Below are 144179 nucleotides of genomic sequence, written 5' to 3' on the forward strand. Positions count from 1 at the left end.
TACATACATTACCATGACAATCCCTCCGAGAGTTGTCATGACAGAAATGTTATAGTTTATGCCCTTTTAATTTTTCTTTTTATAAAATGCATGAAAGATTTCTTTTTTGCTGACATGCGCGTGCTGTGCTCAGTCACCAATATGCAAAAAACTTACCATAAGACAATGACTTTAACTGTTACACCCCAAAAAAGAGAAATAAAATTTACATTTGTTATTCAGAGTAACTTCACAGAAGTCTGATTTGAGTATTTGTATGAATAATTATCTTCATTAATTACTAAATTAATGATAAATAATTTATTTTTATTAATGTAATGATTAACAGAAATATTTATTGGAATTATTTTTAATTGTATGTTTTATATATAATTTTGATTTAATTATCATTTTTAGAATTATACTGTTTTTATATTGCATGCAAACATTGGCTAGAAAAGCTTACATGCAAATCAGCTCTCACCACCAATTATCCTATGATTTCTCAAAGTTGTAGCACTCGGTGCTCAATTGCTGCGTCTGTTCGAAGCATGTGGGAAACACAGATGGCAGTGCTGGTTATTTCAGCCTTAACCCTCTCCAAGTCTGCTATCAAGAGCAATTTGCCCAATGAGAAGAATGGATACTTGTATATTTCTGTGTTGCTTTCTGGTGAGCTTTGTTGCTCTCTGAAAGCCTCTTCAGCTGCGTTTCACGTGCATGTTGATTCCATCTTTCCTCCAGAAACCCAGTCCAATTAACCTCCTGCTTGAAAATCAACTTGAAAGCTTTTCTATTAAATGTTTTCCTTGTGCACATCCATGCAACAAATAGGTTTGAGATCTGAATCACAACCACAGTAATGAGAGGTTTAGTTTCCTGTGCTGTAAATTACATTGAATAATCTACTAGGAGAAGGAACGAAGAATTGTCACTATTTAGATGCTAATGTTGGTAGTTCTATTTTTCTTATGTAGGTGGTCAGTGGCAAAAAATTTGCCCACTCTACTTTTCTGCACCTGTGGTATTAATAAGGAAATGCCTTTGTGGTGCTGTGCTGGGAAAATTTTTAAATATTATTTATAGTTGTTGACAGTATGTGTAATAAAGCTGTAGCTCGTAATGAGAGTGTCTTGTTAGTGCAGAAATAATAGTACCAAATAATACTAATGATCTTTGACAAATAATGTTTTGATTAAGAATATGCTCATCATATGGTTTCTTTACCTGTGGGTTTCTTTTCTTTTTAGTTGACACGTATGCATCCTACGGAGCTCATTTTACTAAAAAAGAAATGATGTATGTGGATGATAAACTATGAGTCAAAGGAAATGAATGAATGTAAACGCAGGTTAACACTGCCCTCTGCTGAATGAACAGTTATTTTTATTATTATTATACAAGCAGAATAGCCTTTTCTAGATCTTAACCTAGAGTAAAACTTCTCATGCAAAATCAAATAAACTATATATACAATGTCAGTATTTTTATTATCTTATATGCTGACCATTTTATGGAAAGGCACATTTTGTTCAGGACATATCGTTTAACCGTTAAAGAAAACGTTTTGATACTCAAGACTGGAGGAAAGCATACTACTTTTACTACCTTAATTGTTATCTTAATTGTTAAACCTCTGGGTTTTTTAGACTCAACATAAATCAATAAATCACTGTACGTGCTTAACAGATTTATTAGACCACCTGTCGCAATAAAGAGAAAACACAAATATTTTAGAAATCTGTCAAAAACTTGTTTATAACTAAAGATGTTATTGTCATTTATAAGGCAAATAACAAACTGAAACAAATAAATACAGTAGTTTTTATTCACACATAAACAACTTAATATTTTGTGTGATCTACTTTGGCTTTGATAACAGCTTGTATTCTTGCTGGCATTGTTTTATCTATTTTTTCTACAGTCTTTGTTGTTATTGATTGTCTCTTGAAAAAAATTGAAAATATAAAGTGTTTTTTATTTTCTTGTAAAACAGTGAATTCGAAAATGTATGTTAAACAACAGTAATTATATTCTAGCATTAGAAACACTAAAACTAAATAGCTTACACTGATGTATTAACCATTCGAGAAACATAATTAAATTATTTTGGTAATAACTAATACTGTTGGTTTAGGGCAGCTGTGGCACATTGGATGGTGGTGGTCTAATAAATGTGTAAAGCACTAAATAGATTATGAATGAAACATGAATGCACATATTATGTTTCCAAGGGCTTGGTGCATGTGTTTTAAAAACACATTTCCTCAACATCCTTGTCCAAGTGTTTCATGCCAATTGTTTGCATCATATCTTTGCCAGGGTTCTTGTAAAATGTTATTACGTCCACACGGACAGTAGTGCATGCTAGACAGCTAGGGGCCACTATAACAGTGACATTTCTGACACTGGCTGGAATCCCCCTCATGTCAGTACAAACGCCCATCTCAACAGCAGGAGGGGCGTCAGTCCGGAGACAACCTTCCCAGAGCTGCGAGCAAACATCGCTCCTCCAGAATGAACTTTTGGAACTTGTCACGACGCTAAAGGAATACGGTTTCCCTCTAAATATAATCTCCTGAGCACATCCAGAATTTTTATGCATTTCTTCATAGTTTTAACGGACAACAGTGTCGCTTTGCTGGGGAAGGAGCTCTTCAGTGTGCAGGCTTTTACATAATGTCTTTATAATGGAGGAAAATGCTTATTGTGTTTCAGCTTTTTCCTTTTAGTGTTTGTTTTAACCGGTGAATATTCAGAGCAGATGTTTGCCGGCGCCAGCTGAGTCTACTCCATGTAGGTTTTGTTTAAAATTTAAAGTAAAGTCCTTTGGCACTTTAATGAATACATCAGGTGGTAACTAATCGCGTTCGAGTTGGAAAGGATGGCTGGCGTGGTGCGCACCCTGAGCCGGTGTCTGCTGCCCGCTGAGGCCGCTCACGATGACAGGAGCAACGGGAAAGGACGAGGAGACCGCGAGCGCGATGCGAACCAGGAGCGCGAGGCGAAGCGGCGCAATCGCGAGATCAATGCCATGATCGCGCGCGAGAGGCGCTCGGTGCGGCGTCTGGTGAAGATCCTGCTGCTGGGCGCTGGAGAGAGCGGCAAATCCACATTCCTCAAGCAGATGAGGATCATCCACGGAAAAGAGTTTGACCAGAAAGCGCTGCTCGACTTCAGGGATACGATCTTTGAGAATGTCATCAAGGTAACGGTATCAAGCGTGACAGTTTGCGTGAGGCTCGGTTGTTTCTGACGTCATGGTTGTCGGGTTTTGTTTGTGAACAGTTTTGTTAATTCGTTTCGTTTATAAATTATTATTTATTAAAGATTTTATAAAAATATATATTTATAAGACTTATATATATTATAAGACATTTTCAGCATATATATTTCATTAAAGAAATAGATTAAAAGGTATAGGTAGGCAGGCAAATACAGATAGATAGATAGATAGATAGATAGATAGATAGATAGATAGATAGATAGATAGATAGATATTTGTATTTAGTTTATATATTTAATCATAAGAAATTTAATTGAAAACAGATGGATAACTGTAAGGATAGATAGAAAGAAAAAATAGTTAATTAATGATCTTAATAAAGTAGAACTGTTGTATTGCATCAAAACGTATTAAATGATGTTGTGTTAGGTTGTGTAGTTATTCTAAGGTCACAAAGGCTGGCTTGTTTCCTGCTGAGACATGCACTTTTGTCCCAATAAGTAAAACAAACATTCTCTACAGAAATGGGAAACACAAATAAATGCATTTTTTGCATTCAGCATAATTAATACTTCCCCAAAGTTTGTGCTTCAGCCATCAGAAAAAAAGCTCACATGAGCTCCCATCACATGTACTGTCATACTAACAGGCTCACGAGTTACTATCAGTTTTTTCCTTACATATTAGATGAGCTAAATCTAGATGTCCAGATCTAGTTTCGAATACCCAATCCATGCGAAAATGTTAACATTTCCTCTTATGTATCTGACTAGCCTATTTCTTTTTACTGTTAGTCATGTGATGGTTGCTTTAGGCATCTGCTCTACCACAAAGCAGAATCCCAAGGGATTGTTCCTGGTTCATTTCCCTTTAAGCATGTCTATTTAAGATATCTGTGTTTAATAACAGTGGCTTGGCTCACAGTTCTGATTTAACGAGAAAGGAGTGATAATGTATCCCAGAATGTGTGTGCGAGATGAGATAGTGGGCCTGGGGCTGTTGGAGTTACTGAGGAACAATTTGTAGCTTTTCTGGTAAAAGCAATCTTTTCATAAACCAGGAATCCCAAATCAGCATCTTAACATTTGCAGGCTGGCAGATGTTCTCTCGTAATTACCACAAGACGAAGCTTAGCTGTCCTTACAATTAGCAGTGCATGGAGTCAGTTTGTTTGGTCTAGGTTCATTTTTCCCTCTCACTTATGAACAGAGAGATTGTGTCTGACTTATCGTTGTGATCAGCTCATGTGCTTTCTGAGCTCACGTGTCTTTGGATGTCTCAATATGTCCTGATTTTTCCCCTATCTGTGTACGCTCTGGGCTTGTGTCTTCCTCTCTTTATCTCTTACTTGGTTTTACATTTGGTTTGGGAAGTTTACTGATGGCATCTGATGTGATCATAGCGAGAAGCCTTTGAGAATAGCTGAAGACTCTGATTACAGCCTGCATCTATGTTACAATAGAGATAGAGAAGATCTAACAGTCTTTTCATTTTGTTCAAGATGTCTATGTGCTTAACAAACACTAGCTGACTGAGTCAGAGCTTTTCTGCGCTGTTTATTTATAAAAGAGCTTTGTTAAAAAGCAGCAGTGTGTTGTGCATTGTCTTGTCACTGTCATCTTTATGTGGTACTCTGATTTTATGTTAGATGGGATGTAATTATATGGATCAATGGCATAATGCATAATCAATTTGGTCTTATTTTATAATTTATTAAAATACAAAAAAATTCACACAACAGGCAGAAACATGGAGAAAACATTAAGCAGGAAATAATATTGTAGTGAGGACCCCTACAGACTCTCACGACTGTGTATAAGGCCAAAAAGTATTTTAAAAAATCAGACAATTTGACCGGTTTGTTCAGGATGTGAAATATCATGCGGTGCAACTCCCCCAAAAGTAATGATAAAACATGAATTAATAAATACATGATAGATAAATAAATAAATACAAAACTTTGAATTTGAAATATGTGAAACTGTTTAACTAAATGCAACTACACTAATCAATAACCAAATCTTAATATACTGTTGCATTGCATCAAAACTTCTTAATAATTATGTTGAGTTAGATTAAGTTATTGTAAGGTTACCAAGGCCATTGCCCAAACTTTCCTTTTGCAAATTTTTATTACAAGTAAAACAAACATGACCTAGACAAATAAAAAACACTAATAAATGCATGTTTTTTTTAAATAATCATTAAGATTTGTACACTTACATGTATTCAAGGTGTAAATATATTTTTAAGTCATTAAATTAAAATGAAAAAAATTTTTTTTTTTCAAACCAACTTGAATACAGTTGGATTACAGTTCTACGAACATTAAAAAAAATATATAATGAATGCATTTCTTCTCTATTGTACATAAATATGTCTGTGTTCTGGCAAACTATGATGTTATTTTATTCAGTGGGAAAATAAAATGATAAATATCCCTATCCTTGGTCTTGTTATTTTACCCACAGTTTGGTCAAAAGCTGTGCTGCCAGATCAGAGGTCTGGCTCGGTGGAAGAGTTTTGCTTTATATGGAAAAGTTTATGTTTCTCAGGAAGTCAGAGCAGAGGTCCACATGTTCCAACTCCATGGTTCTTGTCCACCAAACATTTAGCCAAACTGCCAGACATCAAATCATGCATCCTTCCCACAGCCAGACAAACGTGTAAGCTCTTGTCCATATAGTTTTCAGTGTTGTACAGAGGCAGAGCCAAAAGATTCATTTTGTTTCGATTGGGACTGATTGTGATCAGATCCTCTTCCAACCCATCCGGGGAGCAAAGCAGCAGAACTGAGTTTTCTTTTTTTCTGTTGATGATGCCATCTCAGTTTATTTTCAGTAAGACCCCTTCCACACAAAGTGAATAGGGAGCTGAGGTAAACATTATAATGTAGTTCTGATCTCTTTCATTAGCTCCAAAGGGAAATGCTGAGGCCTGTGTTTTGGAGCATCTGCATGTATACAAGAACTTGAAGTCAGCCCTAAATGTATGTGTTGGCCCTTATTACATGGTCCACTCACTGCCCTGCCAGTCAAGTGAAAAGTGCAAATGGTCGTGAAGAATGTGCCAAAGGTTTTGTGTTTCTGGATAGTTTACCATGGCTTCTTGTCACCAGTCAGTTGTTAAACATCTCTAAAGTTTATAAAAAAAGGATATGTTAAACCTTTAGTTCGATTTGAGAAACTTTTTTGGGGTTTAGGAAGCAAAAAAATAAGCCTATTACATGAACATTTATAGGACACTATAAAACTATATTATATTACTAAAAACGAAGTATATATAACTCTTTTATGTTTTGGGTTGGATTCTTATTAACCGTCAAGGTTTTAAAATTCTAAACGTCATTCATACGTTATGTGTAAGATGAGCCAATGGGCAGTTGACCACCGTTACCCACTGTTTCACAAGTTCACCCTTACATCTAATCTGAAAGCGGATAGTAGGCATATTTTGGCGTGCTGTCCTGGGGGAGGGGTCCGGGCCCGGAGCATAGCCCAAACACAAATAACCCCCCTAGCCCTAATTTGGGTTAAATATATTAGAAGTGAGGAGTTGGGGTGGAGGAGGGATCCCGAAAAACTCATGGGACAGGAGGTAGGAAGACTGGATATATATACTTTGTGTGCTAGTTAAGATGATTAGCTAAATGGGATGCACCTGTACCAAATTGGATGATTGGATGATCGTGCTCCTCCAGAACTAAGTTTTAATAAAACTCCATATCTTGGCAACTGTCATGTGATCATATATTTTGGGTCCATCCATCATATCTTCCAGACAAGGAGAAACACATGAGAGGAGTGGAAGGCACCCATTTACTTAAAAAGCTATTTTGGCTTGTACAAGTAACATTTTTGCATGTCAGATGTAATGGCTGCTACATCAAAGCAAAGGTCTCAAAATATTTATGATGCACAGATGTGATTTAGCAACATATAAAACCATGCAAATCATTTAGATAAATATCTTAATTGGTAAAGTAGCTAGTTTACAGTTTAAAAATGGCAACTATGAGGCAAAGTGAGACAAATGCAAATCTTGCGGCGTAAATAAGACAGTGTTTATGGTCTTTTTGGACAGGATAAAAGATATTTAAACCGTTTAGGTGGGTGTGTCTGCTGCGCACTGCAGACACATGTAATTGATCCATCACAAAATATAGACTATTTCTTTATGTATGTAATTATATAGGAATTATTAAACATGAACCTATTGGTATCAGAAGTGGATTTGAATATATTACAACGAATAATACAATAGCCTCTGTTAATATTGCTCTATAATAAAATTAAAAACTTAACTTACTATCTTGCAAATAAAGCTTCATGTCTTTAAATCCGTACTGTATATAGTCAGTTATTTCTCTGAATAAATTATGATGTGTATATTTTTACAGTCCGCCTGATGTTTATCATGGTGTTCGCTACTGAACGTAGCTTTTTAATAATTAGGGGAAATTCCCGACATTTTAAAAAAATAACTGTTTACAGGCCTAGGGTGTTTGCATTGTAATAATGTAAAGAGATACTAAAAATGTAAGGTGATATTTTCTCATGAAAATCATACAATTTCCTATTAATTCAATAAAAAGTTTACGTATACTAGGGATTACCAATATGTCGGCGCGACGGCTTCACTGTCATGACGTCAAGAACAATCCAGTTCCCTGTCAAGGGAACTTCAAACTGCGTCCTCTGAAGGGACACTATGGGGAACACCTCGTCATGACCTGACTTACAGAGCATTCAGGCTATCAATTTTTACCTATCATGTGCAATGCTCTACCAATTGAGCTACAGGAACACGTTTTACATGTAGTATAGTAAATGGACTGCTTTTATTTGAGTCAAAATATTTTTTAACATGGCTAAATCAACTTATATTAGGCTACAACAACAAAAGTCAGGTCAGGATAAGGTCAGTTAGAAATAGCCTAAACATCCTTAGAGTAAATTGCAGAGTTTCCGTTTTTACAGCGCTTTTATTGACATGAAGTTTCGTTTTAGGAAGTATAAAAGTTCCACATTGTTGTGAAATCTTTTGTAAAATGATTTGCAATTCATGTAGTTTAGTTTAGGTCTTTATTTATTAATTTAATTAAAGTGGGGATTTATTTATTAATTTTTTGTAGGACAGTACAACAGTGGCCAATAAAATGAAAGTGATAATACTTAATTTCACAGTCTAAAGATGGGGTGGCTTGAGAACTAGACTGGAGACCTTTTTTGTCAGCGATGAAGTCAAGGTCAGATTGGAATAGTTCCACAATGGTGGTCTCTATGGTGTTGCAGTATCCCACAGTCCACAGAGCCAGAGGAAATGCTTCTCCTCAGTGCACAGACAGTGAATGCCACAAACAATGGCGATTCAGTCGTGGCATCATCACCATCTGTCATCGCCCATCCCTCTGAAGGCTTTAGGATGATGACCATGTTGGTGATGTTTGTTTCACTGATACCAACCAGTCCAGACTTTTTCTCAGGGTTGGAAAAAACTAAAACAAACAATCCCAGAGGTTAACAGTCGTGTGAGCGAATCTCGGCCTATGTGCTGATCAAATTATTGGTTATTTTAAAGATAACATTATCTTTATTTCAGCCACTTTACAGTGGCAAAGGTCCAGGAGATAGTCCTTTCAACTTCTTTCCAGATCCTTCCAGTAATGCCTTTTCGATATTATTGCACTATTTGCCCTCAGTCTGTGGAGGTGTTCTGGAAAAAGTTTTAAACTGTTTTTAAAGTCAATGTTTATTTTTAAAGAAATACTTGTTAGATAAAATCTAAATTGAATGAAATCCTATCTCACTTGTTTGATGGCTTGTTGATCCAATCAAAACCAGATGGATAAATTCAATTCCCACCCTATTTCATTTAATATGGTAATAGAATGCATTAATAAAGCTAAATGTGTTGTGGGTACAGTCTTTAATGTCCAAAAAAAAATGATTTGATACAGCACAGTCAGCCTTTCCTGCCTTGTTTTTGTTAACCCACATTGAATAAGCTGAGTAATTTATGTCTGGGAATTTATTACTTCCTAGATCAATAGCTAGATATCTAGTCTTTTCTGTTAACTCTTTAGTGGCCTTTTAGAAAGCTATCTTTGATAGTAGAGTGATCTAAAGACTGACCTTATACTGACACTGCATGTTGGGACAGGATAAGATCTCACCTCCGTTTAGCCCCTCGTACCCCTCATTCATCACTCTGACCCTTCAAGAGTCAGTTTCCCTATTGCAAAGCTCTTGATCTCTTGTGCAACGGGACACCATTGGCAGTGGAGCATTTCCTCTGTTTACTACATCCTTGAGAAAATAGTTGTGGTTTTCGGTCACTGCCCAGAATGTGTTTTTGCGCCATCATCCCAAGGATAGTGTGTATGGATGAGCATGTTACCAAAAAATTAAGAAACCGAAAGGTTTAAATTCATACATCCTGCTCAAACTATGTTTGCGGGGGAGGATACAGGAAGTTGCTGATGGGTGACACAGGGAGAAAACATATATCAAGCCCATCTTCCTGCGTGATAAATCTGAGAGTTTCTCTGTGACCGGAGTCTTGGGAGGCTCCTTCACAGGCAGCTTGTTTATGGCTAAGGAGTTGTTGCTGATTTAGCTGTGGTTGCTCAGCGGTGGGGAACCCGTGAGTGGCTGCCTGGTGCGCTTCCCACATCTGCTTACTCTGCGAAATCACAGCTCTGCCATTACCACCACTGGAGTAATTACTGTGCTTGACACGCAGGGCCCGTTTAATGCATGTCAGATGAGGGCCAGCGGATAGGATTCGCTGTCAGCTGTGTCTCTCTGCAGAAACCAAGATCCCTGAATATCATGTGTGTTCTACATTCAGGAAATCCCCCTTTGTCGACAAACAACAAGGGAACATCAAGAATTGTCTGTTGTAGACTTAAAAAAAAAAAACACATGGAAAATGTCTGTGGCTTTTTTGCTTGAGACTTACAAAACAAGTCTCTTTGGAAGATGCCATTTAAAACAAACACTTAGGGCTTGTTTTTCAGGAGGCATTTCAGAAACGATAGGAGCCCTGCTCACGGCGAGGTGAGGTTTTGGTGGCTTTCGGAGCTATTTTTGGGACTTTGCCATGACTCAGGAAGAGATTGGAAGCCCTGCAACTGACCTCTCCACTGTGATAAAGCTGCCTAGCCACTCTCTCTTTTCTTTCACCCTGACTGTGTCAATGGTTCCAGAGGACAGGAGGATACGTCTACGCTTTCCTGATAGTGCTGGCCAGAAGTAGGTGAAAGGTCAGAGATGGATGGGTGGGTTTGGGAGCTGCATCTTAGAGACAGTAAAGGCAGTTTTGCCCCTAGGAAAGTACCCTGACAACCCTGGACTAAGGCACACTATTGAGAGGATTAAGAAGAAACAGTAGGGAGGCCTTAAGCACGAACAACTGTTTACATTTGATGGCTTGGGAAATCTTGGGTTTGGGAGGTGGGGGAATCTCAGGATTTGATGGAGACAGCCAGACTAACAGGACTGTACCGCATTCATTTCCTGTCGCTGCACGCGGTTTTAATGGTTTTGCAATGCAACCGTCTTGTGTTGATGTACAGATCCTTCACACCTGCGGACGATCTAAGAGTTTTCATTGTCCTTATGCTCAACCCATTGACCTGACGTGCATAAATGCCATTAAATTCACTCGTCCGGTCCACTGGGTTAAATCCCACAAAGCACCTGTGCCTGAGGGACCCTTTATCTTCTTCTGAGACAAAGACTCGCTAGGCGCTCTAATTACTGTAGCATACGTTTGCTCAGGTCACTTTTGAGTGCTTGTGTTGATGATTCATATGTGGCCCTATAGAACAGAGGAAGAGGCCCGGGACCCCCTTCTGGGACCCTGAAAATCAGGATGTTATTCCAGTGCAACAAAAGGAGGGAAAAATGTGTTGCAAAGAAGGACTTTGCCTCGGTTGATAGTACTGCAGTTATTATCAAGAAAAGTCAATGGCCTTATGTTACATTTACAAAGTGTCTCATGATATTCCTGCTCTTCCACAGAGCTCAACCCTCCTGGTAACTGCCAAAGGCTCAGTTCAGGGTTTTGTGTATTCGTTGTTATGCTTGGAAGCGAAGAGGCTCATTACGGAAGTTTAGTTTCAGTGCGATTGCTGTTCTCAACAGAGCTTTCTGGAGATGTTTTCATTTTTGGCTTCAGAGTTGAGTGTTTCAGTTCTGGGATCTTTTGAATATACATGTCGTGACTGAGTGGTTGCAGTCTATGCTTCTTCTAAATCAGGGGTCTGCAACCTTTTCAGCATGATGTGTCTTTTTTTTTCTGGTTAACCACAGTGCCAACAAAACCCCCCACTTTTAAATTATTTTGTACACTTTTTTTTATAAATTGTTTTTTAAACTTTTCAAAAGTTTCATGAATAAAATATATACAGTGTGACAGTACGGAAGGAACATCAGTGTATGTGTGTATGTGAGAAGGCCAATGCATTAAAAGTGTACAGTTTAATCACTGTTCTAAATTGATGCACCCCCCCTCACACACACACACTGCTGGCACACAGATCTGAGATCACGCTGTGCAAAAAGTAACATTCAGAAAGCTCATAAACTTGCCGCGTGACTTTTATTAATCGATACTGAATCGCTACATTATATATCTCAGCACGGAGGGGGGTAAAATGTTGCTTTAAGTAAAAACTCAGCTTCATTGTTTGAAGACAGAGAGAGACGCAGACAATTTACACATCTCTCTGTCTCTTTCTCTTTCTCTCTCTCATTCTCAGAATGGCCATATTTGAGAAAAAAATGTGAGTAGTTTGCATCACTGGATATAGCTGTCGGTCATTTAACATTTCTATTGTAAAATATATCGTTAAAAGTTGACTAATATTAAATGATTTGCAGCTTCATCTAAGCTTGCTCTCTTTAACGTTAAACTCACGCTTCGCATTCTGCTTCTACAGGATCAACAGTAAACCCTGCTTACTTTGATTTGATTGGCCATTTCAGTCATTTTGTCCGCTGAGGCTTTGATCTGAAGCTCTATGTGCAGCAGTCGCGCATGCATGAGTAGACTAGCGGAAGTTAATTCTCACACTTTAATAGTATTTATACCTCCTAACAGGCTGAGTGACTTATAATTGCCTAAATATATGTATGCAGTTTTCCCTATTGCTAGTGAGCCAGCGATTATCCCTCTGCGTGCTACTGTTAGTACACGTGCCGTAGGTTGCCGACCCATATTCTAAATGCAGTACAAACACACTTCAGATTCATCTTTATATATTTTAAGGGACCATATTCTTGACTGATATATTATACTTTTCTTAATTTGTAGTATTTTTTTTTTTTTGTGTGTGTGCAATTTTTTCCCCCCGAGGTACAATTATAATGCTAGTCAAGGTTTTTTGCCTCAAAAGAGTAGTAGTTTTACAAAATGTTCTACCTTCTTTCTGACATTTTTGTTTAAAGGCCTGTTCACACCAATGCAAGAAGTTTGGTCAGACTTTCACATTTGAATTTGTCCATTCAGACTGATTTGTAAGAAGAGTAGCGTGACAGACACAGTGATGAAGCTCGTATGTGTTTGCAGTACACAAGGCAAGGACGGTTAAGACAGCTGACTCCACTGTGTGGCCCTGTCTCTCTCTCTCTCTCTCACACACACACATGCGACGCACAAAACTCTGCATTTGAACACTCAATTGCAAATACTTTAACTAATTAAAAAAAAATACTTACAGTAACTGATTCAGAAGTGCCAGGTTGTAGTAGCAAAGTCAGAATTACCTCCTCTCCTAGGTTCACGAAACGGTCGTCCATAAAATGCATTGCTGTTCTGTTGTAAGTAATCTTAAAGATTCCTAAATGCATCTACTTTCGGAAGGCCAAATAAAGTGCTTTTGCTTTCACCTAGATACACACAGCATCTCCCTGACACACTAACTGCGGTTACTGAAACCAAGCCTTCTTTGCGTGAACATTTGGGCGGCATTACAAAAATATTTCCACATAGTGACGTGGACATGAGGGGGCGGGTTTGAATGAGCCGTTTTAGGGGGGGCGTGGCAGAGTCGCTACTTTTATAAAGAATATCTTTTTGGATTTGAGACTTTAGTCTTTCAATTGCAATTTTACACATTTCTACATGGACCAAAAGCTTGTAACACTCCAAAGAGAAAGGAAAAATTTAAATGGCAACACTCTTTAACACTCAGTGAAACATGTACAAAAGGTATTAAAACCAAAATAAAATTTATCTGGTCAATTCGATTTTAAGACTTTAAGACTTTGATAATTATTTGTCGCTTTTAACATAAACAGTTGGTAAGTGGCTTGAAACTGAGCGTGGGAGATTTACAGAGACAGAATTCTAGCAGGTTTAAAGTGTGCTGTGGGTGTTACATGAAGACGTTGCAACTATCATTATTTTGTCTCCAGAAGAATTGTTTCATCATGCTGTTATAGAAGCTCAGCTCCAGAAGACACACCCTGCTGCTATTATACACTCCAGAGAAACATGGCATTAATTCTCTCTCTCCTTCTCTTTGTTTTTCTTCTTCTCAAAGGGGATGCGGGTACTAGTGGATGCCCGAGACAAACTTGGCGTTCCTTGGCAGAACTCTGAGAATGAGAAGCATGGCATGTTTGTTATGTCCTTCGAAAACAAAGCAGGCATGCCCGTCGAACCCTGCACCTTTCAGCTGTATGTCCCAGCCCTGCAGGCACTCTGGAATGATAGTGGCATCCAAAAAGCCTACAGCCGACGGAGTGAGTTTCAGCTGGTGAGTGTAACCACAATACATTTCCTGAAAACCTGTGCCATCTGGATATTCTTCACAGGAAGAGCCACAGGGCTCTTTCGGTAGTTGGCAACATGTGTTCTAATAAAACAAATAATCTATTATTTACCTGGGATAAGTGCACTGCTCAAGGGCACATTCAGATAACAATTTAATTAACCTTTGGAATATATAGTGATATTATTAAGTCAGATTCTTTAGGGAAAATAATTTGGCTAAATAAATACAAATACATAATTAATTTGTATTAATAATAATTAATTAAGTGCACTACTGTTAAAAAGATTTAGTTATTTTTTAAATATTCTTCATGCGAGGTATACATTTTACAAGTAAATGTGTTCACTGAGAATCAAACCCATGATCTTTACCAGTTGATAGCCAAAAGGTTATGGGAAATATGGTAATATTTCAGTGTCGTTTAGATGGAAATCTTTGGCCTAGCTATTAAAGCTAGACACTGGGAGACCTTAATTAAGCCTGCTGAGTGCAGAAAAGCAGAGGAAGCTTGACTTATTTATGTTCATCTCATCTCAGCGTGTACGTTGCCACAGGACTTTAATGAGATCGGAAGCTGTGCACAGGAGTCTCTCAAACTCGAACCGCTATGACTGCGCACTGGAGCGATGCGATTCACATACACCTCTCTGTCACAATACCTCTGGATCTTTATGAATTTTTAAGCTTTGCTGAGAGTCCTGAAGATCTAGGTCAATGGAGCAGGATGGAGGACAGAATAGACTGCGAGGAAACCTGTGAGGAAATGGCACAAATTTCCCTTCATGCATGAGATGGTTTGCCTTCTTAATGCTCATGTTCTTTTGTCTATAAAGAAAGGGAAAAAAAACTTCATAAAATGCCATTTTCCACAGAAATTGAGAGCATCTCACTGATCTGATTATTTTGATGATGTAGCTCTTGACCTAAGGCTAAGAACATAGGTCTGTAATCTGATATCTGTCTTTGGCTCTTATATGAGGAGTTCATCTGTGGACAGACTTCTGCCCTCAAAACCCGCTGCATTTTTGTTTCTTTTTCACAAGTGGGTTTGCATCACTGGCTCATGCTATACACATACAGTCTTGTTTTCTTAAGGAATTTCTGTAAATCCAAAATAATAATAATTATTATTATTATTATCACAGTATCATAAGACATTTGGATGAAGCAAGTTATAAATCAGATATTACTCAGATTGGACATGTTATTGTGTGCTCAATTTAGATTTTAACAATTTTTTTTTTTTCAATGTTTATCATTTTTAATGACCAAGTTCAGTAGTGATATTTGTATAGCAGGGTGGCAAAATGCCTACATATATTTAATGCTGATATAGCCTATAATACAAATGAATGATAGTAGATAAGATTTTCACGAAATGCTGAAATTATTTCAATATTAACTTCAATATTAAAAAGAAGAACAAAATACAGGATCTTTGTAGATTCTGGATCTAACAATGACCAGAAGGGCAATTTATACTGCAGTAATGTTTTAAAGATAGACCAGGAAAGAGATGGAAGTGAGTATTCCAGAGTAGTATGGTTAAATAATTTAGAAAAAAGTATTCCATCTAATTAACAGATCTCTGCTATGCAATGTCTGTTGTTTTTTCCCATTGCAAAAGAAGATTAAAAGAAAAAAACATAACCCAAAACACAGCACTTTAACTATAGATACAACTAGAGAATGACTTGAGTTGAAACCTAGTGCATCAAATAATGGATAAAAAATAATAAATACAGTCAAATCAGAACATCTTACATCTAAAAATCTTGTAACATCCATCATCTAGGGGAATAAGCTTTTTAAGTATACTTGTCACTGTAAAGCCATTATTTGCATATGTTTTGCCTTAATGGAACATGTGTGACGTCTGTGGAGTTTGACCCTGCTGTTTTTCCTTTCGGTCTGTGACATGAGTCTTCTGACCCTATATGGGTCATTACGTTGAACTGGCCATCTGGGCTAAAGGGTTGGTGCCCCAGCCTCCCTCAGTCTCTTTTTTGTTTCTCTCCTCTGTGAAGGCCTGTTTGTTTGTGAGTCCATTCAGAAGCCAGCGAGTGGGAGGACATTACAGCACTCAGCCTGTCTGACTGAGTAACTCCTGTTATTGACAGAGGCCCAGAATTAACCCTGTCGTACAAGACTTTGTTTATACCCTTAACAAAAGTGTGCCTATGGAAATGCTGCTTTATTTTTTTTCTTCACTGAAAGTCTCTTTACAACCAGTCCTACTCTGAAACATATGCAGTAGAGAACTGCAAGTTGTACATTCTAATGAGACCAGAAAATCTCTATAGATCCCACAAACTGTACACAAAAGGTGGGGTCCAAATATCAGAGATCGCATTGAATCATTTCAGAATCCTGAAATACACCATGAGGTTTACGGCTGTTGAACATTTAAAACCAAAAAACATTATGACCCGGAATTTGTGAAATTGCTCAAACAATGCTATGTACAGATGGTGTTGATCTACTTCCAGTGAAACTCCAAATGCTCTTGGGATCATCTCAACATGATCAACGTCATCAAGTTTTTCATTTACTTCCAGAGTTAATCCATGCCTTTGTGAGGATCTTGGCCCGGATTCTACCAGTGTCTGCTCCATTCTTCCAGCTATTGGTAGGATTATGGCGGTGCAAGGGAAGGCCTTCTGTACTCAGTTGTAGTCTATTAGAGGATCTCTTTAGGGAAAAGCATTGGCATTGACCATGAGAAACAAACATGCAACCCTAAATTAATGTCAGAAATCCGTATGACCATTGAATTTGATAAATGTTATGGGATTGTATTGAGTTGGCTGAATGGATGTTGATAAATCTCTGTGATTTGAGTTTAATGGTTGAGTGATGTGATTTGTGCTGAGATGTAATTTCCAGTATTCCAGTATTTATGGGAAAAATTTAAAGGAAAACCGGCTTTGATGTAAGACTAGCACATTAAATGCAAAAAGACAAAAAACAAAAAATGGACTGGATCCATTGTCAATGAGGCTGCCAGAATCACAAGACTCGTCGTTAGCGGGAATGCGGCGCTGGTCATATTGTGATTGGACACAAACGTTGCTATGTTTGAAGGCTGCGGAGAGTTCATGGACAGGAAGTCTGTATTGCTGCTTTGTTGAAGGCTGACGCTGCTGCCCCCCAAAAAACCACACTAGATCTCAGCCACAGCCCAGACCAGAGAAGAGATCTGTCTGTGCAATGCAGCTTCACCACAGTTGAGTCAGAGCCATCATAAATTCCTTGCTGAAAAATTCACAATAATATTCATATCCATTTTTTTTTTTAATTTAAAGGTTCGATTGCTTGTATATCAAGTAAAGTGAGACACTCTGTTGAATAATCATTGTAAAACATTTTGAATATTTTTCGGATTTTTTTGGAAAGCTTAATTCTTTCCAAATTATATTAAATGATTTGATTCGAAACTAAAATTGAAAATAGTGTTATTAAACTGTTACTAATATTGGCAGAAGCTGTGCGTCCATAACAGGATGATTTGTAACAAAGACTGTGTTTTGTATTATGGATCATATTTCACCTCTAAATTAACAAAAACATTACATTTTGCATAAAGAAAATGGTGCCATTAAAGATTTTTGCATTGTGACATTATTATAGTAAAACAGATAACAACAGACTATGCACAATTATTTTAATTATTTAAAAAAAATGTAATATGCATTAATGAAAGGCAAAGAACAAATGCTTCTATGAGGTACGAATACTCAGTTACTCATGATTATCCTTAACTGTGATAAAAATAACATTAAAAGAAAAAAATAAATCATTAAAATAAAAGCTCTTAAACAGGTTCCATTTTGCTAATGCAAAATATAACTTTCAAAAATATAATAATTTCCATAAAAAATAAAAAGCTAATTGTCTCATGATTACGACTATTTTCTCGTAATAGTGCCTCTATTTGTATGCTTACAAAGTGACTTTATATCACACAATATGGCTTTAAATTTCATAATTGTTATTTGCATTTTGCAAATGTAACTTTATATCTCACAATAGCTGTTTACATGCACCCAAATAATCAGTTTCTAATTGGATTGATGGCCCAGTCAGCCTTCATGTAAACACTGAGCTTGATGCAATTCAATTTCGATCGGATTGAAAGGGGTGATGTAGATCTGAAATAATACAATCAACAGGAAACATTTGGCATTAAATCTGACTACTTTTTCAAAACTACCTCGCACACAATCACATTATGCCATGGGATGATCATCTTCTAGTCTGTTGTCATTGTTGTTACCATAAAAACATGAAGAAGATGTTTAATTGATCATTTTTATTTTGTCCCATGATAGTTATGGCCTGATGAATGGTGATATTCCAGTTTTTCTGCATCTGTGTTTTGTAGCACCTCTGTGAGAGCTTTTGTCAGAGGACAAGATCTATGTTTGTTAAATGCGAAGGCCCAGTTATATTTCATCCTGACATATATTTTTGGAAAACCGTCTTAGCCATAACAGGGAAGCTTTCTGGGATTTAGCCAATGAAAGAATCTGCAGAAGGGGTAATGATGCCCCTTTGTAAGACTGTAAAAGAGAGGGTGGGGGTGTCATTTACACAGAGAACCCTCCCAAATGACAGTGGGCCTTATTCCGTGAGCTTCAGCACATAAAACCACATAGAACATCATTATATATGCTGAGACATTCCATTAGTGAGCTTTTTATCTCATGTACACAAATAGCAGAAATGAAGACATATTTCAGGTTTCACATACCCGCCCCACATAAGAACATTTCAGTTCGTGACCCGAGAAAGATACCCCTGCCGCTGCCCAAAAGCTGGGCGGCATTCAACATTCCTCAGGGAGATTGATGTTGCTGGGATGTGTCTTAAATTCCTCACGGCTGAAAATAAGATGGGTGCTGGTAAGCTTCCTGTTACCCCACTTTTTCTGTACAAGACGTTTTAATGAGATTCCTGGCAGTAGAACGAGCCACCGTGCTGTGCGTAGTTACCCAGAAACAACAATTTTAAGGATGATCTTTAATCGTTTACGATGCCTCCTGGAGGTCTCACCGAGCCCGGGCCTGCCTCGCTCTATTTTTCTGTTTCCATTCTGTAAATGTGGGGCACATTTAAATTGTTTAATGGTCACAGAGGGCCAATCCAGAATATATAAAGTGAATCCATACAGAGGAAGGGCGTATTTGTTTTCTGAGCAGACTAGAAGCGATTGCTTATAGCAGAACATAAGCCTTCCTCAGAAGAGCTGGAGATAAGCAGAACAGAGCACATTCCTGAGCCGCTGCAGCGTAGATCTCCAGAGACTGATCCAGCCAGCATAGACATCAGCACAACACAAACACAACCAGAAGCCAGTGCATGTCTACTTCTGTCAGAAGCTAGTACGTCTTCTCCATGTTTTCTGCAGAGAAATGGATTACTCATGCATGTGTCCTTACAAAACCGAATGACGTTCCCTTTTTAGAACACTAAAGAACATGTTTTGCAGAATGTCGGAGCTGCTATTTTTTGCATGCAATATTTTACAGACAAGCGTCTTTACATGGCCTATTTGAATGCAAACAAGAATGAGCTGGAAAAGTGCAGCTTCAAAATCATCCTAAACATTGGCGGCACAAGAACGTTCAGTTCATGTCAAAACGGATGCATTAAAAACTTTTTTATTTATTTATTAAAATCTGACCAATTTGGTTTTTATCATTATGGTGTGAACAGACATTAATAGTGAGTGGAAAGAAGTTCGCTCTTAGTTTTTTATTAAGTAAATATTTTCCAGATGATATTTGAATAATTTTTCTCACACGTTATAGGTTTCATACAGTACATAAAAGGCTATACCATTTTAATTTGAGAAGGGGGTCCCTTGCATTCTGAGATATCCTTGGCATCAATGATTTCAACATCTGTTTGGAAAAAAACTGAATAAATGATGAGAGAATGTTAATTTCCCTTTAAATCCCTTTGGATCATGAATGTTGCATACTTCTCATTAAGGATATCTTTCATTTCTGGCTTGCGGCATCTTAATTTGTATCGGCACCTCCCTAGACTTTGCGCTTTTGTCAGTCCACTCTTCTTATTAAATCAGTCTGGCTTCTCTCTCCAGCGGATGTGGCTGCGATTACTGCTGAGTGTTTGTGGCCGCTGGGGCAGAGTGTGCTTAGTCAATAGTTGCCTGGTTTTTACACACTCTGTAATTAAAGTAAATCCGTCTAAGAGTGTGTGCAATACGCTGTCGTAGAAGAGTGCTGAGCTGTAGGAGAACTTTTCTCGCTGAGTCCTGCCACTCCTTTGGCTGTGGCCAGTGTAAATAATGCCCTATTGTTGCTCAGTTGACTCCCGGTCAAAGGGTAACACGCTCCACCCCGGAACATAGCCAGACTTACTCATACAGCTGGGATATAGAGTATAGACACTGGACTGGGGCATTCAGAGCCCGGTTTGAAATGTATGAGAAGTGAATAAATGGAGGAAACCCAGACTCAATGTCATTCATGGTTCAGAGAGAGTTACGGTTAATTACTGCCGTTAATCGGTGGTGGCGAGATTGATGAAGGCATACTGACCAGATGTTTTGTGAGTTTTGGCCGAGATGTTTGCTGAGATCACTTCCAGAAAACATTTTATTAATTCCTCAAGTTTTCTTATTCATTTAAGCAGGGAATGAGGCAGATTAGATAAATAGCTTTGCTACTAAATGGCTTCTTGACATCATTGCTGCTTTCAAAATTGTTCATGTTCTTCCACTGAATTGTTTCCCATAGCTAATCTATAAAAATAGCTTAAAAGCAATTTTAATACTTCCTCCATTTAGGGCATCCGGAAAAGAAAATAGATATTTATATTTCACTATATTTAGATAATCTTTTCCATCTTTTCTAAATAAACACATTCTTTACTTTTGTGGCAGACTTTGATGCATCTCGCGTCAGTTCTTCTGAGACAAAGTGGTGTTTCTAGCAGATTACAGTTTTACTTGCAGTAGGACAACAGGGTGAATCTAAAATGTGTGGGTGACATTTCACCCTCAAATCAAAGAAAAAAGTTATAATTTATTGCATAAAGGGAATGAATTTTCTTACTTTTATGTACTTTTATATGTTTTGCATTTGTGACATTAATGCTAAAAATGCCAGTAATTACAGTTAATATTATCTCTGTGATGTATTTTGATTTCTAATATAGTTTTAGATCGTCTTTTCTCTGCCATGTGCCAGTGCTATTCCTTAACAAAAGATCATATATAGACCTTGACCTGTAATCCAACGTCTTAAACAGCTAAACTCAATGTTTTCCAGATTCATATCATTCCTACATCCCCTTTCTTCTGCTTTTTCTGAGCGTCATGTCCTCGCTAACTTCACTATAACCCCTCATTTCTCAGGAGACAGAATGGAAGTGACATGGCAGAGTGGTTATTGACTCTGAGAGGTGTCAGTAGTGCATTCAGCCATATTTCTCTGACTGCTCTGTCGTCTGTCATGTGCTATCTGCAGACAGACTGTCAGGAGCGATAAATGTACGCTCATTTTGGCCTGCTCCTCCAGTGTCCTATCTGTCTGTCTGCCCTATCTAGGCCATTATAGTACAACTTAGTCAAAGTACTCTACAGGCATTGCTGAGGTTTGATATGACCATGACAAACACTTCCATTGCCTTGACATTCCTCAACTGGAGATTATACACCAAAGTTTTTTTACTTCTTATAATGGAAATAAAAGGTTTGTGCATTTTGTTTTTTGTCTTTTTTATCTTTTTTTTTTACTTTTACTACATTGTGATTCGGTCACAATGGTTATTAGTCTATAATGGATAACAATGAAAATTTGTAATAATTTTCTGATGCAACATTATCCACCTTGTTCCTGACATAAAAATGGGCGTCTCCAATTGTGAATTCTACGGGTGTAGCTTCCGGTCTCATTGGCGTTTATACAGCTATTTTTAGATGTATAAAACAGTTCGTTTTGCTGCTTGATATTGACAATTGATGTATCCTATCATATTATTTTAATCTGTTATCTTAATTAAGAACACACTGTTTGTACTGCAAACAGTTTTAGCGTTTACTGCACGTTGTTATTCTCCTCGTTATTCACCTATATAAAACAGCAGTCTCACCCATAGGCTTACTTCTGCGTTGAGGAAACAGGTGGATTGCATGACTTCAGGAAACATGAAAAACAGTGTATAAGTCACTTTTTAAATATTTTTAAAGTGCTTTTAGGACCTTATTGCAGTCTGAAAGCTCTGCATTCATTGTAATGGCATTGAAGGTGTGATTCTTTAAAATGTCTCTTTATGTGTTTCATAGAAAAAAAAGAAAGTCATATAAGTTTGGAATGACATGAGAAACACATGAGCTACATTATACACTTCCAAAGATTAAGGGTCAGTAAGTTTTTTTTAATACTTTTATTCAGCCAAGGACATTATTTATCGAATTTACAGTGAAGACACTTGTAATGTTACAAAACATTTCTATTTAATTTCTTATGAACTTTCTATTCATCAAAGAAACTCTGCAAAAAAATATTGTGGTTTCCACAAAAATATTAATCAGCACAACTGTTTTAAGCATTGATAGTAATAAGAATTATGAGCATCAAATCAGCATATTAGAATGATTTCTGAATGATCATGTGAGTAATGATGCTGAAAATTCAACTTTATCATCACAGGAATAAATTGCTTTTTTTTCCCTTTTTTTCTTTTTTACATTATATTAAAATTGATTATTTTTTCACATTTCACAATATTATTGTTTTTAACTATATTTATAACCTTTGTGAGCAAACATTATAAATTGTACAGAGGTGTAACATATAAAGTGCATTACATTTAGTTTCCAGGATCATAATTGTTCTCTGGGAATGATAAGCTCAGAGAGACATTGAACAAATTGAGATTCCTCCATCAGCATGTTCAGTAAAGCTCAGTAAATTATTCAGTACCGCTTTCATGACCATGAGAAAAGTGTATGGATTAGCAGTAGATATTAAGTTCAGATCCCCTGTGAAACAGATGGTGAGTGGGCTGTTCTTACTGAAAACAGACCCAAAGGGAGCTCTGTACTGGAAGAGGATAAACTGACTTTACAGGCAGCCATATCCTTGGATGTTTGGCTGTTGTTGAAAACGTCACACACCCACACTGCTTTTCTTGACTATTCTTTTTTTTATTTTATCTCCCACTCTGTTTTTATTCCACCTGTCAGGGGTTTGTTTCCAGGCCTGTCTAGGGTCAGTCTCCCTGAGGGGCCACCATTAGGCGAATGGATAAGATATGAGCAGAACTGATTGAGGTGTGACACAGGAGAGAAAAGAGGAAAATACCCGCAGAGCCATAGAGTGTCGAAAGGAGGAGCAAAAACAGCGGCTCGGCTCTTAGTCTCACACTTTGATACACATTCTCAAATTACAGAGGACTTGACAGACTGTGTCTGCTGCTGAGGTCATGCCGCTGAGGTCACACTTAAATTCAGTCGAGGAAATGATGACGCAACAACTAACTGATAAATTCAATATACAGCCATAATAAAATGACCAACAATTCAGCAATTTCTCTATCGATTAGTTGCATATGTCTTTATTAAAGACACTTTAAAATTGAATCAAATTTCCATTAGAGCATTTATTATGAAATGCTTCAGAGACATATTGTTAGTTTGAAGCAACTGGCAACTACATTTGTTTGAAATAGAAATCGTTGGTAACATTAAATGTCTGCCACTTTTGATCAATTTAATGCATCTTTGCTGAATTAAAAAGTAGTAATTTCTCACTGACCCCAAACTTTTAAATGGCTATGTACACATATATAATTTTAAGCAGCATTCAGGCTCACAGCATTAGTTTTTTGTTTCTAGGAAAACAGCTCATGTTATTGTTAACATACCTCTGGCATAATGTAAGTCTCCAAACTGTTTTCAGAGTTCCCTGACGCTCATCCATTTTCCTTCTACTGGTCTCCTCCGATTCAGAAATCATAATAATAGTCTATCCGTAAAGATAAAAGGCGAAGTGTACGGTTACAGCTAGATCAACAGTGTGGGAGCAGCCCGAGGTTCTGTGAAGTTCTGGAGGTGAAGGAGCTCCATGTGGGGGATTAATGTGCGTTTTCTTCTCGCATCCAAACCAAATAGGCAATCCCACCCCAAGAACCGGGAAATCAGACTCTGTTTGTTTTGCGTGAGGATTATTTACATAGTCTGATATTTATGAAGGCAAGGCCAGACATCATTACTGCAGAAGAGGGCTGCTTTTCTCTCTGAAATGAGCAGAAATTAATTTCGAAGTTTTGCTATTGACTTGAAATTCTTTAGATATTTTGAATAATGTCTCAGCCCTTCTTTTCCAAATAGTGAAAATGAATGTGGGCTCCAAAAAATTATAAGATTTTACATTGCAAGCCCTTGGTTCATCACACAAAGCTATTGAATTGCATCTAAGTGACATTTAAGTCATCTTAAATGCTTAAATCTAATTTGCACTTCATTTGCAAAAAAGGAACACACAGCTGTATTTCACTCTTCTAGATATACATTTGCTACCAAGAGTGAAATGAAAACATCCAGTGATCTGTTCTCAGTCACCGTGGAACAGTTATCCACCAACAAAGCACAGCTGCTGGATCTGGCAGTTGGACATCACTTCAGTAAGATCTCCACTCAATGCCGAGGAAGGTTTTACTGTCAGATATAACAAAGTGTGATGTGAAAAGAATCCCCTGATGGACCCGCTGAAACTTTAGAAAAGCATTCATCTCTTCCACTCAGCTTTGTTCACATGAGCTCTTTCCCAAGACGACACAGATGCTGTTTGTTGTAAACGGAGAATACTGCAAGATTTGTCAGGGCTAGTTTTATGTCATGTGCTTCTCAAGATATATTTTTATCCTAAATATGATTTCCTTCAAGGCATTTCCCTTAGTTGCTAAGCGATTAGGGTCTATATTTGAGTCAAGGGTCATGAGGACTGCCTTTAATTGGATCTCATTTCTGGAGATCTGCTGTTTATCTGAAGGAGACTGGGCCAGGATTGAAGCGATTGAGATCACCGCTGGGAAGGGAAGGGGTTAAGGCCTCTGTACATGGCCGTGCTCAATCATGCTTCCCCTTACTCACTGCACAAATACCCAAGGGCACACTTTCTTACATTGTGCTAAAGTTGTGGTGGTGCGTTGAGAGCGTAGATCTTTCCCACACTCTCTGCAGGCCTTCATGTGCATGTTGAGCTCAAATGGAGGGAGGAGGGTCAATGACCTGCAGCATAAACTTTTGTGAGGAGAAGGGACCAATCAGAGAGCCCAGATAAGGGTCGGTTGACAGTCCTGTGCTTTAGCTCTGTTCTACTGCAGCTTCTGAGTATACTGCATTGGGATAAATTTACTGAGACAATATTTATATACATTTATTTAACTGTACTGTCAATGTTTTTGTCCATAACATTAACTCACAATATACCCAGAAAGTGATTAAAAAGACTGAAAAAATAAAAAGGATCAGTTGGTTCAGGATTATAATAGCTTTGAAATTAGTTTTTATTTCAGTGCTGTCTTTTAATTTTTTACTTTTACTCAATTTAGTTTTGTTAGTTCCAACTTTTGACTTACTGTCACTTACTGTGTTAACTGTCACTGAAATAGAACAATATAAAATCTAGGTGCATTTTTATGATTAGTGAAAGCCATAAAGGTTTAAAAAGTTGTTATATACTGTGTATCTAAAATTCAATTAACTGTGTCAGTTTAGCTATAGAGTCATGGCAGTATATTTCAGCTTCAGTTTATTTCAACTGTATTTGTTTCAGCTAGCACATTTTATTTTTATTTATTTTTATTTATTTTGGGGGGGGGGGCTTTATGCATTTTTTTCCTTACATTTTGATCTTATAACTAATAACACAATGCATAAATTAATAATGGTAGTTCATTATATTATATTATCATTATATTATGCTATATGATGCCCATATATAATATGTATTATATATTACCCATATTAAATATATATGGGCAATATATAGAATATGAAATACTTTTTATTTTATAATTATTATTATCTAATTATATGTAATTATGAATAAATATTTAGAAAATCATTTAAAGAAATGTATGTGTGTGTGTGTGTGTGTGTGTGTGTAATATACACATACATATATATGTTTTTATTGTGTGTGCATATTCTGCAGGGAGATTGGTAAAAGCCACAGGCGCTGCTTTCAGATATCTTTGTGGTTTCCTGCCTGCATGACATTAAACTCTGATGATGTTGTGCTGTGTATGTGTGTTGTGTGTAGGGTTGGGGTGTTGGGCTTCAGTCTGTTCTAGAGGGCCAGCGCTGTTCGACTAATCCCGTTTTCACACACAGCTGTTTCCTGTTGGGAACATGGGCCAGGCCAGGGGCCTTTGTGAGACACACACAAACTAGAGGACACAATTTGCTTTTCCAGACATTGTCCACTGAAACGCCAAGGCCACAGTGTCTGCCATCCAAAAGCCTGCGTGAAAACAACTCTGTCAGGAAATAATGCTCGACCCAGCAGTTTAGTTCATCTCTCTATTGCTTCATTCTAAGGAGTCTATTCTGTTAAGACAGAACATGTTTTTTTTTTTGCTTGGAAAAGTCTGCGGATATTGGGCAATAAATACAGTTATCAGTAGATTGTGGCTTATGAAGACAGCAGACATAATTGATTCATGGACGAGACCAGTGTGAACATGCTGTACTGACTCCGATCACCCTGAATTTCAGACGTCTCATCAGTCAGCTTTATTTATGGATTGGGCTTTGACTTCTGACCTGATTCTCCCGTAGTTATAGGAGTGAAAGTCTGAGCTGGGTTCAGCACATAGAGCCTGCAGGCGTTCATTTGTAATGTTTGGAAATTGTAGGATTCATTTATTACAGCCAGCGTTCTGTAATGTAAACAGACCTTTAATGCAATGTGGTCATGACTGTAAAATGTGCTAATGTGCACTTAACCAAATGTTGGTCCATGAGAATGATTTTTCATCCGACTCCCTACAGCACTTTATGAAGTAACAGGAGATTATGAACATTATGTGTAAAAGCTACATTATAGAGTTAACTGGAGTTCTGCTGACGGGCACTTTGTGATATGAGTGTCCCACATAGTTCTCAGACAAAGATAGGAACATCCTGTTACTTTTAGACTTTCCATTCCTGAATTAGAACAGCTTTTGGGATTGTGTTGCCCTATTTGTTTTAATAAAAAGATTGAAAGAGAGTTTTGCAAATAAGTCACTATGTCAAAATAAGAACTGAGAATGTGTTTTTTTATTATTTTTTTTATTTTTTTACAGCTACACTAGTTTGGCGTCTGTAGTAAAGTTTTTGAAAGAAGTCTTTTATGCTCACTAAAGCGGCATTTATTTATTATTTATATTAACACATATGTAACAGTTTTCTATGTTAATTTAATTTCAAATGTAGTTTATTCAATGTAGTTTATAAATCCTTTAATCGATTACAGAACTGAAGAAATATATGTAAATATTATATATCATTTAATTGTTTCGTTTATTCTGCTTCATTTAAATTAAATCATAAATGTGAGTGAGCTGAAATGCCTGTTATTGCGCACAGAGTAAAACACTTGTTTTGTGGTCTTTTTTTACAGAGTGAATCGGTGAAATATTTCCTGGACAACTTGGATTGGATTGGACAACTGGTGAGTCAGGATAACACAGCATTATTTATTAGTGTCAGTTCTGCATGGTATATGATCCTTCAATGTTTTAATGATGATATATCGATTAAATAAACAAAGATAGCCATCTGGAGAGATAGTTAGTCAGAGAAGTGTTTTTTATATATTGTTTCCCAGCAGAGGTGGTGACACTGAAAATGAAAGTAAAATGGTCTCTTTGAGACTGATATTGGCCAAGGTTGCCAAGAACACATTGTGTGTCTCATATGAGTGATAAAAAGGCCTGGGAGTGTTTTGTGTGAGCACGGGAACCAAGGCCAAATCAGAACAAATACATGTTAGTTTGGGTGGGATGTGAGGCCTATGAAAACTGCTTTGGAGGTGATTTTGTCTGCCCTTTCGCCAATTTTCATTACGAGGTTTATGTTTATGACAAAAGATTGCCTAGAAACCACTCTTATTTTACTTTTGATCACATAGATTTTAAATGTAGCAGAATGTTTAAGTATGTTTTAGGTTGCACAAATGGATAAAAAAACAAAGCCCTACTAGAACGCAAAGCATCTGCTGTCCAAATAATAAGATTGCTAATAAAAAATATTTCAGATCAATTTATCTGAAGTAAATTGCTAAAATCTTTATAATCCTGCTGTCTAATGATAAACAGTTTATTTGCTGATGACTCAATTTTACTCAACCTGTTCTTACAGAATTATGTACCGAGCCGACAGGACATCCTATTGGCCAGGAAGGCCACCAAGGGAATTGTGGAGCATGATTTTGTCATTAAGAAGATCCCATTTAAGATGGTAGATGTGGGTGGCCAGCGCTCTCAGAGACAGAAATGGTTTCAGTGCTTTGACGGCATCACCTCCATCCTCTTCATGGTGTCCTCCAGCGAGTACGACCAAGTGCTGATGGAAGACCGTCGCACCAACCGCCTGGTGGAGTCCATGAACATCTTTGAGACTATAGTCAACAACAAGCTCTTTTCCAATGTGTCCATAATCCTCTTCCTCAACAAGATGGACCTTCTGGTGGAGAAGGTACGCAAAGTCAGCATTAGCAAACACTTTTCCGACTTCCGGGGAGACCCTCACCGACTGGAGGACGTGCAAGCCTATCTTGTGCAATGCTTCAACCGCAAACGTCGCAACCGCAGCAAGCCACTTTTCCACCACTTCACCACTGCCATTGACACTGAGAACATTCGCTTCGTCTTTCATGCGGTCAAAGACACAATTCTTCAGGAGAACCTTAAAGACATAATGTTGCAGTGACTTTTACAGGAATTTGATTTGTTTTGCCATTGTTTGAGTCCGTTTCCCATCCTATTGCAGGAGGAAATGCCTTCTTGACTTCATTTTAACCAATTTTACCAATGGCGAATGAAAATGACATGAATCTCTCTATGTCATCACTTATTTTAATGTCTTCCTGTGAAACAGGAACTTTGAAAACACCTTGGATTGAAATAAAACCAAGAACATTTAAGGGTTTTACAGTTTGTAAATGCAAAGACAATGAAACAGACGGACAATCAATCGTTATTGAGTATTTTCACCTCTTTTCTCAAGGATAAACACAATATTACACTGGCTCATCTCCCAAACAACATCCTAGAAATAAATCACAAACCTGCACTGAACATCCTGTTTGAACAAGTAGTTAATTTCATGTCACTGACAGGTTAGTTTTTTATTTAATCTTAACATTTAAATCACGTTTTGCTTTATCTATGCTTGTAAGTTTATAGATGACATGCAAAATTCTCATTAACAACTAAGCAGGGTTTTTGTACATAGAGTGAAAAGGAGATTTCCGAAATGTTAATAGTCTCTTCTGCTTTTATGTGTCTCTTCACATTAAGCGGCAAGCTTTGAAATATAGATAGGGTCAAATCACTGGTTATGCCTAACACCACTAATAATGCATTAATGGTATTCTTTAAATGTCATTATTGCACAGCATATGTACTTTATGAGTATAAATATGATGTTAATCCTCTTGAAATGTGTGTAACCTGTGTAGTCAATGACTTTACAAGGAGTCAACCTTGTAATGTCAACCTGATGATGTTTGGGGACTGAGTTTTATTCTCCGGATCTTGATGAATGTCTGATGTGAACAGCTGTGCATTACTATCACGAGCCCCCTATTTGTTGCGCCCAAGTTGCGAAAAAATTATTTGAAACTACTTCATGAACTGGGTGTGAAGTGACTTCCTGGTGATGTCTTCAAATGCTAAGAAGTATTCTTTGTGGTTTGAGTTATTTTCCAGAGATCTAGTTTTGTCATCAGAAGTAGTCGCTGACTCACAGTATTCTTGGAGGACGAGTGGTTTCAATTTCAGTGCAGGTGTCCGCTTGTCAGAACTTTTTTTGAACATTGTTTTGTGTTATGGGAAAGTTTGAGATACGTTATCGAGTAGTTTTCAAGTTTTAACAAGAGCATCAAGCCCTTTTCTTGCATTCTTTCTTGTTTGTGGACTACAATGGAAACTGTGACTCATTTCTTGCGAAACAACATTGACACTGTTTCTCTGTGCCCTTAAGGTTTTTAAATTCTGTCCTTCCTCATAATTACCGCAGTGCCATGTTGGCTTACTGAAAGTTGGCAGGAAGGGATTTGATCTGAGATATTGGACACACCCTAAACCTTTGTCCCTGACAGCTAATCCCAGTGGGAGCCGAACGCATGCATTTACTGGAAGATCTCTGGCTTCCGACTGGATTCTTTCATTCAAGGCTGTGTTTGTCCTTGTTTCCTTTTTTAAGACCACAAATCCATTGGGAGAGTTTGAAAGTTAAATAGCGGAAAAGAAATGCAGACACAGTATGAAGGCTGGTAAAACTTGCAATCAAGAAAAGCATATGGCGTGTAATTAATTTGATATAAATTATATTTGGGGAATGATAATCAAAGAAACTATTTCCAGTTGCAGTTGCAAGCTACTGAAGGTGATTTAACTACAGTATTTAATTAAGTTACATTTGCTGCTCTTGTGTTTTGTCCCTCTTAGGATCTCAAGAGTTTCACTATTAACAGGATGTCTACTTCAACACTCTTTCAGTGTTTATACTGTACTTTTTCAACTTTCAAATATTGCTTCCCTAACGTTTTAAGTATCCAGTGATTGTAAAAAGTGAGAAATTCCTGATTTTAACTTCGTTATGTGTGTTTTTGTATATAAGAACTGTTTAAATACAATAAAATGTTGAGTTATACTTTTGAGCTTGTTCTTATACAACTGCGTATTGCAACTTAAAATGCACTGTAAAAATATGCTGTTTAATTTACAGTAAAAACAGGAGGCTTTAGTTGCCAGATATTCACAGTAAAATGTATTATGGGATAGCATAGTGCCTGTATGTAAGTGATTTTAATATACAGATTTTTGAACATAAAATGAAGTGATATCAACCATTATAATACAGATTGTCCACTGGAATCCATATATGAAAAACTGAACGTTCTCCACTCTGTGCATGTCCTACACACGGCTTTGGGAGCAAGTTCAAACGAAGTCAAATAAACAGAGGTTATGCAAGAGTTAAGTTTTAAAGGAAGTGTTAGGAAGTTAGGAAGTCTGTGCTCAGTAAGTACCATTTTATCTTGAAGCTGAGATGCATCTTTATCGAAAAGCCACAGGTCTTTGCATCAAGCTGTTTTAGGCTTTATTGCATATAAGAGTTACTGAGAACATTACCTTTCCTATGAGGGAGCTAATGTTTGACTTAGAACAAAGGTCCTATAATGGTAAGATACATCTAAACAAATATTCCCCATGTAACCCTTGACAAATCCTCTGCTCAAGCAATAAGATAATGTCTAAGCACACAAAGTGCCTTTTCTAGGCTGACCATGGCTTATTTGTTTGAGGTAAAACTCATGACTTGTGTTATACTTAGCCTACATTTCCTCCAGGCTGCGTTTCGTTGCACTTCAAAATTGAATGCTGATATTTAGAAATTAATAAGGGCAGCAGTCATTGTCAGACTGTTTAACAATGTTTCAGTCTGCCCTTTAGTTTAATCTGCCTGCTAGGCCTGTGTCGGGCTTTCAAATACACATTCAATAGTGATTTTTCCAGTATCAGGGAGTGAGAGAAAATGTCAGATGTGACATATTAGCTTGAAAAGATGTGCCTTTAGGAACTTTACTGTTAGTAATCTAATCATAACTGCAAAACAAATTGGTAGAAGAACACAGATCATTACGGTGATGGCCAGAGTTTGTCCAGACACAGACAGAACAAATCATCTGACTCGTGCATGACTGGGAAATTTATCACTAACGAAAGACAAACAATATGAACTTCGAACTCCTTGCAACAAGAGCGCCCTCTAATGGTTATGTGTAAAGAGGCGTTTGTCTACTAAAAGGACCCCAACTTGAAAATCTTTATTTAACATACCACGAGGAAAAAGAAACAAAAGGGGATTAAAAAAAAATACAAGGATTCTTATACTTTATTCATTTTTATTATTGATCTATAAAGATTATAAAGAAAAGGATATCTAATATCAAGTTCGTTCTTTTTGCTTGAAGAAGAAGAATTGGCCTTTCATTTTATTATCATTTATTTATGAGAAATTACTACAGCACGGATGCATTATATTGATTAAAAGTGACAGTAAAGACATTTAGAATATTGCAAAAACATTTTGATTTCAAATGAATACTTTCTTTTCATTAAAGAATCTTGGGGGGGGGGGGGGTTCCACAAAAATATTCAGCAGCACTACTGATTTCAACATTGATAATAATAAAAAATGTTTGATTAATAAATGACATTCAGAATGATTTCTGAAGGATCATGTGACACTGGAGATTGGAGTAATGATGCTGAAAATGAGCTTTGCAACATAAATTACATATTAAAATGAAATTATAAATAAGAAAATATTGTAATAATGTTTTATGATATTGCTGCTTAAACTGTATTTTCAATCAAATAATTGCAGTCACAAAAGACTTATTTCATAAATTGTACATAAAATCTAAAATCTCTTTCTTTCGCTCTCTCTCTCTGCATATATATATATATATATATATATACAAATTTATTATAATATTAATTCTTTTGAGGAGGTTAAGTGTAACTTTAAATTCCAAAATATACCTATTTGGAACAGCAGTTCATTTCACACAGATGTGTATATATAATTCATTAACTGGATGGAAAGTACGATGATTTTCTTATTATTACACCACTGTGCATATTCAGCATAACAGTCTCCTATTGTGTTTAATAATTTCCTTGTGTTTCTGTAGGACTGCCACAGGTCATTGTTAATCAGTGTAATCGGCTGGAAAACATCCAAACAAAATAGCTTCTTAAGGTTTTAGTAATGAACTAAATCATTAACTAAACTGTGTGTTGCAGTCATGCCCTGAGGATGTATTTGAAAAATAACTCTCTTGTAATGTTTCCAGCTGTCCCAAAGATTAAAGGGTCTCATTTCCACCTCATTACCCGGCTTCATCCTTCCAGTGTATTTAAATGCTATGTCACTGGAAAAAACTTACAGTGTTTACCACACATCTGTATATTACATTCATTTGCCATCAAATAACAGTGGGGTACAGGTACAATACCCAAAATGTGGTGCAGTGGGATGAAAGGAGACCATTGGGGTACACAAACAAGCCTTGAGATTTACAAATTAATACATTCATCCCACTGTAAAATAACATCCAAATCTAGTACAAACATCTATCTATCTATCTATCTATCTATCTATCTATCTATCTATCTATCTATCTATCTGAGACTGCGTTGGTTAAAGTCACTAATGACTTGCTAATAGTTTCCAATATTGGCTCTCAGTCTCTTCTCATTCATTTGGATCTTAGCTCAGTCTATTGACCACGCATAGTTACTTAATCATCTTTGAAATATTTGGTTTGTCAGAGACAATTCTTGGCTGCTTTAGGTCCTAGCTTACTGACCACAGTCAATTTGTTCTTATGGGTGGCTATAGATCCAAGGTTGGTCCTGTTCATACAGGTGTCCCACAGGGGTCAGTATTGGGTCCCTTACTTTTTAGCATACCCACTTGGTCAACTACAAAGATCTCTTGTTCTTAATTTATCACTCTATGCTGATGATATGAAGATGTATATTCATTCAAGATCAGGTCTATGGATGTTGTGAATCTTTCTAACTGTATTACTGAGATCAAAAATGGAATGTCTAATTGGTTTCTATCTTTAAATAGATCCAAAACGGAAGTTATGCTCCTTGTCTCTCCCCATCAACTGCGAAATGCTGGTTCTCTTACAATGTCATTTGATTTCTTTTGTGCAGAATATGGTTAAGTAATCCTTTTTTTCACCTCAGAAATATAGCACGTTTATGTCCTATGTTGTCCTTCTCAGTTGCTGAGAGGTTGATAAATTATTATTTTATTTTTTTTATAAGTTAATAGTCTTTTCACTGGCTCCTTTTAAAATCTATGCTAACATATAAGGCTTTGCCAGGGGCGTAGCACCAAATTTTGGGCCCTGGGTACAAACCATCTTGCTGGGCCCCCTTACCAAATACCATAGTGATACCAGTGGGTAGGATATTTTGAAGAAAGTCGGTAACCAAACGACTGATGGACCCCATTGACTTCCATAGTAGGTAAAAAAATACTATGGAAGTCAATGAGGACCAGCAACTATTTAATTGCCAACCTTCTTTAAATTATCTTCTTTTGTGTTTAGCAGGAGAAAGGAAACCATACAGGTTTGGAACAACTTGAGGGAGAGTAAATGATGACAGAATTTTCATTTTTGGGTGAACTGCCCCTTTAAAGTTTAAATGTGTACAATAACAATGTACCCATTTTGCTTATTTCCTCTTAACACTTAATTACTAATTACTAAGTGTTAAAACAGGCAATTCCGCTAAAAGCTCACCTTGTCTCACTGTCGCATCCACCTCACTGTCACTGCTTTCACCTGGCAATGATGAGGGGCCTGCTGCTGCAGGGCTTCAAATGGTTGCTAAAATATCCTTTATTGTCATAATACCTTTTTTAAAGTGTAGGCTAAGTACAAGTTAATTGCTGATTATTTGTCTGTTTAAAATAAATGCAGACTATAGAATCACAGGGTACACTAACCACCAAACTAGACATTCAGTCTTTACGTTTTAAAATAAGTAATTTTCAATCATTAAGATGTGCATAACAATCCTGAGCGTGCGCGAGCTAATTTGCATAACAATACGCTAACGATCTGTGTTTTCGCGGGTGTTAGATTTTGACAATGGTTTTCATGTAAACTTCTGACTCTGGGGAGAACTCCTCCAAGAGTAGATATTTAAGTTAAAACAATGTCAATGCTCGATTATGCATTTGGAGCTCACCTTTCTTTTAAAAAAACTGAGTGAGCAACTGCTTGCCCTCATTTGCCTTTCTCTCTTTAATCTTCGTTTCTTTTTTGTTTTTGAGCCCCTGATTTTCCTTTCTTAAGGGAAAGACATGACTCTTCCCGTCTTCTTAGTTCATATCACGGCTAACTCCAGCTCCTGTCTTATATACTGTCTATGCTCCTGTCTCATTAACTGATTCACCGCTGGTCCGCAGCTGAAGCACCTGAACTGCGGGTCGTACCATTTACATTGATTCGAGAGGGGTGGTGGGGCCCTGCACAGAATGAAAATGACTTTGTTTTACCAAACCAGTGCCTAATAACAAGTTTAGTTTTGCACAAGAACTTTTTTATTTGTACATAAATGCTATACAAATGTTAGTGCATGTATATGTATGTATAGAAAACTGACTTTTAAGGGCCCCCCCCTGCCTTTACCCCCCCAGTCCGACGCCCCTGGGCTTTGCAAGATCTGGCTCCTCAGTAATCAACTGACCTTTTAATGCCTTACAACACAGGGTTGTAGCTGGGGTTTGCGGGGCCCCGGTGCAGTTTGTACAATTGGGCCCTGTTTGAAATTGTATAATTTGTATGTTTGTTCTATTTATTTACTTTTGCTATTTACACAATGGTTATGCTTTTTCTTTTCTTCAGGTTTGTAGGTGTCCAGGTACCGAAACTGAATAGTCAAATGTACAAAAGCACTTTAGCCTTCACTGTAAAAATTAAATATACAGTTAAACCAAAATTTATTCAGACACCTTTAACATTTCTAAGATTATCACAGTTAATTTGCTATAGTTTAGAAAGTGGTAATAAAATATTACAAGAACTCAAAGGTAAACTGTCAGAACAAATACATCTTGATAATATCATATAACTTTGATAGAATGGTATGTAATGGATTACAATCAACCAAAAATTCAGACTGTTAGTATGACAATATTTACACAACACAACTATCAATAGTTTGTTGACCAATTACCAAGCAATGCTTAATTTTTTTCAATCTGTGGTGTGAAAAGGTCGCATTAACAATTAAAAAAAAAAAAAAAAAACACTTAAACAAAAGGTCAAAGTGTCTGAATAATTTTTGGTCCCAAGTTTCTTTTCAATCAGTTTTATTGGTAGTCCACTGTATGAAGAATTTTTGGGTATAATATGTCAAAGTTTACTTTACGCTGAATGGCTGTATGGGCTCCATTACCTCGTTTCTGTTTCTAGCGACGCTTGGTCAGGACGATTTGGCGTCACTTTTTGATGCACAGGATACCTACCTACCACTTTAGTATGATTTTTGATTGTTTTAAATAAGAAACAATTAGCATCAATATGGCGACTTATATAAAAGGTTGATCGTCATGATTAAATTATATACTGGGCTATAATATTGCCATTCTTGCGTATATGTTGGGGTGTGATGTTTCAATGTACACAGTCACAACTGTTCTATCTATCTATCTATCTATCTATCTATCTATCTATCTATCTATCTATCTATCTATCTATCTATCTATCTATCTATCTATCTATCTATCTATCTATCTATCTATCTATCTATCTATCTATCTATCTATCTATCTATCGGTCTGCCTGTCTGTCTGTCTGTCTCTCTATCAATTTTTGCATACTACATTAACGTTAGTTCAGAACATGGACAGTAGTACACATATTCGGACGGAAGATACTTGTCACATGAACAGGAAGTAGAAGGAGAAAAGCAAAGGGAAAGACCATGTTGATTATTAAAAAGGGTCATGCATGTCATAATTTATAGTAAATTTACGCATTTGGACAACAGGAATAATATTATAAGGACATATACTCTTTTTTTAAATTCAACCGTCATCGTGCTTTTAAATTTGTGTTGTGTATTACTACGAAACTCTCAATTAGAGCCCTCCCCCGCGCTCCGCACACATGGTACGGTCCTTCTCTCGCTCGCGGCGGTGGTAGGCGCCGGCTGCTGTGCACATGGCCGAGTGAGTCAAAGCTTTGGATTCATGCACTGACATTTACCCGCGTCTTTTCACACGCCCAGACTGACAGGAATCGATCTCTAAATGCGAGACACGAATAATATGGAGGACGAAATGGAGTATGACGACGGAGAAGAAGAGCCTTCGTTCAGTGATCCGGAGGATTTCGTGGATGACATCAGTGATCAGGGTAAGAGAGGCCTGCACTTTAGCCCGCCTGCTAACAAGATACGAGTCACACAGTAAACATTAAAACTCAATATGTCAGTCCGATACTAACACAAACACCATTCGGATTCATTGTTTAGTAACATATAATTCCACGTAACTGCTCAGGTTTAGATTAAACATTTTTTTATTCCAGTTAACGCTTCCGTATTTCAGTTCAGCCTGCGCGCGAGCAGGACAAAAGCTTTAGGGAAACAGACGCGCGCGCAACATTGTGTCAGTAGCTTTTTGTGCTCTTGAATTCAGGCAAGTGCTGTAGCATCTGTTCGTCCATGCCATGTTTAAGATGCTAATTTGTCTTTTATTGGACGGTGTCTCCGTGTGCAGAGCTGCTGGGGGATGTTCTCAGAGATAAACCTCAGGAGGCTGATGGCATCGACTCGGTCGTGGTGGTTGATAATGTCCCTCAGGTCGGACCAGATCGTCTGGAGAAACTCAAGAACGTCATCCAGAAGATCTTCTCCAAGTTTGGCAAAATCACCAATGACTTCTACCCATTCGCAGATGGAAAGACCAAGGGGTAACTTTTGGTTCGCTTGGAAGCCGGGATGCATAGTCTTTGATGCATTGACCTAGTATTAAAAAGCTTATGAATATTAGAAATAGATGCATTGATAACAGTGCTTTTGTAATCTATTATATATGTTAATACTGACCAATAAGATCCTTAATATGGAAAAAACGTGATAGAATAATGTTATGCTTTGAGTCTTAATGAATGTGTTTTGTCTTCACAGGTACATTTTCCTGGAGTACTCTGCACCAAGTCATGCTCATGAAGCTGTGAAGAACGCTGATGGCTACAAGCTAGACAAGCAGCACACTTTCCGTGTCAACCTGTTCACAGACTTTGACAAGTATGTTATCTTAAATTATGCTGTTGTTTGACAGCATATGCGAATAATGGATTACGTCTGAAATAGAGGTTGACTGATAAGCAGTTGTTGGATGATGATGCCAATACGTTTGAGAGCAGGCTGGCTGATATAGATGATTTCACACTGTTTGATATCAGCATAGTAAATAACACATTCTGCAATTAAAATGTAGAAAAATAGAAGTCCCGTTTTACTAGGCAAAGAGAAGAAAAATAGTTGATGTGTAATTAAACAATGCTAAATCTCTCATAGGTACATGTCAATCAGTGATGAGTGGGAATCTCCTGAGAAGCAGCCCTTTAAAGATTTTGTGAGTAGTTGCTCTTCAGAACTGTTCTGATTGTGTGTAATCCAACCCTGCAATACGGTAACATGCTTTTAAGTTTGTGTATTGGGTTGAATGTTGGTCTTTTGGTTTCAGGGGAATCTGCGTCATTGGATGGAGGATCCTGACTGTCGTGATCAGTACAGTGTAATCTATGACTCTGGTGAAAGAACAGGCATATTTGCTAATGATGTCAAGGAACCTATTGAAGTAGAGGAGAGAGCGGTGCGTTCACCCATTCATCTTTTAAATATGATAACCACGTGGCCGTGCGTACTGTATTCAGTATTTTTTTTTCTTGTAGCGCTGGACCGAGACATACGTGCGCTGGTCTCCAAAAGGCACCTATCTGGCCACATTCCATCAGAGAGGCATTGCTCTTTGGGGCGGTGAGAAGTTCAAGCAGATCCAGAGGTTCAGTCATCAGGGGGTTCAGCTCATTGATTTCTCACCCTGTGAGAGGTAAAAATGGGTTCATTTTTTTTTTTCAGTCTGTTTATTTATTTATAAACACACACATTTATTAAGGAGTTGATGAGATTAAATGAAAACCTAAATTATGTATTATGCAGAATGTTTACTCTATTTATAAAATAAAAAAAGACTTTGTTTATATTGAACTAGCACATGGAAGGACATTAATATTTTGTAATTTTTTTATTGAAAATATATATATAAATGTTTGTATATAATTCTTTTTTTTTAGTTTAGTTTTAGTGGTTTTAGTAACTCAAGTTAAAGAAAAAATATTGTATTTGTTAATGTTTATTTTAAAGTAATGATTTTTTGTTTTTCGTTAGCAGTAATAACCCTGGTTGTCAGTCGATTGTGACCGTATCATAATAACCAAATAACAGCAGATTAATCATTCATTCACTACTTCATGTATTTTAAAGAGATCTTTAAACAAGGAGAATATTGGGTAACACTTTAGAATAAGGTTCCATTAGTTAATGTTAGTTAATGTATTAATTAACATGAACAAACAATGAATAATACATTTATTACTGTATTTATTCATCTTTGTTAATGTTAGTTAATGAAAATACAGTTATTCATTGTTAGTTCATGGTAATTCACAGTGCATTAACTAATGTTAACAAGCACAACTTTTGATTTAAATAATCCATTAGTAAATGTTGAAATTAACATGAACTAAGACTTATAAATGCTGTAGAAGGATTGTTCTTGCTTAGTTCATGTTAACAAAGGAGTTAACTAACATTAACTAATGGAACCTTATTCTAAAGTGTTACCGAATATTGTTCAGTGTATCATTGTGTATTACATTGTACAGTCCGATGCATTTGATTTTATTTATTTTGCTATTACACGTTTTTAATGTAATTTGTTTTTGCAGGTATGTTGTAACATTCAGCCCTCTTATGGACACTAAAGATGACCCACAGGCCATCATCATCTGGGATGTTCTCACAGGACAGAAGAAAAGAGGCTTTCACTGTGAAAGCTCTGCCCACTGGCCAATTTTCAAGTAAGTGTGGTCTGAGTTGATTTTTAGGGCACATGTTGCCAGTTTGATTACAGTCATACTATAACATATTATGTTAATATAAGTATGTAATCTAAATCTTGTTCTGTTCAGGTGGAGTCCAGACGGGAAGTTCTTTGCCCGAATGACGCAGGACACACTGAGCATCTATGAGACACCAGTAAGTGACTTGTGATCCAGATAAAAGGTTTGAGAATTTGAGAGTTCAGTTGTTTAATTAACAAATCATATTGTCTCCTTTTTCTAGTCAATGGGTCTTTTGGACAAGAAGAGTTTGAAGATAAATGGAATTAAGTGAGTAGAATAAAACAATTAACAACATAAATACACTGCTGTTCAAAATCCTTGGATGTTTTTTTAAAGAAATTTCCAAGGCTTTATTTATTTGATCGAAGAACACAGTTAAAGCAATAATATTATGAAACAATTTGTAGAATTTTAACAGTTGTCAATTTTAATATTTTGAAATTTAATTTATACCTGTGATGTCATAGCAGAATTTTCATCATCATTAGACATCCAGTCTTCAGTGTGACTTGATCCTTCAGAAATCATTCTAAGTACTAAACTTTTTGGACATATTTTAATGTAAAATGAATTGTATGTTTACAGAGACTTCTCTTGGTCACCTGGTGATAATATCATTGCATTCTGGGTTCCTGAGGATAAGGACATCCCAGCAAGAGTAACACTCATGCAGCTTCCATCCAGGAACGAGATCAGAGTCCGCAACCTGTTTAATGTTGTGGACTGCAAACTTCACTGGCAGAAAAACGGAGACTATCTCTGTGTGAAGGTGGACAGGACACCCAAAGGAACACAGGTAAAAGAGTTGCTTTGAAACTGTGCTTTGACAATAAATTCAAATATTTACTTTTCATGGATTTGCTAAAAAGGATTTTTTTTTTCACCTTAGGGCGTTGTCACCAACTTTGAGATCTTCAGAATGAGAGAGAAGCAGGTACCTGTGGATGTGGTGGAGATGAAAGGTAAAGTAAGAAGGATCTTAAGACATTATGTTGCCATTTCATGCTTCTTAGGGTCTTCAATACCTTCTCTTGTTTCTGATTTCTCTGCCTGTCTTATAGAGGGCATCATTGCCTTTGCTTGGGAACCAAATGGCAGCAAATTTGCTGTGCTTCATGGTGAATCTCCCAGAATCAATGTATCATTCTACCATGTGAAGAACAATGGCAAAATTGACTTAATAAGTAAGTGTTCACATTGTGAATGTATTCCTCTTTACAGATGTTTTGTATGCATGTACGTGATCTAAAGGTTTACCAAAAAATGTATTGTTTCAGAAATGTTTGACAAGCAACAGGCAAATAGCATCTTCTGGAGTCCACAGGGGCAGTTTTTTAGTGTTGGCTGGGTTAAGGAGGTCTGTACTCATTAAGTATGCTGTGTTTGTTAGTAATTTGTTTTAGAGTGTTCATTCTTATGACTTTCTGTGTTTCATCCTGCAGCATGAATGGAGCTCTTGCTTTTGTGGACACGTCGGACTGCACCATGATGAACATTGCAGAGCATTACATGGCCTCAGACGTAGAATGGGACCCCACTGGACGATATGTTGTGACATCTGTCTCCTGGTGGAGCCACAAGGTGATTCATCTGATTCTATTGGAAATATTATATATTAGTGTTGAAAAACGTCTTACTGAATATTTAAAAGTGTGATGTTACCAGCACTTCCCACTAGCATTTTAAGCTTATTATTTAAACACCTCTGATTTTGTTTGAAGATGGCTCGCTCTCTCTCTGTCTCTCGCGCCCTCTCTTTGTCACTCTCTCTCTGTCCCTCTCTCTCGCGCGCTCTCTCTGTCCCTCTCTCTTGCGCGCTCTCTCTTTCTGTCTCTCTCGCGTGCTCTCTCTTTCTGTCTCTCTCACGCGCTCTCTCTTTCTGTCTCTCTCGCGCGCTCTCTCTCTGTCTCTCTCGCGCTCCCTCTCTCTGCCGTTAAACTTGCATGTGTTTTTCAGTCCTGTCAATGATTAACTTTCACTCTATGATGGTTAAGCTGTGCAATTAATCCGCGAATCACATTCGTCAAGGGCCGGGGAGCAGCTGGCCCGTACAGTTAATGAATAACAGATCAACTACGACAGCCCACATCGCACATCCTGCGATGTGACTATCGTGGATTCGTACATCGCGATATTGATGCTTTAACGACACGTCGTGCAGCCCTAGTTCACACACTCAACCGATATATCAGTGATCGCCTACAATGATTAATACCAATATAATTATTCAGGGTTTCCATGGCTCTTAAAAAAAAAGTTTAGTTTTATCAAATTTAAGGCCATAAAAAGTCTTAATTTTGTTTTGAAGAGGTCTTAAATTTGGGGACGGAAAGACCAGAATTGCGATATGGCTAAATGTGAAGATTAAACTTCAAAAGGCTAAGGTTATGATGGTGTGTGCTGCAGTTGTGTTCTGCTGTTACCGGGGAAACAGTTATATTCTACCAAACTCTCCACCTGCTGGCAGAGAATGAATGAGCATTTTCAATAAAACTGTTGTTTTGTTTAGAGTTCAGACTAATGTGAAAATCAACCCATGTTTTTACCCTGCGCACGCAGAGATTTAAATGTGAACTGGTGGATCAATAAGAAGACAATGCATTATCAAAATCTAAAAAGTACAGTGGTGTGCAACGTATGCATTCTTTGACAGCATGAATCAGTCAATAAAAGGCATTTAGAATGATCACATAGTTCAAGAGATGGGGCAGAAAATTTATATATTTTCATATAGTTAATATCACATGAAGAGGGAGTTTTTTTTTTAAAATTCAGCATAGTTACAAATGTGATTTTTATTTTATACAACAGTTCAGTAAACAAGGAGTTAATATTAAGAGACACTGTATTTTAGACACTGTATTTCCTGTTTTTGCTCTCTTTCTTCAACAAAAATCATTCCAAACACAGCCACAGAGCTGTTTTGCGTCTCTGAACAACACAACAGTGTTTTGTTTCTGAATGAATTGCCCATGCAAGTGATTCAGTTCAAACACAATGACTCACTAAACAGTGACTTGCTGCCGGTATTTGCCGCTTCTGTGTTTCCTCTGCATTGCAAAGATCAGTTTTGTTGATATTGGTTTCATTTGCTCGGTAAAAGCCCAAATGCGAGAATTTGACTCCAAAGATGGTGCACACTTTTAGAAAAACTCATCCATTTTCTTAAAAATTGTTTAAAGGCTGAAATGTAAAGTTTATCATTTTATAAAACATGTTGTCTTTGTGAAAACTTTTGTGAAAAATTATACTTTTTACAGTAACTTTACAGTTTAATATGGTACTATAGACATTGCCCAACCCCACTCATATAGTATTAATTTTATGTGTGCAGGTCTTAAATTTTAGCTTAAAAATCCTGCAGAAACCCTGTTATAGGAATTAGAAATATTGGATTTCATTCAGAATATATAAATATAATACAGGAAGTGTTTATTATTATTTTATATGAACTGAAAATGCAAATCAGATATGCATATAAAATTGACTTAATTTATGTTTTAAAATTTAGGTGGACAATGCCTTTTGGCTGTGGACCTTCCAGGGCCGTCTGCTGCAGAAGAACAACAAAGAGCGTTTCTGCCAGCTGCTGTGGAGACCCCGTCCACCCTCTCTCCTGACTGCAGACCAAATAAAGGTGAGAAGGGGTCAGATGCAGGCTCTCTCTCATTACTCGTCAAGCAGAGTGAACTCTAATCCCACTTTACTTTTTGAAACCCACAGCTCATTAAGAAGGACTTAAAGAAATACTCCAAGATCTTTGAGCAGAAAGATCGTCTCAGTCAGTCCAAGGCATCAAAGGTATAAATTTGATGTGTTTTTACACACTGTATTCATATGTGGATCAAATGTCTGTGATCAAATTTAAAAGAGCGCTTTGTGCTTCACAGGAACTGGTGGACAAGAGACGTTCCATGATGGAAGACTATCGCAAATACCGTGAGAGAGCCATGGACATGTACAACGAGCAGAGACCTCTCCGCCTCGAACTCAGAGGAGGTAACTAATGCAGAGAGCAGCTCAGACTTTTATTAACCATCAGTGACATCTCTCAGGCTGCTTTGCAAAGCACAGTTTCAATGCCTTTCTCTAGAATAGACCTGTTTAGGGGTGTAACGATTAGGGCTGCAACTAACGATTATTTTGATAATCGATTAATCTGTCGATTATTTTTACGATTAATCGATTAATCGGTTTATGTACTTATATTTTAGTTTTTTCCATTTTTTCCCCAAGTAAATTATTAATAAAGGGTCTTTATCATTCAGCATAGATTTTTAAGAGATTTTAACCATTTTGCATTGTCATATCCTCATCAAAAATATACCTGGAGTTGTTTTATTATGTTAGTAATCCTTTGTCGAACTCTTCTGCAATCAAAACACTGACCCATACTCTAGCAAAATTCACAAGATTTCAAATATTGTTTTCACCATGGCAGTCCTTAGAGCTCCCAAAGTAGTTTAACATCCCAAACAAAGCTTAAGGAATCTTTGAGAACATATTTTTCACGAAGTATAAGGATAAAACAGAATAAAATTGCAGTGCATTGTATTTTATTATTTACTGGGAAAAAGCTTTATAGCTTATGCTGTGAAATTGTAAACAATCCTTCGAAAAAAAGTGCCAATGGCATGAAACCTGAATGGAAGTAAAATCCATCAGAAGGTTGTCCAGAAAAAAAAAATTGGGACACACACAAAAAACCTGCTGTGTGAAAAAGAGCAGTGAATACTTAGAAAAGAAGTGCATTTTAAATATACTCAAACATTTACCTCTCTCATTCAGTCATAATTAGGCTGCAAGTCTGAATTATGAACTGGTAAACGACAAACTGATCACATAACATGTTTGTAAAGCTTGTGAAAAAAATGTTAACTGTTAAAAAGCAATGTTATCAGCTTTTACGACTAAACATTTGCAAACAACCTTGTACTGGAGAATCTGCACAAATAAAATTCTTAGGGGCCGTTCACATATCGCACCTAAAAACGCGTGGAAAACGCTAGTTGGAAAACGCCCCTGAGGCGTCTGCCTTTGCTAAGCAACCATGACGTGCTCTCTCCATGACGTGCCCTCTCCATGAAGACCCGGACATTTCAGCAAAGGATACATGGATGCGGTGTGGACGCGCCTGGAAAAACGGGCGCATCGCACCGCGTGCGTGTCGCGACCGCGTCGCTTCCATTATGAGAGTGCATACTGCGCGCCTACATAGGAAATAACGAACTTGAGCACGCAAAAGACACGATGTGTGAACGGCCCCTTAAACCGTTCAGTAGTGCAGAGTTTACAGGTTACTCTTCATTTTGAAGGCTCAAAGTAAAGTACTCCCACTTCCCGCTGAATGCTGCAGAGACGCTGTTCGGGAAGCACGTGACATAAAACGAGGCCAGCTATTGGCTATTCGCTACTTCACCTGCTGTACTGGCTGAGTAAAAACCTCCGGTGGCTCATTACTGCCACACTTTGGTCACCGCAGATTTGAAATATGCACGAAATGAGCCGCTTATGGCAAATAAAATTTATTTAGCGACGAATCGATTACTAAATTAGTTGACAACTATTTTAATAATCGATTTTAATCGATTAAATCGATTCGTTGTTTCAGCTCTAGTAACGATACGCGTATTCGTATTGAACCGTTCGGTACGACGCTTTCGGTTCGGTACGCGGTACGCATTATGTATACCGAACGGTTCGTTGGAGTAATTAATTATATTTGAAAAAAAAAAAAAAAGAGAGAGAAAGAAATATAATGTTATGCGTTCAACAAGGTAGCCCAATAACCCAAACAACGTAACAGGCAACGCCCCTGACACTCCCGAAGAAGAAAAAAACACCATCTTATATGTTTATGTTAGGCTACTCAGCAGGCGCTCGCTCACTCAGTACGCGCTGAAGGCTCGTTGCAAAATAGCCAATGCGTTTAACAGACTAGAAATGAGAAGATCCCCCAATAACCAACAGGTCTGGTGTTTGGGTGCACTTTGGATTCCCTTTAAGCTATAATGGTGATGGCAAGAGAGTGGTGGATAAATAAACAACGGTATGTCGCATCTGCAACATGACAGGGTACACCAGCGGGAATAAAAAAAAAAAAAAAAAAAAACACCAGCGGGAATATCTGGGATATATGCGTCAGTACTATCTGGGAAAAGACGAAAAAAAGGAGAAACATGCACGCAGCAAACTATCCCTGCAGCATTTAGACACTATAGCTTACAGGGAATCCAACCCAAACACCAGACCTGTTGGTTATTTTAGGATCTTATATTTCTGGTCTGTTAAATGCATTAGACATTTTGCAACGAGCCTTCAGCGCGTGCTGAGTGAGCGAGCGCCTTAGGGGCCGTTCACATATCGTGCCTAAAAACGCATGGAAAACGCTAAGCGCGTCTTTCTCCTGAGGCGTCTGTCTTTGCTAAGCAACAATGACGTGCTCTCTCCATGAGACGCGGAAATTTCAGCGAAGGATAAATGGATTTGCAGCTCTAAAAATCGCATGCAGTAGCTCTGCTACTGAATTTATTTCAAAATTGCAATCCATATACAACTATGATCAGCTGTTCCTTCATCTTGGCTGAGCTCTCAACGTTGTTACGGGAAAGGATGAAGCTGATTGGTTGGTTCTTGTCACATGACCCGCGGTGCGCTTGCGGCATTCTGAAAAGTTGAGATGTTTTTACATTTTGCTGTATCTAAAACGTATCGAACCGAACCGAACCGTGACATCAGTGTATCGTATCGAACCGAACCGTGAATTTTGTGAACCGTTACACCCCTAGACCTGTTGTATTAATCATGTGTTATCAGTTTGCAATAATTGATCCAACCAGGATTTTAGACATAACTGCAATGTTTAATCTTTGAGTTATGTAATCACTTTGCCGGACAAATGAAGAACTTTTATGCTCCAAATACTATAAATCAACCGGAGGGCCTTCTAAGGGGGCCTTGAGATGTTTTCTAGATCTGTAAATTAATGCCCTGGTGTTTTATAAAACAATGGGCAGTTTTATACATTATATGAATATACATTTTTATAGCTATACCAAGATTTAAAATATTGTATTGGGCAGAAATTGTGAAGAAAAACAATGGTAAAAGTCAATATCTGTGATTGTTAATTGTTCACATATTGTTGTGGATAATGGGTTGAGGACCACTGCTATTACATTTACATTTAGCTGACACTTTTATCCAAAGCAACATAAAATGGCTATATATGTCAGAGGTTGCATGCCTCTGGAGCAACTAGGGGTTAAGTGTCTTGCTCAGGAACACATTGGAGTCTCACAGTGGATTCGAACCTGGGTCTCTCACACCAAAGGCATATGTCTTATACACTGCGCCAAAACCACCCCATGCTATAAATTCATATAAATGTAAGAATTTAAACCAGTAAGACGTCTCTCTCTGGTGCAGCAGTGTGTTTTTAGCCAGTGATTGAACCATTGGACCTAATTATCTGTCATATGTAGGGCCTTTTCTCAGTAGGTTTAAAAGCATATGTTTGAATTCTTGGTTCTGCAAACAAAAAAAGGTAATCAACATTTGTGTGAAATTCAATTGCAGCAGCTAAAAAATTGACACATGCATTTAACTTTTTGAAAAGTTTCACTTGAGCCAACGTTTTAATTTTAAACTAAATGGAAATGGAACAGCCAGATTACTTTTTGACATGGTAAATCTGGATTTGAAAAAAAGAAATGGCAATGAAATGTACTAATTTCAGAAATGTAAAAAAAAAAAAAAAAAAATCTGTTTCCTCATTAAAACTTCGACAACCACAGCTGCACATTCCCATCAATAGTGACTAAATATACATGTGGCCTAACCAAATGGTACATGGCTACAGACAGTGTAACAGTTTGTAACCAAAGCTATGCAGCCATTCAGTCTGGTTGACAAATGTTTTGGGCTGTTTTATCTGGCCTCTTGTTTTAGTATTCATTTTTATAATTTATTCATGGCATTCCATATGTGTTATTGATTTATTATACAGTTATGACTTTTAATTATCAGCAAAAATTTTATGATTGTGACAGCCCAGCACTAGAGATTTAGTATAAGACCATTTTAGTAATCTCTGTATTTGCTGATCTTTTCTAGGAGTGGACACTGATGAGCTGGAAAGCAATATCGATGACTGGGAGGAAGAGACCATTGAGTTTTTCATCAATGAAGAAATTATTCCCATTGGAGATCTGTAATTCCAACAGCAGGTGCTGTGTGTGTAGCAATATGACTCTGCTATGCTATTTGAAATACCTTGATGCAGTCATAATTATTTTATTTTTTCCTTATTTTCAGTATCCGTTTTTAGTGGAGGAGTGTGGACTATCATTGGAGAAAAAAATTGAGGCATCCCCTAGAAGAGTTTTCCTTGTTATCGTCAGTCAAGTGCCTCTTAATACTGGTCACTGCGGAAGGAGAATTTTGTGCCACTGTTGACTGCTGCTTTTTAACAAAATCATCCAGCTCTGGGAGAATCCACCCTGCCAACATCATTCAGGCCTGCTCTTGGTGGATCTGATCATAACGCGTTCCTGTTCTTGCCTTTGGTTGATCTACCTCATCATAAGGGTCTTACCATGGCACAATATGCCACAAACTGTTTTTCCATCATCTCACAGAAGGAAAACATTTTGTTTCCTAAGATTTTCCAAAAGGCGAACTTGTACTCTAGTGTGCAAAAATGGCACTACAGTGGTCTGTATCCTCCTCCATTCAGATTACCTGATATTAAATGCACAGCAAGGGAATAAAGATGAACTGAAATTCAAGCGGCTGTTGGTTTTCTCTCTCGTTAAATTTAAGGCAAAAGAACATGATGCATATGATTGCAAATATTATTTGGACATGAATAACAAAGTTTTTGTATTGTAAAATTGAGGGATTTTGGGGAAAGTCCAAAGTAAATCTAGATGGATGTTAAATATGAAGTATTATGCAACATTTTTTATGGATTCCTTCTATTGGTCCTCTTGATCACATTTATTGTCAATTACATTTAAATGTATTTAGCATTTTTATTGTTTAATTCATTCTTTTATAATCTGAATATGCAATTTTAATCCCTGATTAATTGAAGAACAATGATTTTTTAAAGAAATTACAAAACTTTACGAAAATCTGATTACAATCTCATAATGTATTTAATATTTTTGTCTAAGGATGCATATCTACACTTTTTTTTCATTATAAAAAGCATCACTAAAGCTTTTTCATATATATATATCTTTAAAGAAGTCTCGTTAAAGAATGTCACCTCACATCATTTTTATTTTTATGTCTTAATTTTTATTTCCTTCTTTTTTTGGTCTTTACATCATTTTAAGTAATGTTTTGCCCCCATTGAAAGATGGATGAGCCCCCATAGTGTGTCCTGTTCTCATATTTTTGGCAAAAAGAGAATTACATTCTTTCACTTTTTAATTTAAATGGTTTCATGAGCTTAATTTAATGTTATAATTAACTTGTTGCGTATGTTAATAACAGAACATGTCATGATGCTGCCGTATATATATATATATATATATATATATATATATATATATATATATAATTTCTTTTTTTTTTCTTTCTTTTTTTCTCTCTCTATAAAGTGTAAGTTCTGGGAATGTTAGGAAGGTTTGGTAGAGCATGTACTCTATGTATACTCTGACAAATACCATCATTGTACGGTTCAGTAGCAGAAGCCTGCGTGCACTTGGAAATCTCGCGACATCTGCGCTGAGCAGTGAAGCGCTGCTGTGTCAACACCCAGAGCGCGCGAGCGCACACATCCCTCCTCATCTGACGCTGTCTGTCCGCCGAGAAATCCAGACTCCTGCGATGACGACGAGGTGAGACTATGGTCGTTACAGCCATGTTTAGACACACTACAGTGTTATTTCGATCATATCATACTAAACACAGCAGTCTTTTAACTCCGTCAGCTCGAATTACAGACGAGTCTTGAAATCACAGGCAATGAGTAACGTTAGCTTGACGACTTCCCGTGGAACAAAAAGTGGTTAGGAGCGTCTTTGCACTTGCTCTAGATTTGACTTAATATCTTCATTTTGTCAATGAAAATCAATCAACACAATCACCCGGTTTAGCCGAAATCGGCTACATAGCAGAGTATGCATATATGAATGGCTTAGCAGGAGTTTTCGCGTATAAGCTCGAATATGTGCAGCTTCCTCCCAGAGTCAGAGATGATGTGAAAGAGCTGCATTGTGTCAAGCTGAATGTGACGGGTCCCTTTTGCCTTTAAAATGAGCGTGGCAAATGTGCAGCTGTTCAGTGTATTTTGAGTTCTCGGAATTATAATTGACCCGGATTTAAATATATAAATAATCATAAATCTTTTTCATTTTTTTCTTTTTGCGATTATTACGCCACGCTACTACGCACGCATATTTTGTTTGTAGCCAACGTCACTGTGTTGTGCTGTGACGTTATTTAATTCAGTCACGAAATGAGCCAATAGCTGTGCGTTATCAGCCGTTTGGTTTGTAACAAGCCAAATGTTCCAAGCCTTTGTAACGTTTCTGTTTCAATAATGCGGTGATAATAAGTGGAAATTTACTGTTTCTTGTGAAGCGGTTTTTACATTCTGTCCCTGCGCTTTCTACAAGTATTATAATGATATCAGTATTTCATGTCTGTGTATTATTTGGTAAGCAGCCTGTAAACCCTTTCTGGGTGATATGAGACCCCAGAATAACCCTCGTCAGCGATTGCATTGCATTACTTACTAAATAAATCAGTTTGAACTAAAACATCTGGTATTTTAATACAGTAACACACTGTATTAACTTCCATTAATAAATGATTAATAAACATTACATAATGCTTAACTGATCATTAGTTTATTACAAAGCTATAAGTATGAGATAATGTGCTTGTTAATATTAAATAATGAGCTTAATAAACGTTACACAATGATTAACATATTATTATTTATTTTTAAACTGAAATAGAAATTATTACAAATCTTATTTATTAATAACTTTTTCATGCTTTTGCAGTACCCAATCTAAAGTTGAAACTATTTATTATTTGTAGATGTTTCTAAACATTACTAATCATTTAGTACATATTAAGACACTTATCCCCAATCATCTCAATGGCCAAAAGTGTCCTAAATGACCTGAATTCACAATCTTTCCTAATCATTTATTAATCATTTGTTCATGTTTTTTACAGTACCCAAGCTAAAGTATAAACTATTCATTATATTTTAAATGTTTATAAACGTTTACTATTAAGCATTTAGTACTTTTATGGACACTGGACTTTTTGTTATTGAAATAATGTCTGTGTAAAAGATAGTTAAGATAAGCCGAAAGTTTGCGAAAGACATAACAACAACAAATCATTTGAATTTGGGTGCAAAACATGTTTTTGATTGCCTCAACACACAGTATACTATATCCTTAAATAGACAATGTTCCTTGATTAATACACCAACAGCAGAGAACAAATACATTTTTAAGAAAATACATATTCATTTATGAAATCAGTGTAACATAAACAGTTTGAACCATGTCCCTTTATATATATAATATAATATTATATTATATTATATAATATAATATTATATAGCACTGTCATGGTGAGCAGTGACATTATAGTTTGATCTCGTTATACAAAAATATTTGACCTCTCAATCACGATTAACCATTAATAAAGAAATGTAAATGCTGTGTCATATAAAGAGAATATGAAATGTCACTTTTTATTGCATAAATAGAACCACAATATTGCCAAACATTGAAGCAAACAGGTTTGACACACTCTTGACTTCCCTATTCTGATTTGTTTTTCTCTACTTCAGACTAAGATGAATGCAGTCTGGGCTGTCGATAGTGTAATGGAGTTGAGGTGAGAATGGCTCTTTCTCACTCAAAGTCAACCAAAATGGGAAAGTCCAGACTGTTCCGCATTTTTATGATTGTGGGTGCCGTCTTCATGATTCTTCTTATAATCATATACTGGGATGATGTGGGGGCCTCTAATTTTTACCTGCACACAACCATCTCCGGACCCCATCCGTCCCGCCTCTCTCCACAGAGCCGTCGTGGCCCTGAAAAGAAAGTAGAGGAAGACAAAGAGAGCTCTTTTTTGACAGACATAGATGCTTTTGTCAACCAGTTTTTAGAAGGAACCGCAGACCCCACGGAACAGGTGAGAGGAGAACCGCCCCCTGGAGACCTTCACAATCAGTCCTCTGAGAAATCAGAGGAGAAATTCATCCCAAGAAGAGAGTGGAAGATCCATCTGAGGCCAATTGACCCTGAGAAAAAACAGAGGCAGGACAGTAGAAAGCAGCTGATCCAAGATGTGTGCAGTAACAAAAGTTACTTTGACTTCCCGGGAAAGAACAGGACTTTTGATGACATACCCAATAAAGAGTTGGATCACCTCATCGTGGACGACAGGCATGGGATCATTTACTGTTATGTTCCCAAGGTGGCCTGCACAAACTGGAAGCGCATCATGATCGTGCTGAGCGAGAGCCTGTTATTGGACGGCGTGCCCTACCAAGACCCTCTAGATGTTCCTCAGGAGCTCATCCACAACAATAGCCTGCACTTCACCTTCAACAAGTTCTGGAAGCGCTATGGAAAGTTCTCTCGGCACCTCATGAAAATCAAGCTTAAGAAATACACCAAGTTTTTGTTCGTCAGGGATCCCTTTCGTGCGACTGATCTCTGCCTATCGCAACAAATTCGAACAAGAGAACGAGGACTTCTACAAAAGATTCGCCGTCACCATGTTGAGAAAATTCAGCAATTACTCGGATCCACCGGCATCAGTCGTGGACGCTTTTGCCGCTGGGATTCGACCGTCTTTCTCCAATTTCGTTCAGTATTTACTGGATCCTAACACTGAGAAAGAGATGCCTTTTAATGAGCACTGGAGACAAATGTACCGTCTGTGCCATCCCTGCCAGATAAATTATGATTTCGTGGGGAAGCTGGAGACCTTGGACGAGGACGCTGAGCATTTGTTGCGGATTCTCCGTGTAGACAATGTTGTCGAGTTCCCACAAAGTCATCGCAATCGAACGGTCAGCAGTTGGGAGCGCGATTGGTTTGCCAACATACCATTGGAGTCCAGAAAAGAGCTGTACAGGCTCTATGAGGGCGATTTTAAACTGTTTGGGTATTCTAAACCAGAGAAGCTGGTACATGAGTGATACGCTGATTGTCAACTTTACTGAGGTGCTGACAAGATTTTCACAGCACAAGAAACAGGGCAATAGGAGTTCCTGCTGCTTGGTTCTTTCACACGATGCTGTTTATAAAGGCTCTTTCACATGGCTCATGTCCAGAGGATCAATGTTTGGCTAGTTAGCTAAGTCTTGGAAGGTAGATACAGTGCTTCCAAAAAGCATATTTTTCCATTGGCAGCTATTCAAAAGTACAGCACCCCACCCATGACATCAGTAGAACAAAAAATGAAGAACATGTATTCACAACTTAATTTGCTTATTTTAGTTAAATTGTTGCTACGTTGTACTGATTTGTTCTCTTGTTAAATTGTGGCCATGATTTAACTAAATTAAAATGTGGGAAGAAGTTAGTGCAATGTGGCCATGAATTAACTGAAACAATTGAATTAATTTATACCTGGCCATGTTTTAAATTAAAGTGAGGAACAAATTCATATAACTTGGCCATGATTCGACTAAATTAAAATGAGCAAATAATTTAGTACAAAATGGCCACAATTAAAAAATAAAATGAGTGAATGAATTAGTACACTAAGTAGTTGAGGAAATATTATTTTCTTTTTTAATTTGTGGCCATGATATCTATTTTTTTTTTCCACGTCACGTACATACAAAAGTATTTGTGGTTTGCAAATATTATAGTGAGTGTTTTACCAGTATTTTACTATATTTTGAGGGCTCTTAAAAACATAATAAGGACATGGTTATTTGGATTTTCTTTCCTGGCCTTTTACATTACGTGATAGTCTCTAGAGCAGGGTTTAATGCAGTCAGCCAGTGTCCACGTTGACATGACCTTACAGCTCAGGTAATTGTCGAAAAACTTGCTGTAATCAATGATGGCCGATAAGAGAAGGCATGGCATGGATTGCTGACCGTTTCAATGGCTGCACTTTGAACAAATCAGTAATAAATGGTGCAACCAATTTGAAATTTTAGTATTGTGTTAACGTTCACCCTGTGCTGAGGGTAATGCTGTAGCTTCAAGCTTCACAAAATGCGGTTCTGTGCATTGGGGGAATGCTGATTTGAGTCATGTGAAAGAGCTTTTAGGTTTTTGTTTGGAGCTTGTGGGCATTGAAAGTAATACTGTAGTGAATATACATTCCTTGCACACAGGTTACATTTCCTCAGTCCATTTCCCAGTATCCCACTAAATGTTACTGTTTTTTGTATGGACTTCATGGACAATTTGAGAGACGTATGATGGTTACCTACAACCTACTCAAAGAAGCCCAGTTTTCTTTCTTTTTTTTTTGATATTCTCAACAGTGTTTAAAACACATTCATTACAGTATTAGTACTATTCTTGTAATGTGGATGGATGTGATCATCCTAGCAAGAGACTTTTGTCCCTTTACAGTTGTTTAGTTGTATGTTTTACACTAAAATATCACAAGAAATTTAAAAAAAGTATTTTACATTTAGCAAGTGCACATATTAGAGTATTTTAGAATATTTTTGTAACCTTTTACAACTAAATGTGAAAAGTGAAGGCACTTTTGTCCTTGGGGGAAAAAAACTACATAGTATTTTGAAATGCACGAAAACATTTGACATTTGTTTTTGTTTTTTTATCATAAAGGGATCACTGCCCAAGTATTCTTTATATATACATACACAAAAACCTCAATGTGTCCATGGAAAGTTGGAGACAAATTCTTTTTTATTTGTATTATTTTTTTTCAACCTTTTAAAGTAGTTCATAGTCCACTATTTCACAAAATTGCCATTGTTCTGCAGTGAAGTGAGTGAATGGAGTAACTGTCATCAGAAGATATTTCTTTGTACTAGAGGCTGGAGAATTCAGATTATGGCCTGCTCTTGTCGAGGTAATCTTGCCTTTCATCATTTTGAACCTTTTATTGTGTTGGTGTGTAGCAGGGACTGGATGAGCCCTCTGATCTGCAGCATGCTATAGATGTTAGCATGTGTGCCTTGCAGTCATTCATAAATATGCATCACTCATGAATATTGTAGCAAACTAAATTTACCATTTGTAAAAAATCTGTTAGGTTTAGACTTTAGAGGGTAAAATGATGGCCTTGTTTGGATATTGTTAGGAATATAATTGCAGGCACAGGGTATTTCTTTCTTTCTTTGCAAGAGTAATTTGGTGTAATTGAAGCACAAATGTCAGTATTAGTTCCTCTAGTTGCAAGTTAAATGTGGGCATGTGCAAAATAATTATTTAATAGTTTATTTGGGTTATTTTTATAGTATTTTCTTTACCAAGAAAGTGTTTCTTTTGGTTTTCGTCATGTTTTCGTCCCGCATTTTGCACATTTGATCACATGTTTAAAATGGATCTCTAAGGCAGTGAGAGATTTAAGGAAGAGAAAGTGGATAAGATTGCATATTGTAGTAGGGAATAATACTGTGGAGCAAAAGTGTAGCATGATTGTTGTGAAAGTGACGGGCCAGAGGGAACGGGACGTCCCATTTCAGAGGAAGCCACGATTCTGAATTAGCGCACTGTTGGGCCCATTCAGTAGCAGTGCCTTTGGAGAAAAGTTTACACTCAAAAAACTTATTTTTGTAAGTAAGTCTCTGACTTGCAGTTAAAACAATCAAAGCTCCTACTTAAAAAAAGAGAAAAAAGAAGAAAAGTGTAGTATTATGTGTTGCGTCATGGAAAAGATCAGATTTGTAGCCACAATTCTGGCTTGTGCTGTTGAGATTTGTCAGATCAGTTCCAACATTTCTTATTTCATAAACCACAAGTTCTGTTACATGGGAAAAGTTTTAATACACGTGTGCATTTGCCTATGCTGTTGATTTCAGTTTCAAGATGAGGACCTGTGTTTTGTATACATTTGGTGCCACATTGTACAAAGAAAGCTGATATATTGTTTAGTGTTTTGATGCCAATATTAAGAATATATATATATATATATATATATATATATATATATATATATATATATATATATATATATATATATCCTGGTGTACTTTTGAGTCATAGGAATTTTTCAGTTGCATGAAATATTTTCAGGAGATCATGTTGAACAAAGGGGAAATATTTGTTACATTAAATCAGGTCTCAGCAAGTGTGTTCTTGTCATTTGGTTTGGTTTGGTTTTTTCCTTTTGGGCTTTGAGCTCTTGGTTTATTTATTATTGTATTATTTAATGCTTCAATTTAAAAGAAAAAGGGTCAATAATGTTCAATGCATGGTGTAAACACTGTAATTTGTAATTGTTATTTGCCCTTTATTTTTGCCGTTTTACAGCAATGTTGTTAATTTCTAAAGGAACAATGTTTATTCAGTAAAAGAGCTCTTCTGATGGTCATCCTGTCTCTCTTTATATGTGTGTGTATACAGGTGCATCTCAATAAATTAGAATGTCATGGAAAAGTTCATTTATTTCAGTACTTCAACTCAAATTGTGAAACTCGTGTATTAAATAAATTCAGTGCACACAGAGACTGTGGTTTAAGTATTTGGTTATTTTAAATGTGATGATTTTGGTTCACATTTAATAAAAAACCTATCAATTCAGTATCCTGAACAAATAAGAAAACTTCATAAGACCAATAAAAAATTAATTTTTAGTGAATTGTTGGCCCTCTGGAAAGTATGTTCATTTACTGTACATGTACTCAGTACTTGTTAGGAGCTAAATTTGCTTTAATTACTGCCTCAGTTCAGCGTGGCATGGAAGTGATCAGTTTGTGGTACTGCTGAGGTGGTCTGGAAGCCCAGGTTTCTTTGACAGCGGTCTTCAGCTCATCTGCATTGTTTGGTCTCTTGTTTCTCATTTTCCTCTTGACAATAGCCCATAGAGTCTCTGTGGGGTTCAGGTCTGGTGAATTTGTTGGCAAGTCACCAACACCATGGTCAGTTAACCAACTTTTAGGTCTTTTGGCAGTGTGGGCAGGAGCTAGATTCTGCTGGAAAATGAAATCAGCATCTACAAATGCTGGTCGGCAGAAGGAAGCATGAAGTTCTCCAAGATTTCTTGGTTAACGGGTGTAGTGACTTGTGTAGTGGTGTAGTGTAGTGTGTAGTGGTTTTCAAAAAACACAATGGACCAACACCAGCAGATGACAATGCACCCCAAATCATCACAGACTGTGGAAACACTAGACTTCAAGCGACTTGGATAATGAGCTTCTCCACCCTTGCTCCAGACTCTAGGACCTTGGTTTCCAAATGAAATACAAAACCTGCTCTCATCTGAAAAGAGGACTTTGGAACAATGGCAACAATCCAGTTCTTCTTCTCCTTAGCCCAGGTAAGATGCCTCTGACAGTGTCTGTGGTTCAGGAGTGACTTAACAAGACAATACGACAACTGTAGCCAAATTCCTTGACACTTCTGTGTGTGGTGGCTCTTGATGCCTTGACCCAAGCCTCAGTCCATTCCTTGTAAAGTTTGATTTTGCTTGACAATCCTCATAAAGCTACGGTTCTCTTGCTTGGTTGTGCATCTTATTCTTCCACACTTTTTCCTTTCACTCAACTTTCTGTTAAGAGGCTTGGATACAGCACTCTGTGAACAGCCAGCTTCTTTGGCAATGAATATTTGTATCTTACCCTCCTTGTGAAGGGTGTCAGTGATTGTCTTCTGGACAACTGTCAGATCAGCAGTCTACCCCATGATTGTGTAGTCTAGTGAACCAAACTGAGAGACCTTTTTGAAGGCTCAGGAAACCTTTGCAGGTGTTTTGAGTTAATTAGCTGATGTCAGCATATTCTAATTTGTTGAGATGGTGAATTGGTGGGTTTTTGTTGAGTCTGAGCCAAAATAATCACAATTAAAAGAATCAAAGACTTAAACTATTTTAGTCTGTGTGCATTTAATTTATTTAGTTTATTTAACAAGTTTCACAATTTGAGTTGAATTACTGAAATAAATGACCTTTCCCATGACTTTCTAATTTATTGAGATGCACCTGTATTTATGTCATTGTAAATTATGTATAATCAGAAGAATCAGAATCAGAATTAGCTTTATTTCCTGGTATGTTTACACATAGGAAGAACACGTGCAGGCGGAAGATGGAAACCAAGTTTCCTTATAGTTTCCTTACTTTAGTCTCCCTTTGGCTTATTTCAAAATCCTCTGACTTTTTCTTTACAAATCCTTGTTTTTTTCTTCTTATTCGTGACCAGCGATTTGTTTTATTCTCTCTCTGCGCTCATTACTAACCACGCAGCGCTGACGAACTACATCCGCCTGCACGTCTTCCAGTTCCCAACAGTCAGCAGAAGTGAGACTGTCTCTCTCTCACTCTCTCTCTCTCTCTCTCTCTCTCTCTCTCTCTCTCTCTCTCTCTCACTCACTCACTCACTCACTCACACACACACACACACACACACACACACACACACACACACACACACACAAACAAACACACACACAAGACTGCAAAACTCTGCATTTGAACAGTCAATAGCAAATACTTAAACAAATAACATATAGCTGATTCAGAATTTGCCTTTCTGTTGAAAGTAATCTTAAAGCTTCCTAAATGCATCTACTTTCGGCAGGCAGAATAAAGTGCTTATTTTTTCACCTAGATACACACAGCATCTCCCTGACATGGCTGGATTAAGGGAAATGAGTGCAGTTAAATATCCAGTATCAGCCCAATACATAATAATAATAATAATAAACATCTGCGATGTTGGCTGATAGGTATTGTGCATCCCAAAGAAAAATACAGAAAATATGTTCCCTCTACAGAATATTGTCGTGTTGGCAGGCCTTAACCACTAGATGGCACAAATCCACTATATGTCGAGAACTTAGGCATTAAAAGTGTGGTCATGTGATCATGCAGTGTCTGGGCATTCTGATTCTGATTTTTATGGAACATTCCCCACCACCTTTGATAAACTGGCTATGCAATGTATTCTTGTAGGATAATATGGCTATTAAGAAAACAGGAGTGTTGAACAGCTGTTAGGAAACACTTACTGGTATTTTTTGTATTCCTTTGTGTTGTAGGTATTACCAATGTACTGAAGCAGACAGGAAGCTTCTTCCTCAGACTGTAAGGAAAGATCAGTGTATGGAACAGTGTGGTCATGAAGGCCACAGAGGGCAGTGGTCACAGATGGCCCGAGCGCTTTCCTTTACATCGCCCTGGTTAAATGAACCACTCAGACAGGACAGGTTTTGGTCTGTCTTGATTCCTACATGGATTTGTTCCATATCTATGCAAGTACACAAAAATTGCAAAACTTGAAAGATAAAATAGGAAAGGCTGTTATGATGGAGATTGCTGATGTTGTTCTAGCTCAGGGTTTTTGCTAAATTAGAAAATCACACTCAGGGTCATGAAGGGGTGTAAGCACCATATTCCGATTTTCTAATCATAATCCAAGGTGTAATATAGATGATTTGTATGCAAAGCTGTATAGGTAGTTTGCAATTCTATCTTAGGGTATAGACCCTAAAGATATTTGGAATAAAATATAAATACACCCACAGGCTATACCAAAAAGATGAATTAAAAACAGCTGCTATCTGCTTTAAAAAAGCTGTATTTTACAGACTAAAAAAAAAAATCTATATTTACCCTATTAATTTGGTCTATGGGAATCTGACTAATTATTCACTGCAGATGCACAAAATAATTATTTTTTTAATTAAACCGGAAATAATGACATGATTTGGGATTTAAACTGGCAAATACGATTTTGCTAAATGATTGCCATTTTAATTTGTTATGCATCAAAATGATATGGTGGGATTTTGTTCTTTATTAATTTAATCAGATCTCTTCATTGATTTCCTGCCTCTCCTTTTTTTCTCAGATATACAGGAACTTTTTTTTTAACTCTAATGAATATAGACACACTCTCTTTTTTTATCAGTGTTTTAGTGTTGTCTGTGCATGTCACAGTGATCATTTTCAACAGAACTCTTGATGAGAAATGGTAATGAAAATGGTCTGCCGACAGGTCGCTTGCACTGAGGGCATGAAGTCTTGGATAATCAAGTTTTTTCACTTCACAATGAAATCAGTGGTGTCGACCGATGTATTCCCCTCTGATTGAATTAGATCAGCTGAAAAGGGCCCTGCAAATGTTAATCTCACAATAGGTTTAATTTTAGCTGGTGCTAGTGGGAGGGAAAAGTTGAAAAGAAAAAAATAATTCACAGAACTATATTCTCCCTTATACACTATATGGACAAAAGTATTGGGACATTGAGCTGTTAGAAAGCTAGAAGCTAGAAATTCCACAGTTAACTGTAAGTTGTATTATTGGGAAGCAGATCCATTTGGGAACAGCATCAACTCAGCCATGAAGCAGAAGACTACGTAAAGTCACAGAGCGGGGTCACCGAGTGCTGAGGGTTGGGCTAGACCCCTTACTTCCAGTGGAGGAAGAGACGTTCAGAATTGGCACAGGAGTCCCTAAGCTTGCTGTTAATAATGTTGTTATTTTTGCATTTATTACTTGTAATTAACTTAAGTTTATTATTCAGTATTTACAGGAATTAGATATACATTAGGCATTTTCCCCTTTCCCTAAAACCAATGCTAATTGAGTGAAATCATTTAATTTTTATTCATAGTGTTTCTATTGTGAAGTGTTTTCAATAAAATTATGTGCAATTAAATAGGTAAATATTCATAAGTCTATCAAATAAATTTGCCTTGCATGAATCTCTTTTATTGGGATTCTGCTGTTATCAGTTATACAGTATATCACAAATACACATAAATTAAAGAGGGATAAGGGTTTCCGTACAAGCTTCTTTCAAACATGCTGTCAGTATTTTTTTTCTCTTTTTGAGAGGCCAGCTGGCATGTCCCCGAGACATAACCCAGGAAGATGTTTGCAGATGTTTACATGCAGCACTCATCCTCTCTCTCTCTCTCTCTCTCTCTCTCTCTCTCTCTCTCTCTCTCCTCTTGATGGATTGCTTTCACAGCTGAGGGTAAACCAAGCCATCACACATCTGCCATCATATCACTATAGCCAACGCTTCCTCCCCTCTGCAGAGCTAGGGGTTCATCATAGGGATGGATTTTTTTTTACTTTTCTGTCTCCACAGGACATAAGTATCCTGTGCATATGTTTTTGAAAAGATGTCAGTCTGGGCATATGGCCTGAGGTGCAATGGCTTTCTAAAAAATGCTTAAACTGTGTCTGCAGAAAAGGGGTCAATGACATGACGCTTATTTTTTGTTTCTATATAATTTAAAAATACGTTAAAATGAGTTTTACAAATACAATGACTTTAATACACCTCTTCTATTATGAGCATATTTTTTTTATATGTGAAATTATTTAATATGTTATATGTTTTTGGGGAATAATGGGCATGGACTCCACAAGACCTCTGAATATGTCCTGTGGTATCTGCCACCAAGACATTAGATGCAGATCCTTTATGTCCTGCAAGTTGCGAGGGCCAACACATCCCATAATGCTCAATTGGATTGAGATCTGTGGAATTTGGTGGCCAAAACAACATCTTTAAACATTATGTTCCCAAACCATTCCTAAACAGTTTTTGCAGCGTGGCAGATGTATTATCCTGCTGAAAGGGGCCACTGCAATCAGGGGTGCTGCACAAGATCCCGGACCCTATGCATAGGCAGTCCTAATGCCCCCCCCCCCCCCCTCTTGAAAATATATATTCCAGACTTTGAAAATATATATTCCAGGGCCCTGGCAATCAGTACTGGTTTTACCCCCAGTCCAGCACCCCTGACTGCAATTGTTATTTCAAAGTAACATCCACATGAATGCCAGGACCCAAGGTATCCCAGCAAATCATTGCCCAGAGCATAAGACTGCCTCCGCCTGCCTGTCTTCCTCCTATAGTGCATCCTGCTGCCATCTCTTCCCCAGGTAAACGACACACATGGACTCATCCACCAGATCTAAAAGCAAATGTGATTCATCAGACCAGGCCACCTTCTTCCATTGCTCCACAGTCCAGTTCTGACTCGCACACGCCTATTGTAGGCATGGGCACTCTGACTGGTCTGTGGTTATGCAGCCCTAAATGCAGCAAACTGTGATGCACTCTGTATTCTGACTCCTTTTTGTCAAGGACAGCATGAAGTTTTTCATCAATCTGAGCTACAGTATCTCTTCTGTGTGGTCGGTTGGTTTTAAAGGCTGATCAGTGTATGGAGATTTACTTTGACATATACCTTGGAAAAAAAAAACATTTTAAAATGTATTCAAGGTATATTTCATTACTGACCCTTTCATTTGTCTCTGACCCAAAGAATGGTGAGACCTCTAAATGGATTATACACATGGTCCATTTGACACATGACATCCTTCTTGGAAACTTTGCTAAGGTTTAATTGATCTGTTATCATAAGGAGCTAATCTTAAGATTTAGAGACAATAGCACTTAATAACTCTATTACTTGATTATTTATAACTCTAGATATGATTCAGGCGGGAGATTCAGGTCAACTGGGCATCTTTACTAATGATTAAGTCATCTGTCTCTGACTGAATCTTAACTATATTCTGCAGCAACCATCCTTGGTAATTTTATATTCCCTGTGGTCTTCCCTTTGACATCTTGAGAGAATTTGAGGGCACAAGATGATGAGGCACAGCTAATGGATCAAAGCAAAGGAGTATTTGTATTAGCCGTATTCCATGTCCTCTGATGTCGCTGTTGGATTTGATACTAAACCATTTGCATATAAAGTATTGTGTCCTGCAATTGCAATGGGTATGTTGGATATTTTCGAATGGTATGGCATTGTTTATCTTGTGTGTTTTGGGGGGAAGCAAGTGGTCAGATCATCATGAGCGTATTCAAACCGTGCATGTGCACTGCTGTTGAGGTCGTACGTGCTCTCACTCTGCTGACAGGTATCTAGGATTTATCCTAGGAAATTAGTGGTATTGAAGGGAATGTCACAGATGGAATTGGTTGGATGATGTGTGACTATCTGTTATTTATTCACAGACTCATCCTGCTGGGGTTGATGACAGTGGAGCCAATGGTGGAACCAAGGGTAACATCAATCATAGAAGTGACTTTTGCACTGTGAAGGAGTAGGATCTGTTACTGGAGATCACCTGGAACTGATTGTTGCAGCTTGGATCAATGGAGTTCACATGATAATGATGATCACAGTGTTTAAGAAGGTAAAGATTGGAGGCTCAAGTGATGCCCATTATACTCTCTTCCTCTGTGTTTCCCTTATTCTCATAATCATGGGACATTTCTTTGTCCAATACATTTCCTTCAGTACTAAGAAAGATGCTTGATGTATTTTACTTTAAGTAATTTAAATGGCAGAGAGTTTTATATATATATATATATATATATATATATATATATATATATATATATATATATATATTTACATCTTTAACATTTATTTACTTATTTTTGAAAGTAATAATAAGGTGTTTGTTTGAAGTCTCTATTCAACAAAGAAATCTCTGCACCAAAAAAGGTATCACCGTTTTTACAAAATATTAAGCAGCTAAACTGTTTTCAACAATGATAACAATAAGAAATGTTTCTTGAGCATATCTGAATGATATTTTAAAATATGATATAACTGGAGAAATGACTCCATCACAGGAATTAATTGCATTTTAAAATATGTTTTACAATAGAAACGGTTAGTTTAAATTGCACACTGAAATTGTACACTGATGACAATTTATAGTACAAACTCACTCAGGAGTGGCTAAATTTCACAAATAAGTACAAAGCCCACATTTAATTAAACATGAAAATCTCAAATAAGATTCTTGTGAAACCTACTCCAATTATCTGTTTTATTTCACTTTTACATTATAATAATTCACAATATCACTGTTTTTACTAAATTTTAAACAAATAAATGCAGCTTTGATAAGCATAAGAGACTTTAAAAACATTTGAATCGTACACATTTTTTGTGCTACTTATCTTACATTTTTATATAAGGTTCCCATTTTAATTTGCTACAGATTAAAATTATTTAAAGTTGTTATTCCTGAAGGTTGAGTGGGTATAACTATACAAATATTGCACAATATATAATATATGTATATGTATATGTACACACACACACACAATGTAGAAGCACTCAAGCTGCATGAACTTGATCAAACCTCACGATGTTGTCCAGCATGATTTGAAATGATCCAGAGTGCATTGTGAGCTTCATTGGAAGAAGAAAATGTGACCGAACAAAGAGTAACACAATTAATTTTATATCCTATAACTACTTCTTTGTTAATGTTTTTATTTTTCAATAAAAATTGAAATTTGAATTTAATTCACTGAATTTAATTCAATTTTTGTTTTTTAATTTTAATAAAATAAAGCAATTAATGTCATATTCACTTAAGTTTAATGAAATCAACCATTTTATTTTGAATATTATTTATGGTAAATATAAAATATCATTTTAACAGAATGTCTTAGATTATAAGCGTATATTTAATGCCAGCGCATCTAAAGAGATGATAACATTCACCATCTCGCCATATTTCTTTTTCTCTTTTATTCAAGTCAAGAAGTGTTCCTTGTATTTTCTGTAATGCCCTGCTCCTGGTGAAATCACACTCAACGAAAGGATCGCCATGATTTTGCCAAGTAAGACATGAAAGATACTGTCCAAAAATATAGACTTAACCCAGTCCCTACCCCTAAACCTAACCTTACCCATAATGTATTCCTAAAATCAGTGTCAAATGATAGCTGACAGCTAACAACCCTGATCTTAAGCCTAAAACAGATATTTCCTGTAAAGTTATTCCTCAATTCTGATTGGTTGATTGGAATGTTGTTCCAGGATCAACAAGGATGTTGATCCAGGAACATGTTGTACTTGGTGAAATCACACTCACTGAAAGACTAGGGCTACTAACTGCTGTGGTCTGTATCGCTCCTGAACAGAATTACTGTTCATCTGCTTCCAAAACTTTTGTCATTTCAGAAAGTCACAAAATGAAGAGGTGATTATTGTGTCTGTATTTCATGTGGGGAATTATATTCTTATATTCCTCGGAGTGTGGATCTATTCCCATCAAAAGATCTGATTCTATTCACGTTGGTTTCTATTGAAGAAGGCAAGAACAGATGATTATTCACAATCAAGCACAGTACATTTAATTGAATCGAATTGCTTTGAATCTTCACAAGGCATTTAGAACGTATACATTCTGTCTGAATTTCATTTCATTCATGCACTCTTGAAAATCTTGAACAAATATGATATTTTTATGAATGCAAATGTATATGTTTATATAGTACACAATATCGATTTAAAACACATCATTTAATTTCAAACGGGGTTTCAAACCTTTTAAGTCAAGGACCCCAAAATGACGATTTTGAAGGACCCCCTTCCTAAAACATAATGGCATGTATTCATAATTTGACATATTTACACTAAATGAGAAAAATATTAAATGTGTGAAATAACAGATAAGTGAATAATTTATAAAATATTAAATAACTGACTTTTATACTGTCATTGCACTTAAGCCAAAGCAAATGATTAAATATCTAGAAGATATTCACTTCACTTTTCTTTTCTAACCAGTATTTTCTACCAGTATTTTCTACAGTTAGATGCATAACTTTTTATTTGAATTATTTTAATTGATGAAAATTTGTTTTTAATTAAGCCATCAATAGAAAAAAAATAGAAAGCAGAATGAAACTTAGAATATACAACTAAGTAAATGTGTTTAAGATTATTGTGTTAAACATGTTTAATAAGTATGCTTTATATAACGTTGAAATTCTATATTTTGTAAAGTGTGAGTCTTTTTGGGTCCCCCAGTTTGAAAACCCCCAATTTAAAATACAACTCTCCTGCTTTTTGGTGGCAAGTAAAGGTCAGTCCATACTAACACAAACGTTGTATAAGAAAATTCTGTTCTATTTTCGAATGTGATTTGTCTGTTCAGACCAATAAATATAAAAAACAGCAGACAGGCAAATTCACTAACAGTAGATGGTTCTTATAGAAAAAATGCAAATACCTTCATTTCTTCATTACACAAAGTAGTGCTGCACAACTTTCCATTTCCGACACATGACATGTATTCTCTATAGTGTTTATCAAACAACACCAAATACAAGAGTACAGAGATGAGACTAGTAGTTTCATATAACAGCAATGGCTCTGGGTATGTGAACAAATGTGTGAATCTCATTGGTCGGCTTGTTTTCTTCGCTGTTTAACAGAAAATAGATTAGAACATGTCTCTGTAAAAAAAAAAAAACATTGCATCAGTGGCATGCAAATATCCACATTGGTCTGAACAGCTGTTAATTCAAATTAAAATATTTATAGCACTGAATTTCCGCATCCAAACATTTGTCTTGGTGTGAACAGGCCTTAACTGGGCATTTATGTACAATCTGTGTCAGGGATGCATATACAAAACTAACTGTCCTTTATTTACAGGAAGTCCCACTTTACATCAAGCAACTTCTAATCTTATAAACTATAAGTGATGATGCATTGTACCTGTGTACGGTTAGTTATGCACACAAACAATGCTTATATTGCATCAAAACATCAGAATCACATGCTTTTTGACTCACAAGGCAAATGTTCGAAACTATCTCAAATCTCATATCATTTCTTTTCTTTTATGGAACACAAAATCTGTTTTTGGGTGAACTATCCCTATAAGTGCCTTGAATACTTTTCGGTTATATTCACCCTGACTACAAGTTGGATAACTCAGGATTGCTTGAAGACACTATCTTCTCTGAGAGGCTTTGGAGTGACACCATTTGGCTGTTGTTGGAACACCAGTCAGAAAGAGTCTCCACTGACGCCTGGCTCACGGCACCTTGCCGCCGGCCAGATTTCTGCTTTTTAAGAGAAAGCAAACTGGACAGTTTAAAAGAGCTGGAGGATCGAAGGACGGAAAGCATTCTCTGATGATACCTGGACCTGACTGCTCTGGCAGAGCGGTACAAATCACCTAAGAAACAATAGCAGATGGGATTGAGGCTGGAGTTAGTCAGGCCCAGCCACTGCGTGAAAGGCCGAGTCTGCAGAACCCAGTGAGGTGGATGAACCTCGTGGTCAATCAGGATGTCTGCAACGTAAAGCGGAAGCCAGGAGATGGCGAATAAGAGAACCAGGGTGACCACCACTTTGACGATCTTCTTGCGCATCTTCAGATGTGAGGCGTGCACGACTTGGCTGTGTGGATCAAAGTCTGCGAATTGTTGAGAAGCCCTCCAGAGCTTCCTGCCGGTCAGAAAGCTGATGATTAGGTTGAAGGTTACAGGGATGCAGTAGAGAGCAACAAAAAGGAGCACATTGTAGACCTGCTTAAGTCTCGCTTGTGGCCAGAGCTCTCTGCAGATCGGCACGGCGATGTCGATTAAGTGGATCTCGTCCAGCTTGATCATAAAGAGCAGAGGTGCGCAAATGGCCGAGGAGAGGATCCAGACGCACACAATGGTGATATAGATCTTCTTCTGGGTGAAGTACGAGAGGGAATTGAGTGGGCTGTGAACGCTGTAGTATCTGTTGATGCTAATGACGGTCAGGCTGAGGACACTTGCAGAGACAGACACGGCCTGGATGAAGGGAACAGCCCGGCACAGGAGGTCTCCGTACACCCATGCGGTGTAAATGGTGTGGCCGAGCGTGATGGGCATGCAAATGCAAACCACCATCAGATCACACACCGCCAAGTTGATGAGTAAACTCCGGGTGGCACTGATGATCTGCATCCTCTTAGTCTTCTGGCAGGTAAGCATTCGAATGGCCATGAGATTTCCAGTGAAACCCACCACAAATGATAACGAATACATGACGGTGAGAGCGATAGTGGTGGGCTCCTTGATTGTCAGCAGCAGCAGTCTCTCCAGCTCTCCACTCTGGTGGAGGAAAACATCATTCGCAAAGTCCTCGGCACCGTGGAAAGAGGCGTTCAAGGACTGCAAGGCGTTTGAGAGCAGAAGCTCTTTTTTCAGCAAGCCAGCAGTGAAATTCATATTCCTTTTGTTTCCCGTAAAGGTTCAGGGGATATTTGTGACGTTTTAATATGTGGTGGTTGGAATCCAAAGGCTGCTTCAGACATCCCAGAGTCGATTACTAAAGCTCAAGGCATATTCATCCTCAGGCAAAAGGAGTAAGGTAATGAAATCCATCTCTTAGCCAACTGCCCTCTACGGAAACATGACACACATTAGGAGGGAAATTAAATTACAAGATAACATCCAAGTAATTGCTCTGACTAACCCCTAATCCTTAAAATCCAGTGCCTGATTAATAATAAACGTCACTAATATATTTCTTTATTACATTTTCATTTTTCCCCACCATAATCTTGTCATTTTTCGTGCGAGATTAAATTGTGAAATATGCAAACCACAATAAATCAGCTGCTTAAGCAGAATAAATAGTGTGTGATATTGTGTGATGGTCCTTAAGGGCACCGTTTTGCAAAATTATTCTCATTTCATACTGTTTGAACTAGGTTTTTGAAACCAACAAACAAAACCACTAGAGAAAACAGGCATTTGTGTTATTGGACTTAGATCATTAAAATAAACTCTAAGCACAGGCTAGTACTCGTTAGTAATAAATATAACAAATAACTCCATCTCTTAATATTGCATTCTTTTCTTCAAGTATGATTAAACCGTGCGTATGCAAACTCTTAGGAATGAAGGATCTGGAGCCACAATAAATCTCCTATCTTGTCTAGCTGCTTATAATGAATAAATTGCGTCTAATACATACGGTGTCGAAAATCCAGTTGTTTTTAAGCAGTTTTTCCTCTGACATATTACGCGTTGGTCTCTGTAAGTTAAGTCATTTTTCCTTATTTCTTTTTTTTCCCCATGCATTAGAGCAATTATAGAATGTAAAATATAGCCTAAACGGAATCAAAACGAAATATTACTACATACCGACGATATGTGTGGAGTAGCAGCAGGTGCGCGCGCGTCAGGTGCAGTCAGAGAAGGACGGGGTTCATGTGCTTCTCCTTCATCTCCATCTGATGCGAAGAAATGAGCGTCAGCGTCACACGACGTGTCTCTGATGTGATGGGAACAGTTTTCTTCTTTTTCCCCTCTTCTCTCCGCACACACCGAGGTGTAGTGGCCGCAGAATTAAAGTGGTAGGCTACTCACCAATGTTAAACTAAAAAAAGTTGTACATATACCGAAACGAACAGCACTTTTGATAGTCTACTTCTATATATTTGCATGAGATGAAGGCAGATTACATTTTTGAAAAATGTGTTTTATTTTACATGGAACGCCGCATCAGCCATCATCACATGATCAGCTACGCCATTCATTTAAATAATAATAATTAATAATAAAATGGTCACCTTATATAGAACAAAAAGTACATTAAAAGCTCAAAAAATTTCTAAAAACAAAAACATGCACACCAAACAGTCTGATCAATAGAGCTTGAGTCAATAGCGTAGTTCAGAGTGATGGTATTGATCAACACGTGTGTGATCCACTGGTCCAAGCTTAATGATGATCATGAGTGGAAAAAAAGTCCACACAAGTAAACCCTGCTTTAAAGACTTAAAACAAACTGACACACTGCTCTTATTAAGATACAGAACACTGTAGCATCAAGCACAGAGTGCAAAGTCACAGACACAGGAGACATTTTTTTTATTTTATTTTTTACTTAATACTCGAATTGAGGGGGATGCGGGGTGATGGCATCCCCCCAGGTTGAAAAGAAGACAAAAATCTTCTCCTTAAATTAAATGTTACAATTCTCTAAATTATTTATGATGATTCACAAACTAAAGAGCGGCGACTGACCAATCAGAAATCGGTACTGTAACAAACTGCTCCCAAGCCGAAGCAAGTTTTCGTCATCTTTCGTGCAAAATGGTTCAAGCGCAACTTTTCGTTAAAAAGAAGACAAAGGAGGAGAAGGTATTTTTTTTTCTTGATTACAATTTAAAGACATTCCCCGACATTATGTTATTGTGCTGTATGTGTGATGGCTTGAGACACGATAGTAGAACATTATCGACGTCACCGACTTTGCAAAAAACAAACAATAACAGAGCATTCACTGCAGGAAGAAGCATGTTACAATACAGTTAGAATGCCCTTATAATTCAAGCAATGAAATAAAATGAGTTTTTACATTTTATATTCCTTGCTCAAGCAATGTAGTTTTTCTGATTATCTTGTAATATTTCTGCGCGAGCACAAATGTGCTAATCATTTTATACAACAGTGCATAGCAACACGCTGTTTCGTTCCTTGAAATGAATCAGATTTTGAACGAATCGAGTGAGCCAGTGATTCAACAGTCCAGTCAGATGGACTCACTTGTTTCGTTTCTTTGAATCAGCCGTTTTGAACGAATCTTGTGATTTGAATGATTCAATAAATCATTTATTAAAACATGGACTTACTGCAACTTACTGGTGGTTTTATTGCCATCATTATTTATCCAAGACATTCGTAAACCAGAAAAGGTGCCAGCACAAAAACATATTCAGCAAAATATTGAACAAAATTAATCCATTTCAGGCATCAGAAGGAGAAAAGCTGATTTCTATTAAATAAATTAATAAATTGAAGTGGACTTTGAGCTTTGTAACTTTGCTGATATTTTTTTATGATCAAACAGCAACATTACAGACTAACTAAAGTTGAGAAAGTGTAAACGCATCATAGCACCCCTTTAATATTTCTCAGGGTAGGTTTATTATTGTCATTTCTGTAGGTTATAGGCAAAACATTTTTATGTCTGAAGCTTCATAAATGATATTGAAAATTTACTTTGCTCAGACATTATTTTGTCGCATTATGGGGTAATTTGTCACAATGGGAACCTGCAATTAAACAGCTATTAATGGCCTTTCACTCTATAATATTATATGATGTTGTGCCTTTATGATGTAATGTACTTTGTTAAAGCACTATGAGCTGTATCTACCTTGTAGCTGTTAGGCTACAGATCAAACTCTCAACAGTCTTTAACGTCATGCAGTCTATGCCAAAAGAAAGATTAAAGAAAGATTTTGCCACAGTTTTCTACTGTTCATAAGTTTGGAGTCGGTAATATTTTTTTACCTTTCTTTTAAATAGCAAGGATGCAAGTGAAAGTGAACACATTTATAATATTACAACAGTTCTATTTTAACTTTATATTCATCATATAATCCTGAAAAAACACCAATATCAATATTTTAGTATATTTAAAATATGTATTTCTATATATGTATTTGCATATATGTATTTTTGTCTTTTTATTTTATTATTTTAAGTTCTGTTAAAGAGGGAAAATATGCATGTTTAGAGGTTAGCCAATCATACTTTATTTATTTGTATATATATATTTTTTTATTTTTATTTATTTTTTATTTTTTTTCTTAGGATGTTTTATATCATAAGCAGACCCAGATGTATTTGCAGAATCTATTTTAGTCATTGATTTTGTGGAAAAACAAATTCTGAGTCACCCAGATGAGTCTTTCAGACATCTTTTCAAACATCCCATTTATTCACAGATTCATATGAATATGGAGTTAAGGTAAGGCAGGTCATTAAAAATAATCACACCTTTACAGAGGATAATTATGAGTGTTGAAATGTGTGTAAACAGAAATGCAAAAAACGATAACCCACCATAAACAAACACAAGGTTCACTCCAAATGAATGATCTGTTTGGCCTTCCTGCCCAGCACTTAGTAAAAATGTTTTTTGGCGATCTCTAAAGAGGAGATATTGACATCATTCACCACTTGCACTTTCGTGACGGTCTTCAGGTCTTCCACACGGTGTTTGTACTGCATCACCTTGGTTTCGTCAATGTAAACATGGAAGTTATCACTGTCCGAGTAAATTTCAATCTGTTGAGAGACAAGGAGTCAATGCTGACTAAATCATCTTCGCTCATAATCAAACATAATGCCTGCTGCTCATGATGCTTTGTCAATAAAAATGTGCTCATGATGCTTTATCACCTGGAAAGGCTCTTCTTTCCCGAGGGGGAAGCTGCTGCACCTCTCCTCCTGCCCCCAGTGGTTGGCCATGTATGAGTTGCAGATTATATCTGACTCAGTGAAGCGTGGGTTGAAATGAAAGGCTATTTTGTCATCGCGGTCACATAGGAAATTGATCTCAAACCTTGAAAAAAACACATATGCAATAATGAACTAATCATTTTGGCCAAAAAAGAACCTGAGACTACTGCTTGAAGGGCTATCATTGAGCTGAGATGAGGTACTTGCATTTGAGTATTTCTCCATCACTCTCCTACAAGTGAACGCTGAATGAGAAATGATTGAGGGAAAAATCACGTTTCCCAGATTATATTTAAGTTTGTTTCTGTCTCTATTATACAGTAGGAATAATAACTGAACAGCATCAAAGTGGATCCCAGGATGAATGTTATGAATGGAATAGCATATAACTGAACTGCCAAATACATGTTTGTCTCCTATGATTGTCACATTATTATTATTATATACTACTCATCAATTATAGCCATGTTGTTTTCATTGCAATTATTCTTTATAAACAACCTGATAAATGAGCAATTCATCAGCATGAGTTATTTATACTTCCAGATTCTTGATTTTATCTGTTTAAAAAATAAATAAATAAATAAAGATTTATACTGATATTATCACAGAAAATAAGTGAATGAGGTGGGCGTGAAAAAAAAGAAGGCAAAAAACACTGAAGATATGTAAAGCTGGTGTATTAAAACAAGCAGATGACCTTATTAAATTTCTAATAAGTGATGAAAGCAACGTTCAGTTATAAGATTCCATTTACACAACACAAGTATTTTTTATTATATATTTTTTTTAGCAATAAACTTTAGACCCAGCTAACAACATGTTCTTAAATATGTTTTCCAAATGCTCCAATTAAGTTCTGAAAACATTATTTCTGGATAATTACAATAGTTTTTTTTTCTTGGTTAAGTGATCACTAAAGACAACATTTAAGGGAATGTCTTCAGCTCATCTCTTGGAGACCCGCTGTCCTGCAGAGTTTCAATTAAGGTCTAATTAAGATTTTCAGGATTGTTTGGAAAATCAAAGACAAGTGTGATAAAGCAAGTTGGAAATAAACTTTGGAGGACAGTGGGTTTCCAGGAGAAGAGTTGAAGATCTAGGCTTCAAACCACTTAAAACTACAGGCAGTAATGTCTAGACAAACATTTAACTATTTAAAATTTTCCATAAATGATGTATAAATGCTTTTGTGCTAACTTGTTCAGAATGTTATTCAAAACCAGGTAGCTTTGAACAAATGTTCTATTAACATCACTGGAAAAGTGTTTGTCAGAATGTTAACTAAAGTTCACCGTTCCCTTTAAACTGAAGGATTGAGTCCTTACTTGCTGGCTTCTGCTGGGGTCTCTCCTTTCAGGATGATACTCCATCCTGGACATAGACCATCAGGACAGGATGCCTCAAACTGAATCACAATGAAAAAACAAGCTTCATCACATTCGCTGAATAGTACAGAATACATTTAGGGGTTTTCAAAAGCCTGATGCCTATGACAATACCGAGAGGCTAATATAATCCTAGCATATACTGTATATAGACACAAATAGAATTCACTTACAGCAAATTACATTTAATCAGCATTATTTTTACATGCAATGTTTGCTCAAAGCTGAGCATAAATACACACACACACACACACACACACACACACACACACACACACACACACACACAGACAGACAGTATAAACATATAAAAATCATCAAATATATTAATATGACATTTTGATAATATTATAAGTATTTGAGGCTTATTCATTGGTAGATTGTGGAGCTGATACAAGTGGAAGCTGATGCTGATAATATCCAGTCAGCAGAAATATAAGCCTAACAATGATCTATCACTATAATGTAGAGTATTTACGGTTCAGGCGACCCAGGGTGCTTAGGAGCTATAACTGTCCAATTACCAAAGGCTTCCATTCAGGAATCTCATCTCCGACTTCATCATGAATTAATAGACCTTTGTTTCACTGCATGCCTATCACCATTCAAGAATGAAATTAAGACGTTAAAGCAAAATTCTATAGCCTGAAGCTATCTTTGACATTAATAATCAAGCAGGATTTTTACTTTTTCATACAGATAGCTTGCAAGGATTGTGATTGACTGATCCCATCCGTCACTGCTGAATCAAATTCCATCAGGTTTTTTTGCAGTGCTGGGCATAAAAAGTAATTGCCAAATGTAGTCAGCAAAAATCCCAGTTTGCAAAATGCAAAATATACGAAGACAGCACAAATAAAAATAAGTAAAAAGTAATAAAAAAAAAGCTGCTTTAAAGACTATCTGAAATCTATAACCCTCCTTCATTAAAACAATATGCTCTTAGCATTTGCCAATCTTAATATTATCCTAATGAAAGCAGTTTAGATAACACACAAACGTCTGAAGTTAGGCTAGCTGGCAGAAATCAGGCAGGCAGAGAATTAAACTCAGTGAATACTGGAAGAACATTAGAGGATGACGTTCCTTTGAGCAGAAGTGAGACGTCGCCTGCATTCGCATTATCAGTTCAGCTCCATTGGCCAGCACCTGTTTTTATCTGAGACATTCATGTGTGTCTACGCTGTGCTGCATGCTCTGTTATCTGGATTATGAGCCACTTTCATAGAGCTTGGTGCCACAGGGTGAGGACTGTTTGGGTATCTAAGGGGAATTGCAAAACTAGTCACGCTTCCTGTGCTCATCAACGCTGAGCGCCAGACTCCAGTAACTGCTTGCAGAGATATGCGTGAGATTTCGTGCAGCATATATGAACATATATTGCAAGCAGCAACCAGTATCTGTGAACTAGAAAAGTGCAGATCTGGAGCTGTACCAAAAAAAACATTGGTTGTTTAAAAGCCTCTCAATGACATCGGAAGGGAAAGCAAGCTGATTTGTGGTGTTTTACAGGTAGAGATGGAGTGTTCCTTAGATCGAAACTGAGCCTTTTAATGTCCTCATTACTTTAAGTGCAGTCGCATGGAAAATAATTAAAGCGTCATTAGTTTAGCTTGCAGAAAGATAGATAGATAGAGAGAGAGAGAGAGATGAATTATGCAGAAGAGTTAAGAGTCACGCTATCATCTTATAGGAGATGTTGTGCATTTTAAATCAAATATTTATCATCTAAACCTGCCTCTGGTTTAAATGATTAAAATTAAACACTATGCCAGACTGAAAAAAAAACTGCTTTAATTACGTCAGCAACTTTCCATTTAAGTGCCCAAGCACATTTGACCATCACAGAATCTTGAAATACTTCGCTATTACTCAACATAATAAGCAAACTTGACCTGATTCTGTTTGCAGGTTAGCAGACAGTGCTTCCCTTACCCGTAATGTCATCTTGTTGGCAGGGCCGTCTATTGATCAGCTTCCAGCTGGATGTGTTTTGGCAGTGAGGGGTCATTTAAAGAGAGGGCGAAACCACGTGAGGGTGAGCTTAGCAGGATCAAGGCTGCAAAACGGGCTTTTGTGTGTGGCAGGTTCATGCGTAGAAAAAAAGCGCAGAAATACAATGCAATTCAATAGCTTTGCCTCAGGCCACATGGGAGGCTTGTGACAGACAGCCAAAAATAACATTAGGTCGGAATCACCGGCGAAGCATTTCAGGTGCTTCACCAGTTGCAGAAGCACGATTGCAGATGTAGTATAAATCGTATATGGAAATAATGATGTGGTTAATGATCCATCGCTCATTATGGAACACAAAACATCACTATTGAAATGAATCACGGGAATTTGTTTTTTCCACCAATGGAGTATATATATTATCTGGGGGAAGGTAATGTGATTTTGATGACTGTATTTCAGCCGCCCGGGACTCCTGTAGGAGCTGGCGGAGAGGAATTGTTGGCATCAGCAATAAGCGAGTGGTGCCATGTGACTTTTTTTTTTTTTTTTTTACATGTTTTTCTGTAGCAGTGAATGATCGGCCGCTGATCCTGGGGATTAAACAACTATCCATGTGGGTGTCTGTTTGGGCTTTATAACCAATCAAATCTGCCAGCCCTCAGGAATTTCCTGTCTGCTTTTAGTCACAATGGCTGGCTAAAGCTCATCAGGGCCGAATGTTCGTCCCTGCTTACAGCTGCAAAATACTCTGAATTTCTATACCGCCTATAGGCTTTAACAATACTTGAAGTTCATGAATAAAAAATCATGGTCTAGTGCACATTATCGCTCAAATCAGACAGCTCTTCTAAGCAGACTCTTATTACTATGGCCTTTGGAGGCTGAATGTCCACAATTACCCACTCTACTCTCTGCCAGTGATCGTATATGGTTTGTATAGTTCAGTGTGTGTGTGTGTGTATGTGTGTGTGTTTACAGTTGACCAGGCGGTTATGGCTGGGAGCCCCACCCTAAACACCCTTGTCCAGTCCTGAGATAGTGGAAGGACACAACAGCATTCTAATCACATAGTGCTGTTATCTTCATGCATGCCAGGGGCTCTGTCCTGCTAGATTACATCTCATGTGACGCTGTGAGGTGCCTCTCGGTTACCACAAGCCCAGACACACAGTGACAACAATTTGCTTGAAACTGGGCGGGGGTCTAAACAGAATGCTAATATGAACTATCAACCACTACAAACAAACAAATCATTGTGACACATTGTGTCGCTACTAATGTCGGTGATAGTGACATCAAACACTCTCTGTCTGCTTGAGGCTTGTAGGAATCTCGAAATTAAGTGTGTGAATCTTGTGAGAAAAGCCATTCAGATTTACATAGAACGATAGAATGCTAGATAGATAGACAGACAGACGGATAGAAGAGTGTTGTTCTAAAACACAGTTGAAGGTGTTACATAAAGTGCATATCTGAATCCACACATGCATGAATGCACTGGGTCAAAGAGTGTGAAATGAATTGTCCAGTGGGGTAATATGGTGGAGGTTTGGGGCAAGGTTGTACTGTCTGATGTAGCGGGAACAAAATATCCACCACATGTCTTTTTTTAGATCAGCATTATTTAGAATGCATATGGTTTCATTTGGTAAATGCAGCACGTGTTACATGACCTCTGTATGTCCTCATTAAAGTCCAAGTCCAGTGTTTGTGTTGGCTGTCCTTGCTCATACTGTAAACTTTCTCAGCACAGAAAATCACCCATGGACACATCAGCATGAGCTGAAATTTCATTCTCCATTTATAACCTTACATTTTTTTTTATTGAGAATCTAAGCCACAGGGGGGAAATCTGTGGAAGATAGGAATGTTTGAGTCACCAACACTTATGCTGTATTTCTCCCCTGGCAACCTTCAAATGTTCTGATGTTGTTTGTCATTAGCATTACATCAGTGGAGAGCTGCAAAGAGTGAAGCCGTTTCTGAACTTCATGTCTTGCATCTTTATTACTTGTTTTAATCTTATGAAAACTGATGACAAACTCGATAACATGCTAATAAATGCAGTGAATTTTTACATGGTAAGACTGGAGTACACACCTCATTCATGCAAGGTGTTTTTTCTTTTTTTTTCTTTCTTTTTTTTTTTTTTTAAGCATGAAAATACTGTCAATCTTAACTAAACATTAGGGTTGCGCAGGTATACAGTTGGCCAGGAGAGGGCGACAAATATCTACTTATGTACTCTGTCATACCTTTTCTGTGAAAAAAACTTAATTGATGCTAATGACACACACGCACAGATGCACACAAACACACAAAATCAATAGAATTTCAACTTGCCTCTTTTTTTTTCAACATCCTCCAATGACCTTTAAAATATGCACTTTATCTCCATAACCTAATGTTACTGTTTAGCTAGGCAGCCGAATAGGGAATAGGCTCTAATCCACACAAAAATGGAGTTTAACATCACCAAACATCAGGGTTTTGAAAAAAAAAAAAACTCCTGTGAATTGCACCATCAAGCTACCAATACTCCCGCTGTAAAAAAAGCAGTCTTTGCTGAAGCCATATTTTGTTCCATAAATAAAAGTACGATCTTAGTGGGGCCCAACTGAATTCATCTTCCTCTTATAAACAATCTGGCTGTACTTTATGGCAGTATATGTCACAGATCAGTTTTACCCCTTCACGAAACACCCCATAAAATGCTTCTTTGAGAAACACAACCAGACATATGAGCTATACAGGACACGAAACAAGTCAAGCATGTTCCCAGATGATTCTCAAGGCCTGATTTCATCAAACCCCAGTCTGTTGTTTACATCTTAGTCTTGTCTCAGGGTTTAAAGTTCTCATTCCCAAGAGAGTCTAGACAAAAAAAGCCAAACATGCATCGACCATGTCTCCATTTTTATTCTCCACTGCATCCTTATGCTGTGTCATTGATTTCTCCATCCTGTGTGCATAATAATGAGAAGAGGCTGAAGCTTCAGCCTTGTATGCAAGCCCCCCCACCGATGTCAGCATCTCCATTTACATAATGATGCAGTGGGATTCAGCTCTCTCAAAGGCTAGTGAAAATGTGCCATATGGTGCAGATGGGACCAGACCACAGCACGACAGGGAGGGCAACTTTTTCCCACCCTGTGCTTGACAGAGGTCATACAACAGGCTGCTCTTGTGTGCTCCTCTTTGTTACAGTCAAAGCATCATGAATCATCTCACCTGTGTTGGAATGAGCCGTATAAATGATAAAGTCCCCTGTCATGTGTATAAACACGGATACGGAAAGAGTGCCCATTTCTGACTCATCTTGCATGTCTTAAATTTTGCAACCTGAACTTTAGCCACCTTCTTTCATAACCCAGATTTACAAAAGGACTCAAGTTCAAGTTCAGTTTATTTCTAAAGCACGTTTCTGCACGGACATGGCCCAATTCCATCCATTCAGAATTCTAGCTGCTGCATTTTGGACTGTTTGTAGACTAGGGATTTGGGACTTTGATATGCTGCAATAGAGGGAGTTGTTATAATCCAGCCGAGATGTAAAGGCATGGATAGCAACCTCTGGAGAACTATCATACAAAAATAAAAAGATTTTAGAGGGATTTTGGAGAGAGAGAATGAAGGCAGAAAAAAATAGAAACTACAAAAGTGCTCAACTGTTTATCATATTTCAGGCAGTTATCAAACTCGGTACTTGGGGAGCAATTAATTAATTGAGAGACTTAAGGTTCAGTTGATTGCTTTCCCTGGAGTCTGAGGGGCCAAAGACAATAACTTCTGTTTTATCTGTGTTCAACAAGAGAACATTTTTGGAAAGACATGACATCATTAAGACATGCTGACAGAGTATCAACAAAACTTTTTTTTGTTGTTGTCACAAGCAAGTAAATTTGCGTATCATCCGCGTAACAGTAGAGGGAAACAACATATTTCCGAAAAATATAGCCCGGCGAAGAAGGTAGCAGGTGCTAAAATAGAACCCTGAGGAACCCCGCAGATTAAACAGCCTAAAGACTTGATAAAGCTTTACATTTTAACAGAAAATCTATTGTTCAAAAAATAAAGATTTAAACCAGTTTAAGACTGCCCCAGACTCACAATGTAAATGATTTGCCTCAAAAAGTGAGGGTGTATTATATCATAGGGGCATAAAAAAGTTTAAGTTTTGTGATAACTTATTTTACTGATTGTAAGGATCCAAGATTGAAGGTTGTACAAGAGGTGGATGGATTCATAGATGACAACACTTCATAATCTGTGACCTGTATCTGGGCCCTCAGATTTGTAACTCTGTCACCAAAGTATCGTATCTCAAGAGTGCAAAAGATAGATTTTGAAAAGAATTTATCAGAGGATTTAACACTAAGTTTATAACACAGAAAATAACTCAAATTAAATTCAAACAATAATCAAAAAGAATTAAAACAAATATTCAAATGTGAAATTTTTAATAACCCCTATATACTTATTTATTTATTTATTTATTTTTGATAGATTTCAAAATATACACTTAATGGACAAAAAATATGTATATATTTTTTCTCAAATACTTTCAAATATATTTTATTTATATTTTGCCTTCTATATTTCAATCCAAAAAAATACATTCACGTGTCACATTTAAAGAAAAACGTTTTGAAATATACTTTCTAAAATATATCTTGGTATATATGTTGAAATAAAATATTAAAATATATTGAAAATATATTTCAGTGAGCTTCACTGTTTACAACATATATTGAGCATATATTTAACATCTTTTTTGCCACATTTTTTTTTCCTTTTGCCTTATGCGACATATTTTAGGTCTTTTCCTGGACTTTTTTTTTTCCAATGGACTTTTTTTTCCTAAGTCATAATCAACAGCATATGAAGCTGTTTATAAGTATATTCTTCCCCAAAGCAACATTATGACTCAATGTTGACATTATGATCATGTGGATCTGTTTTTCACAAAAAGCACAATTCACACAAGTATGCGCTCACACGGATATACATATACAACAGATGGACACATGCATCAGTACAATAGAGTAACTAAGTCCAGATGGAAGCTATATTAGCTCTGCTAGCCCCAGCTGCTGTCTGAACATGACTATGTAAAATCCGTCAGATGCCCTACCCTAACAGACAGCGGCCTGTTCATAGCCATGACAACAGCTCGCCTGCCTCTGTCGGTACCCTCAAAAGCAGGATCACATGTGCCAACAGAGCAAAGTGGCAAATCACATGTATCAAGCTTTCTGATTGACCAATAGGCTCCTCAGCACTGTTTGGGTCTCACTATGGGGTAAAGGTTGGTGTCCTTTGAAGATGACAGTAATCTAACCTCTCATCACATGCAAAGAGAAAGGGCACCCAGAGTAAAATTTTATTGCTTAGAGGCAGCTCTTTTATAGCTTTTGAGACTAAATTGAGTTCTCAGATATTTTTTACATAAGTATCAATTTTGTCTCAGGTGTTTCTTTTAAAACTCAGTTGGAGAAATAAAAACAGATTAAAGTGAGACCATGCTGACAGAGTAAAATGACAGACCTATAAAATTAATGCAGACGGCATAGCTCAAATAGTTTAGTTTTAGAAAACCTGAGTACACTGAGTAAATAAATGGCTAATATAGTCACTTGGAGTCAATGAAATAGAATGATAATCTTTGGTGCAAATTCAGACACTGCATATAGCAGAAATACCACAGATACCATCTTTTGGCAAGATTATGGAGGGAATTCAATCATTCTCTTGTATTCTGTATTGGCCAGCCATTGTAGATTGGTTATACACTAGTTATTTGGTGCATTATGATGAATGGGTGCATTTGCAAATGTCCACTATGGGTTCGGACACCACTACAAATGAGTGTGGCCTCAAATAGTGCATTGAAATTATATAAAAGACAATTTTGGATACAGCTAATGTTGTCTTAGGTTAGCTTGCCAGCTGCCATCAAAACAACAACAAAAGCAGATGAACACTTCTGCCACCTACTGGACTGGAGTATGAAGCACCGTAATGGTCCCCATGCAATCCTACTGTTAAAATTGTTACACTATTGAGTCATTTTCACAAAACCTAATCAGGGCATAAAAATGACCAGCAAGCCGCATGTTGTAATGATGAGAGAAACAAAGCTTTTTGAAATTTTGAATAAGTTGAACCAATTGCTTTTCTAAATGATTCAATGTTTCAAAACTGATGCAATGACAACTTAGCCCAAACATGCATAAAAATAGCAATGGCAAATGTTTTACTGAAAGTGAAGTCTATTAAATGCAGAAATTAACAAATCATCCAATAGCCTACCATTAACTATTATTATAGGTGCTATTTTATAAAATTTTAGACGTTGTTTTGTTTATTTTATGAACGGCTTGGCTAAATATGTCAATAACAGACTAATAACTAAAACTTATATTATTAAAAATTCTAAAACAAAACAAAAATGGAGACATTGATTCATGGGTTCACAGAGATCATCACACCCTAGTGACGAACCCCTAAAATGAAAGACTATCAAAACAGTTATGGGGTAACGAAGCCCTGTTTACTATAATCATGTGACTTTGTCAGTTTGATACATGCTTTGAATCACTGGTTCAAAACAAATGATTCACACTTTCTGTCAGTCACTGTCAGCCCAATTAATTCACACAATCAGATATTTAATATATGTCTCCTTTTACGCTTCACAGAAGAAGGTGAGTCATGAGACTGTGACACTTTTTAAGCCAAAGTCTCACTTCATTCTGTGCTGTCTTGGGGAAACAATTAAGATATAAAAGAAATGTGTCTTTCCTATTGACTAAGCCATCAGGAGGACCCAGTAAAAGGGCAGCATGCCGCTCAGCTACTGTTTATGTAGAAAGCACCCCTGACCCTCACCAGGTCACACACTCTTGACTGCTCACAAATCACGGGGCCGAGGAGAGAAGGGCTTGTGTGTGTTTGTTTGTCCGCGAGCAGTGCATGTGGCATGCCTGCCCCTCACAGATGATAGGCATCCCAGGGGAGACCCCCTGCAGAAATGCATTCCTTCAGCTGCAGACGCTGTGGTGAGTCTTGTGACCACAGCTCTGATCAAATACACACCCTTTGATGAAGATCTAAGCCCTCAGGAACCCTCTCACAAGCATAAAGCAGTAACTGTTCACATGTTCACACCACTGAAGAGGTGCCAGGACTTCTGTTTAAACAGTTTATTATATGTACGACAATATTTAAAAGTATAGTTCACTCAAACATTCGGTCTTCATTTATGTTTCAAACATCACTCTCAGAAACAAAAGGTAATATGCTGATATGTACTATTTAAGGTACAGTACTAATATGTACACATTAAGTGCTTATATGTATCTTTATGGTACTAAAATGCACATTTTAGGGGTAAATGAGGTACAAATGTATATATTTGAAAGGTTACTGCCCTTGTGACAGCTTCTGTTCCTTTTTTTTTTTTTGAGAGTGTTATGACTTTATTAGCTTGCATTATTTTGTTACTGTCGATTTAATGAAGTGGGAACTAAAACAACATTGAACCCCATTGACATTTTTTTTTCCCTGAATATCTTTGTGTTCCACATAAGTGAGAAATTAGTACAGAGTTGGAACAACATGAGGTGAGAAAATAAAGTAATATATTTACTGTAACACCTGAGCAACCTCCGAACAAAAAACTATCCTCCTGGAATAAATGGTGAAGACATAAAAATCTATATTGGTCTGTTAAAAGATGAACTAGCGTAAAACAGCAGGAGATATACAGAGTGTAAAACCACATATCACATATTCTCTTTAATTTCCATTCTTTTATGAGGAGCCATAAACAGTCCTTGCTCCAGTAATAAAGGCTTAACATGGCCTGCTCAGGAACTGTGAAAGGAAATGAATGTCTTTGTTCTCGAGGAAGAGAGATGGTGAGGCACAGTTAACTTTTCTTTTATCATAAATTAGTTTATTGCACAGGTGTTTCATCTCTTGGGTAATGAAGAGTGCAAACTGCAATATACTGATTTATATACTGATATATACTGACAATAAAGTTATAAGTGTTCCTGTTTGGTTGCTGTCTTTCTTATCTGTTTGGACCAAAGTCTTGGATTCATTATGCAAGTCAGACAATACTGCTGTGGTTTTTCACTTTCAGACTCTGTCTGCTTTGAGGTCAGCTCAAGAAATGAACAATAATGCCATTGTGGAAAACAATGATAAGGAAACTCTGACGGATAAAGCAACACTTGAACTGCAAGCCAAAAACACTAATATCACCCTGCAGTTTGGCAGGAACAGCTAAACATTTGGAAATGGTTATTTAGTATTTACTGAAGTGTCAGATGCGAAATAATAATCACATTTGTAGGTTCAGATGTGTTTTGTGATATTATTCTTATTTGGAACAGCTATAAATCCAACATACATTTTTGCACTCAGGAATAAAGCACAAGGTTGGCAAAAGTTTCCCTTCTATATTAGTCAGATTTTCTTATTGATGAATAATGTAAAGCTCTTCTATGCTCCCTTCTGTTTCAAGGGAATACTGTGAGGGGGAGACAGAGGCCCAAGAGGACATTTCTAGCTCATTCATTTGTTGACTTACGGAATTTGAGGCTCTTAATATCAGCTAAACAAACTCCTTCATGGTCAGGTAAGATTTACAGACCCTTGCAGTAGGAAACATGCTGTCTTCCTACTGAACCAGTAAATCCCCAAGAGAGAGAAACTAGAGAAGAGACAAGAAGAGATGAGACAGTAAAATAAGACACAATAATGAAAAGAGAAGAGAAGAGCTACATGATAAAAGGAGAGAAAAATAGAGATGAGAACAAATGAGAAGAGCATAGATGATATGAGAATAGAACATATGAGACAAGATGAGTTGAAACAGTGAGTTGATAGAAGTTAAGAAATGAGACAAGAAGATGAAATTACATTTAAATGATAAGAAAAGAAGAGAAACAGTAGAGAAAATATATAAACAACGCAGGATTTTGAGTGATGATGAAACGACAAAAGAGTTGAGATGAGACAAGACTAAATGATAAAAGAAGAGAAAATTGGAAAAAAGGTGGTATGAGATGAGGAAAACAAGAGAAGACAAAACTAATCAGATTAATAAAGGAAGTAAAGAGACATGAAAAGAGCTGACAAGAAACAATAAGAAAACTGAGATGCAATGCAATGCTCATAATTCTGACAGTCTGTGTTGGGCGAGTGAGTTGTTAGTACAGCGGGGCTGCTCTCTGTTTGCTCAGCTTTTAATGGCCTCATCGCAGAAAATGAAATGGCAGCAAGCAAAACAGAGGCCTTATGGTGCCCAGCAGGGCTCCTGCAGGACCAGGGACCAGGGGGTGGTGGCCCCCTCTTCTGTTTTTCCTTCATACTGTTTATTTTCAATGACCTCAGATGCATGCAAACTTTTTTCCGGAAGCACCGCTGTATTTGATGTTAATGTCATTTACAGATGGTAGGTCACCAGGACAGCAAACAGCAGACATTGTGGAAAAAAATGAACTGCCTTCACCAAAAAAATTATGTCAAGGACATGAAGAATGACAATTTTTCATTATGCAACATCGATTTGATTTTATTACATTTTAATAAATCTTTTGTAATTAAATAGGAATAATTTTAAATGGTTTAAATCAAATAAAATCTGATTAAACCCTCATTCAGTAAATCAAAGTTGCTTCCGCTGTTGGATAATGCAGCAAACCGTGAAGCAGAGAGTGGCAATACTTTAACTGAACTCTAAAATAAATCTTGAAAATTGCCACAATGTGTGGCACATAACGTCATGTTTGTGACACCCGTTGAGACAGTCGTAGTGTCGCCCCGACCCTCGATTTCAAGCTCTTTGATAAGATTAGGCCTCTTAAACCTGACAGCTCGACTTGTTCTGTTTCTGAAAACAGTCCACATCTGTCTCTGCCGTCTAAAGACATTGCTTCTGCAGTCAATTCCAACAACCAGTCACATAGTACTACACAAATGATTTGATCTTTCACATTACAATAACTCAACATTCTCGTATGAATATGACAATATCATGATTTTCCTAAGATAATAGCCATGTTAAATAATATACAACCTTTTATATGATAATAAAGTAATAAGCTATGAAAGGCTGTGAGATATAATGATTTTACCACTGGTAAAGTGACCATTAATCATACAATGTTGCTGATGTGAATGGACAAAAGACACAGTCTTAAATACAGTTCTGCTGTTTACATACCTCCTGCAGAATAAGCAAGATGTTAATAATTTTAACAAAATGAGAGGGAATATAAAAATTGCAAGTTATTTTTTATTTGGTTTCATCCTGACTAAGCTCTTTCAACAGATCTTTACATATAGTCCGGTTCAAAAGATTATTTGTGTAAATTCAGTTATTATTTCATCTTTGATCCCTCTTATTTCGGTAAAAACATCTTGGATAATCTACAAGGGGTGTGTAAAATTACGAGTAGAACTGCAAACAGTTAAAATCAGATTGAGCAATTATTCTAACAAATAATACAGTTCAAGCAGCATACATTAGCTGTATAATAGTATATTTTATTAATTATAAAATAATATTAATAATGTAGTCATAGGTGTGTTTTGTCGCTATTATATAAATGATCACTGGCTATGATTATAATGTAGTCTGTGCAGTGTCAGTCTAGCATTCCTGTACTAATGTGCTGTGCTGCTTTAGCCTGTGTTGAGCCGGTCTGTTTACCAGACGAGTGTAAATCATGATATTGGGGGTCTTCTGGGCAATAGGACTGTGTTCAGGGTCAGAGCATGGTCATCTGCTAAAATCATTAGCCTCTCGGACGTGCACAAGCGCATCTACTGCATCCACCATCCTGCAACAAATCTGGCCTAGCCAGCCATTCAAAACAAGACAACCATGCACTCCAAACGCCCAGCCATTACACATGTTTGCAAGAGTAATGAATGGAAAGATGCTGAGAACACTCTCAGGACATATGACGGCATGGTTTAAATGTGGGATATGTTGATAATTAGTATTTCTAAGCATTTTAGCCAGAGATCAAAGGCCACGGATCAGGTTTAAGGTGTCTTTTACTGACAAATACACCATGTGTGGGAGTGTGGGGTGAGCTGCTTTAATAATTTTCTTAGATGCATCCCTACTACCAGTTTGATGCACAATTTTGATCTTGTAGACAGCAAGTATGTAATTGCTGGAAGTTTATCAAACAGGGAAAATTGACGTGTTCCCGATGTGTTTTTGGATTTCTTTTGAATTGTTATATTGTGATTGTCCACGTGGAGATTATGACCCTCATGCTCTGGAGTCTGCAGAACAGACAGCAAGCCTTAATTCAATATCCCTGAAGTTTCTGCTTGTGTGTGTCAAGTCTGGAGTGATGGTCCACACGTGTGTTAGAGGAATTATTTCTGATTTGACACTTTGGCCTCAGATCAAAGCATGGCCAGGACTGGAGGTCTGGGCACAATGTGTATAAAGCAGCCCACTGACAGATTCATGCTCAGACCAGCTGTTCTACCTGAAGAAACAGCTTGTACAGATTACGCCATATATTATACTAAGTGACATCCGGAATAATTTGATCCATACACTAAACCTGGAGATGAAAACCACCACCACCATTCTTCATCTCAAGCATAGCAAGAGCTCATCTAATCTTATTGAAAACAGGGCGCCCCAAATATGATGATGTCCTTAGTCTAAGACTTTTTCTATGTACACAAAAGGCCTATTTCTCACAAATCTGTCTAAATCTGTGTTAGTGAGCACTTCTCCTTTGCCGGGATAATCTATGCACCTCACAAGTATGGCATATCAAGATTTTTATTAGACAGCATGTTTATTTCACACGTGTGCCTTAGGCTGGCCTCAATGAAAGGCCACTCTAAAATGTGCAGTTTTTATCATGCGGCACAATGCCACAGATTTCGCAAGTTTTGAGGGAGCATGCAGTTGGCATTCCTGACTGCAGGAATGTCCACCAGAGTTGTTGACCATGAACTAAATGATAATTTCTCTACCATAAGCAGTCTCCAAAGGCATTTCAGAGAATTTGGCAGTACATCCAGCCAGCCTCACAACTGCAGACCACGTGTAACCACACCAGACCGGGACCTCCACATCCAGCATCTTCACCTCTAAGATCATCGGAGACCAGCCACTCGGACAGCTGCTGCAACAATTGGTTTGCATAACCAAAGAATTTCTGCACAAACTGTCTGAAACCATCTTAGGGAAGCTAATCTGCATTGTCAAATGATCACATTTGATGACATCTGGCACTTTGGAGAGTTGTTCTCTTCATGGATGAATCCCAGTTTTCACTGTACAGGGCAGATGGCAGACAGTGAGTATGGCGTCGTGTGGGTGAGCAGTTTGCTGAAGTCAATGTTGTGGATCGGTGGGACTATGCTATGGGCAAGCGTATGCTATGGACAACGAACACAGGTGTATTTTATTGATGTTATTTTGAATGCACAGAGATACAGTGATGAGATCCTGAAGCCCATTGTTGTGCCATTCATCCACAACCATCACCTCATGTGGCAGTATGATAATGCACGGCCCCATGCTGCAAGGATCTGTACACAATTCCTGGAAGCTGAAAACATCCCAGTTCTTGCATGGCCAGCATACTCACCAGACATGTCACCCATTGAGCATGTTTGGGATGCTCTGGATCTGTGTATACGATAGCATGTTCCAGTTCCTGCCAATATCCAGCAACTTCGCACAGCCATTGAAGAGGAGTGGACCAACATTCCACAGGACACAATCAACAACCTGATCAACTCTATGTGAAGGAGATGTTTTGCACTCCATGAGGCAAATGGTGGTCACACCAGATACTGACTGGTTTTCGGACCCCCCTTATAAAATAAAACCTGCTTTTTTTAGCAGCATATCAGCATAATAGAATGATTTCTGAAGGATCGTGTGACACTGAAGACTGGAGTAATGATGCTGAAAATTCAGCTTCGCATCACAAGAATAAATTACATTTTTAAATATATTAAAATAAAAAAACCCTGTTATTTTAAATTGTATTAAAATGTCACAATATTACAGTTTTATTGTATTATTCATCAAAGAAATGCAACCTTGGTGAGCATATGAGATTTCTTTTAAATAAATTAACAATTTTTACAGACCCCACTCTTTTGAACAGTGGTGAATGTTTACATGTTTTTATGTGTGATATTATAAAGATAACATGCTATTTGCTAAATTTAATGATTAGCTTGTATTTGACTTTGTACTAAAAAAAGTAATTGAAACAATGTCTGGAAAACCTAATTGTATTAAGTTTGTTTGATAAACTTCATTATTATTATTATTATTAGATATGTTATGACTGACAGAGATACCATGTTGCTATCATGTTTGCAGGTTCTCTTGTCTTCCTCCTGTTAGCCATTTGAATGCAAATGTTGGTACTGAAAGCTGCTTCCTCCACACTTCCTCACACTTGTGTTTGCATTCTTCTATAACGGTATCTCACTTGCAAAAAAACACTTCCTTTCCCTTTAACTACTAACTGATTTCCAAACAGACCGTTATTGCACCATTCAAGAGCTCAATACTGCCTGGTGTTTACAGAACATTTACAATTAAAATTAAGAGACAGATGTGTGGTGAAGGCTTTTTGTTTCGTCTTAACAACATGGCAGCATGGTGCAACTGGAGAAAACAATAACTTTCCTGAAGTTGTTGTTATAGGTTTCTATCGATCTATCTTAAGTTCCAGGGAATCTAAAGTGCTTTTAGGATTTAATTTTCACTATTTTTGAAACTCAACAGGGGGAATTGAGGACAGGCACAAACACTTTATGTTTTCCAACTGGTTTACATTCAAAACAGCCAACAAAGAGAACAAATGCGGGAACAGGTCACACTGCAACGAGAGGCTTTATGTGGTGATATCACTTACAACTTCTTTTGTCATCTACTGTTCTGATGCTGTTGCTGTTCCTTTGTTACTTGACAGAGAGCATTTGTGTCAAGGAAGAAAATCCATAAGAGATAGACTAGGGACCAGAAGTTCCTGGATGGAGGAAATGAACGTTTTGTATGTGTAGCTTGATGACAGAAGAAGCTAGTGCAAATTTATCATCCTTTTACTCAAAGCAACCAGTGTAACATTGATTGCAGATGTGAATCTAAAGAGGAAGGGAGGGAAAGAGAGAGAGTATGATGGCAGATGGTGGGGCAGAGCCCCTGAGGCTAAGAGCAATGTTATACCCTGAGACCAGGACACCTAATAATGCCCTGTTGAACCTCCCACCTGTGGCTCCACAGCAGACAATGTTATCTCATCTCCCTGACCTATTGTGCGTCTCACTGGCTGTAATGATGGTGGAGAGATCCACACTACAGTCCAGATCTCTCCCTGGAGAGATGGACCCTGGGATCAGCTCTAGAATCAATGCAGTCTCCCCATTACACCCGACCATTAACATCACCGAGATGTGATAGAGATTTTTGAGGGTCAGACATCTATAAAGAGACATGCATGCTGTATATTCGGATGTGAGGGTTCATTCCTGTACAGTGCTTTATAGTTGGTGAGTTGTGACACACAAATGGCTGTTTTCTTTTTTTTTTTTCATCAAAAAAGTTATTTGGTGTAAATTCAAAGTCAGTGGGCACCAGCAACTGAATGGTTGTTTACATTCTTCAAATTATCTTCTTTTTTCACAGGGGATAAAACATTTTCATGTTTGATTTTAAGGATGTTTTTGTTTGTTTATGTATTTTGGTGTTGTCTAGAGTTACAACTTGGTGTCCATTGTAAATTCTGAAGAAAAATCTGACTGTATATATATATATATATATATATATATATATATATATATATATATATATATATATATATATATATATACACAGCCAGAAGTTGCATTGTTTGTCTTAAATTAAAATTTGTGTACACACAGATAAAAACCCATATTTTGTGTTTATATAGCAATTAGTTGTCTCAACACGATCACCAGTTTATTTATTTATTTATTTACATTTTTGGGACTTTGCCTTTTTGATTGGACAGTTCCAGGAAATGATGGGGAGAAGGAAGGGGAGAGATCAGGGAATGACCCAAACTGGGTTCGAACTTAGGTCACCCAAACACAAACTACAGTCTCAGAGCATGTGAAGGTCTCCGACTGCAGACTTTATAATATTTATTTAAAATAAAGATGTAGAATACTTTCTATAAAGTCTGTATATATTATTCACAATAAAGTCATTTCAATTTTGTTTTTCAAAATGCACTTAATTACCATTTTTAAAACTGCTAATTAAAAATAAAAGCAGATTGTTTTCAACATTGCAGTGGAGTGATTTTCTCAGAAGAACCTTGTGAGCTTTAGAAGAGATATAACAAAGAAACATATGACGCCTTAACAACCCCCTTATCATCTCAAACACAGACACTGTCCCAAATCCCTGCACTCTCCCCACTGACTTAAATCCACACATGGAGTTTGACTGACCCAGTCTGGAATGTGCTGAAACAAGGGTCTCCTTGGATATTAAATGCCAATCAAGTGAACTTTCACATAAATACCTAACACACAGAATCTGTGACCCTCCGTTTTATTGGGTGTATCTATCTTGAATGATTTACAATGTTATTCTTCTGTAACACAGAACCAGTGCAGTGCTGAGAGAGTTGTTTCCAGTTTCAGAGAGAAGTTTTATTCACGGGTCCTCCTGATAGAAGTGCTAATCAGTGTGTTAGACTTTAATCTGCAATGTAGGTTCGCCAAACAAAGACACTCATTGTCCTTTAAAAACAACAACAACAACAACAAAAGGCGGCCAAGAGGAAAACAAAGTGGTTCAAATGCTTGGGATTTCATGCACAAAACCGTTACTGAGAACATATGAATCATGTGACAGGTGGAGCGGAGTACTGAACCTGTCAGTTAACAGATATCAATTGTAGGACCTTAAAAAAAGGTAAATCTGTATTACACACTAACCTAGTTTTATTTTTCTTAAACTTTTAATAATGTTATGAACTACTCTAGAATAAAAAGTACTCTACTCTACTCTAAAAAGAAAAGTTCCAAAAGGGGGTTGTCACAAAAATGTCATTTTGACACAAACCATTTTGGGTTCCCTAAAGTGAACATTTATTTCATAATGTTAAGAATACATTTATTACTTAAAGAAACCTTTTTCACTATAAAGAACTTTTTATGGAATGGAAAGATTCCATAGATGAGAAAGGTTCAAGAAGAAGGATTTCACAACCATTTCTGGCTCCCCAGAGAACATCTCAGTGCACAGTTCTTAAAAGAATAAAGTTTCGTAGTGTGAAGAGCATTTTAAAAATCTAAAAATACTTTTTTCCCCCTTTAATTCAATGGAAAGGTTCCATGGTGACAGCTGCATTTTTAAACAAAACAAGCTAACCAGTACAACTCAAATTCTAAATCAATGAAAAATCTTCTAATCCTTCCACCCCAAATAATAAGAAATGTAATATATTTTTATGATAGGCTACACTCTAATAAAAGGGAGTTAATTATCTAATACTGTTTTTGTAGCACTAACACAACCATTAGCAGTACAGACTGGCCTCGTGAAATCAAACATTTAAGCACACAAAGAAAAAAGCCGTAGAACCCAGATCTTTGTCCTACCTCTTATGTAAACATGGCCATTTATTGCAACCATCTTTCCCATCTTAGAAAGCCTAGAAATCTGAGTTCAGCTCACATTTCAGATTCTTTCAGATTTAATAAATCAATCGCTGCTTATGCATCATATTATGATTTGCAAATGTTCTTTTACCATGCCATTGTATCTTATCTACATAATAATGGGTTTGCAGAACAGCAACAGCTTTACTCGTTGAGAAACTTGCATTCAAATTCAGCAGGATTATTATTTGGTGCCATGAATAAAATAAACAGAGGCTAATATGTAACTAGCTCGGTCAGCTCTTAATATGCTTGGCTAAATAAAGGCCTACTCAGTGAATATTCGCCGCCAACAAGACTTTGAATCAAAACAATGCCTCCCTATGGATCTATTCACACAGAGTATGAAAATTCTTCTGACAATAAAATGAGGACTGTGATATTGTGGTTCTTAAACTGGCCTATTGTCTGACAGTTTTGATGGTATTTCTCAAATGTGTCATGTCAGCAGATGATGGTCTGTAATCAGAGCTCAATGCCATTCTCTGACCCCTGACATCAGCCCGTCTCTGCTGCTAACAGTAAGGCCTCTGCGCTGAGGTGAGATCGCTTGTGCCTCCGTGCCAAACCAGGCTGCTTCTGACAGCAGGATATTTCTCTACCGCCCTCCACACACTGTGTGGACGAAAAACAAACTCATGGCAAAGTTGCTGGGGAGAGCAAACAAAGTCTTGCTCTTTTCTGATGTCAAAACAAACATCTCTTCTTGTTACTTCTTAGAGGATAACATCTACAAGCACACGAACTCAAACAGTACTCAAGGGCTGCTGGGCAAGTAGAAATGCCATCTATACTTATGTCCGTCTTAGACTGAACCTCGAAACATTCAAAACTCATATATCATTTTTATAAACATGTCTGCCGAATGAATAAATGTCAAAACAAACCCTCCAGCTGAAATTTTATATCCAGAGACATCTATTTCAGTAAAAATGGAATTTGGACACAGAACTAAACTCTTAGAGAAAAAGTAAAACTCTAAATGGCTCATTTTTGTACCTTATTTACCCCAAATGGTACATATAAGTCTCTTAAATGTACATACAAGTAAAAATGTTTTAGTAACTTTTGAAAGAGTATCGCCCCAGTTTTGTACCTTTTGTCAATGAGAATTGACATTTCATTAATCATTGCATGAAATTGCTAACAAATGTGACTAGCGTGAACATGGTTGATCGGCCTGAAAACCTCTATATTCAAATGTTAAACAACAGTAAAATCAGATGCTAATTAACATTTTCAGCTAACAAAATTCAAGATATTGACATCTGGTGTGTTAAAAGTGTCAGTTAAAAAAAAATTATTAAAAAAAGCATCAGTATATGATTAAATGTGACTAATTTAATCATTATTATTAACCAATATATATATATTTTTATACTATACTGCCAATATAGTATGTTTTAAGCTAGACTGAGTAAACTGAGCAAAAAACTGAAGTCTTATAGTGAAAGCTCAGCCATGCACAAGCAGACAGGAAAGGGAAAGAAGAAAAGGTTGGAGGATTGATTCATAGACTGACAATAAAACGGTTGAATTAGAGCTTTGGGACAGGAAGTGGGTCTAAGTCAGAGTCTCTTATCTCACCCAGGCCCGGAGGGGGTCACACATGCCTTCAGTCCATGAGCCAGAGCAGTTCTGTTCACACACTCTCCCTAAAGCTGTCACAATGACAATTAGTGAAGATTTACACCACTTTCTAAGGAGAGCTATAATCTTAGGATTTTAACAGCAACCATCTGAGAATAATCAGTACAGATAAAGAGAGGATGAACATTCTCCTAATGAGTATTTCTCGTAAGTAGCCATTTAACAGATGCTTTTATCCTAAGTAACTAAGGTTGAATTTACTAAAGAGCTACCATCTTATTCACTAACCAGGTGCTGTCTCTGCTGGCTTTGGAGTAAAAAAAAAAAAATTCAGAAAGGTGCACACTACAATTTAAATATTTGGAGGTCCATAAATGTATTAAATTTTTTGAAAGAAGTATCTCATGCTCACCAAGGCTGCATTTATTTGATCGAATATACAGTAAAAACTGTAGTTTAATATATATTTTGAAATGGAATTTAATGTCATGGCAAAGCTGAATTTTCGGTATCAATGTCAAAAATTGTTATGTATCAATTTTGTGCTGCTTAATATTTTTATAGAAATCCTTTTTTTTTTTAAGTTTATAATTTTATTTGATAGATTTTAAAATCAATTAATTTGTAATATTACATATTTCTTTACTGTCATCTTTTAGATTTGTCACATTATATATATATATATATATATATATATATATATATATATATATATATATATATATATATATATATATATATATATATATATATATATATATATATATATGTATATATATATATATATATGTATATATATATATATATATATATATATATACACATATATATATATATATATATATATATATATATATATATATATATATATATACATATATATATATATATATATATATACATATATATATATATATATATATATATATATATATATACATATATATATATATATATATATATATATACATATATATATATATATATATATATATATATATATATATATATATATATATATATATATATATATATATATATATATAAAACCACTGCAAAAAAACATGAACTTTATAGTCTTATGTGTAATGAAACACTTTCAGTCATGTCGACAAACCCTCTACCACTGATAACAAGCCCAAAATTTTCTTTATCTTACTTAATTTTCATTAAAAAGTAAGAACTCATTAAATTAATTAATTTATTTTTCAGGTTAGACATCAACTTTCAAATGAAATTCTGTCATCATTTATCAATGGCCCTCATGTCACATCAAACCTGTACAACTTTCTTCACTAACCCAATATATATTTGTACAATAAGTGCTATTTTGGCATTCATCTGAGCTGATTCAGGTGTATGGGTTGGAGCAGAGAAATTATGCTTTATGCCAGATTACAGCATCTGCTGCAAACTGACACAAGATAGGCAACTACAATGTGCAGACTGTCAGACCAATGTATAAGATTTCAAATCTGCTCAAGCTTTAAGTCACCCTTCACTAGCATTATTAGACACAAGCACAGCGAGACTTTAATGAGCCATACTAATGCAAACACAAAAATCCCCTGGATTCCACAACAGCGCTTCCTGTGCTCTCTGCATATCTGTGTCCAGCAGCGCTGATCTGTTTGCTTAGTGGCTATTGAGAGGAAAAACTGACTCATGGTGTGCCTCGGGAAGCCCACCGACGCTATTGGCCTCGCTGCAGAGCCAGCAGCAACATAACACAGATCCCTTCAGCAGCCCCGTGTCAATTTCCCACTATGTGCACTGATGCAAACACATTTCCTGCTGAGGGAACGTTACATTCCTAGCATTGATTCTCAGTTCGTATGACTGAACTGGCTCTTCAGACAAATACATCTGATGGGAAGGCATAATTGCAAGGATGAATAGAGGTTATATGCGCCATTATGAGCTTTTCAGTTGCACTTAGCAGACTATCTAAACACTTGCCTTGGCATGGGTGTTTCAGTAAAAAGTGCACTTAAAGTGATAGAAAACCACCAACAGTAACGGTGATTTGTTTATCTTAAAATGCTTTGCTTTATTTAGATTGCTATGATTGCTGAATATGTTGGAGCTCAAATATGCTTTTTTTAATGGAGGTTACTCGCATTGGCAATTTTCCCTTTATTAATCAGTGCTTTTAAGTATTTCGAGGGGTTATTTTTCATTTCCTGTCCAAAGAGGCAGCTTCATATCTGATATGGCATGAGCCCAACTGAAACAAACTGACAAGTTTTCCCTCAGTATTCGCGGCCGATACAATCATCCGCCTCAATTTCATGCTACGCGCCGTGTGGGCCCTACCCAAAAAAGTCAGAGTTCACGGTTCGTGGAGGAACAATGCTAATTTTCAGTGTGAGAGATGGTGTGTTGGGCTCTGCGGGCCTGAGGGAGTCCCACCCATGGAGAAGGAAGAGGAAGAGTGGAGGAGGGTGGTCAGCTTCACTCACAGTGCTCGCCCTGTTTGTGCGCTCCTCTGAGAGAGACAAACAGTAAGACTTTATCGGATCAAAGTGTGCACTAATAATCTAACACCATGTTCCCACACATAACATCAGCTAGCAAAACAAGTCAGATAATAAGGAGAACAAAAGTCAAATATCAGTCTTTATCTTAACCATAAATGCCTTTTATTGTTTTCTCTGATGGTGAACAATTGCAAAAAATTGCAGATATATGTGAATCTACATTCACAAAACATTTTACTTCTGCAATGTGATGTTTTTCCAAGTGGAATAGAAAAAAAATGTAGGGAGTGACTTGATTTTATCAATGGGGAATTAATTGCATCATGTAAAGATTGCAAAGACTAACAACTCCTTTTCTTTAGAATAACATGCACCGTAACATGCAACATATTCCCCAAAAATATCAGGAATGTGCATTAATAAAGCAAATAGGGCAAATTTAGATTTCATGTTGACTTTAAGGCATTATAAATGCTGACTAGTTAAGTTTTTGTCTTCATTTGCAGCGTAATGTTCAAAACAAAGTACAAAATAAGGAAGTGTCTCACCCTACAATTAACAAAAAAAAGGCTGATATTAAAGATATCCAAAAGGCATAATATATATTTATTTGTAACTATTTGATTATACTTATAATAATTATATACTTAAAATAAAACAGTATCTGACACAAAGATTTAGCGCCTCAAACAGGGTGAGAGGATAAATCATTAAAGGCAGGGTCGGTGATTTAGTTCAACTAAAAAAATAAACTAATTAAATAAAAAAAATTCTGAAATTACGGTAATCACGATTAATCCCACCTAACAGAACACATATTACAAATGTTAATTGTGTAAAACTAATGAGTTAAACTGATTAAAAAAAAAAAAATCTATCACAAATCAGATCACCCACCAAGTGTTAGCAAAAACAGCTAGTTACTAGAAAAACTGTACTGTTTTGAAAACAGTTAAACTTGTCACACTGTAGTTGAGTTAGTAACATCACTACTTTTGGGTAAAATACTGAAATGAGATGAAAGCCTTTATAACTCTTCAATAAAACATGTTAAGTGTTATTTTATCCTCGCTTATAAGTTAGCATGGTGTGCATGTGATAATAACAACATCCAGCTCTCTGTCTCAAGGCCTTTAACACATTGCCAAACAGGATTTATGGTTCAAGCAGATATGTTTGAGCCTCCATGTAAGCAGTCCAAGAGACATTAGGGTTGTGATAAATAACTCCCAAAACAGCCAAACTGTGGACAATGGTGGGAATCTCCATTGTAGATGATGAAGAGCTTAGGTGTACAAAAACAACTGCTCACACTATAAAGCATGACAGCCATCTAAGATCTCTGCGAGCTTCTGTCTCAGCAGAGGTTGACTGATATTATGATTGTTGCACGGTAGGAAGTACATGAGGAATGTTTCTTTGACATCTGAGACCCCTAATGATCAGAACAAGGGTGGAATCCAGGAAGACAGCAGGGTGTTTTGGTGATCGGGGGTCTTCCTGGAAATTTAAAAACATTTACATTACTTGGGTCAGAGGAGCAGTGGCTGGTTAGGTTGATATTAAAGCACAGAGCTCCCTGTAGAAACCCAACCTGAACGGAAATGAATGTTTTTTTCCATTTTACCCCAATGAAGAATAAGAAGAGGAAGACTTTGCCCTAATACTCAATCTCTGGCTGGCTAGAAGGAAAAAAACTCCTCACCACCCTCACCCTATGATAAGGTCTCTGTGTTTATCTTGATTTATAATGAAAAATCTGGTGAACAGGGTTGAATAAAGAAGTAGCCTATTTTGATGTGCTGACTAACATACTAAAATTTTAACTGTAACATGACAACTTACACTTCTTATAAAATACATTTTAAAAATAATTGAAATGTACTTAACAGCAGCTTCCTCATAACAAATGTGTAATGAAAAATACATTTTAAATCATGACATGCAAGTTTCAGTCTGGGTGATTTAGATGTGAAAAAAAAAAACAGCATATGCGAGCACACTCCCCAATAAAGAAGGGTGAAGTTCATAAAAGAGGCCTGAAGCGTGTCAGATAACAGACCTACTGGCTACAGCTGCCACTTCCAGCATATAAAAGAGGCCATACGACCTCTGACTGACTCACATTTTCAAGAACATCAACGTCCATCGGATAACATTTGAAAAATGCTGCAGCCCTACTTTGTGAATAAAATTGTGAACATTTATTGTCTTTTTCTCTTGAAGGCCACGGTTTGCGTCGGGCAAGCAGCTTATTTGCTCCAGAAGAGAGCAAATCCACTAAGACCTCTCATACCACCATGAAAATCGGTAAGCAGTGCCTCAATCTATGACTTTGCATATTAAACAATGTTTTTAAACAAAGCATTTGTTGAGCAAAGTCACGCAAATAACAAAAAATGCAGCCTGTTTTTTTTTTTTTTTGTGATGGAATTGTTTGTGTTTTCTACACTAGTCCCAGAGAAAGGACATCTATCATCTGCCAAAAATATTAAAAGCTATCAAGAAAATTAAGCCATCACATTTAGCTATAACTAAAGATGTTGCCTGCATTGTCATAGTGCACTGAACCAAGAAATACACACTTGAAGGGATAGTTTACTTAAAAATTACAATTCTGTAAGTTGATCCAACCCTGGCTGCGTACAAATGATGTGCATACTATGGAAGTCAATGGGAACCAACAACTGTTTTGTCACTTTAAGCAATGCATTTTCCATCAAGTGTAAGTTTCCCCTGGCACAACACATTTCGTATTGATTTTGTAAAGCACTTGAACACTTTGGCTTTGTTCCAGTTCAGCAGCACTGTATTTTAAAACTTCTGCACTGCATTTCTCCATCTCCCTGTACATTACTATTTCTGTAATGATTAACAGACTAATTAAATTCATCCCTCACCCTATTTTCCCTTCTGCAATGTTGTTTCAAGCCTTATAATAAAACACCCTGGACTTGTCCAAATAGCTCACTTCTGTGATTTGACTCAATGCTTTCTGCCAAAACGTGCTTTGAATGTTAAATTTGGTCTTTCGCGTTTGTTTGTTGCTTCTGAATTATGACCTATTTGGCAATGAGTTATGGAATTTGCATGTTCCTGTGGGAAATCTGATGGTTTTAATCAAGTCAGATTCAGTCAGAGTTCAGTCTTCTGTACAAACTCAAGCTGTGGCTGAACACACTCTAATTTTCTTGGTTGTGTCTTTGTGGATCTTAAATTATTGATTGACACTAATAAGCTACAACTAAGGAAATTTCTGGCAAGCACTTAAAAGTCCTAAGAACAAGCAGCTTTTATCTGCATCTTGTGTCTGCAGCTCCCCGTGGTTTTGGAGTTGCTGCAGTCCAGTGATGGGATTGTCTGTGACCAGTGAATTCCACAGTTCCTTGTGTAAAGCAGTGCCAGTGACTTCATGAGTTCTCCAGCGGAGTCCCGTCTCCTCCCAGACTGCCCTGCTGTCTCCCACAAGTGCCATAAACCCACCACAGCTCTTCAGCTCCTAAATATGTTAAACAGGACACATGGAAATGAGCTGTTTTGATGTTTAGACCAAATTAGTGGACAGATTACTAAGCAATTGACTTTTATCAGCAATAGTTGCACAAATTCCCTTTTAAAATGCATTGATGATTAAACATGTATTAAGTACCTTGGAATGTGTTAAAAAAAAGCATGGTATAGGAATAGTATTTAGACACTTCAGCCAACAGAGTCAGGCACTATGAAATAGTAGATATACTTTTTAAAAGACAAGACGGAAAAAAAGCAAGTGGAGACTTTATTTATGATTTAAATATTAATTGAACATTACTACGTACCTGTGTTAATTGTCTGTTAACGTTGAGGGAAAGACACACACACACACACACACACACACACACACACACACACACACACACACACAAAGCTGAGAACTAAGAAAAATTAGTTAAGGCATTAAAGGCATTAAAAGTAATTGCAAAAAAAAAAAATATATATATATATATATATATATATAATTATTGTTATTATTATTATTATTATTAAGCAACGGAAAATATTTAAATGCAATCTTGGCATCATCTGACTTGAACATCATAAGTGTTCATCAGCATGAAACATAAAACAATGAACACCTCATACATTTAAGTTTTGACAGCCTGAAGGACTTTAGTTTTGACTAAAGTATATGAAAGTATGTAGAGTTGGAAGGACCAATAGCATTCAGCTCCATAAGCATTCACTGTCGCTGTCACGGTAACCAGTCTCCATGGGGTCAGGCCTGTTTGTGCGGTGTGGTTTTGTGAGAGTCTTTCTCTATTGTACGATTGTTCCTCTAGCGCCACACTTCCCCCTGGGGCATTCCCCATACAACATCTGTCCCTCTCAAGTCCCCTCCCCACATGCTCTGTGCGCCGCTCCCATGAAAGCATGGTCACTCGCACCTGCTAAGAGGGTCAGAGGTCGTCCCTCAAGTATTCATACACTTTAAAAAATGATTCAGGGTGATCATGTTACCACAATTTAAATGAATGTATAGATGTAAGTTAAAATTGTTTATATTTTAATATATATAATAATAATGCTCATTACATAACAATGTTGCTCATTACATTAACTTAATATTTTGCGTAATTTAAACTCAGATCTCTGCAATAACTGAATTTCTTTATTAAAATTATTCTTGTTAACTTTGGAAATTGGGTAGTGGATTTCTAGTTCCCAGCATTCTTTGCATAATTAAGGGTTCTTTTATGAGTTTTTTAGTGAAGGGAGAGGCATGTTAGTGTTTAAAGGAAAACACCACCGTTTAAAGGGAAACGCCACCGTTTTTCCATTTTTCACTATGTTCTTCCCTCAACTTAGACGAGTTGATACGGACCTCTCCCGTATCAGTGCATGCACTCAATCGCTGTAGTGTGGTGAAACTATGCTAGTGTTTAGCTTAGTACCATTCATTCCTTAGGATTCAAACAAGGATGAATTTAGAAGCTATCAAACACTTCCATGTTTTCCCTATTTAAAGACAGTTACATGAGTACCGGAAGTGTTTGTGATTAGGAGCACATGGAAGTGTTTGCTAGCTTCTAAATTCATCCCTGTTTGGATCCTAAGGAATGAATGGTGCTAAGCTAAACGCTAGCATAGTGGCACCGCATGCTACAGCGATTGAGTGCATGCACTGAGACGGAAGAGGTACATATCAACTTGACTAAGTTAAGGGAAGAACATAGTGGAATATGGAAAAACGGTAGCGCATTCCTTTAAGGCTGTTATGTTTGACATTTAAAAGAGTTTATATTATGTTGAAGTTATTGAAGTTACCATTGTGCTGAAGAGCAGACCACATGAAGGCAAACCCTACATTATCTCTATTAGCAATGACTGCACTAATGCCAGTGGCATCTTACTTGTGAATTAAATATGCATGCAAATTAAGTTACATATAGCATATGCTATGACAACTGTGGATTTGAGCTAAAAACAACAAAACATTTTTTTATATTGAATTGGTTCCAGGCCCACAAATCTGTTATTTGGAGTAACTTAAATTTTCATATATATATATGACTCCATCCGACCCAGCAGCTTGGGTTTGTTCCTCCATCTGAGGAGAATTTTCCACTGCTCATGTCAAATTCATCAAGTAATAATTCAAAACTAGGTTTCAGTGGCTTGTTCAGATGGTTTCTCATTTATTTGAACATCACAAACACTGCCAGTAATGGACAACAGCCCAGTCGACCGCATTACACAGCATTCAGTTTGTGCTCTCGTTTTCAGGACATTCAAACTAAACCCCAAAGTACTGAGCAAATCATTCAAAAGAAAAATCTCTGAAATGAATGATGAGTGTAAGAGGATTACATTTTAAGCTGCTTGGATCTAAGACATTGGTGGCCTTTTTCACAATGATGCCATAGAACAGTGATTCCATTTTGGTTAAAACATTTTTTCTTAATGTGAAGAATATTTCAATAATTTCCTTTTTCCACTACAAAGAAACTTTTGTTCAATGGAAAGTTTCCATGGATGTTAAAGGCTCTTCATGGAACCAAAGATACCACCAAAGAACATTTATTTTTATATTTTCCTAGGTTTTGCGGGTCATTAAAGCATACATGTACTTGGTACGTGTTGATGAAAACGCAGGCCGCATCTGCTGCATGGAAAAAGTCTGACCCCTGTTGCTCATGCTGACGTCCCTGTAGGAATGACCCATGTAAACCCTCTTCAATCTGTCTGAACATTCCTCCAGCATGGACAATAGCAGCTCTCACTGACTCTGGCAGATGGCTCGCCTCGGGCCCTCCAAGCCAAGCCTCTTTTGTTTACCCCTGGGCTTGATGCATATACTATCAGTCATCCTTTTCACTCTTTTTCTGTCACTCCGAGCACCACACTGGGAGATGAGCAATAGATCTTATCCTAGGACACACTGTCATAGAAAAAGCAGAGACTCTTCCGAATTTGTAGGTGCTGCCTATGGTGGTGGGCAAAGGAAGAGTGATTGGTCACAACAATGGCAGAGAGCCACTGGTGCTTTCCATTCATGCACTGAGAATAAAATGCTTGTCCATGGCTGGCTAGAAGCAAAACCAAAACAGCTTTGTAGTTATACATATACAAAAAAAGCATAAGATATTTTAGTCCAGTGGTACAGTCCCCGATTTGACTACAAAGTGACCCTGGTGCAAATATGGATCTAATAACTGTTTTAATAGACCGTGCAAAATTACTTGAAGGGGAACTCATTTCTTCAGCTGAGGTTATGGTAAAACCACATGTCTGAAGAGGCAGCTTTGAGGAACTTTGAATATGTGAGGCATCTATTCCCCTTCAGACTTTTCTGGCACATCATGCTCTTGGTGCCAGTTTGCTGTAAAAGCAAAGAGGGAAAAGTTAGTCACCATAGTTAAATTTTGTCATGACACAGGCCCAAAAGCCAGCCAGGAGAACCCAAGTTCTCTAACCGTCTGCTTGGAAATTAGCATAAAGCTGCTCTGAAAAAAAAAAAAAGGAAGAGGGCTAATTCAGAGTTTGTAGTGACAGGCTGTGCTTTCTTTAACACATCTGCTGCGTGCATGTCCGTACAGCTCACAAACAGGTCTGTTGACAGCATCTCCTTTCTTTAGACCTGAAAGACCCTTCCCACCCCCTGATTGATAGCCTTCATTTAAATCAAAATAGCTTCCTAGTCGAAAGAGAGAAAGGAGAAGCACCACTCTAGTGCACTTCTGCATAAAGCCCCTAAAAGCCGCTTTCTCTCCAAGAAGAAAGAGTTCTCTTAACCAGCCTGATACTGAGCCTAATCACATACAGAGAGAAAGAAAAGAGCTTGTGTGCCGGCCTGAGGCTTTGTACGCCTTCTTACAGCACAGATCCTCTGCTTTAACATGTCTGCCATGACACACTGTAAACAGCCACAATAAAAACTGCTAAACCACGGCCATGGTATAAACAGCTTGATTTTGTCCACATGCAATGTAATCTGAAATGTATCTAGGCAGTTTTGGCTCACAGAGAGAGTTTATTTAAACATAACACAAACAAGACCTAGGAGGACAGTTCTAATTTGCTTAGGAATGACGATGTAAGACAGTTGGGAATCAGAGGCTGAATTTCTGAAAGTGCCAGCTTGAATCACGGATACAGGATCAAGACCATGCCGAACGTCATGAAGTTATTCTAACTGGAGAAAGTGGAAAAACTGGACAGACTGAAATTATGAAACTCTTGAAATAGTCCTTATCGTACATCTGATTTACATCAGACACTTTGCAAGGTCTTACATTCTGTTTATTTCAAAGTCAAAACATAACTGTACTTTTTCTTCAGTCTTGTTTTTAGTTGCATCCTCATAATCTCACTTGGCGTGAGAGAAAGTGACGGGACCGCGTAAAAAAATAATCTTTTCTGTGGTTGCGGGTGGGTCAGGATGTTTCTCTCCCAAAGAACATTCATTTTCAGGATGACACCCAGATTTTAAATACAATGATTAAGACTGCTAGCACCTCGGCATACGGTTAGCTGTTACTATGAATAAACTGAATTGTCTGGTGGAGATGCATCCTAAATACCATTGAAGAAAAAAGCATATATTTCCCTTGTGAAGTAAATATATCTATAAAGATACAGATAGTTGTATATCACATTATAGACAATAAGTTTGAGGTCAACAATATTTGAATTTTTTTTTTTTTATTTGCACCTGGAAACATTAAAAGAACACAACATCTCTGTCAGTAATAACCTATGTATGATTGAGATGATGCAACAGACTGAAGAAATAAATTGAAATCCAGGTAGTCAAATGTGATGGTTTTCAGGAGGCCATGGAATATTTGAGAGAATAATGTTCGGAGTTAATAAGATGAGACTTTTTAAGTCTCCTTTGATCAAAAAAAAAAAAAAAAAAAAGTAAAATCACTAATATTGTGAAATAGTATTACAGTTTAGAAATGTATTCCTGTGATGACAAAGCTTTTTATTTTGGTTGTTTTTTTTTTGTTGTTTTTTTTTGATGAATTGAAAGTTCTAAAGTACAGCATTTAATTGAAACAGAAATCTTTTGTAACATTAAAATTGTCTTTACTGTCCTTCTGGAATATAAGTTTTTGAATGGTAATGTTTTCAGACGTCTACATCCGTACATTTGCTAATCTGCTACTCAGAGCAGTACATGAGGCCTGTTTTGCTTCCTGATTCAGCAATTAAGATGAATTGAAATGTGAGGCCAGTAAGTGGTTAGCATTTATTAGACCACAGATCCGAGCAAGTACAACTGGACTCCATCTGACATGATTATACTAACCACTTTTTGACAGCATGAGGAAAACAGAGTAGGATAACAAATGGTGATAAGTGAATCATGTTTTCTCAAAGTCAGTAAAGTCAGCTAACGCCATACTGGAGTCATGTTCATTTAAAAAACAATCAGTCTTAGCATAAAGGAAAAAAAAAACACTCTACATGGAAAGTTTTTGCTGTGACAAATGTGTTTTTCATTGGTGATCCGAGTTTCAATGCAGTGCAACATGCCTCATTTGTCATATCTCATATACAGCACATGAACAGAGCCAGACTCTAACGTGTAAACTCTGCAATGACTTTCAGAGGGGTCTGCTCCTTTAAAAAAAAGAAATCTAGGCACAATCTGTTTAAGTTCATCTCACGCTATCCAAATTTCCTTGTGGCGCCACTAGTAGTTATCGAAACGTCTATTTATCCTAAACAAAAAAGTAGTTTTCAAAATGGTTCACTGTATAATGAAAACACACTCTTATAATTAACCTTTGTGATTACTGAAACATTTGAAAACATTGTCGATTTATACTTTATTTCAACTTCCCTTCGGGGTTCATGGTTTAATTAAAGGATCCAAACCTCCTCAGATGAACCTAAGATTTAAAACCTGGAAATCATATTTTCATATATATTAACACTAAAGAGAGAGAGGGATGTGTAGAGATCATACAGTTTAAAAGAACAAAGGCCTAGAGGAACGTAATAGCAATCCTTAATATCACTGCAGAACTAACACTGCATGTCAAAACTGCTAAACAAGTTAAAGTTCTCATTCAAAATAGCCACATTTGATTGTTTAACATTAAACACACTTATCAACACATTTGACAGCAGATAAAATAAACTATTATACAGTCATTCCTGTAGTTTTAACAGTACATTATTGCACCAGAAACTCCAAGGTTATGGGTTCAATTGATTATTTTTATAACATAGCATGGCCTCTTGGACTTTATCGCTTAAATGTGACACAAACACATCCTCTCTTCTGGTTCGCTCATTAGGGCATGTTGTCTCTTCAGCACTCATGTCATCTCCGCTGTATTGTCTCTGTTGGAGCTCCATCCTAAATCAGAACGGACAGATCTGGAGCAACACAATGGGCCTCATTGTTGGGCGCTGAAAGGCGAGCATGTGCTTCGCTAATGCTGCAATCACCACAGCCAACCTCCAGGACAACATCTACATTCAGCCTTTGATTAAGGAGCCACATTTAGGCATGGGTGACTTCTTCAGAGGTGCTTGGGGGTTGTGGGAAAGAGACGTGGAGCCAGTGTGGCCTTGTCTATGGCTGCTGCCAACCAGACTGAATGCAATCAGAGGTTACTAATAAAGGGGTCTAATATGCTAGTTGGTTACATGAAGACTGGGACATGAGGTTACCTATGTTAATATGGAAAAGACAGGAGGTGTTTGATAAGTCTCATACCTCAGATCAAGTGGTTCCAAAAGCACAAAGACTGTGTGGAATGAGGCTGTATGTTGAGGATAACAGGTGGTACTTGTACAAGCTTCAAACTCGTTCTTGTGGCTAAAAGGACATGTGTTTGGCATCAGCTTCTTTCAGCCTAACCACACTCTTCAGGAGTCCCCTGTATTTGCACAGCAAACAGACCAAAACTGCAAACAGAGGCAGTTTTTAGGCAATCCTAGCTCATTAGTGCCCTAAAAGATAGCAAAAAGGAATAAAGAAAAGAACAAAATGTTTATTTATTTATGTATGCATGCATGTATGCATGTATTTATTTATTTATTTACTAAAGTTGAGCCATATTTAAATGTATTATTATTTTTATTATTATGATTATTATTATTATTCTGTAACACTTTACAATAGTTATATAAATACACATTAGCATAAATAAACACTGTATAGTTATATAATGTATAAAATATTTAAAATAAACATTTTCATATTTTTCATTTTTGCAGCATTTATTAATGTACTAATTAAAATAATGTAAAAAATGTACTAGTATATGCAGGAATTAACATGTAGCCTATAGCTTTAAAAATGTATGTATTTTTCATTGTTATTATCGTCATTAAGGAATAGTATAGAATCTCACTATAAAGTGATTATTATTTAATTTGTTTATGTAAATTATTGTTTGCCTAAAAAATTGTAATAACAATTGAAAATAATTGAAATAACTTCATTTACAAATATACAAATATACAAATGTTTTATTGTTATAGTTATTATTATTCTATTAATAAATGATTGTTACCTAAAATACCTACATTTTTTAAAGATGCAAAATGTTTATTGTCATTATGATGATGATGATTGCATTTAAAATGCTGTTTAAATTTGAATGATGGTTTTAATGAAGACTCACACTTAGTGGCTGTAAACATGGTTTACTCAGGGACAAGAGGCGTCTTTCTGGAAGCATCATGGGATTGAAGAATGTTTACTCTGCCACAAGCATTCTAAAAAATCAAAGTGACCACAAAATGAAACATGGACAGATCAGATGACACAGTTATCAGTCACAGACCTTCATTCTTTGTAGAAACTCTCTATCCACAGATGCAAATTAGACTAACTGGAGCCTTAACAGGTTTGCATTTATCCTTACCGTAGAGTTTTATAATGAGCTCAAATTACTTTGTAGTGTGTTTACCCTGGAGAAAACGCCAGTATTATGAAAAACACCTGGTCTGGTAATAGTGGAACAGCACAGAAAAGCTTAACTGGTGAACAGTCAACCATCTTTGTGAAGAAACTGGATGACTAGGGTTTGGAATGAGACTGGCATCCAAAACACAACAGATGCTGGTGGGTGCCCAAATATGCTGGTTCCTCCCCCCATCAGATGCTCTAGATGTGGCCAGAATTACACTCCTGATATCTTACCACAAAAAAAGTTGTGGCAAAATAATAAAGTAAGTTTTTATGGCTGAACTCAACAGTAAAAGCACACCAGCTGACCTACAGGTGCATATTTAGCAAGCTGAAACAGAGGAAAAACAAGAAAAGCACTATGAACAAAACATTATGAGAAGTACACATCTGCCATGGGGGAAAAATAAATTAAAGGATCCATTTTGCCTAAATGAGCAAAATGGTCAGACTCAAAGGAGTTTGTCTATGCCATATCACAACACTTTTTACAGCTCATTTGAGCCGCTCAGTTCCTTTATTTAATAGTCCCATATGCTTACAGCAGTTGCTTAAATGGGTCCAAATGTGGTGAGTTAACCTGTTCCTCTGTGATTTGTCCCGTGGGAAATCAGGATCCCTGTAACCTGTGGAAATGCAGTCTGTTCCCACGCTCACTGTATGAGTTTGGCAAACTCACATACACTAAGAGCTGACCAGCCTCCTCTGGCTCAGTTAGATTTCCACCTAACTCCACCCAAATCTAATCATACCATGAGACTATGCCCATTATACTGTTCAGAGTTTGGGGTCAAGAAGTCTCTCTCTCTTTCTTTCTTTATTAAGTAGGGATGCATTAAAATGATCAAAACTGATAGTATAGACATTAATAAAATAATAATAAAAATAATAAAAAGATTTATATTTCAAATAAATGCTGCTCTTTTGAACTTTCAATTTATCAAAGAATCCTGGGGGGGTGGGGGGAAGTATCACAATTTCTACAAAAATATGAAGCATCCCAACTGTTTTCAACATTGGTAATAATAATAAATATTTCTTGAGCAGCTAAGCAGCATATTCAAATGATTTCTGAAGGTTTCATGTGACACTGAAGTCTGGAGAAATGATGCTGAAAATTCAGCTTTATCATCACAGGAATAAATTACTTTTGTAATTCATAGTATTTTGATTCCAATAAATGCTGCCTTTGTGATTTCCTTCAAAACATTTAAATGCTATTGTACATTCCAGGTTCGGTAAGAGAAATAATGTTGATTACTATAAAAAATATGAGGTTAGTGCAGCACAAACAATGAAAGTACGTATATGGGCTTATTTGTGGAGGATTGAAAAGGAGAATTGTGAAGCTTGCAATTTTATAAAAGCCATTGTATGAATTATTTTGCTTAAACTTGAGTCATTTGAGCTGTTAAGTTCTTGTAATTGTGGCTGTTTAAGGATTTAGGCATTATGTTGTCATGTCAACAAAGCTGTAAAAATGGATGTGCTTTACACACACACACACACACACACAAAAAAAAATTGTGGATGTACTATCAAAACAAGTGTGTTTAAGGACGACCCCTTTCACTTCCACTGGAATTGCCTCACTGTAACCCAGATCCTTTGATAGTAAAGATAATACAATTGTAGATGCATTTTTAATCAACATTATGCCAAAAAAAGCCGTTGGTTGAGCTTAACTTGAACTGAACCCCAGAAATATTTCCATAATGTTTCTAAGGAAAGAATGAGAACAAACAAGAGGCATCCTGTTTAACTAAAGCATCGGACCATGCCTGCTCTGCCTCTAAAAGCCTTTTCAAGGAGCTTACTGAAGGCTGTCAGGTCGTATTGAGAAGACTGAATGCTGGGACGGCCGGCGGTGTCCACCCACTAGAAGAGAGCAGGTCTGTGACCCCGTTTGGTGGATGCATGGGCTGGCATGTTTACTACTGACCCTTGGAATGAGCCAGTGTTATAGAGACACAAGTAGAGCAGTACGTCTAGAGAGAGCGGGGAGACGGGGGTCTGTGCGTGTGTGTGTGTGTGTGTGTGTAATGATAGCAGACAGACTAAATCTGTGTTTAACAGGTGGTGTGGGTATTGTGTGGCGTTTCTGACCCTACCCATGCACCCGACCCGACTTGTTGTATTCATTAAGCTACTGCTGGAAGTATAATTAATTCAGGAAATAATAATTTCAAGTGAGATCTCTATACAAATTGTTTCCTTTTGGCAGGTACAAGGTTATTTAGAAACTAAATGGAAATGCATTTTAGATATTTCTCCTTTGAAAAAAAGAAAGAAGAAAGAATAAGAATCCCAATAATCCCACATCTGAATTTAATTAGATGTAGGAAAGATCTTTATGTCTCATACACAGAATTGCTTATTCAGTCTTCAAATAAATATTTGAATATAAACCCAGACCAAATTATCTGAGCTGTGCTTTCATTTGAGCTCCTATATCCTATAGCTCGTACATATAAGATGTTTTTTCTTTTGAAATAATTTAATACTTTTATTGAACAATAATTAATTTGAATTGAACAAAAGTGACAGTAAAATGTGCTTTGTTTTTGCAACAATGTCAAGTAAAAACTGTTATTTTACACTTTTGAAAAAAGAAAACAAAAATCACAGTTTTCACACAAATAATATGTTTTGATGATGTGACACTGAAAACTGGAGTAATGATGATGAACAGCTTTTCTATTACAGGAATAAGGTACATTTTGAGATATTTTAAAATAGAAAAGAGCTATTTCATAATATTGCTGTTTAACTGTATTTTTTAAATAAAATTAATGCAGCCTTTAAAAGCATGAGAGACGTTTTTTAAATATATATATAAAAATCTTTCTGACCCATAACTTTTAAATTGTAGTGTTCATTGACAGTGCCTGAATAATTTCATCTGAATGACATTTATAATCAATTTATTTTTCTTTCAAATGATCATATTGTTCAAAGAAAAGCAAAAAACAAAATCTTTTTTTTTTTTTAAATCTTGTGAAATCATTTTGTTTTCAACTGTGCAGCTTTGAATGAATCTGGATCAAGATGAACAAAATTATGTAAGCCTGAACTGAATTTTAACCCGACTTATGGTTGATGACTGAAAGAGTGTTGACAGTATACATTTACAGCCTCACAAAGCAAATTACCCAAAAAAACTTTAAACATGAGTCACTGCATTTAGTTCCTGTGATGTAAGAATTAAGACAGACGGGTGAAGGAATAAAAACCCATGTTAAGGCAGTTTGCAGTTTGTCTTTAGTGGTTATTACGGCCTGGTTCCCTTTGTGGACCCAGCATATGCCTCACATGGCTGTGAAGTCATTTAACAACCTCACAGTCACATCTGGATGCAATTCCTCTGGCCCCCCATGGACCACCACATAAAAGCCACCCTACTCTATTGCATCCTTACACAGGCCATACAAAAGTTTTCTTTGCGCTGACAATTTCGAAATCTACTTTACAAGACAGACTAGAAGATTATCATACAGAGGCTGCTAGAACTGCAGTGACTGCAGTGAATTCAACCCATAACAGTCAAACTTCAGTAAATCAAACACCAAAATGTGGACAAAGACATCACAAGGTACTGAAACCTGAGACACTGGCTGCAAAGTGGAAGAGAAAAGCAGGCAAGACTGTGAAATCCAAAATGGATTATACAAGAAGTGTATTTTTACAGATTGGCTAGATTACTGACCTTGAATGACTGTCCCATCTGTCATGGTTTCTCTTCCTGTGCGCACAGTGATGGAACAGCAGCAGGGGTGAGGGTCCGGGCATTATACTCAAATGTTTGGGCCTCTCTTGACGGGGAAAAATGGTCAATCTGGGCTTTAAAAGCCTGCAGTTACTGTACCAGAGACAGATTGACTCCATGGGGCCTCTGGTGTTTCCCGAGCCCCTGAGGAAAGGGAAGTCAGGGGCTCGGTTCACTGGGAAGCAGGATCAGGTATCGGGGCAGTGCGAGGCCCAGGACCTTTATGAGCTCTGGGGGACTACCACTACAGGTCATAATGGTGACACTGAGGAGCCTGAGACCAGATCTAGTACTTCTTACCTGCAGAGAGCACTAACACAGGGCTGAGATGCAAATCAAAGCATGGGAAAGAGACAGAGCTCCCAATAAATGTAATGTATCACAAACTGAGAGCTTAGATAAAAACAAAACACGACTATGAAAAAGGATCCTGTCCATGTCAATGTGTGAAATATTTCTTCTTAGGTGACTTTGTAATAATATTCTAATATGAAGAATGGCCCCATTCTTCTCATATGTTCTGGGTCTGTGTTATGTATCTGATAAAATAAAAAAGATTGCCTTAATATTGCATATAGTATTTCTTTTCAATAGATTTTTATTTTTATTTTAGATAATACAAATGTGCTACAGCAGTTCCAACCCAAACAATACAAACATTGGAAAAGGTTGGGACTGTGTAAATGAGTCTCACTTTTCTGAGAAAAATATTAACAAAGAGGTCCATGCAAATGCACTGGTCAGGTGACCTGGCAGCCATCTATGAGAACTTGATAATGTGGCATGCTTTATGCAAACCAAAACACAAATTCCAAACACAATTAATTTAGCAATGAACTCCTGTTATTAGGTCTGTTACAACTAGTAAGTACAACTAAAGTTTTATTTATATTTAACAGCAGTATTTTGTATTATTATTATTATTTTTTTTTTGAAAGAAGCATCTTATGCTCACCAAGGCTGCATTTAACATGATCAAAAATACTGTAAAATGGCAAAATTGTTGGTAAGGTTATCATGAGAATTTAGCAGGTAACCAGTTACTTCACTCTTTATGTGGAAAAAGTAATATCAAAATCAAATTCAGAAAGAGCTTTATTGCCAAGTATGTTTGCACATACAATAAATATGTTTTAGTGACAGGATTGTCCAACACACAGAGACAACAACAACGACAACAACACAGATAATAAGTAAAGATATGTGAAGAAAATACACACACACAAGCCCCTTTCACACTGCCATTCCGGCAAATACAGGGGTAAAGTGTTCCTGTAATTGTTCCCTGGTCGCTAGATTTGGCACTTTCGCACTGCCAGTGATGACCCGGTATATGTGCACACAACCCTTGAAGATCCCGTAACGACACGTGACATCAGCGCGTGACGTGTAATGTACGAGTCGACAACGCTTGGCACATTATACTTTAACTGAAGCAAGCAAACGATCTCTGCGTCAGCGCGGAAAGTGAGGAACTAACTGATCTCTGCTTCATTACAGTTTGCACATATGTTTTCGTCGCGAATGTTGATCTTCCTTCAAAACAGCCGGTAAAAAAGTCGCGCGATAACGCGCGTCATCACTTCGATACGGAATTAGATCTGGCTTTTGTTCACACAGCGCTCGTTCCGGATCGATTACCGCAATGTTACTATGTCCCCGACCCGGGTTCGATTCGGTAATCAATTCCGGGACGTGGTTGCTTTCACACAGAAGCCGACCAGGCAATGTTACAGGAATATTGCGGGTCCGACGTGCAGTGTGAAAGGGGCTACAGACACACATATGAATAGAAATATATTTACAGTTGTGTTATATAAGGAATAGAATTTAAAAGCAATGGAATAAAATGTAGGGTAGTGTTAAACAAACTTCTGTGGTATTGCACATCTTTTTATTTAACAGTGGGGGAGAACATTTAACTGTCCATGGGGTAGATTGCCTGGGGGAAGAAACTATTCTTTTGCCTGGCAGTCCTTGTTTTCGGTTCTTTGTAGCGCCAGCCAGACAGTAAAAGTTAAAAAAGGAGATGGTTTGGATGCCAGGGATCCAGAATGATTTACTGAGCCATTTTCCTCACTCTGGATATATACAGTTCTGGAAGAGTGGCCAGGGGAGCACCAACAATCCTTTTTTGCACTCCGGATCATCTTCTGTAGTCTTCTAAAATCAAATTATATTACATAATGCATTACCCCCAAGAGTGATGAGTTGTGGACCAATTCCTCTGACATCTGTAATGTTATTTTCAGAGCGCTGTTGAATTGGAGATCACTGTGGAAGCTGGCAAACCATGCTTTATCTAACTTTGAAAACATCCACTGCTTTGCTAAGTCCGATGAGACTGAAAAATTTAGGACAAGTGAGCTCATCAGCCAGTCCTATCAGTCAGTGCTATTTTTCCCACGTCTCACGCCTCTCCCTCCGTGGGTGAACTGTGATTAGCATCACACACACACATACAAAGAGAGTCTCAGCGTTTTCCCAGCAGACTCACTCTCTTCTGCTCAGCACTTTGTGAGAGTTCCCTGTGATATTCTCACACAGCAGCTCTCTCTGTCATCCTACCCCTCCACAGCTCTCTCTCTCTCTCTGTTTGCCTAAGGTATCGCTTCCCAGTGGCTTCATTCTACCCCTTGTGACCCGCATTGGTGGATGGCGTCCCCTGCGAATACATCACAAAACCTGTCCGAAACCAAAGCAGCTGACATGAGAAAAAAAAAAAAAAAAAACTCAACAAACAAACAAAATCAAGCAGGACAGCTCTTTTGGTTTCAACTGTGTTAATTGGTACTGTCCCGGGACGCTGTTCTCACTGCTGTTCCAGATCCACCCCCCATGTCCTCTCATAAACAACAGCCCCAATTAATATACAGTTGATCTTCTCTGTCTCACAGAGCTGTAATGCTGTCACTCATTAGCAGGTTCTCAGGATAGCAGGCCAAGGTCAAAGTGGAAATTATGGGAAGAGAGTGGAAGTGGAGGAGGGGGGGGGGGTAGGACAGGTTTGGGAGGGGGTCAACTGTTATGTAAATGAGCTGATCCAGATCAAAGGAAAGTACAGACACCAATTAACACAATAGGCCAGTCTCAGTTATTCTGAGCTGTTAGATGTCATACTGTTCTTATGAATTGAGCAATAAAACAGACGTCCAGAGACTGTGTTTTCCTCTTGGGATCTGCAGTTTTAGAAACTATAGCATGACTGGGCAACATGTGGTTCTTATTAGGCGATAAACAGACATGAAAACAAACAGATTGGTGCTTTTTGCAGATAATGAGAGTCTAGGGGTTTTGTGTTTGAGGCTGAGGCTTTTGACACTTGGGACAATTACTTTCACGGTTGTAGGTAAGATTCGTGTGGCCTTCATCATCAATCTAAAATGGTGTTTAACTTTCACACGTCCGTGCCACACACAGGTTTAGTGTGACGCCTTCCCATGCCGAACCTGGTGCTGATCTTTCACACCAAACTGTAGACAACTAACAGTGGACAGTTTGTAACTAAACACAATAAGTGTGCAGTTAAATACACGTCACACATTGCACATCTTTCAGAGCAAGAACACAATGCTGAGGCCAATTGTAGATTAAAAAAGTGTATACATGCTGAACAAGGTCAAGCTACAGTCACACGATCTAGGTCTGTTAATCGGATTTGTCTGGAGAAGTCCACACTAGTTGTCAGAACCAGTCGACAGATTACTGGCAGTCAGACTTGACATATTTCACAGAAAATCACATAGATAATGGGCACAGACTTTTTTTTTTTGCTTCAGATTATAAATCCTTCCAGTCAGAGAAGATCAAGGATATTAGAAATTTTGAGACATTTTAGGCTTTAAACAAGACATTATGTTTTAAGCACTTTTGAAAAGCATTGAAACCAGATTGTTATTTTTTCTTTGTAACCATTTACAAAGTCAGTAAGTGTACGAAGACCAGTGGTTTAAACTCTGGTCAAGTTTTAAAAGTCATGTAGTGTATTCCAACCAAGTGTTTTCAAGTGTTTCCAAGTGTTTGTGACATTAAGTTTAGGAAGAATTACTTTTTCCGTCTGACTGAAATCTTACATTTCAAAGTGCATTTAAACACACTAATTGAGGCTAACTTTGTTGAACAACACAAATACACTACATTTTCCCTGAGTGCTATTCGTCCAGGTTAACATTTAACTATCAACAGAAGCTTATATCCCCATTGAGAGAGGAGGAGTCATCAGAGCCATCAGAGAGAAGAGACAGAGGAGTCATCTCAGCATTCCCAAATGCCATTTAGCATTCAAATACCCAAAATGGGCTGAAGAGAAGGTAATTCACCTCAACAGTGGTTTTCAATGAAAACAAAGGAAACTGTTTAAGATCTCAGTACATGATACCCCAGGCCATTACCAAGCATTTAAGGAATAATCAATATATATGTCTCACAGAGATGCAAATGTGGTCACTATGACAACAGCATCATCATATAGACCAGTATGGAAGAGTCATTAGAGAAGAATGTGATCAATGAACCCAATTACAACAGGACGTGTGGTTAAATCATAACAACTGGCAAACCCAAAGGTGGGGAAACCCGACAATTTAAACCCACTCTTATTTGTGGCTGGAATGGGATGGGTGCTTCTAGCCTATTGGCATGCAGCGAGCTATTAGAATGGAATAGAGGCCTGATGAGAGAAAGAGACCTACAGTAGTGTTTTAGAGCTTAATGGGCTCTGGGCAGCACAGAAACATGTCTCAGTTTTCAATGGTTGGCTCATTGTCCCGCTCAGCAAGGTAGTGGCAGGCCACAAAAGGGAAGGGTATAGGTTGAAGAGAACTCTTTCAAAGAGTGATCCAGAGCCTGCTTCACCCACAAACAGCAGCGTCCTTGTCCCGGTTCCACTCTTCCAGCACTATACAAAGAGACCCAAGCTGCTCTTTTCCCATCGTTACACCTCCCACTTCTTTTTCAATCAGCTACAAAATGTTACTGCTGACATTAGGTTGGGGAGATTAGTTGCTTCTGTTTCTTGCATGTAAATCTCACATATGCTTTCAATGCAGCTCAAAAGTGCTTAAACTGCAGTCCTTAATAGTTATGCAGTAAATTATGTAGATGAATGAGCAGTCAATTAAACTTTTCCTTGTGATTGCAATTACTAATGGTGTTTTGTGTCAGGGAAATATTTAATACCACTTAGAAGAGCACCACATGTGTTATGTAATGTTGCTACACTGAGCGTTTGTAGTTGAGGACAAGCCTGGACTAGCCAGAGGAGCAATCTGACCCCCACTGCTACAGAAAGGCCATTTAATCCATTGCTAAATTTCCCATAATCTACTTGACATGGTGGAAACAAAGCACAAGTTACAGTCATCCGAGTGCACTTTGTCGTTCACAAACATTTATTCCAAAGCTGAAATGGGCTGTGTGAGAGAAAAACATAAAAATGGCAGTTGAAGAAGCCAATAGCTCTGCTTATTCTCCCAGCATGGCTGTGCTAGCATTGATAGGATTACAGGTCACACCAGAAGTGAGGGCCAGGGGACTCTGCAGCCCCTCAGAAGCTGCATTATGTTTCCCTGCTCAGGACACAACCATAGAGGACATGCGCTGCAGGATTTATAGTCCAAAAAAGACAAAAAAAAAAAAAAAAAAACGTTTTTCCCTTCATTTGGCTAGAGTTCATAGATACTTTTTCCATTAACTGAAATAGATTTCACCCAGATGGGACAAATATAGTCTCATTATCACATTATCACTGTGCAATTACAACTTAGGAATGATATCAAGGACCATCACCGTCTGTAATACCATTTCATCCAAGAACTTTAGAGAAAGAAAAAAACAGACTCTGAAAACAAAAAAAGAATGAAACAAGAAGACATTAAAGCTCCATGGACAGACTCATACTTGTCAGGACTTGGTGATTGCATAATTCAATCGAACATTTCACAGATCCCTATTAAATATGTCAAATGGCCATGACGCTTCCCAAAGAGCCTTTTTTAGATGAGGCGAGAGATGACTATATTTCATGTATTGTAATCAATATTTTAAAGCTCTGTTTTGCAGCTGGCCAAAAAGGAAGAAATAACCCCCCCAAAAAGATGCACTACACATACTGTAACTCAAGATAATTGCAATACAGTTAAATGCTCCATTATGTGGATCAGAATAATAAACAGGAGACTGTAGGCTGACAGACAACCACTAACCACCCCACTATATCCTTATCTATGCCCATTGTAAAAGGATACAGTGGGACACCACATAGCCGTCATCCTCTTATACATCTGTTGCGAATTTAACCTCCATCTTCAAAGAATCTGCCCAATGGTTGGAGGGAAAGGAAAAGACAGAGATGAATAAAAATAAATATAGAACGAATTAAGGAAGGATGTGCCTTTATCAACATGATGGTGTTTTACCACTCCGAACAGACTGCTCTCATTACCCAGAGTATCTGTGTTTGCAGTTGGGTATTAAGATCAAAGTGAGTCTGTTTGCATCAAGGGAACTGTTTAAACTGAACGGTCAGAAAAGACAACTCTGTCCTCAAATAGAGCTAACATGCTGAAATTGCTTTGTTTACCCTATGCAAACATTCAAATCCCAAAACAAACAGTTGCGCCAAGCCTTGAGAGCTTGAGTTTTGGCAGGCGGGAAAAGGGGCTGTTCAGACAGGGCATGTCAAGTCTCATTTGGCAAGGATGCCCACCATACTCACTGAAATGCCGTACCTCGCCTTTGTGCTACAGACATTAAAGTGACTCTATAAATAGCATAGCAGTAATCATAACCATTCTTTTCTGAGATTCTCCATCATCTCGCTCCAGATGCCACGGCAGGACAGCGGGAATGGGGTTGCAGGGTTTTTGCATTTATTAGCAGGATCGCTGGGCATTCTTGTGGGGAAGTGGCTTGTATTTGGATGGGAGATTTAATTTAACTGGAATTCAGTGATAATGTCTTCAGACAGGGAAGGATCCAGGATGTGGTAAAGAGGGCAGACTGGGGAGTCTTTTTTTGAGAATGAAAGAGAGGTTGGAAGAAAAGTTTTTTTCCCCCCTTTTTTGTTATCCATCAGAGGGGGGTGGGGGGGAGTGCTGACTGGCATGAATCTGGGATACTTTTGCTTTGTGTGGTTTAGTCCTGCTTTTTATTGCAAAGATTGTCAAAGGAGTCTGACAAGGGGCCTGCCAGAGTGTTCCTCCATTCCAGACTAAAAAAGGGTGCTGATCCTACAAAAGAACAGAGCCCGGGGGAGGTTCACGCCTCTGCCTGGTTTCTTATACAGGTTTTAACACATTTTTTTTGTCGGGTGTTTCAAAAGATTAACAAAAGATGCTGTGTGTCTGTTAGCAGCGCTGGAAAGTTTGAAGCTTTGTGCTTTGTCATGGACCTGTAGAATTTCCGAAGGAGCACAACTTTTTGTTAGAATTTTTGTGATATGTTGCAAATGGGCCATTTCTTGGGTGCTAATTATCTCTTTTATCAAAACTCAAGTACATCTCAGCTATTCAGCCTGTCTTGGAAGTGAGATCTTAAATGTAGTGTCTAAGTGCTGGTTTTTTTTAAAGCACGCTGTTGAGAGGGCTAGAAGTAGGATCTAAAGCATTTAAGTCTGTCATCAGCAGTTGCTGAGCTGTCAGCTGGAAGTCATGGTCAGGGTCGTGCTCCCAGCTCTACAGGCTCTTCACTGCAGAAGAGGCGCCTTTTTAAAGCGAGTATAAGGAACGTGCAGTTGTTTGAAGGCCTCACGAGGTCTGCTGCCGTGGATTGACTGGAGCGCGCCACCATTGTGAGCTTGATTTGAATGTTAACACTGAGAAATGGCTGGTTAGCATATATATATATATATATATATATATATATATATATATATATATATATATATATATATATATATATATATATAATTTATTTTTATTTGGGGGGGGGGGGGGGTTATGTTAAAAATATATATACCTGTTCATTTATTTACATTGACTTACTTATTGTCATGGTTACTTTTTAATGAGATCTTAGAGTCGTAAATAATACAATGTAAAGAGATTAAAAAAGCCCAATGAAGTTACTTTTACTTTTTAAGTCTGTAATTTACTATGAGACAGCAATAAACTTACTTTTTCAGTTCTTACCATTTTCTTTTATTATTTTTATTTATTATAGTATAATCATATTTTTTTGGGATTTAGTGGGAAATATGAACCCACTTATTAATTCTGTATAGGCCTATATGCTTAGAATCATGTTAAGATGAATAAATTATATGTTACACTTGTAATAGGCTGACAAGCAGTGTTTTCACTAAAAATATATCCTAAGTTGCCACTTAAAATAATTATATGTTACAGTGAATGAATGAATGAATGAAATTATTACACAAATTATTATTATTATTATTATATTTTTTAGCCTTGCTCTTGATAATGAAAAACATGCAATAAACAGTGATGTAGCACTTGCATACATCGTTTGTTTAATAAGAGCATGTACTTTAAAAATGTTTACGCCTGTTTGTGCTCTCCCCCCTCCCCCTCTTTGTCCCTCGCCTGCTGTCCTTTAACGCGTCCTCCCATTGACAGCCTCTCTGCGGTTCCCACAGCAACAATGGCATCAATGCCCCGCCCACTGGGCGTGACCAATGCTGTGGGCAGTTTATAAAAACCCCTCCGAGTCTCAATGAGGAGACTCAACGTTAATATGTTACAGTCGGATGACACGCTAGTTTTTTATTTTATTTTTATAGAGTAGGCTATTTAATAGAGGTTTAGATTAATGCCGTTTATATCACAAAGAGAGCGTCCTTTTCTTAGAGTTTGATAAACATGTTGAAAACGTACGACAGGAAAGCTTTGCTCTCCCTCGCTGGAGCGACCGTCACCTGTCTTGCGCTGCTGTTATTTCTGTTGCAGCATCAGCGGATTCAGACGGACGGGATGCAGAACGGGAGTGAAACCGACTTGCGCTCGCTCCAGAGTCTGGGGGAATCAGAGGCTGATAACGGAGCGCAGACTGAGAATGGAAAGAAAGGATTCTCTGCTTATTTTTCAAAGCTGACCCGCAGACGGAGGGATGCGGAAAAGCCCAGCGAGGCGTCCGGAGCGACGACAGACGCGCCGCCTGCTGAAGACATCAGCGCGGATGACATCTTCATCGCAGTGAAGACCACTAAGAAGTTTCACCGGTCCAGACTTGATCTACTGCTGGACACATGGGTATCCAGAAACATGCAGCAGGTATGTTTGTTTGCACGGTTACAAACTGTTTGCATAACTTGCTGCACTCTTTGGTTACATATTTTACCAGCCGGAAACAAATGAGATTGATCGTGATATTAATGATTAATGGTGTGCACTCTTTCCGCTTCAAAACACCTTTTAGCTATGAATTTAGTTCATGATCCGAGTTTTTTTTAAATCTAGTTACATTTTACATTTCTGTCTTTGTTAAATTATAATGTAGTTAACTTCAACAGTTTTAAATTGAGATGGATCAGTACTGGTTTTCAGGACCAATACAGATTATGCCTGTTTAACTGATTCGCGTAAATGGATACATTTAAATATAGCTTAAATATTTTAGTATTCAATATTATTACAGATATTTTTAAATATTATTTGTATTTTTTCAATATTAATGGTTGTAAGTTTGTTGTATTTTATTGCATAACAATCAAAAAATAAATAAATAAAAGTTGGCCAGACCTATTTGTCAACCAATCTATAGTATTAATTCTAACAATGTGTATCTACAAGCAGGACTACGAAACCAAAACAAATGTTGTACATCGTTATTAAGGGACCAAAAATCCATTTACATCTGCCTGGCACATTAAAAAAACATGATTGAACTCAGATTCATAGTGCTGTCTGTAGCAGTTGCTGTATTGCTCACAGAGCGATGGGTGGCTGTACGTTTCCCCCTCTCTCCCCTCCTGCTCCATTGTTTGGGGTGTCCCCGTGAATACGCTGGGGCTAAGGATGCACCGCAGCAGTGGCTTCAGAGCTGTCCCCTTCTTAGCACTAACAAAGCATCTTTCTGAAGGGGGAAAGAAAAGCTTTGCCAGCCCCTTGTCTCCCACTCTCCATGGGAACCGGGGATCTGGAGCAGGGGCTGGGTCAAACTACCCAAGTGGTGGGAAAAGAGAGTCTTCGTTATGGAGATGCTGGGGGGCACAAAGGGTGAGCATCTATAGGCGAGGGAAGGCTTTTCAGCAGCATGCCGAGTGGCTCACAGTATGAAAATACAGCTCTGAGAAAACAGACCTCTTTTGCAGCCAGCACAAAAAAAAAGCAAGTGTAGAGCAGTCAAAATGATTTTATCCACCACCTAGAGTAGTTGCTCATACATTTTACAAAAGTCAGTTTAATTGGCCTTGGGGGTCTATCACAATCAGTTTCCCTCACAGCTTAGACAAGAGGGGTTTTATTATTGTCACAGTTGTAGCAACACTTTTATATACTTGCAGGGTCTCAGTACTAAGAACAGTATGTTTGTGGCGTTTCTCTGAAAAATGAGGCATGTGGAAAGTGAAAATTTAAATCAGACCTCTTAAGCCTCTGCTCTCATTCAGTCAGCTCAGATTTGTCTTTCACTATACAGTTAAACTGATATGACCACTACAGGAGACTGAAAACTAAGACTAAGTTTGCTCAGTACAGGAGTTGATGGAAGCTAACCCACAGAGGAGAGAGTTAACAGCAGGGATTAATAGCAGCAGCTGGTGGGGAGCAGCGCAGACATAAAAGACCAGCGTAGACCAGAATACAAGGGGGAGTTCCTGGAGAATGAGTGCCAGGTGGCTGGGTCTACAAGAACAAAAGATAGTTCTAATGCCAGCTATATGAATCCTCGTATTCTCAACATGTGCACACGGAGAGCCGCTCTCAAATGATTTCTACATTCATCTGTGCAACACCTGAGTATGTTAAATCCCAGTTATTGTCATCTGAATGGCCAGGGATTATCCCAAGGACTCCGGTGTACTGTTTGGCTGCTTGCCACAAGAGTTTCAATGGGCCAGGCAGTGTTAGACCCACGGCATGGGAACTTTGTCACAAATGTCACGTGAGATGATGCATGACTGACACTGTGAACATGTTCATAGGGGTTAGAAACTTGTGTAGGAAGGATCTTTCTAACCCGCTTACCTACTTCAGGTGCTGCATCGAGGGGTAATGAACAGCCTACAGTCTCGGGCTGTTTACATGTAAACACTGAGAGCAGATCCAATCTGTGCCTGCTGTTGACACTCATGGCAGCCTGCGGCTCTTCTTGGTGGGAAACTGCCTTGTCTTTGTTTAGAGCTAGCCACGGTCAGCTAGAAGCTTCCCCACCCTTGTTAATACACTGGAATTATCAGTATTTTTCTAAGAGAATAAATCTCTAGAGCTCAGTTGCTTTCTGAGCACTTGTTTTTGATCATTAAAAACATGCTTTGTAATTGTCTTGACTTGATGAGTCAGGACTCTTGAATAGTGCAATTATTTTCAGTCAGATCTGCTCCATTTTTAACTGTTCATGCTGCAAATTCTGGCTTCCACTGTTTCTCAAAATTTCCCCCCCTGGAACAATGCAGCTTCCCCAGTGAGAGAAATTCACAACAATGAGAGAACAGTCTGTGCCACTGCTGTGGTATCTGGTGTCCAGTTACACAGATAGCTACCAAATGCCATTCAGATCGAATGCACACTTGCTCAATGCATATAAAATACCACGACTAACCTCATTATCTCTATCTGAAATACTTAACTGTATAATGATTTATGGTTTGTTGCAGTAGTTTCTCCGGGTTGAAGACAACAGTGAAAACAGTGTAGATCTATTGTGGTACGAGTCTGTGCAAGTTTCTGGTCTCTTATTGGCACAGGTAGAGGGAGCAGGGCTCATCTCTCTACTTCCTTCCCGGGTAGAAGGAGACAGACAGCCAGGCTCCATGCTCACCCTGCCCTATGCCAGACCTTCCTTTGGCAGGGTGGGACGTCTTACCAATCTCTGCCCGCTCATCAGAACTCCAAACAACAAAACAAAAAACCTCATCCTTTCTTGTGTGCCGAGAACGCTGGGAAGCTGACATTTATGAAAGAAACCACAGAAGGGTCATTTTGGCTCACAGTATCTTCAATAAAAAGGAAACCGAGAAGCCATATGGCAAGAGAGGCCTCTCTTTAGTTAACCACTGCAGCTGTATGCAAATCCAGGCAACCATATTTAAGATTTACCCAGTGACAGCTTTACCCACTCCTTATTGTCTCTATGCATAGGGAAAGTGTGAGCATGGTTGGGGGGTGTATGGCCACACACATACACACATTGTAATGCACTAATCAGCTAATCAGGTTTCTCTCTGTCAGTGCCCATTCTGCCTTGGCAGCTGCCTGTGTGATTAGTCTGTCCTTTCAGCAGAACTCTACCGGACAGCACCAGCCCCTGATTCTTTACTGGTCCAACTGCCAGCCCTCCCTGAACAAGCATCGCCTTGGGCCTCAGTCTCAGAGTTTGTACTGCAAACCAATTAAACATTATCTGGTACTGTTTAAACACTCAAAAAAAAAAAAAAACCTGACTGTGAAAGGAGGAATGAGTCCACGTGTGTGTGCTGGCATTTGAAAGGCAAAAAAACAAAACAAAAAACAAATACAAATTCACTCTTGAGATAAAGATCACAAAACAGCTCATAAGAGGATAATTTTGTAGCGTAGGTGTACATGTTCAGGGCCAGTTGGGTGTGGGCAGGTTGATCTGTTCAGACACGTGGCTGTGATAAGGCGGCGGGTGGCAGGTGCTGTCTTACCTGAGGTGGAAAGCAAACAGGTTAATGGCATTGCATAGCCAGGGGCACACTGCCTTTTCATCAGTCTGTCTGAGGCGTGTGGCGGCGTCTTCAAAGTGGCTCCTTTGAGCCGGGGCTGCTGCCTTGCACCTGCTCTGTCTTATCTTCCACAATGAGCTCCTAATCCCACCCCTTCTATTTTAATGTTAACAAAACCCTGAGGGGTCAGACGTCAGTGAATGCACACTGGTGTGAATGTATTCTCATCAGTTGGAGTATGTCTGGGAGAATGGGACCTGGTGCTTCTTTCTTTTCTTCCAGATGATTTGGCCATTCCTTTTTGGGACATTTTAACATGTCTGAAGTGGATAGAGGGATGAGGAATGGAAAGACTTGGGAGGTGGTCAGGGGCAATGGAATGGGGGTGGAGTGTTGGGGCTGAGTGGGGTGGTCTGCTCCCCGCTTTGTTCTGGGCCTGGGATGCTTTGGGGTGCAGAGCAGTTGCCATGGAGAGATTGACAACAAGAACAAGGGGCCTTTATTTTGGCGGGTAGAGTTTGGCTTGTTTAACTTGCTGAGTTTTCCATGGCGTGAAACCCAGACAATGTCCGCTTGGAATAAATAGCTCTCCAAGACACATGATTCCAGTTTGGAACACGCACATTCCTGTTTCGTCTTTGCTCTAGTTCAGTGATTCATTGATGAACTTGTGGGACTCCGTTGATAGAGCTAACCAGGCTTTGTCTTGTTTTTGCAGACATACATCTTCACGGATGGCGAAGATGAGGAACTGAAGAAGAAAATCGGTGAGTGCAGCTTCCTCAAGTGGAAGTCACAGTGCTAGAAAGAAACAGACATTCTAAATTTGATGTGCACATAGTTTGGACTCACCCCTCTAATCCTCTTAAAAAAACTTGTGCTTAGCTAAAGGGAGACGGCTCTTGGGGAAAGATGTTATTAGGGCACGTGCAGAGTCACCTGACCTCTTAGATAATGGGCATTTCTCAAGTGATAGACATAAGTGGAGAATTACATGAGCATTGACAATATATCCGTCCTCTTGTCCACACAGGAAGCCATGCTATCAACACCAACTGCTCTGCTGCACACAGTCGCCAGGCTCTGTCCTGCAAGATGGCTGTTGAGTATGACAAGTACATAGAGTCTGGAAAAAAGTAAGCATTGCATGATTATTTTTTATGTTATAAATACTTGTTTTAGTGTCAAAGCAAACCATATAAGATGTTCTAATGATATCTCTGGCTTGTGTAGGTGGTTCTGTCATGTGGATGATGACAACTATGTGAACACAAAGACATTGGTGAAGTTGCTGTCCAACTACCCTCACACTCAGGACATGTACATTGGTAAACCCAGCCTGGACAGGCCGATTGAGGCCACAGAAAGACTTGGGGACAACAAGATGGTAGGTGGTCCAAAATATTCTCATTTTTTACACATATATACACACACACAGTGAATGTAAAAATGAAAAGGAGCCTTAAGAATAGAAACTGATGTTTTTGTTTCTCCATTGCAGAGACCTGTCAATTTCTGGTTTGCTACGGGAGGTGCAGGATTCTGTGTCAGCCGTGGGCTAGCTTTGAAGATGAGCCCTTGGGCAAGGTGAAAAAAACCCTCAACTATCCTAATGCACCATCTACTAGCATTTTCAATGTTTTAAGATGATGGTAGACTTTATGTTGACTTACCTTACTCTTTTTATGACAGTGGTGGCCATTTCATGAACACAGCCGAGAAGATCCGTCTTCCTGATGACTGTACCATCGGCTACATCATCGAGTCAGTTCTTGGGGTCCCTTTGACCCGAAGCAGCTTGTTCCACTCACACTTGGAGAACCTGCAACAGGTGTCCAAATCAGAAGTACACAAACAGGTGAGCAACTTCAGTGACAGCTTGATATAAGCACATTTCAGTTCTGTAAAATGAAGTATAGTTCTATTAATGCAGTGTTTCATATTATTTCGTTTAGATAACATTGAGTTATGGAATGTTTGAAAACAAGAGGAATATCATCAACATGAAAGGGGCTTTCTCCGTTGAGGAGGACCCATCCAGGTAAGACGATTCTAGAACATATTTAGTTGTTGCTTTCATCTGAATTTGCGTGCATGTACAAATCTAATGTCTGTTTTTTATTCTCTCTCAGGTTTAAGTCAGTGCACTGTCTGCTGTACCCAGACACTCCGTGGTGCCCTCCTCAGGTTACCAATTAGGGTGACCGGCTCCTCTGTTGTATCCTCGTCCCTCACTGCCTCGGTATCTGACAGGCATGAGGGACCAGTGTGGTATTAGGCCGTGTAGCTGCTGCATTTACTCTGCAGTGGCACACGGTCTTCTGTGGTTATACTGGGCTGCTGTGCGGCCCGCCTTTAAACAGTTCCTTCCTGCCTGGTGCCTGAGCTTCCTGTCCAACTCAGACATTATGAAGGGCCTGGCTTTCAGAAGGATGCTTTCAGCTCCAAGTTTCACAGGCAATCAATTGTGCTTTATGTGATTACTGTTGCTTGTAACTCATTTGCAATTCTCATAGAATGTAACTGTCTAGTATACCCAAGCCTTTTGCCAGCTTTATATTCTAATTAGCAATTTAGTGCATACTTCATATTTTATTCTGTCCAAATGCCGTTCAGGATGTTCTTTCCCTCAGGTTTGATTTAGTGGTTGAATTCTTTAAAATATTTGAAGGAAATAAGTACAATGGGTTCTTTATTATCTAGTTCTAAAGGACTCCGGACAAAATTAATGACATGAAGGTCCTTTTTTTATTTTGCGAATTGATTTATTTGATGTCAGTGTTATTATTATAATTATTGCTATTATGACATTTTGTGCTGGCAATAGGCAAAGTTTCCAAATATGCTGTCAGGTTATTTTAATCTGTGGTGTATGAGGATTGAGCACTTTTCTCCCTAAATCCTCTGGACATTTTATGGTGATTGAATGGTTATCTCTTAAAGCTGTGTGAAAATGTATGATGTGCCCTAATTTTTAGATCTTTATATTATTTAATGCCAATGCATTCACACAATCTTGGCAAAGAGATATGATATTTTTGGCAGGTTTTATTATTGTTATAACTATCTTTTTTTATTTTTAGCTTTGCTCAAAGACGTACTTTTTGTGGGAGTTGCACAGCTTGGTTTTAATTAACTGTTGCTTGCTCAAGTGAAGTATCTCCTAGCAGTCACTTTATGGCAATAACGTTTTGAATTGGCACCAGGGCCACTGTCAACGCAATGTACATTGTTAAAACAGATGGCAGCTAAAGTTTAAGATGTGTTTATAGCACAGAACTGAGTTCTCTGATCCCTTTTGCCAGTGTTCTGGCTAAGAGCCATTTCTTCACAAGCTGACAGTTGGGCATCACTATTCCAACTATACAAAACATGTTAAGTGAGAGCTTTACATGAGCAACAACAGTGATCCTAAGAGTTTCAGTTCCTCTATGGGAATGACCCATATTGGGTGAGCATGTATATTTCACTTTAAAGCAGTATTTATGTACTGTGCCATTTCAAAACTATTGTATTTGTACATAATTGTTTAGATATATGCAATTTGGTCACCTATGGATCAGACCTTGTTCTGATGATTCCTCCAAAATGTTTTTTTTAAGTACTCTGAATTTCGCTAATGGCTGTAATTTATATTCCAGTATCTGGATTTGTTTGTTCAAATGTTGTCCTCTCAGGGATCGCAATCCTGATAATGTTACCATTGGTAATTCACCCTTCAGCTTTTGAATAAAGCAGCATATTCGCTAAGAAGCCTTCCTGCATTGTTGTTTTCTTTCAGCTGACACACTTCATATTTTAGATTTCAGAGGGTAGTTCACCTCGAAATTAAAACCTACAAATCATACAAAAACTTTAATTTTAGTATGTCTCTCACACAAATGTATCATATGATTAATGTAGACCACATTTATCACACTTTTATGGTGCCTTTTTGCAGCCACAATTAATGTAGATGGTGATTGGGCACTGATGTCATTTTTAAAAACATTCCCTTCCAGCGAGTATACAATAACATAATTTTCATTTTTTGGTGAATTATCCCTTTCAACAACATCTAATGTAAACGTCAAAAAGGACCCCACTTACTACTTTAGAGCAACACAGAAGACTTGCATCAATCATTTGGTGTAAAATCATTGCCAGACCACAAATGTTCAGAGGCCAGTGTCTCTTACTCTGTCAAAACTGTTGTGATCTGTCACTGAAGCATGCAAGCAAAACAAACTCGCCCCCTCGTGGGTTTTGAGTGCTGGCATTGACCCGTTCTGTGTTGCTTGTTGTATTAATGAAACACACTTGAAAGTTTAGTCTCACTCGCACATCATTTATTATTCTACATCAATTGCCATGGGAAAAAAAATTTCCTCACTACCGGCCTTTCAACACACTATATAGTCACGGTGTTTGAGGCCTGGAATATAAGGGTAATGAAAACGTATATATATATATATATATATATATATATATATATATATATATATAGAGAGAGAGAGAGAGAGAGAGAGAGAGAGAGAGAGAGAGAGAGGAGTACATAAGTAAAATCTTTTGGTAGAATTCTAAAAATGTCAGTTTTCAGGTCATGTTTGCTCTGAAATCTTTAATGATTCTGGTCTGGTCTCATTGAAAAGGTTAAAAGAAAAAAAATGTAATGTGCTCTTCATAATCTAAAACAATAATACGTGCCGCAAAAAAATGGAAAAAGCCTTGAAATGAAGCTTGGTTTCTTTCTCTAGATGACTTAATACATTATGAAGACTTGTATTGCTTCCGATCAAAGAATTCCTCCACATAAATGGGAGGTCCACAACAGAGATGTAAATGTTATTGCAAGATGATACAAATCCTTTTATTCCTTCCACATTAATAACAGACTGAGGATATATTTTTGAGAATTCTACCACAAACACTTATCCCATAGCCCAACGACATCATTCAACATACATTTAAAACCACTTTATTTTTTACATTCCAGTCAGATCACAAAGATCTTACAACAAAGATACTCATGTTTTTATTAAATCACATCTGTGCCTGTTTTAATGGTGTGAGAGTTTATATTCTTAAGCCACGAATGCCTGTTTTCCCATGAGTCTGAGGGCAGAGAGGGGATTTCTGCATTCACAGATCCTTCAAACTCATCCACTGCACCAAAAAGACTTCCTTCAATGGTCCCGAATTATATTTCTTCCTCCCAAATCCCTCTTCACAGACTTCAAACGGTTCATATGTCACATGTGGCTGTAGATGTCACAAACCATGTCTGCAAGAGTTGAAGCATCAGACACATGTGGGCATGTGTTTGCTCCCACTGCACTGTAATAAACCAAACCTATAATTATGGGTATTCATCTCGAAGTCTCCGTTCCAGGAAGCCCAACATATTTTTGTTTAGGTTAAATACTACATTTACATTGAAGGTGGAGAGCGAGATTGAATTATGCAAAGCACTCAAGCAAGGCAGCCAGCCAGAGAAAGTCATCTGCCTGGAGGAAAGATAACTGCCTAAATACTTCTGAGAGACAGTTGTCAGTTAAGAGAAACTGGGTGCCTCGAACCCATCCCGTACACAAAACATTACATCTTTAGTGTGGCATATAAACAAAGCTGTCTGTTCCATAACCAAATCTACTTGCTTATGACTTCAGAATCATAGTGAGGATTATAGTATGTGTAAGCTACACCCAAATATCCAAGCCATTCATCAACTTGAAGGGCTTATTAATGACTTCTGCTAACCACTGGTTGGTATAACAAACAACACAGAACCAAATTTTAGAAACAGAATCCATTTCTGCTCTCATCCTCGTGCCAAATTCTCATTTGTAATTAAAGCCCTGAGGTCTGTTTTGACTGCTTCTGCACTGTTGCGTGAAATAACAGTTGGACCACACAATGTCTGGGTCCGAAAGAGACTGGAAAATGACTCTTAAGTCGAAAACAGAAATCAATGAGGTCTTGGATTAAAACACAGCCCGTCGCTTCCTTTGACACTGGACCTTGATGAATGTTGCGGTGCCAGTTTCACCTCAGAGAGCCCGACGAAAACACTGAATGTGAAAACATCAGGCCACAAACCACACGGTGGTTTGCCAGACAAATAAATGGCTGCTTGAGCAAAGCAACCGTTGCATGGTTTCTTGGAAGGAAGATGGCAGCACTTTTGTGATGAGTCAGAGGGCCCTGGGGTCCGCGTTTACAGACCTTCTGAACTCAATAAACTGATCACAGCTATATTTTTATGCCCCTTTTTTCAAATCACATTCATTTGGAACTTTACTGATATTAACGGTCTTTGACAAGAACGTTTTTTTCCCCACATCCAGTAAGTGCTTGCAAATTCATTGTGAAATTTTCTGTTAGATATCGATCAGACAGCCTTCCTACTGACTCTACTAAAATAATCCCTCGCATAAAGATGTTACTTTCACTATAGCATTATTTAAATCTGATTTTGACAAGTAAAAATTGGTGTTTGCCTGTGCAAATTTTCAATCCCACAATGCAAAGCCATTGCTATGCTAATAGCAATCTATTATTACAATAAAAAGAGTATTCAATAAATAGGAAGCCACAGCAAAGTTTCTTTTTTTTTTAAAGCAAACATGACAGCAAGTCTTCTCTCAGCTCTTCAAGGCAGTACCTGTCAGCAAGCAAGCAGCAGTTTGCAAGTTCTCCAGGCCTCCCAGCCATCAGATCCAAAGAGGCTTCACCTCATGGAACAAAAATGTTCTACATGCTGGGAGATGTCTCCTGGGTGTTCAGAATTCATTCATTCAACAGGTCATTCGTCTGTAACTTGGATTTCTTTTGACTTCCTTGGCGAAGCAGCTTTGATGAACACTCACCTGGATGACAAAAACCAGCAAATTGCAAGGCTTTGTTCCTCATTTCATAAACCTGCACACATTTGCAATAAAACACCAAGAGATGATGTTCTGCCAACGGTGAGGGTAAGTGGTGTGTGTGATCTCATTCTCTACTTCTTTCCATCTGCCTTGTTGCTATTTACAAGCAGGTCTTTCCAACGGCTCATTCTGGAAAATATGATCTTTGTATGGGCCTTTTAAACCCCCTTTCATCAGTGTCTGGCATGCATCTGCATAAATTAACACCTGACTGTTTTCAGTTGAAACAGACAGCTTCATGCACGTCATGTACTAAGAACTTTCCACAGATGCTTTACACTTTTACTTACAATTGCAAGTAGTTCAACAACAACCAAAGAGTTTGAAAAAAGTTATTAGCAACATCAAAAATGTGAAAAAAGTTACTCAAACAGGAAGTTACGCTATTAAAAAAAAAGAAGAATATTAGTGCATAACTTTTGACTCCGTGTTGTTATTAACTAAATCTATTAAAATATAATATACAAGTAATATAAAATTTAACAGTGTCAAGCTTTGCCTGCAAAGGGAATCTAAATCGAAATCGAAAAAAAAAAAGAAAGAAAGAAAAATGATTGAATGGGTACAATATATAAGTCAATGCATATTTCTAAACACGCACTGATCTAGAAATATCCAGCTAAAATCATATGAGGTACTGCATTTCATCCACGGGCATACAAATGTGGTTCACCTGAGGCTGGAATGAGTTTAGGTGAAAGTGTGAGTTTGGATGCAAAGCAGGATGCAAATAAGCAGAAAATCAGTTAAACTTGCAGATTTCACTCAGGCCAGGACAGGACAGGACAGGATGGTGCAATTAACTCTTTGAAAAATTCCAGTCAGGTTTCCGCTCTGCTCACAGCACAGAGACTGCCCTCGTTAGAGTCACAAACGACCTCCTCATATCATCTGATGCTGGCTCCCCTTCCCTCCTCATCCTCCTGGACCTTTCTGCTGCATTTGATACTGTCGACCATGGTATTCTTTTAAACCGGCTCCACCTCACTACTGGACTAAATGATACTGCCCTCAGTTGGTTCAGATCATACCTCACAAACCGGACAGAATACATCTCCCTGGGCCACTCCAAATCATATCCACACACAGTTACTTGCGGTGTCCCCCAGGGGTCAGTCCTTGGCCCCATCCTCTTCATTCTCTACCTCACCCCCCTTGGCCAAATCATCAGCCGTCACAAAATCTCATTCCACTGCTATGCCGATGACATACAGCTCTATGTACATGCCACAGCTGAATCCACACCCTCACAGTCATCCCCATCAAAACTCAGTACCTGTCTGGAGGAGATAAAGGTATGGATGGAGCACAACTTCCTTCAACTAAATTGCTCCAAAACCGAAGCCATCTTGATTGGCACTCCTCACCAAATCAAATCATCATCCATAACCAGTATCACCTTTTCTGGCACCAACATTCCCCTCTCATCAACAGTAACTAATCTTGGTGTAAAAATTGACTCCCAACTCACTTTTGAAGCTCATATAAATCACTTATGCAAGACCTCTTTCTACCACCTCCGTAACATCTCCAAACTCCGGCCCATTCTCACCTTTTCAGATGCCGAAAAACTGGTTCATGCCTTTGTCTCCTCCAGACTGGACTACTGCAATGCACTTCTCATTGGGATTCCTGGAAAGAGTCTGCAGAGGCTTCAATACATCCAAAACTCTGCAGCTAGGATCCTGATGAGAGTGCGGAAATATGAGCACATTACCCCCATTCTTCACTCACTCCACTGGCTTCCCATCTCCACCAGGATTGAGTACAAGGTTTCACTCCTCACACATCAATGCATCCATGGACATGCCCCCTCCTACCTAAAAGAACTTATCAACCCACAAACCACAACCCGTTCCCTCCGTTCCACTCACTCAAACCTCCTCCACATACCCAGAACCAGACTGAGGACAATGGGAGACAGGGCCTTTTGTACTGCTGCCCCGCATCTGTGGAATGGCCTCCCTGACTCCTTGAGGGCTCCACAATCTACTGATTGTTTTAAAAAAGGCCTCAAGACATTTCTTTTTAGCAAAGCTTTTGGTCCCTTTTAGATTATTATTATTAAAGAACTGCTTATCTTTTTGTTTTGTTTTAACCCTGTAGCACTTTGAGATCTCTGATGAAAAGTGCATTATAAATATAATGTATTATTATTATTATTATTAACTGAAAAACATGTTTATACACTCTACCATCTTTAGTTTAACATCCTGCACGAGTTTGTGGCAGGACAGTAACCAATAATAACAACCAGCTGCTATGAGTAAAAACCCAACTGCTTCTCTCCTCAAGGTTTCAGTTTTTGCATTTCATAACGGACACAACAAACCCAACCTTAATAAGAAATTACTCATGTCAGCTTTGACTACAGCGCTCTTTGACTCACTTGGCCTTTAGCACAATGCTGTTTTGGTGTAGAGCCGGTCTTCCTGCGGTTGTTCATTCTTGAGGTATTTTGGGGTATTCAGGGGCAGCGTGGTGCACTAATGTGGGTTAAACCTGGTTGACTTTCCCTTGTCCTTGTGCTGTGTTGGAAAGAACACGGAGGTATATAAATCGCAACAGTGAGGGGGGTGAGTAAAGCTGACAAAATGGGTAAGCAAAGGGCGTATGGCTCAGAATAAATGGTCTTAGATGTTTCTGAATGGTGTGGGTATAAGAGAAGAGCAGTGGGTTGAGGTTGAAGTTAACTGACACTCAAAGCCAGCAATGGAGGAATGACTGCTTCTCCACACTGCTCTTGAATAAAGAAGGGAACAACAGGTTTGAGCTATTCAGAGTGACCTGCTCCTTCCTCCTGGTGGAGAATGACGTTAAAAAGAGGCAGTGGGGTGTGAGGAATGGGTGGTAGACCCCCTGAATACAGCTGCCCCTCTGTATGGCTCTGAGGAACCTGTGCTGTCACAGTGACTCAAAATCTTGTCCATCAAGGTGGAGTGTAAAGGGAATTTACACACTAAAGACCGCTCTGACAGAGCATTTGATGGATACCATATATTCTGAGGGTCTGAAAAGAACCTAACTGAGCTTCTGTTAAGCTCCACCCTCAGCGGTTACTGTTGCTAGCTAAAGCTTTACAGAACAGCCCATGGAATGAGCTAAGATTTCTGCCATCAGTGCAATTTTTAGTAAAAGTGCTAAAATTGTATTCAAAGTTCTCAGATGAGCTGAATTTTAACACTGCAAAACATTTTTATTTTATGGTTAATTTTAATTTTATAGGAAAGTCGTGGCCTAATAGTTAGAGAGTTGGACTGGCAATCGAAGGGTTGTGAGTTCGAGCCTCGGGGCGGCAGGAATTGTGGGTGGGGGGAGTGCATGTACAGTCTCTCTCCACCTTCAATACCACGACTGAGGTGCCCTTGAGCAAGGCATCGAACCCCCAACTGCTCCTCGGGCGCCGCAGCATAAATGGCTGCCCACTGCTCCTGGTGTGTGCTCACGGTGTGTGTGTGTGTGTGTGTTCACTACTGTGTGTGAGAGCACTTCGGATGGGTTAAATGCACAGCATGAATTCTGAGTATGGGTCACCATACTTTGCTGAATGTCACGTCACTTTCACTTTCACTAACACTTTATTTTAAGGTTTCCTTTTTACAATGTAATTTAATTACTTTGTAATATTAATAACCTGCAGTCAATATAGGGTTTGAGTTAAGAATAGAGTTTGGTCAAGGGTTAGCTGCATGTAATTATGCATACTTTTACTGTTATCACTAGTGTAAGTACATGTAATATGCAACAAAAATAATAAAATAAAGTTATACACATTTTATGATGTTTTTCTCTCAATAAATAGCTAAATTATGCAGTAATGTGATTAAAAAATGTGGGTACTGAGAAAAAATTACTTCATATTATATTTACCAAAACAGAGTCATATTTTTGGATAATTGTAGTTGTGTTCAAAGGTATTCAAATGCACAGATCCTCCATAAACTAACATAGAAGGGGAAAAATGGATGGCAATATTCCTTGCTTTCATTTTTAGTATTATTATAATTATTATATATTCTTAGTTTTAATAATTTTGCTGTTATTTGAAATATTTCTGTTTAGCTTCCCTTCTGGATAATAATAATAATAATAATAATAATAATAATAATAAAAAAAGTTTAAATTATTTTTATTTCAACTAATTATTTGAGTATTTTGCCTTAAACTGATTTATGTACCATTTCTAATTTTTTGTCTTTGTATGCAATACATTTTTGTTTTATTTCAATTACTGAAACATTCTTTTTATGTTTTTAGTTAACTATAACACTAAGTGAGAATGTAAATTTGAGGTATTGAGGGAGAAAAAAAAATCAGGTGTAAAAACAATCAAAGCGCTAACAAATTTAATTTACAGAAAACTACAAGTAAAGACGGAAATATAAGCATTTTCTTTTAAAACATACTCCAATAATACTGGTTTTACTTTGAAAAATCATTTCTGTATCTGTATGTGTGTTTTGTGATTACTTACTTTTGAGTAAAAGTGGAGTCGGACTGTTGAGTTCCTGATATTGATAGCACAACAGAGTTGACAGCTGCTAAGAAAGCCCCTAAAAAGTCTCCCAAGTAACAAATCATTTTCAAGCAGATGGTCATTAATAAAACTTCAGGAAATCTCACCTATGATTAGAAACACTATGTCCACAAATAGGTCACGTCAACGGGCACAACTGAGAAGAAAAAGGAAGCCACACTAAATGAGCTGACATTGAGCCTTGTCTAATAAATTAAAACCTGCTGGGGTTCACAGGAGCCTGGCATCACCCACATTGCCATTCACTTAACCACTCCACTGCATTTGCAACGCATCCCTGCGGCCCAACAATAGAAGCCCAACTCAATTTCCAACAGAATTAGGCTGTGTGGAATTCCATTTGCGATCCCTGTTATGGAATAAATCTGTGCCATTTTCAATAAAAGGGAAAAGTGTTCCTGTAACACGTACACAGACTTTTCATTTGTGGCTCACATAAGCTAATTTGTTTCTTTGATGCCCGTTCACATTTTGAGTCTCTGACATTGTTTGGCTCTCAAAAAATAAACGCTTTACATTTCCACTGACAATGGAAGGGGACAGGCAGGGTGTGCTCTGTGTAAAGATCCCTCTGTCTTGTGCTTGGTTTCCCCAGAAGTCCTTCCTCTTCCCCTCCACAGGCACACAGGCCCAGTGATGTGCCAGCTGACCGACGGCTGACAGGAAAGCCACTATGGCGCGTGTCTGTCCTGTTTGTGACACTGACCCCCATGACTGAATAAAACCTTCTATTTTCCTCCTATCAGACGCTACACAACATTCAGTGCCTTTGACCTGACTATATTTTGTAACATTTTAAAACACAAGCTCCAAACTTTCCCATAATCAGGAAACAGCAGCAAATTCCTAGCAATTTTTTATTAACCGTTAAACCATCCCATTTACAGCAAACCTTAACAGCACATCAAATTGTGCGTAATTCAGAATTATGTAGCTAGCAGCCAAGATTACCAAATGCCTATAATCTTTTACCTGCAGTGTGATCATCGTACATGTACCTTCTATTGAATGACACAATGCTGCCCTCTTGTGTTTTCATGCTAGAACTGAGTGGAGGGTGCAGTATTACCCATGAGCCACGGGGAGTAAAATGCATTCAGAATTTATATAAAATGTCAGAACATTTATATATATATATATATATTCAAAATCCTTGAATAGGTGCTGTAAATATAAATTCCTTTAACAGCATTATCAAATATTAATGGCAAGAAAACTTAAGATCAAGAATAAAGTGATCTTTCTCCCTAGTTCAACCCAATAACCCTTCTTATGATCTTGGAATATTCAGACAGGTCACCATAATAATAATGTTATCTAAATATACTCACCATAGTGCATTGCTGTAGACATAAAATACTTGCAGCTGAACATGAATGACACATTGATCAGTTAATGTTAGTTTTTAATCTGAAAACACAGTTCAAGCTCAATAAAACCACAGCCTTTACATTTACAATATTTTAGTAATTGAACAAAAAAGAAAAGAAAAGCTGAAGTCATATAAAAGCATCTTGATAAAAGACCAAAATCATTTAAATCGCATGAAAGAGTAAATATTTTGTGCTTCCTAACAAGTCTGAAAATATGCCACAAGGACTAAGAAATTCAAATGAAAACGTAATTTTAAAAAATCCTGTTCGTACTATATCACATCACATTTTCATGTCCTTAATGGGGCATTTTCTTGCAAACATTTGTTCATGTACTGTATATACATTATTTTTTTTTGCATTTTGACATTACCAAAGGATTAAATGACAAGAAAAAACAAAACAGATTGCATCATCACTAATGTGGTCATTTACAGAGAAAAATCAAAATACTCCCACAGCATCAGGCTCATGTTCAAAGGAGTCTCATTTGGTTGCTCAGGCCACACAGAGCTCACGAGAGTCCACTTCAATGATTGGAAACATTTAGAGATACACGAAAGCTGTCGGTTATTGGCACAGTCGAGGATGTACGGACACAAAAGCATCAACTGAGAAAGCAATGCATGCGTCAGTAGCACACAACATGGTTCCACTCCACATTTATAGGATGACAATGCCTTTGAGAAGCAAAAAAGCTTACACGGTCCAATAACAGCTGAAGAACACAATGCTTATAGCTGTAATACATCCCTTTAGTCATTTTCTCCATGAAGTTCTTGCTTGTTTTCATAAACGTCTGGGACCTCAGGAGCAACTTTGCCACATTGGCATTTGTTATTAATCTGCATTTAAACAGCATGCATGTATGCGAATCCCACGCAGATCTCTATGAGATGGAAAATCAGGCCCAAACAATAAGAATGAAAGGCCTAACCAATGCTTTATCTATTCTTCATAAATTATGAACCTTTATCATTGAGAATTTAGATTGTGTGGATAATAAAAATGTTAAGACTTTTTGTTGAGCCCTGAAAATGTGGTAATGACTCGGTGTCCTGAAATCAACATGTCTGCAGTGCGAGGAAGGAGGCAGTCTGTCCTGAGGTTTGGGCAAAGGGGAGACCGATGATGCCCATGGTATGAAAACAATGGCAGCACTTTATAAGGTCCAGAGGGGAGACGTGTTCATACTAGACTCAGTCTAATACATGAGAGGTCTTTTGAGGAGAAAGGCTCCTGTGTGTCTGTGCTCTCATCAAGGGAAAAATATTACAGCACATCACTTTTATCTCTTCTTCAGGGACGGCAAGCTTCCCCTCAGCTCTGGAAATGAAAGCAATTTGTGGTACAGAAGCAACAAGCCCAGGAAACTGTGGCCTTTGAAAGTCACACTGAATTACAGCACAAATTACAGAGGCTTGCAGGCTCTTTTCCATTTCTCTGAATAAAAATGACTTTCTGCCATATTGGTGTCCCCTTTCCTGAGGACTAAACTGATCAGCAAATCAAGGCCCAAATGTTAAGTCTACATTGTGTGCACTACAATGAGCTCCTCCCAGCTGCTCTCCTAGAACAGATAAGCGATGACAAATCACCCAAGCTGGTCCCAGCATCTCCATGTTTGTACAGTATTAGGACAAATGTAATGTTCAGATATGGTTCCAGCATCAGACTAAGCATTTTTAGAGTTTTGTCGAATTCAGATTGAAAGTACTTGGATGTAATAGCAGTTGTCCAGGTTTTCCAGTAATGGCAGTGGATATAGCCCAGTAGAATGAGTAATAATTCAGTCCATGTGTATTGAGAAAAACCCAGCAAGCACTTCAATAGGTAAACAGCATCAACAAACCATAATTTCCCACTGACAATTCAAGCCTGTAAATGAGATTAAAAAAAAACAAAAAAAAAAACAATCTTCTCACAACAAGTGTATGCTACAGATTTAGTCCTAAAACATACAGTACTATACACAAGTAGAAGAATGCAAAAGCTATCTTGATTTCATGCATTACACTGAAATCTGTAACGCAACAAGTTTGTTAAAGCAAGCATTTCTTTAAGTTCCATTACGGTCATGACAAAGCAACTTTTGAAGAGAAACCTTGTGCTGTGTCTGAAATATAGTGCACTATTTGGTGTCTGCTAACATAGTGAACAATCAAGTACAGTACACTCATCTGATGTACACTAAATGTTTAACTGCTAGTGAATACCAATGCACTGTGAGAATTGTGCCAAATATATTCTGCATCTTGCCAGATAGCGGCATTCACGACTCTTGAATTCTTTCACTCACTTATGTAGACTATATTAGAAATTCAGTAAATAAATCTACTTAAAACATCTGGCTCTGTAACCTCGGAGTATCGAGGTTACTGCCAAAGCATGTACAATCAATCAACACATTCTTGGCGTTTGCATTTGTTTACTAGCATAAAGCGTGTTTCGCTCTCACCATTTCATTAGAGCAGCTAATGTTAAATTTAAAAACTGCTATCTAGGCCTAAAGAAGAGGAACCCAATTATAGAATTCTGGGAAAATTCTCATTGCTCTCATGCTATTCAGATTAGATCTGTTCAGTTATATTACAGTAGATGCCACTAAAGTAAACTGTAGAGTCGGGATATGCCAGCATGTCCTGCAAATGGAAAAGGTCACATTACTTTAAATGAGCAGAGGACAGAGGCCACGCAGGAATGTAGGGTTATAGGCATTAAACCCCATCCAGTTCTTCAGTTCTGGACCTTTCTGAACCTCTGCCAAGAGCACCACAAATGAGCAAGGGCAGCATGGATCAACCCACATACACACACACACACACACACACACACGTCACTCAATGTATCTGCAGGTAATGAAGCTCGTATCATTACAGACACTCACACATAAGCAGCCAGGGCTGAGAGTAACCCTACTAGCTGCCTGAACTGAACCAGTCATCTGGAAACAGCACAAGAGACCTCTGGAACATTCCTCTGACAGCAGTATTTACATGATGCAAGGGCGTCCTTTATCAGCTGGGTAGAGCACGCATCAAAGATCAACATGGCTGGATGGGTGGGCCGGGGGTGAAACTGGTCTGGGCTGTGGGAACAACATGTGGATGAGTGGGAGCTTTAGACTGAAAGGAAAGGAGACTGTTCCTCTAGTTTGCTGAGGAACCGCTGTTGGGGTCGGTTCGGGTGTTGGCCAGGTACTTGGCCCTCATGCTGGATGTGTACTGGATAGAGACAAACATTGAGGAAAAAAAAAAAAAAAAAAACTAAATCATTTAGATTTTAAACCGTTTTCACACAAAAGTACATGCTATATATAGTGCAAACATGCCTGTCACAGTGTTCCCACCTAGTACTGAAAACAGGATTTCATGGAAGTATATTGGGGATACACTGTAACTGACTATTATATCATAATCATATAAAATAATACAAAAAGCCTTACATCATATAATGTACTGAATACACAAAGTACATATTAATTTTGAGATCTGCTGAAAAATACATTTAAAAGTGTTCATTTATTAATGAGATTAATTAAAAGATTAGCTGGTAATCTGTATGTAAATATAGACATTTGGATGCACAATTAAGTGACCATTATTGATGTCAATAGATTATAAAAATTCAGTAATATCAGATACGAACAGAAATGCTATTGGTATTGTGCATCCCTAATGAATAATGCATGCTTTCCAAATATTTTGATTGGAATTTTCTTTCAAAGCTGGACCTCGAAATATCTGATACCCTTGTTTTGGCATCTCAATGAATGTATTATTTAAATTGTACTGACTAACTGTCAGTACAACTTTTAAACTGACTAAAACTACAATTTGGATAAATAATAATAATTAAAAAAAAAACCAACACAAATTAAAATGGAAATACAAAATATAACAAAATAATACTAAAATAACATTTATCCATAATAATAATAATAAAGTCCGACTCGGCACACCCAAAATCATTTAGACAGCCTTGAAGATGCAATATTAATATGTTTGCAGAGAGTGATCTAGCTCAGTTAGTATTTTATTTATTAATTCGCAATAAATGGCCAAAAAGCATATTTTTAACTTTGACTGTTTGCTGTTTTGATAAAGTGAATGGATAAACGCAACTATAAATACACATTTTCTGTTTTCTTCTTTTCTTATTTATATCCACTAACATGATATACAAAAAGAGGAGACATATTTATACTTCTAGATGTAAAATGAACTAATACTAACATAAATCCTCTTTTGATTCCCTTGATTATATATATATATATATATATATACACACACACATTTTAAAGATAATAATGAAAGGTATAACAAAAATTACACAAAACACGACTACAGGACGTTACATTACTTTTGTTCACACTGACAGAGAAATATTACTAAGTGCTTATTAGGGTAATTACACTGTAAGTAGGAGACATTAAAATAAAGTGTCACCAATAATTTGCTGATTGTCAGTGAAATAAGTGACAGCGACCTTTATAAAACCGAGCTCAAATTCATTCAAATGAGCAGTGATGTGACGTGTCAACTGTCAGTGGGAGCTCATACAGAGATCTGCTGCCCGATTCAACCTAGAAACTAGAAATGAATAGTATAGTGGCTCAGTGACCTGTCAGTGTGAAACCTTTAGGATGCTAATCATTAGCTAAACTAAATTAAAAAGCAGTTCTCTTCCTTAATGTCTACCTTAATGCATTTAGTCCTCTGTGTGGTCGTGGAAATGAGATTCTCTGTTAGATACGTGCATAGTTAATGCTGGTGGAGGGAGAACATGCCGCCTCACAGAAGACAAGACCAGGGATCCACACAACAAAAACACCAGGGGCAAGGGCAGCTTGCTTGGGTCAGAGTGAGGGTGGATTGGGAAGGAATCACGCTGTTGGGTTTTTTGGTTTTTGTAGGGAGGGAGGTGGGCCAATAAATTGGAATGGGACATTTGAGTACCTGTTGGAATAGCTGAGGCCGTTACCAAAACGAGCGGGAACTCTCCGATGGCTTTAACTGCCAGCTGTGACGGCTGTTACTGTCCGTGGATGTCAAATATAACTGTGTGGGTTTGCAGAAAAGAAAATGACAAGAAAGTGTAGAGCAGATAGACACCACTAACTGCATCTCCAGCTCCCAAGAAACACGTACACATGCACTCCCAAACACACACACACAGGGTCTAGAGGACACAAGACCAGACGCGAAGGTGTGAGGAGACACAGGTACACGGGTGTGAGTGGGGCTAACTTACATCAGCAAGTCCTGACTACTAGATCTCATCTAAACTACCAGCCAAATAATCCATTTTAACATAGATTTTTAACCGTAAGCTTCTTTTAAATGTTCAGCATCAGTAGCTATGTATCCATCACCCTATTTTAATGCACATTTTGAAGTATCGCATTAGAAACGAATGATGGAAACACACAATTTCAAATAAAAATAAATTTATTCGCAAATTTACTCTGGTTTCAGGTGGTTTTTGACTTGTGCGAAAAAAGGGTTAATACGAATAATGGGAGATGAAAATGCATTTCGCGAATAAATTCCTCCAAGTGCATCATGTGACTTTGCTCTAAAGGAGGACAAATCCTGACTAACCAGCAGACCAATCTCATTCCACAGCATCTGAAATGCTGTCATGATCATTCAGAAATGCACAAGGAAAGTCTGTCAAAATATGTCTTATAACTGCCTCCCAGAAATGTCTTACACGTTCATAAACATCAGCATCCACCTCCGAAAGCAGTGACCACATTCATTCACTGCGTTTCATCTTCTCGCTCTGAGGCGCAAATAATTTATTATATGTAGAAATGATTATATTCTCATTCTTTTCTTCGTGATTTATAGTGCCAGTTTATCAGGAAGTGACGATTTTGTTCTCTTTGACTCGGATGGGAACGATGCTTGTTCGCAAATGTTTTATGCAATATTCTAGTGTTGCGCACAAGCTAAATTCGCAAACACGGAGTAATTTTCTGGTCATGTAACTGATTTGTCAAATATTAAAATACTTTATAAAAGTATTTTAAAATATTTTATTTTTGGTGACTTGAGTTTCTTAAAGAAACACAGCTCACACAGAACTTAAATGTGTATAGTAAAATAATTCTCACATTAAATGACAAAATTTAGCCAAACAAGGGTAAATGTTAAGAAAACCTTTATAACCACAATAAAGAATGTGTCTGAAAGCACACGTCATTCATTAGCTCTCATTACCTCAACATCATGTATCCACAGCGCCACCTAACGTTCAGATTTGTAATGACAAGACTTAAGTGAACTGAATGGGCACATTTCGAATAGGTAGTGCACAAGTACTCAAATAAATAATTACCTTCTAACATTCTTAGTGTCTGGTCGGGGTGAATGTTCACAATCCCACCAACTTATCTCCCTGGTAAGTTAGTTTTTTGATTGGCGGATTCTTGCAAGAATGAAACTGACAAGCCATATTGTCTGAACTCTTAGCCACACCATTTTTTATGTTTTTCCTCTGAAAATGTTAACTGCAAAGAGTAAAGCAAAATTGCTCTCTGTGATGCTTCTGTTTGCAATGTGCTCTAGCTCTAATTTTGGGAGCTTCATATTGATTGGCTCCCCAAAAGAGATGTTAAAAATACATTAAAAGTCTATGTGAAATGTCAGAGGCACACATTCAGTCAATCAACTCTCTTCCATATCAGAGGAGAGTTTAACAGCCCGATTTCAGTTGATATGACCCTGTTTTAAGTCTGTAAGCAGGCAGCTTGCTCAAAATGTCTGTTCTCCTTTTCCGCACATGAAAAATCAATTCGACATTGATCTATGGCTATAAATCTCCACACTACCTAAACTGCTCTGTAAGATTGGCCAGGCAAGAAGTTCCAGTTCCTAAAAGCTTTTTGACAGGTTTGCGCTCAGTTCTCATTTACTTGAACAGAGTTCAGGGCTTTTTGTAATGACTTGCTGTGTACAGTGAACCTACAGTGGGGGAGATCAGACTGATTTACACAAGCAGGCGACAAGAACGTGCTATTTGAGTTGTGAATATTTAAGCATTCAGGCTGTCAAAATGACTCT

At 37.6% G+C, this 144179-nt stretch overlaps 6 protein-coding genes, 1 long non-coding RNA gene and 1 pseudogene across 7 annotated transcripts in view; 4 read left to right on the forward strand and 4 right to left on the reverse strand.

The window, feature by feature from the left end:
- The first annotated feature begins 2420 nt into the window (after positions 1–2420).
- On the forward strand, positions 2421–30894 carry LOC113050125 (guanine nucleotide-binding protein subunit alpha-12-like). The gene is made up of 4 exons (XM_026212827.1): positions 2421–3187; positions 13758–13973; positions 27638–27688; positions 28378–30894. Exons 1-4 carry the CDS (start codon positions 2864–2866, stop codon positions 28945–28947), a joined length of 1161 nt encoding a protein of 386 aa, XP_026068612.1. The 5' UTR covers positions 2421–2863; the 3' UTR covers positions 28948–30894.
- Positions 30895–36951: 6057 nt separating this feature from the next.
- LOC113050134 (eukaryotic translation initiation factor 3 subunit B-like) lies at positions 36952–48768 on the forward strand. The gene is given in 20 exon segments (XM_026212839.1): positions 36952–37201; positions 37567–37759; positions 37977–38096; positions 38370–38427; positions 38539–38667; positions 38747–38904; positions 39803–39934; positions 40046–40112; positions 40200–40246; positions 40565–40775; positions 40869–40941; positions 41041–41163; positions 41257–41309; positions 41311–41336; positions 41422–41560; positions 43491–43616; positions 43703–43780; positions 43870–43978; positions 48095–48207; positions 48296–48768. Coding segments are annotated over 19 exon segments (2049 nt in total). The 5' UTR covers positions 36952–37095; the 3' UTR covers positions 48196–48207; positions 48296–48768.
- An 854-nt stretch (positions 48769–49622) lies between these two features.
- LOC113050143 (carbohydrate sulfotransferase 12-like) lies at positions 49623–56407 on the forward strand (annotated as a pseudogene).
- Positions 56408–66738: 10331 nt separating this feature from the next.
- LOC113041892 (gastrin/cholecystokinin type B receptor-like) lies at positions 66739–68292 on the reverse strand. The gene has a single exon (XM_026200469.1). It carries the CDS (start codon positions 68137–68139, stop codon positions 66850–66852), a length of 1290 nt encoding a protein of 429 aa, XP_026056254.1. The 5' UTR covers positions 68140–68292; the 3' UTR covers positions 66739–66849.
- Positions 68293–71611: 3319 nt separating this feature from the next.
- On the reverse strand, positions 71612–75589 carry LOC113041900 (grifin-like). The gene is made up of 4 exons (XM_026200481.1): positions 75495–75589; positions 73500–73579; positions 72112–72274; positions 71612–71997 (listed from the first exon to the last, which is right to left on the reverse strand). The coding sequence occupies exons 1-4, from the start codon at positions 75504–75506 to the stop codon at positions 71833–71835; spliced, it is 420 nt and encodes a 139-aa protein (XP_026056266.1). The 5' UTR covers positions 75507–75589; the 3' UTR covers positions 71612–71832.
- A 30100-nt stretch (positions 75590–105689) lies between these two features.
- Positions 105690–111915, reverse strand: LOC113041910 (uncharacterized). Its single transcript, XR_003275482.1, has 3 exons — positions 111427–111915; positions 107434–107527; positions 105690–106756 (listed from the first exon to the last, which is right to left on the reverse strand). It is a non-coding gene; the product is annotated as an uncharacterized LOC113041910 (long non-coding RNA).
- Positions 111916–120152: 8237 nt separating this feature from the next.
- On the forward strand, positions 120153–128047 carry LOC113050147 (beta-1,3-N-acetylglucosaminyltransferase lunatic fringe-like). Its single transcript, XM_026212864.1, has 8 exons — positions 120153–120716; positions 125010–125058; positions 125325–125427; positions 125525–125678; positions 125793–125878; positions 125984–126149; positions 126247–126332; positions 126424–128047. Exons 1-8 carry the CDS (start codon positions 120306–120308, stop codon positions 126488–126490), a joined length of 1122 nt encoding a protein of 373 aa, XP_026068649.1. The 5' UTR covers positions 120153–120305; the 3' UTR covers positions 126491–128047.
- Positions 128048–137124: 9077 nt separating this feature from the next.
- LOC113054359 (protein tweety homolog 3-like) overlaps positions 137125–144179 on the reverse strand; it is a 40408-nt gene continuing 33353 nt past the window's right edge. The window contains exon 14 of the mRNA XM_026219871.1: positions 137125–140333. Coding sequence (XP_026075656.1) covers positions 140259–140333 — 75 coding nt within the window. The 3' untranslated portion in view covers positions 137125–140258. The remainder of the gene's footprint in view (positions 140334–144179) is intronic.

The sequence above is a fragment of the Carassius auratus genome, chromosome 3 (assembly GCF_003368295.1).
Source record: "Carassius auratus strain Wakin chromosome 3, ASM336829v1, whole genome shotgun sequence".
Taxonomy (NCBI): Eukaryota; Metazoa; Chordata; class Actinopteri; order Cypriniformes; family Cyprinidae; genus Carassius; species Carassius auratus.

Coding starts and splice junctions, on each gene's coding strand:
- LOC113050147 (XM_026212864.1), top strand. CDS start 120,306: ATGTTGAAAACGTACGACAGGAAAGCTTTGCTCTCCCTCGCTGGAGCG. Junction 120,717..125,009: donor TATCCAGAAACATGCAGCAG/GTATGTTTGTTT, acceptor TTGTTTTTGCAG/ACATACATCTTCACGGATGG. Junction 125,428..125,524: donor TACATAGAGTCTGGAAAAAA/GTAAGCATTGCA, acceptor TGGCTTGTGTAG/GTGGTTCTGTCATGTGGATG.
- LOC113041892 (XM_026200469.1), bottom strand. CDS start 68,139: ATGAATTTCACTGCTGGCTTGCTGAAAAAAGAGCTTCTGCTCTCAAAC.
- LOC113050125 (XM_026212827.1), top strand. CDS start 2,864: ATGGCTGGCGTGGTGCGCACCCTGAGCCGGTGTCTGCTGCCCGCTGAG. Junction 3,188..13,757: donor TCTTTGAGAATGTCATCAAG/GTAACGGTATCA, acceptor TTCTTCTCAAAG/GGGATGCGGGTACTAGTGGA. Junction 13,974..27,637: donor GACGGAGTGAGTTTCAGCTG/GTGAGTGTAACC, acceptor CTTTTTTTACAG/AGTGAATCGGTGAAATATTT.
- LOC113041900 (XM_026200481.1), bottom strand. Junction 72,275..73,499: donor ACCCCAGCAGAAGCCAGCAA/GTAAGGACTCAA, acceptor GTTTTTTTCAAG/GTTTGAGATCAATTTCCTAT. Junction 71,998..72,111: donor GGAAAGAAGAGCCTTTCCAG/GTGATAAAGCAT, acceptor GTCTCTCAACAG/ATTGAAATTTACTCGGACAG.